At 40.2% G+C, this 144,179-nt stretch overlaps 6 protein-coding genes across 13 annotated transcripts in view; all 6 read left to right on the top strand.

Moving 5' to 3' along the window:
- Positions 1–9,330, top strand: part of atg2b (autophagy related 2B) — an 18,663-nt gene extending 9,333 nt beyond the window's left edge. For 2 of the 3 annotated variants that reach the window (XM_057343419.1, XM_057343417.1), the window contains exons 20-43: positions 1–37; positions 154–326; positions 509–659; positions 1,084–1,283; positions 1,698–1,778; positions 1,942–2,048; positions 2,196–2,288; positions 2,374–2,444; positions 2,531–2,607; positions 2,702–2,872; positions 2,983–3,115; positions 3,226–3,428; positions 3,524–3,753; positions 3,842–3,959; positions 4,509–4,700; positions 4,812–4,913; positions 5,011–5,089; positions 5,170–5,380; positions 5,474–5,543; positions 5,904–5,986; positions 6,068–6,189; positions 6,357–6,511; positions 7,294–7,443; positions 7,558–9,330. The exon at positions 1–37 is cut by the window's left edge and continues 121 nt beyond it. In XM_057343419.1, the coding sequence (XP_057199402.1) occupies positions 1–37; positions 154–326; positions 509–659; positions 1,084–1,283; positions 1,698–1,778; positions 1,942–2,048; positions 2,196–2,288; positions 2,374–2,444; positions 2,531–2,607; positions 2,702–2,872; positions 2,983–3,115; positions 3,226–3,428; positions 3,524–3,753; positions 3,842–3,959; positions 4,509–4,700; positions 4,812–4,913; positions 5,011–5,089; positions 5,170–5,380; positions 5,474–5,543; positions 5,904–5,986; positions 6,068–6,189; positions 6,357–6,511; positions 7,294–7,443; positions 7,558–7,788 (3,240 nt within the window). In that variant the 3' untranslated portion in view covers positions 7,789–9,330. The remainder of the gene's footprint in view (positions 38–153; positions 327–508; positions 660–1,083; positions 1,284–1,697; positions 1,779–1,941; positions 2,049–2,195; positions 2,289–2,373; positions 2,445–2,530; positions 2,608–2,701; positions 2,873–2,982; positions 3,116–3,225; positions 3,429–3,523; positions 3,754–3,841; positions 3,960–4,508; positions 4,701–4,811; positions 4,914–5,010; positions 5,090–5,169; positions 5,381–5,473; positions 5,544–5,903; positions 5,987–6,067; positions 6,190–6,356; positions 6,512–7,293; positions 7,444–7,557) is intronic. The other variant, XM_057343420.1, reaches the window with a different exon arrangement.
- A 644-nt stretch (positions 9,331–9,974) lies between these two features.
- On the top strand, positions 9,975–14,908 carry LOC130560031 (alpha-amylase-like). The gene is made up of 12 exons (XM_057343469.1): positions 9,975–10,452; positions 10,826–10,972; positions 11,138–11,335; positions 11,426–11,656; positions 11,730–11,863; positions 11,952–12,074; positions 12,160–12,259; positions 12,340–12,461; positions 12,543–12,668; positions 12,745–13,421; positions 13,955–14,247; positions 14,804–14,908. Exons 1-10 carry the CDS (start codon positions 10,285–10,287, stop codon positions 12,932–12,934), a joined length of 1,539 nt encoding a protein of 512 aa, XP_057199452.1. The 5' UTR covers positions 9,975–10,284; the 3' UTR covers positions 12,935–13,421; positions 13,955–14,247; positions 14,804–14,908.
- msh4 (mutS homolog 4) lies at positions 13,983–22,694 on the top strand. Its single transcript, XM_057343075.1, has 20 exons — positions 13,983–14,247; positions 15,085–15,248; positions 15,460–15,570; positions 15,723–15,838; positions 15,964–16,137; positions 16,219–16,348; positions 16,438–16,480; positions 16,621–16,688; positions 17,652–17,726; positions 17,965–18,029; positions 18,305–18,474; positions 18,873–19,009; positions 20,124–20,227; positions 20,301–20,425; positions 20,767–20,967; positions 21,516–21,634; positions 21,823–21,951; positions 22,043–22,214; positions 22,304–22,392; positions 22,490–22,694. The coding sequence occupies exons 1-20, from the start codon at positions 13,983–13,985 to the stop codon at positions 22,670–22,672; spliced, it is 2,640 nt and encodes an 879-aa protein (XP_057199058.1). The 3' UTR covers positions 22,673–22,694.
- A 1,752-nt stretch (positions 22,695–24,446) lies between these two features.
- ktn1 (kinectin 1) lies at positions 24,447–61,986 on the top strand. Its single transcript, XM_057343467.1, has 36 exons — positions 24,447–24,615; positions 32,757–33,406; positions 34,183–34,365; positions 34,856–35,008; positions 35,452–35,582; positions 35,666–35,779; positions 36,875–36,997; positions 37,079–37,191; positions 37,730–37,874; positions 42,042–42,126; positions 42,205–42,413; positions 42,506–42,574; positions 42,653–42,690; positions 43,581–43,671; positions 43,753–43,821; positions 43,900–43,928; positions 44,162–44,252; positions 44,762–44,830; positions 44,950–44,987; positions 49,396–49,486; positions 49,599–49,711; positions 50,626–50,686; positions 50,797–50,819; positions 50,932–51,022; positions 52,380–52,466; positions 54,946–55,035; positions 55,115–55,231; positions 55,374–55,463; positions 55,605–55,697; positions 55,844–55,912; positions 56,050–56,133; positions 57,933–58,016; positions 59,911–59,994; positions 60,096–60,182; positions 60,960–61,070; positions 61,176–61,986. The coding sequence occupies exons 2-36, from the start codon at positions 32,758–32,760 to the stop codon at positions 61,212–61,214; spliced, it is 3,813 nt and encodes a 1,270-aa protein (XP_057199450.1). The 5' UTR covers positions 24,447–24,615; position 32,757; the 3' UTR covers positions 61,215–61,986.
- Positions 61,987–68,715: 6,729 nt separating this feature from the next.
- On the top strand, positions 68,716–86,686 carry peli2 (pellino E3 ubiquitin protein ligase family member 2). The gene is made up of 6 exons (XM_057343436.1): positions 68,716–69,050; positions 74,727–74,856; positions 80,203–80,304; positions 81,454–81,651; positions 81,924–82,112; positions 82,793–86,686. The coding sequence occupies exons 1-6, from the start codon at positions 68,974–68,976 to the stop codon at positions 83,381–83,383; spliced, it is 1,287 nt and encodes a 428-aa protein (XP_057199419.1). The 5' UTR covers positions 68,716–68,973; the 3' UTR covers positions 83,384–86,686.
- A 15,008-nt stretch (positions 86,687–101,694) lies between these two features.
- On the top strand, positions 101,695–143,882 carry tmem260 (transmembrane protein 260). 6 transcript variants are annotated; one of them, XR_008963645.1, is made up of 16 exons: positions 101,695–102,190; positions 105,120–105,151; positions 107,181–107,332; positions 121,146–121,323; positions 121,430–121,543; positions 121,729–121,908; positions 122,088–122,128; positions 123,378–123,464; positions 123,559–123,667; positions 123,780–123,952; positions 125,570–125,741; positions 126,218–126,357; positions 127,848–128,024; positions 141,710–141,763; positions 141,859–142,879; positions 143,238–143,351. XR_008963645.1 is itself a non-coding variant. In XM_057343428.1 (16 exons), the coding sequence occupies exons 1-16, from the start codon at positions 102,085–102,087 to the stop codon at positions 143,490–143,492; spliced, it is 2,052 nt and encodes a 683-aa protein (XP_057199411.1). In that variant the 5' UTR covers positions 101,695–102,084; the 3' UTR covers positions 143,493–143,882. The 6 variants fall into 6 exon arrangements, 3 of the variants coding, with proteins under 3 accessions (XP_057199411.1, XP_057199409.1, XP_057199412.1); XR_008963647.1 differs by lacking the exon at positions 143,238–143,351 and adding an exon at positions 133,020–133,156 and having other exon boundaries at positions 141,859–141,917; XR_008963646.1 differs by lacking the exon at positions 143,238–143,351 and adding an exon at positions 133,017–133,156 and having other exon boundaries at positions 141,859–141,917.
- Positions 143,883–144,179: the final 297 nt, after the last annotated feature.

The following is a 144,179-nucleotide window of genomic DNA, read 5'->3' as shown; positions in this document are numbered from 1 at the left end:
GACAGCTTCAGTCAGTTCAGATCTGCAGGCCCGGAAGGTAAAAAAAACACATTCCCTTTATTTAAAAAAACCTGCTTTTCATGTTATGATCATTTCTAAAATTCTGTTAGATTGTGTAAAACAGTTTGCATCTGTGTTTGTCTGTGTGTGTAGAGGAAGACAGCGGTTCTGAGGAAGAGACCCTGTTATACTACACTCCCGCAGAGCTGGGCTACAGGAGCAGGAAGAAGAAGAGGAGTAAGATACAGCCCAAGACATCACAGAGCCTATTTTCCATTGTCCTGTCTATAAACCACGGCCTGGTGGCTGTACACACACACATTAAGGTATTACATCGGTATCACACAGATAGCGTTTTAGCATTGAGAGATTTGCTTTGATACAAACACTATTGAGCTGCCTTCAGAGAGAGCATTTGTAAAAGACTTTTATTTAAACAGAGCAATAATAAAGTGTTGATACTGTATATAGCCTACATACAGTATGTAGTGACTCCCATTATATCCAGCAGGATGATAAGAGTGTGTTACAAAACAAACATGGTGAGTTTTGGATGGAGGTGAAAAACGGGACTCTGTTCGGCGTGACACAGCATGAGGGCTACAAAGACCAGCATTACATCTGTTTCCACACGTCGCAGGCCTGTCTCTATCATCACGGTTTGTGATCTGTCTGTTCATTTTTAGTTAGCCTGATGTTGGTCTATTCAAATTCCTGTTTACATTATTGTTATTTTTATGTGGACAGAAATATTTGCTTATGTAGTTATGCTTTAGACCCTAGGTCACATACTGAAAATCAGTACGTGTAATGAATAGTATGTCTGAAACCTTAATATGCAGCTATAAAGTAGATGAGAAATACCCAGATGTCCAGTAAGGCAGCAAGAGCTGAGAAACCACTAAATTCAAAAAGTTAATCAATTGTAAATACTACAAAAAGAAGTATGTACTTCATAAAATTCACTAAGGACAGTACAGGATTTTGGATGCAGGGAGTGAGCTGATCATACCTTTTTATTTTAGTGCTTATGTTATTATAGCTCTTTAATTTAGATGTTTTCTTTGTTTCTGAATTCTTCAGGCACAGTGGAAGGAGACGCCCCTGACTGGAGCGTTAATCTGCCCTGCAGGACGCGTCCTCATTGGCTGGAGCCGGTGATGTATGCGTCTGAGTCTGCACCAGAGAGGGCATCTCCCTCTGAGGGCCTCAATTTGGAGCCTCATAGCATGCTGTCCATCGCTGTTAAAATCTCTTCCCATAACACCGAGCGCAATGTCAAGGTGAGCTACAGCAACTGTGGACAGATTATTGTATTATAAAACACAAATGCATTCAGCCGGTTGTGAAATGTAACCGTGTGAAAATGGTAAGACAAAGGAGTCTTCTTTAAGGTTGTGAATTTATGCATTTCAAGGATTGAAAATGGAGGTCTACGCCAGATATTTTTAAGTAAAGATTAAAAAAAGTTTCTATGAAAATAATTGAAACGTTTTGGGCCAAAAGGTTGGGGATCATGATTTTTTTTAAATATATCAAGATGACTGTGATTAAATAACTACTCCATCATTTTGCATATAGTTCACCTTTAAAAAAACCTCAGTTTACTTTTTCCTTGAATGCTTTTGTGTTTTTTCAAAACTATCCTGTTGTGGTTAAAATTGCTGAGATCATGTTATGTGTTTCTGTGTTCTCAGGAGTTTCTCATAGCCGTTGGCATGAGGGGAGTCACACTTCAGCACAAAATGGTGCCTTCAAATCTGGGCTGGTACAACCAGGTAGTAAAACAGAACCATATGCAAACAACCTAAAGCAAAAGCTTCCAGCACCTGAACACTGATTTATAGAGTTAATGAAATGTTATAATGATGGTTGACGTCTTATCTGAAAAATACTGAAATGTATCTGTGCTAAATAACTTGGTTTGTCTCTCCGGTATAGATAGTCGACTTTTTAAATGTGTCGGATGAGCCAGTGCTTGGCTACAACCCCCAAACCTCTGTATCTACCCTCCATCTGCATCTATGGAGCTGCTCCCTGGATTACAGGTGATGCATTTACTACAGTTGTTTTGGTCAAATTTAAATATCGATTAAGGATGAATTGCTGTTCATCTCATTAAAATTGTAATTCTTTTTTTAATCTGCACAAATAGATATTTATTACGCTACTAAACAGTTGTTTTCTCTCTATAGACCCTTATATTTACCAGTGAGATCTCTGCTGACCGTGGAGACCTTCAGTATCTCCAGCAGCGTGTCTTTAGATCACTCTTCCTCTAACCTCAGGTAGAGCTCTTATCATCTCAGCATCCACACCAGCTATTACTGAAATCTTACCTGGCTAATGTAATTCATATCTTTGACCTCCTAGAATCATTTTAGATGAGGCCGCATTGTTTCTGTCTGACAAGATCAACGCTGTATCTGTTAATCTGGCTCGAGGTGAGGAATCGTATACTGTATGTCTGATGCTAGGACATATCTCACTATGAAAGACACGTGTCATTTTAGATTTTCTTTCTGTTTAGACTACGTGCAGGTGGTTGATATGGGCACTTTGGAACTAAGGATCACAGCAGTGAAACCAGGAACCGATGGCAACATGGTGGGAAGGTTCTCTCTTTGAGTTGTTTACCCTCTCACACTGAACTTTGAGTTTTTATATTTATCGCATGTCGTGTATATGTTTATGTATGTAGACTGAGCCAAGATTTGAGCTGCGTTGCTCAAGTGACGTTATCCACATTCGCACCTGTTCGGACTCCTGTGCCGCTCTCATGAACCTTATTCAGTACATAGCCAGTTATGGGGATCTACAGCCCCCGTCTGGACTGGAGACCAAAAGCAGAAGCGCTAAGCAAAGAGTGAAGGTCAGTTCAAATGGACGTCATTCTTTTCAGATCTCTAAACAAAACAAACCTGGTATGTTGAGGCTTAATCGATCTGTTCTTTGTAAGTAATATATGCTGATGTTGTCCAGACTGAAGCAGGGAGCCGCCCACCAGCTCAGACTCCTCTGCTTCCTGAAGCAGAGCAACAGATTCTTCAAGATCTCATGAGTGATGCTATGGAGGAGACAGACGGCCTGCATAGCCACACATTACAACAGAACGGTCAGCCTCTCCTCACAAGTTTTTATTTTTAGTTGTTATTCTTGAGTTTCTTGTTGAGTCATGAAGTCTTCAAATTTCACTGATGTTGTATCTGTCAATCTCTGCTGTAGGTATCAATGAAGATCACTCGCATGATCACGACGCACCCCGATCTGATCTCTTCCTCTTTCCTGATGAGAGCGGAAACCTGGGGCAAGAGCCAAGCCCCACCTATCCCACCCTGCATTCTCCGCTCATCTCCCCTCCGGCTCCCTCTCTGCCCCACGATTCTGATGACTTCTGTATCCTGGACACGCCCAGCTCCAAACTAACGGTGAGCTGTTCTTTGTGAAGCTATGATCACATCGCTGTTTTTTTAAATAGGTAGCTTATGTGACCTCATATTTCTTTATTGGTTTTGTCTTTCAGGAAACGGATGAGGAGCCTATGGTAAAGAAGCTGACCTCTGAACCCATCGTAGTGAAGCAAGACCACTTCAGTGTGCCTGTGGGGGGCAGCAGCTCCAGTAGGGGGCCACTTCCCTTTCCCATCCCTGAGGTCAGATATCTTGTCAAGGAGATCTCCGTGGTGTGGCATCTCTACGGGGGAAAGGATTTCGGAGGCGGGGCGCTCTCCTCCTCGCCAGCTCGCAGTCGAGGGTACGGAGGTGGTTTTGCTTTGCAGAAACCGTACACTTGCATTATGACAACGCATTTAGAGAGCTGTATGTTGATTTGTGTGTTGCAGGTGCACTCCACACAGTTCTCCATCACAGACTCCTGTTAGACAAGCCAGAAGAAGCTCCCGTGCTGGAGGAGGATGGGGCAGAAACCCTGATGTTCTTATGGAGATTCAGCTCAGTAAGGTAAGAATCCGGCACTGTTTGCAAAATCATGCATCTGAATTGAACAGAGTCACAATAAATAAAGGATAATATGAAATTTTGTGTTCATTGTGGTCTATTAATATGACCTTTTACTGTTATTATTAGTGGTCCTTGTGTGTATGTAAGAGTATGCTTTTGACTTGGGCTGTAGCTATAACACCCAGCAATGACATAGCTGCGCCTTTAAAACTATTTACAGCGCCCAAGCATTCTGGTACGGGCAGGTTTTGTACAGTCAGGCACCCTTTCTTCAGAAAATCATACACCTAAAAAGGTTGCATATTCTAATAGAGACAGTCCAAAACTTTGGGGGGGGTCAAGTCCCCCCACATACATACCAAATACTTTATTTTTTATGGTATCTAGTCATTTTACTACAGTTTGACTACAGACTACCACAAAATATGTTAATCATATTCTGGTGAAGGTAAAATGATGTGTAATCCATAACAATGCTTGACTACTTGAAAGGAAATATAGTCCATTACCAAAAGAATCATCCCTATAATGCTATATTATATGCAAAAGGTGCGGTTCCAGCATGAGGTGTATCCTCAGATGACACCAGAGGCAGGTGTTTTAACAGAGCAGCCAGTGTCCAGACAGGTGTTCTCAGTGCAAGACCTGGAGATACGAGACAGACTGGCCTCCTCCATGATGAACAAGTTCCTCTACCTGTATTCCAGTAAGGAGATGCCCAGGAAAGCTCACTCCAACATGGTGAGATCGAAAATACATTCACAGACAGATTGCATGGTTTTAAAAGTAGCACTCAAGCCATGCACAGCACAAATCATTCTGAAAGGAGTGTGTGATGTTTGTGTGTTTTAGTTGACTGTCAGAGCACTACATGTATGTCCAGAGGCTGGTCAGGCACCTCAAGAGTGCTGCCTGCGCGTCTCTCTAATGCCTCTTCGTCTAAACATTGACCAGGTACAGACAAAGACACCCTTCACATTCAGTCATTTTTATTCAATTTGTATATTTTTGCTGGAAATCAACAGAAAGTGGTCTCTTTTTCTCCGTACAGGATGCTCTGTTCTTTCTGAAGAATTTCTTTACCAGTTTGGCTGCAGAAGTCGAGCTGTTTTCACCTCCGGAGCAAGAAGGTGACACTCAGCTCAAACACAAACTCAGAGGGTCTTGAATCGTTTTTTTCAGTGTAATGATTTATGGATTTGTGTTTCAGTCTTCTGCGTGTCGATGAAGAAGCCTCCCGGCCCTGAAGTCTCTTGCAATTTCTCAAAGTACAACGGAGGGGCGGGTCAAGAGCCTGCACCCATTATCTCTGTGCCAACACAAGCACGTCAAGGCTCGAGTCTCATCAGCAGCCAAGACAGCGCCACTGAGACCGATACATCTGCTTCCTCATCGTTTACAGACCAGCCCATTTTCTTCAGGTGTGTTGAAGTAGATTATCAATCTACATAAAATGTATGAAGTTATTCAGGTATGAGTCAATCAATAACAGCAAGCATGTGGTTGTTTTCCAGAGAGTTCCGGTTCACGTCTGAGGTGCCGATCAGATTAGACTACCATGGAAAACACATGGCCATGGAGCAGGTGTGCTATGTAATCTTTCATAAAATAGTTTTAGAGTTGCTGACGTTTCTTTGCGGTCAGAAATAGCTGGTTTACATTTTGATGGTAGCTTGTGGTAAAAAGAAAAATTTCACAATAATTAAAGTTTCTGAAGCTACTTTTTGTAATGTTTACATAATAATGACTTTGATTTATCTTTTGGGGTCATTTCTGAGCCAAATTTGATGTGTGATTCATTAGCGATTAATTAGATTAATTAATCGCCACATCGTGCAATTAATTCGATTAAACATTTTAATCGCTTGGCAGCCCTAGACAATTTATGAAAAGTAAATGATTGGATGATACATTATCTAGATGTAACGTATACATTTTTTTCAGGGCACATTTGCTGGTATCGTGATTGGACTAACACAACTTAACTGCTCAGAGCTCAAATTACGGCGATTGTGTTACCGACAAGGGTAAGAACTGTGTACAAATCAATTTTTTTTATTTTTGTTACTTATCTATTCAGCTCATTCAGAAATGCTCGTTTTTCATAGATTATTGGGTGTTGACAAGCTGTTTTCTTATGCCATTAATGAGTGGCTGAATGACATCAAGAAGAACCAGCTGCCGGGGCTTCTGGGAGGGGTGGGGCCCATACATTCCCTGGTGCAGCTAGGTTAGCACAACACTTCTTTCATACCATGTGAAGTAAATGCTTTAAATTGTTATGTCGACTAAATGTCTCTGAACCTGTATGACCATAAAATAAAAAGCGATGTATTTAAAACTAAGTAAAAGGTCTCTGGTTTGAGCAGTGTTGTATTCTCTGGTGTTTCTGTGCAGTTCAGGGTTTTAGGGATCTAGTGTGGTTGCCCATTGAACAATATCGCAAGGACGGGAGAATAGTGCGCGGCTTCCAGCGTGGCACCACCTCCTTCGGAACGTCCACTGCAATGGCAGCTCTGGAACTCACCAATCGGATGGTGCGAACAATACAGGTAAAACTCTGCACCGCACGTGCGTAAAATAAAGTTTACAGCACATATGAAACTGTTTCTAATTACTGATGTGTAGCTTTTCATTATTTTGGTATGTAAAGGAAGTCTATTCAATGAGAAACACATATTTATAGGGTTACTTCAACGATTAATCGCATCCAGAATAAAAGTTTGTGTTTACGTAATATATGTATTAATTTTGTATTTACATACATGTATATATTTAAGGAAAATATAAAAATAAATTAATGTTTATATATAATTGAAATTGTATATAAATATTAGGGCTGTCAAACGATTAATCGCATCCAGAATAAAAATTTGTGCTTACATAATATATGCCTGTGTACTGCGTATATTCATTTTGTATATATGAACACATACATATACATGCATATATTTAAGAAAAATAAAAAAATTTGTAAACGTTTATATATAATTTCAATTATTTGTAAATATAAATACATGTATGTGTATGTTTTGTGTTTATAAATACAAGATTAATATAAACATAAACATGTACTGTATTATGTAAACACAAACTTTTATTCTGGATGCGATTCATCGTTTGAAAGCCCTAATAAATATAAATATATATGTACATGCAAATATTTTCTAAATATACAGTATACATGTATGTGTATGCGTTTATAAATACAAAATAAATATGCACAGTGCACAGACATATTTTGTAAACAAAACCCTTTCTTCTGGATGCGATTAATTGCGATTAATCAATGTAATATAAATTTCACCTGATCTGTTCTCTGTTTTTTGCACAGGCGGCCGCTGAAACCGCTTATGACATGGTCTCTCCAGTTCCAGATGAGAAAGAATGCAAGAAGATTAAACGGTACTCACATTACTGCCTGGCTCATCAGCCTGTGGACCTCAGAGAGGGAGTTGCCAAAGCGTACAGCGTAGTGAAAGAGGTATGAGCTCTCCCACCCTAATTATTGTGGTAGAACCTTCCAAACTGATTTAAATCATTCGCTACACTGTATATAAACAATAATGCAGATTATTTCCACTATGTGTTATTACAGGGCATTACAGATACAGCCCTGACCATTTATGACACTGCCACACGTGAGCACGAACAAAGGGGCATGACTGGTGCTGTGGGCGGAGTCCTGCGACAGCTTCCTCCTGCTGTTGTCAAACCTCTCATTGTTGCCACAGAAGCAACTTCCAACGTGCTGGGCGGCATGAGAAACCAGATTCACCCAGACGCACGACAAGAGGAGTCCCAGAAATGGCGTTTGGGGGAAGATTAAGCTGTGCTCCTGCAAATGTACTCCTGCGTCGCAGATATAAATCGATATTTGACTTATCAGCCCCAAATACGCGTGCTGATTTTGAGTAGTGTGATTACTGCCCATACAGGTGATATGTGGCCCATTTCAGTTTTCTGCTCATGGTTTTGTTTCTAGCGCTCTTGGAGTATCTGTGGCAGACGATCACAGGATGTGGTAGAAAAAGTCTGACCCCCCAGATGAAGCATTAGAAGAAACTGGAGCTTTTTCATACTTTTCTCAAGAGTATACCTGTTATTGACATTTAACTGGAGTCATTGAGTATCTTAAAGACGCATAGCTTTAATAAATTTGTCTCTTTTCACCCCACCAATGAACGTTCTCATAGTGCCTTCATGTTACAATTCATTAATATCATATTAAATGGTTAAGTGTCTTGTGGTAAGCAAGATTACTGTGCCATAGGTTTTTTCCCCTTAATTCTAAACAAATGCCGGCTACAACAGACCTGGGTTGTGTAATGGACAGAAAGGACAGAAGTGTGTTCTTTATTTTTGATTTTGATAAGAAATTCTATTGTGCATAAAGAAAATGAAGCCTGTGATGATGCCATTTCGAAAATAAATTATGAAATAATTTTCATGAGAATGGTCACCCCCTATTTTATAAGGTTAGAAAAATGTTTATTCACATTATAGTAGGCTACGATACAAACAGGCTTGAATTTTCTTATGCAAAATGTAAAATTTTCATTATTTCATTGAATTTTCAATTTTCAGGAAACGCTTCGTTTTTGTGGATTCTGCCCATAAAGGCTTAACATGCAAAAAATACTACTCGAGTGCTAATACTATTGAAATGATGTAAAGATATCAAAATCAGCCATCCAGTAGCGTATTCATGCTTTGACCTTCTTACAATAATCATCTCTTGTTATTAAAACAGCACTACTATCTGTGTCTGTGGAAGACGCATCTGTACCTGATATATTTGTCTGGCTTTCAAGTAACACCATTTAGTGTAGCATTTCTCTTTTCAGCTGTGTTAGAAACTAGTCCTCAAACATGAGGAATGTGTTGCGGTTATTATTACCACTTGAACTTTGTATTTCAGTGATCCCAGAAAATTATGCTTTTTTCAGTTTTTTTCTTAAGCTGTTAAGACGCGTGTCGAGTGACATTCCTAAGCAGCTGCATTGCAGAAGTCTTATGGACGATACTTTAGATAAGGACACAAAAACTAAATGTAGTTTTCCATAGTGTTAAAATGATCAAATAAACAAGCATTTGTAATTCTTTGCTGTTTATCAATAGCAATGTCTCAGATTTTTTGTTTGTTTGACAGTACAATTTGTTCAATTCTGAATTAATTTAATATCGAAAAACTGATAAATGACATTTTCATTTAGCTTTTGTCATTTTCTCATTTAAATGATGCCACTAATATTTATTGTATGTTTTCTTTTAAGTGGTAATAACAGTTCTTGTACATAGATGTACATTTTCCCAATTTATACAGAAGCATGTATGATCAATAAAAGGGAAATAAATTATTCAATGTTGACCACTCACTTTGACTCTGTGCTTTGATATTGTTTGCAGAAAACATTACTGCCCAAATTCATAGACGATGGTTAAATGATAGTTCACCCAAAAAATGAAAATTCTGTCATCATTTATTCACCCTCTTGTCATTTCAAACCTTTATGACTCTCATTTTTGCACAGAACACAAAATAAGATATTTTGAATAAAGTTGGTAACTGACCAGCACTGGCCCCCATTCACTTGTATGGACACAAAACCAATGTATGTGAATGGAGGCCAGTTAACATTCTTCAAAATATCTTCATTTGTTTTCTGCAGGAGAAAAGAAAGTCATGCAGGTTTGAAATGATAAGAGGGTGAGTAAATGATGACAGAATTTGTATTTACTCTCTTTAAGACTAGTCCTAGACTAAAATGAATATGTCAGTGCCATTGTTTTGTCTGGAGATGCACACCGGTAACCAGAAACCTGAGTTTTCCTAAAGCATTTTTATCAAAGCGACTTAAATATCCTAAATGAACTAAGACATAGCTTTAGCGAAGCCTTGTCTGTGAAACATTTAACTTAATACAACATATTAATAAAGTATCACTTCATTTTGCATATGGCGCAAACCCTGTTAGAATATATTAAAACACATATTGTCATATATAGCTGCAAATAACACTGTTTTTATTATGCTTTCTTATATGAGGAGGGTTGTAACAGTACATTTCAAAGTGCTTGCATCAAACCCACAAAGACTGCTGGAAAAATATGTTTGATCGCAACAGTTATTGATCTTAAAGGAAAATGTAACACTTCCCACTCTCCACAAATTTGCTATGGGAACCCTTGAACACTTTACATCTGTGTAATTTTCGAGAACTGATATGACACATATGTTTAACAGCAAGTGTGTTCCCATGATTTTGCTGTTGACAGCTTATAAAATGACACCGAGACCACTCACCTCCTGTGCAGAAGAACAATGAAGCTCCTGGTTGTTGCTGCACTCTTTGGGCTGTGTATTGCCCAACACGACCCAAACACTAAACATGGCAGGACCTCCATAGTGCATCTGTTTGAGTGGCGTTGGGCAGATATAGCCGCAGAATGTGAGAGATACCTGGCACCTAATGGATTCGCTGGAGTTCAGGTATGTGTAGAATTAGTGATTTTGAAATAAATCATCATACAGCTGCCTGTGAGTGAGAGATACATATTTATATTACACATATTTAAAAAATGTTTTACGACAATAATACTTTTTAATGTTAAATGTTTTCTAGGCTGATTTATTATATATGCAGAAAATAAGACTTTGGAATGGGGTTGTGCATGAGTAAATATCCTTACATAAATTCACATAATTCCCAATGACTCAACATACCACTTGGTGCAAATCAATCTTATTGCTCTGTCCCTATGTTATATATTTCTCATACTGTTAGTTCATAACAGATATTATTGTAAAATATAATTTGTAGTTTATATTTGAGATCTCATATCTCACTTTTGTGACCCGGCAGATCTCTCCACCCAGTGAACATATTAAACTGACCAATCCTTGGCACCCTTGGTGGCAGAGATACCAGCCAATCGGCTACAACTTGTGCTCCAGATCAGGAACAGAGGCGGAGCTAAGTGACATGATCACACGCTGTAATAATGTCGGGGTAATGCAAAATAAAAGTTTACTGTAATATATAAATACGTATATTAATAGTATAAATATATTTATCATTGATTTATGGAATTTCTGGTTGTTTAAGTTCTTATTTTGGTATTGTGTTTACAATTATGGTAAAAATTCGAATTGTTTGTATTGTGTAATACTGTAGGTGAATGTATATGCAGATGTAGTGATAAATCACATGTGTGGAGCTGGTGGTGGTGAAGGCACTCACTCCAGTTGTGGAACATACTTCAATGCCAACAAGGAGGATTTTCCCTCTGTGCCCTACTCATTCCTGGACTTCAATGATTACAAATGTAAAACTGGCAATGGAGAGATCGAGAACTATCACGATATTTACCAGGTTTTTTTTTTTTACAATGCATTCAATAGAGAAATCTGACAGAAAAATGAAACAAATGAAACAAATCTGCTTGTTTTTTATATGGAACAGGTCAGAGATTGCCGCTTGGTGAGTCTCCTGGATTTGGCGCTGGAGAAGGACTACGTTAGAGAAAAAGTGTCTGAACACCTGAACAAACTGATTGATATGGGTATGGCTGGATTCAGAGTAGATGCTTGCAAGCACATGTGGCCCGGAGATCTTAGTAATGTTTATGGCAGACTCAATACCCTCAACACCAAGTGGTTTCCATCTGGCACCAAGCCTTTCATTTATCAAGAGGTACAAGGATGGTGACTTTTAAACACACTTGAAATGCTCGAATAAATCACAACGCACATAACACTTTTTTTAGGTTATTGACTTGGGTGGGGAGCCCATTACAGCCGGTGAATATTTTGGGCTCGGAAGAGTGACAGAGTTCAAGTACAGTGCGAAACTAGGGAAAGTCATTCGTAAATGGGACGGAGAGAAGCTAAGTTACCTGAAGTAAGTAGCAGTATGCTTGTGACTCTTATGTGAAGTGGTAGTTTGTTTTTTTAGAAGAGAGTTGTAAAAGTGTTTTTTTTTGTCTCAGGAGCTGGGGAGAGGGCTGGGGTTTCATGCCCTCTGATAAAGCCGTGGTGTTTTTGGACAATCATGATAATCAGAGAGGTCACGGTGCTGGTGGAGCTTCTGTTCTAACATTCTGGGACTCCAGGTACGATTTGTATAGTCTCCATTAATAAAGATTGCTGTCCAAGAGCCAAAACTTCTCTTACTGTACTGTAAACAATATTTTTTAGGCTTTACAAAATCGGTACGGGATTCATGTTGGCCCATCCATATGGTGTGACCAGAGTGATGTCTAGTTTCCGCTGGGATCGTCACTTTGTCAATGGAAAAGTAAAAAATCTGAATCAAAATATGTTATTTTATTTAATGCCGTAAATGTGTGTAAATCTTTTTTATGCGATACATCACAGGATGAGAATGACTGGATGGGTCCTCCAAGCTTTTCTGATGGATCCACTAAGCCAGTACCCATCAACCCAGACACCACCTGTGGAGACAACTGGGTATGTGAGCACAGATGGCGCCAAATCAGGTAGAGGATGAGATTCTGTTTTGCATATCATCACTATTAAATATCAAAACCCAGAAATCCAATTCTGTTTTCTGCTCACAGGAATATGGTGATTTTCCGTAATGTGATCAATGGTCAGCCTCTCTCCAACTGGTGGGACAATGGTAATAGTCAGATCTCCTTTAGTCGCGGCAGCAAAGGATTCATTGTGATAAACAATGATAACTGGTAAAAAAATCTCCCAACACTTCAATCTTTATAAATGTGCACACAGTTACTCTTAACTGAGTCTTATCATCTCCAGGGAGCTGAATGAGACCCTGAACACTGGCCTGCCTGGAGGAACATACTGTGATGTCATCTCTGGAGATAAGATTGATAACAGTTGCACAGGGAAAAAGATCTCAGTGGATTCTGATGGACGTGCCACTTTCCACATCAGCCACACAGAAGAGGATCCATTTATTGCCATTCATGCTGAATCTAAATTATAATTACATATAGCAGCATCACTCAACTCAATTTTACTATAAAATTTAACTGGAAATTAATATTAAGTATTATGTTATTATTGTTTTTACTTTATTCAGCGTACATGCTGACATTGTTTTCCAATAAACAGTATTTTCAATAGTTCAATAAATATTTGTAAGCAATACAAAATTTGTATTTTTACTGTGTGCTGCAGAATTACCTAACATTATTCGTAATCAATCATCATTTAGATGTTGGATAAATGTTGCTGTCTTCATACGGTTAGTCAACTAACATAACATCGCTTTCCCTCACACATTTGCTAGTGCTACACATTTTAGTTGCGGGGTTTTTTGTACGTGATATGTTACGTTTTGCAGCTCGCGCTTCACTGGCGGCGTACGTTACACTGGACGATACTGTACGGACTGTCTCGCGATATAATGTAGGCTAAAGTAGAAAACATAAATACGAATATTCTTACAGAAACGGAACACATTTCCTCAGGTAAAGTATTAGCTATGACCAGACAAATAAGGCAACAGAAAGAGTGCAGTTTGGTGGTGATACTTTACCTTATTTCTTATGTACACACGTTAATATTAGGCCTATCTAGGTAAACATTGTCGGAGGTCGGAGGAGGACAACTAGCAGAAAGATACAATGCTTTTGGTCTATTTTTTATGTTTACGTAAATGTACTAGGCTAAGTAAACCAGGTAGACTATATTTTCGGCATACAATTGTAGTAAAGTTTAGTAGGTCCAATGTTTATGTGCGACATTATACCGCTAGATGGCACACGAGACAAATGGAACTCAGCTAACCAGGCGATATTATTAGGATTGATCTTAAACATCGATTTCTGGAAAACTTTAGTGAGTTCATATTGTACAAATATTTTATTTTATCATCTAATGTCTTTACATCGTTTTTGTATGCACTGGTAAAAAAAATTGATACTAATGTAACAACATTAAACACAACAAACATGAATATGTTATTCCCAAATTTACTACCTAATTTGCTATCTGTTTTTAGGCTTTCATTCATTATGTTATATAGACAGATGCTGTGTAGCAGCACTGATGAGGTGACACCGGGCTCTAGTTCTGAGCCTGGACCAAGCAGCAGTACCTTCACACCATATAGGCCTACCTCACTCAAGTACGGTCAGACAATCTGCAGACAGCAGGAGGATCCTCGATCATCTTCTGTCCTACACACTTCATATGGATCAGATGATGTTGGGAACAGTCTGTGTCCTGGATCGAACGGTGCCACTGATACTGGTGCTCAGACAGCTGGGTTCACCGAAACACCACCGGCTGAAGGTGAAAGAGAACTACACATCAAATAAAAGTTGAAAATCCAAATAAAATTGTAAAAGAAAATGTAAAAATCAAAAGTGTAATGACTACTTGTTGGCACTAAACTGTAATACCCAGCTGCTATAAAGGAACGGTTCGCCCAAAAATAAAAATGATGTCATCATTTATTCGCCCTCAAGTTGTTTCAAACCTGTATAAATTCTGTTGTTCTGCTCAACACAAAGAGAGATATTTGGAAGACCGTTCTGGGGCGCCATTGACTACCATTTTTCAATGGTGCCCCAGAACTGTTTGGTTTCCCACATCAATATCAAAATTGGCCATTCACTATGCCCGACGGTCAAAGTTTAATCTTGTCTCAGTCGGCCCCTTTCAATATTCGAGTCAATATTGTTCAGCAAAAATAAGTCTATATGTGTCATATTTGTGCATCTCATTTCTTAATGACAAAAAATATGTTTTCGTTTTAACCACAAACGTATTCTTTAGATTTCAACATTGGAATAAGCTAATAAAAAAACTATTCTAGTTGAACACAACACATGCCTTTTCTTCTCAGCTCAGCAGCAGCTGAATATCAGGACCTGTTCCTCTGTGGGTTCGTCTGCTCAGACTGTCCTCTCCAGGAGCTTTAGCACACCACATTTGAGGACCACACCTGCACGCACACACCTTGGCCGAACCCCCCAGAGAGACTGTAGTATGCAACTAACCTACAACTTTCTCTCTTTTTTATATATTTCCTTTCTGAATTGATATCTGTAGGTCTTATTGGAAGTGGGTGGAATAGAGAAAAGAATAAAAATAATCTTATTGCACATTTTTCAATCTTTAATACAGTGACAACGTCTTCGTCTGCAACTCTGTCTCATTCCTCCTCTGTGATAGTGGCTTTGGTGGAAGGTCGTGGTTTAGCTCGGGGTGAGATTGGCATGGCCAGCATCAACATGAAATGCCCTGAGCTGGTGCTCTCACAGTTTGCCGACACTGGAACTTATGCCAAGGTAAACATGTTACAGTGTTTGACAAAGCTAAAAGTGTTAAAAATGTATTTTCTGACATAACATTTTGTGGTAGACATAGTACATTCTTTAATAATGAATACAAATCTTACAATACAAAATTTATGATAACTGTCTCCGTTCACATTCAGTACTCATGGTTAGACTCTCTGTAGAACCAATACGTCAAAAATGATGTTAAATGTTCATACAGGTGATTACCAAGTTGCACAACCTGATGCCCCTTGAAATTCTGATGCCAGACACAGCTAGTGTAAAAGGACAAGGAACCAAACTCTACAACCTCATCACAGAGACTTTTCCGGTAACTTTCCGGTTCTTTCTAATGAACAGCCTCTGTCTTTAGTATATATCATGCGAGGTTGATATTGTGCAGCTTGTAAATTTCGAACTATTGTCTTAGATTGAGTTAATAAATGCTGGAGTGCTGAAAATGTCCTTTTGCTACCTGTGCAGTCAGTCACATTTACTGCCATCCTGAGGAAGCACTTCAATGAGAAAAAGGGCCTGGAATACATACAGCAGCTGTGTGTGCCTGAGTTTAACACTGTCCTGATGGAAGTGCAAACCAAGTAAGACCAACTGTCCATTTGTTTTTTAGTTAAATTGGGCTTTTATAAAGTCAAAGGCTTGATTTTGGATGCACATGATACAGCTCTTTTAGTTGATTCCATGAGTTATAAAATTCTGTCTATAGATACTACTGCCTGGCATCTGCATCAGCTCTTCTCAAATACTTCGAGTTTGTACAGAACTCAGTATATGCTCCTAAGTCATTGAAAGTGACCTTCACAGGCAGCGAGCAGACAGCTATGATCGACACAGTATCAGCTAGCAACTTGGAGCTAGTAGTAAACAACAGAGATCACAGGTAACTTAAAAGTCCACAGATCGAACATATTCCCTAAGCATGTGCATGTAAATGTCGGTAACGAAATGCTGTTATATGCAGAAGTGATCACACTCTGTTTGGGGTGTTAAACTACACTAAGACTGCTGGTGGGGAGAGGAGGTTACGCTCCAATATTCTTGAGCCTCTTCAGGATGTGGTCACTATTAACTCACGTCTGGACACCATACAGGTGATCAGCTGTTACGTTCATCTTTCAACAGCTTTCACTCATTGAAAATAGTCATTAATCTGTGAATCTTCTGGTTGATCTATTTTCAGGAGTTGCTCCAGAATGAGGAGCTCTTCTTTGGATTGAAGAATGGTGATTTTGATCTCCAAGTCTATTAAGTTCCTGGGCTGTGGATTGAAATAGCACCCACAATCATTATAAAACAACATTAGCCTGATGCCTGAATGCTTGGCTGTGTTATGGCAATTGTATTGTTGTGCTCTAATTCACAGCCATTGCACACTTCTTGGATATAGATGAGCTGCTGTCTGCCCTTATTCAGGTCCCAAAGCAAGAGACGGTAAACGCATTTAGCAGAGACAGACATAACAGGTGTTTTCTTGAGGGAATGACGGCTTGTGTAATTGATTTCTTACATGTTTTAATTCAGCCTACTATGAAATATTGGTGACAGTTTACAATAAGGATGTACTGTATCTGTTAAAGGTCCAATGTGTAATTTTTTGGAGGATCTACTGACAGAAATGCAATATTATGTAAGGTGTATAAAGACCTTAAATAATGAAGCGTTATGTTTTTATTACCTTAGAACGAGCTATTTCTATCTATATACAGTACACCGCGGGTTGCCTTGCATGGAATTCGCCATGTTGTTTCTACAGTAGCCCTAAACAGACAAACTGCTCTACAGAGCGCGTTTTGTAAATACGTTATCTCCTTCGGCAAAGAAGCGAAAACGTGACGACATCTTAGTCCTGTGTCAGCCGCCGTAGTGCTTTGAAAGGGAGGGGTGGAGTGAGCCGTTGGTTGCAATTCACAACCTCACCGCTAGATACCGCTACATTTCGTACACTGGACCTTTAACATTATTAAATGCATTAGGTAACATGAACTAACAATGAGAAACATTTTTTTTAAATTTATTAAACGTTGGTAACATTAGTTAAAACCATTACAGTTGTTCATGTTAGTTCAGTGTGCATAAACGAATGTTGGTTAATTGTAAATATCTATTAGTAAATTAAATAATGTTAACAAATGCAACATTACTGTTAAGTATTACCAGAATATTTTATGTGAGGGAAATCAGTTTCTGTATTTTAAACACAATGTTAAAATACTTTCTCATTGCCTGGCTTAGTGTATAGTAACTGTAACTACAACTATAACGGTCTCAAAAACCTTACAAAAACATACTACTTTTGGGTTTGTTAAGTATTTAAACTGTAACCTTAAATAGTTTTTTGGTAACTCGCATTTTCCATAAATAGTGAAGTAATCTTTTCTATGGTTTCTCATGTAGGTATCGGTGGTTGAAGCAAAAATAACACAAGTAATTCAGCTGAAGCACATTCTGGAACTGGTCCCAGTGCTGAAGGTTAGAACTGTATTACTGTAGGTGTCTTTATCATAAAAAAATGTTAGTGTTAATGTAAGACACAAAGTTATAACTGAATTGTTTTATCATTTTGACTAGTGCAAGTAAAGATAAAAACCATGTTAAAGGTTGTTATGGTCTGTGCCATGTCTATTTTAAAACAATCTGTCCGTAGCGGAAAAAGAAACAACTGACTGAACAAACATTTTAACTGTACATTAAATTTGTTCCCCATTAGGCGAGGTTAAAACATTCCAAAACAGCCTTGTTGGAAGCATATTATACTTCACTTGAAGACAGTAGGTAATAACTTTTACACACTCCCTAACTGTAGCTGTATTCAGCTGTGTGAACTATATTTGCATACATGGATGTGCTAGCATGTTTCACTGACCATCTATGTCAAACATGAAACACGAGCCTGTTCTTCAATAAGATGCACAGTAGGTGATGTGCTGTGCATATGTTAATAACACACAAGGCTCTTGGAGTAGCACATGCGTGTACACTAATGCAATCATTACATATGTAGTATGCAGCTCATCTGTTTTTATTTACATCAATTTGTATTGCTTTAGGTTTAACAGCATTCTGGATCAGATCAAATCAATGATTAATGATGATGCCAGCTACATGAAAGGCAGTCTAAACATGCGTACACAGAAGTGCTACGCTGTGCGGCCCAACATCAATGAGTTCTTAGACATTGCAAGGCGGGCCTACACAGAGGTAGTAGATGACATAGCAGGTGAGCTCATTTTAATAATGTCCCTTCAATAAGAAAGGGATCATCCTTTACCATTTATAAATTGTAAAAATAAATGAAAAATGGTAATATCATATTTCATATTTTTCATGCTACACCCGTTTTACACCCATTATTTTACATTTGTACGTAAATTTGCAGCCTATTTTTGTATTTTTTTGCTGCGTTTTAAAATTATGTGAAAATTCTATAAAATAAAAATGTACATTTCTGTAAAAAAAAACTTTTCCAGTGTAGGGTTATAAAAAGCCAGGTGTAAACTTTGTTCCCACGATTTGGCAATTACAAGAATTTCGAGAATCCTAAAAGATTCTGACAGCAGTGATCAAAAACTATAGATTTCAGGCAAGGATAAGAATTGTTGTGCTTTTGCCAACCAGGATTGGTGGATCGTCTAGGAGAGAAGTACAACCTACCCCTACGAACAAGTTTCAGTGGTGCGCGAGGCTTCTTTATGCAAATGAGGCTGGAGGGTGGAGCTCTACCTGGAGGGACTTTACCAGAGGAGTTCATTAAAGTAAATAAAAGACACAATGCTATTTAATTGTATGTTAAATTGATACTTGGTAATGAAACCTAATCTGCATAATATACTCCATATAGACGCCTTTACTGTTAGTAAACATTGTGACGTGTTTTTTGTGGGCAGAGCTTCGGTGGAGGCAGAAAGATCCCCCTGACCGCATTACTAATGCTAGGTAGCACGTTTTGCACAACATTAGCTAGCATACCCTATGCGTTCAAAAGTTAAAGCTACGTGAAAAATAACCTTGTTCCCCAGTTGGGCATACGTGAGATATTTTTAGACACAAATCATAATCCATAAATAAACTTTGTTTATAATTTACTTGCGCAAATTACTTAATTCGCATTTGGTGTGAACCCGCTGTTATTGTGTTTAACTACAGCTGTCGTCAGTGTTTTTGTTTGGCAATGGCAGCAGGTAAGCCTATGTGTTAAAATATCAAATTGGAGACTGTATTCTGTCGATTGCGGCACTAAACAACACAACAAGATGATATTTTAAACTCCTTATGCAGCCGAATCTGTGCTGGTTTGTATTGGCCGCCTCCAGTTGTCCCTTTGTTTTGCCTCCAGCTAATGCCGTGACGTAAGCGTGACATCGACGCAAAAGGGGTCTATAGTTTAAAGTACTGTATGTGAACACCACTTTCTAAATGATTTGGCTAAAAGGTAAAATTACCTTTTTTATTTCAGTATGATAAAGACACTTTTACAAATATTAAACATTTCAATGAACCAGTTCTTATAACCGCCTCTTACTTTCTAAGGCCAGACTACGTAAACGATTTATTTACAGACCTTGCCTTAAGCGCTGTCATTATGTAACACAAAAGGCCCTTAAACTGTAGGATAAAGTTAGAAACACTGAATTTTCTATAATGTTATTGTATTGTGTAGACTGTAATTCTGTGGAATTACTGGATTCCATCTCAAAGTATCTGTTGTCTCTTGGCTGTATGTTCAAGATAAGCATTATTATTCATCGTGCACTTGTCTAATATTTGTACTATTTTAAGTTTTTTTTTTCAGGACGTTTGTTTTGAAAACGACAGTATAAAATGTCTAGTAGCATGTGTTTGCTGATGAATGTGAACTCAACACTATAGGTCACCAAGCAGAAGAACAACTATAGTTGCACCACTTTAGACCTTATGAAAATGAATGACCACTGCGAGGAGGCTTTGAAGGAGATATTCCAGATGTCTTATGTGTGAGTATAGTTGTTTGAAAATCATTAAAAATACTGCTGATGTAGCCATTAACGGTATTATCGTGAACATCAGGGTGGTGTCCAGGTTTCTGGTTGAGGTCTATGAACACATCCACTGCCTGTACAAACTATCTGATGCTGTGTCTATGCTGGACATGCTGTTGTCTTTGGCCCATGCCTGCACTGTGTCAGAATACGGTAATGTCTCCAATCTCCAATAGCTTATTGATATGGAAGTGGGACTTCCTGTCCCGCCATATTAGGCTTTTTCTCCTATTCGTTTTAATACAAGATGTATAACAAAAGATGTGCTGAAGTATTTATTTTTTACTTCTTTAGATCTTGATTTCCTTTTTACACTTTTAATAACTCACTTTTTCACTTCAATTTTATTCGTGTAGCACTTTTCACAATTTTGCATTGTTGCAAAGTAGCTTTACATACATTTAGGCAATAGTTACTGTAGAGATATAACTATGAAAATGATATTGAATAAATGTAATATTCTGTAATATACAATCTGCCTGCATTTCTTACAGTACGTCCTGAATTCACTGATACGTTGGCAATAAAGCAGGGTCGCCACCCTATTCTGGAGCGCATTTCTGGGCAACCACCCATCTCGAACAACACCTACATTTCTGAGGGAAGCAACTTTCTCATCATTACAGGCCCCAACATGAGTGGCAAGTCCACATATCTCAAACAAGTGGCCCTCTGCCAGATAATGGCTCAGATAGGTATGAGTTACTAATTATATCAATAAGTTGTGATTTGTTTAGCATTTTGCATGTGGTCGCTACTTAGTTCACCCAAAAATAATTTACCCACCTTGTCATTTCAAACCTGTATGACTTTCTTTCTTCCTCAGAACACAAAAGAAGAAATTTTGACGAAAGTTTGTAACCGAACAAAGCCGGTACCCATTCACTTCTATTGTATGAACACAAAACCAATGCAAGTGAATGGGTACCAGTTAACAACATTTTTCAATATATCTTCTTTTGTGTTCTACAGAAGAAAGTCATACATGTTTGATATATCAAGAGGTTGAGTAAATGATGACAGATTCACTTTTAATCTTTATACTTTAATTTGTGTAATAGTTTTACTTTTAAAATGTGGAATACGCTAATAATAATGGGTGAGGAGTGAATAATTTACAGGTTTGTGGTTCTTGGCAAATGGCTTGGTCATGGACTAATTTAGTCTTTCTGCATGAATTACCACCAGCTGTCTCTGAATCCTGCAGGATCAAAACAAAATTATTTACCAAGCTTTGTTTCAGGATCATTTGTGCCTGCGGAGTATGCTTCTTTTCGTATTGCTGATCAGATATTCACCAGAATAGGAGTGGATGATGATTTTGAGACCAGCTCCTCCACATTTATGGTCGAGATGAAAGAGGTTAATTTGAGACGTTATGTAGAGTGCATGTGTGTTTTTGGTGTGCATTCTGATATTTGTGTACATTCTCATATAACTTAAGAGTATAACACTTGTCATCGGTATGTTGCTCTATACTGTATTTATTTCTGTAAAGACAAAATATTTTAGGTGTTATGGTTCATCTCACATTGTTTAAATGCTTTTAGGTGTCTTACATTATCCACAATGCAAGTGCCAAGTCACTTATTATCATAGATGAACTGGGGCGCGGCACCAGTCCAGAGGAGGGTGTTGGCATCTGTCACAGTGTTTGTGAATTCCTCATCAATCTAAAGGTACATTTATCTGATAAGAGACAAAGAACATTGTGTATATGAAAGACATATCCAGGTAGATACTTCACAATGTACACTTTGGCTCCTGTAGGCCTTCACACTGTTTGCCACACACTTTCTTGAGCTATGTCAACTGGAAACTGTTTACCCCAATGTGGAGAACCAACACATGCAGGTTCAGCACATTCACAAAGACGGCAGAGCAGAGAGCATAGTGTACACATATCTCCTTAGCCAAGGTCACTCGGAAGAGCGCAACTATGGTGGGTTAAGATCACTACATAGTTTTCATATATTGTGTTGAAACTTAACATGTGTACAGATGTGGAAGACATCTTTGCTATTTGTTTAGGTATAAGAGCAGCAGAGATGACCGCAATACCAACAGATATTATTCAGGAGGCCAAAACTGTTGCAGACAAGATCAGTCAAAGGCTATGGGTATTGTTCAACCTAGACATTCATAGTATGGTCTAGAAAAACAAATATGGACAGCCTTGGCTCTACATGAAGTGACCTTCTGTTGTCCTCTTCACAGGCCAAGCATGATAGTGACCCAGCCACTCTCAGGCAGAGGGCAGTATATCGTCTATCCACCAGACTTTTGCAGACTGCCCGTAATTCACGGCTTGACCTAGAGAGCCTACGTCACTACCTGAAAGGCTTGAAGAGACAGTATGAAACTGAACTACAAAACAGTCCAGAGTCCATAGAGGAGTGAGGCCTGGGTTGAGGAAAAGGACATGGGGTAAGAATAAAGGTTCTAGATTTTCCTGTTTCAAATAAATAAAAAGAACACTATTTTCATCTTTTTTGAGTAGGCAACATCATCCTCAACAAAAAGCCAGGAAAATGTTTCATGATGCAGATTTATTTGTAACATATTTTATTACTATATTTTGTTGTAAAAATATATTGTTCTATCTGTGTGGTTAGAATATTGTTTGTGTAATAGTTTGGAGTTTATAGGAGGATATTAAACATGACAACATTTTTGTCCAATTTGAGCTGGGGTCAACCAAACATGATATATATATATAATAACAAAAGATGTTTACATTGTGACCGAAACTGAGTTTTAGTGTTGCCAGTTTGTACAGTTGTGGCCAAAGATGTCCAAAGGGCACATATTTCTGTACTAAATTTGCTTTTAATGACCCCCAGGTTCGACTAAACCATAAAAAAACAAGCAATAAAGGTGTTTGGTCAAAACAAAAAACTTGGGTTATGGTGTTTATTTGAGAAATAATTTGACAAAAACAGAAAACTACAGAGTATCATACGGAAGCCGTAGGTATCAGGCAATGTTTATCATCAAAGTACAGTGCATAGAAAAACAAAAACCTCACAGGAAATAAAGGTGGACAGTACTTAAGTATTTTTCTTAACTCTCAAGTATTTGTAGTTTTTATCAGAATGTTTTTACCTTGGAAAATGTTTACTTCATTGCATTATTATTTATGTATTTATATTTATGCATTTGGCAGATGCTTTTATCCAAAGCGACTTGCATTGCATTGTATTATACATTTTGTTTCTGACTATGTGCAATCCCCTGACTACAATAGCAGGTGAACAGAACACTTCATGGTGAACCGAACACTTTATTTATAAAGCATATATCATACTTTTTCCTCCACTACATTTCATGAATACATTGTTGTTGTTTTTATAGCCTACCTTTTATACCCATGTACATTAAAAATCGAGAACTTTCTTACATTTTCTTAAGTATTTTCCTAAAATATTTTTTCTCATTTACTCTTAATATTTTTCTATTTGAGTAAACGTAGAAAGTACTAGATGCTTTTAATGTAGGCCTACCTAAATGTGAAGGTAAAAAACAACATGTATTTATGAATTGTAGTAATGTAAATAGTATGATAGGCCTATATGCTATACTTGATACTTAAGTCCACCTCTGGCACACAATAACTACGATTTTATCAGTTATTAATATTTGTATTACAGCAGACATTCGCTTTGACTCGATAAGCTTTGCGCATGTGTGTGTGTATTTTTTCTGCCAAGCCTTTGTTCCCAAAATAAAGCTTCAGTTTACACTCCAAGCACAACTGCGCTGCTGCGAAACAAGCGTACAATATTAATTTTCATTTAATAAAACCGTATACATTGATAAATAGAATAATGTTTCCGCCAAGCCTTCCAAAGTTGTAACTTACATCAGTTTGTCCTTAAGTTAGATCGTACCTCTTTATGGCAGTCAATAATAAATTATAAATGTCCTTTATTCATTTTAGACCTTTTATCATGTGTAAGATAATGCAAACCCTTATTCAAGCTTATCCAAAAATCATTTGCACCGTTCTTTCTCGAAATAATGAATCTGCTCACATTAAAGGTGGGAAATACCAGCAGCCCGCGGACCTGTTCCGAGCCCCTATCCCAGCCAGTACCTCCTTATCGCGAGAGTTTGCTCCCTTCCTCCGCGAGATTTCGGCAGCACGTCATCCCTGGTTTCTCCAGCAGAGTTTCATCTCTCTCTCCGCTCACTGTTCGCTTCAGCCCACACTGACCTGACCCTGCCAAAGCGGAACGAGTCGACGTACCGCCTACAGCCGGTCCGGAGCCGCAGTCCACAGCGCTCTCTTTAAGGAACGCAGTTTCATCCTGACAATAATAACAGCGAGGAAATCACCGCAGGTAAACCGGGCGCATATTTGATCAGTTTTATACCCAGTGATTGAGGAGATTATACGGGCCTAGTGCAATACCTGCTCCGCCAATCCTACTCCATGCCATGCCGGAGCACAGGGCGCCTTTAACTTGTCAAAATTTTAATGACGGTACATTTACAAAAGACTAGAGATATTGCCTGTAGATTGACAGGACACATACCTCCGATTGTTGTTATTATGTGATTTAAATGAGGGTTAAACCCGGTTGAACAAGCTGATATCGTCCGGTCGGTCGGTCAATCCACGCTTCTCTCTTTAAAGCTAAGCTAAGCTAGTGGTACTAACGCTGTGCGAAAGAGATCGAGATGACAAGTGCACGCGATTTAATACACGAGTGCTCTGGTATATTTCACTTTCTCACACTGCTCTGTTAACGTTAACTTACTTGACAAGATGGTCTCAGTATACGTTTTCTTGCTATTGCTGCTAGTTAACGTTAGCTGGTCATTCATACTGCCAGACAGTGTAGTGACAGCCAGCTTCTTTTTAAACGCCTCGACCTACTTTAAATCCTACAGCCGTGGAGTTATTTCACTGAGGAACAGGCATGATCTGAGGACTTCGCTCCTTGTCCCAACCTACACTGATATCGCTTATCAAGATAATGTGCTTTATAATAGACCTACCTAATGTGTCTAGATCCCTCCACACAACCTGTCTCCATTGTTGTGTCCTTGTTCTTCATTTAAACGCTTATTGTAGAGCCTTGTTAGATTTAAGTAGCCCTAGCGTGCTGTACACATTTGCCATGATGAAGATTACCGGAGTGGTTTTTAATAGGTTACCCTTTAAATTCGCGCATGCGCACTAATTTGTCATTCAAAAGAACAGGTGGAAGCGTAGTTCAGTTGTGAGCCCCTTTCTTTAACTATTCTTACGAAATCAAAATGAGTTTTGTGACTTTTTGGGTTAGCTAAATGCTAGATTTAAAATTATATGTCGTAAAATACCTTTTATTGACAAAATGTTAAATGCTAGTTTCGCTTTGGATAAAAACGTCTAAGTGAAAGATGTAAATGTGGTAGATGACAGTGATTTGAACATTCTCTTCTGGCAAAATTGACCATACATATTGGTGACCTATTTATGTTTTTGTCCAATGAAATGATGAGAATGTGCCTCACACTTGCGCGTGTGAATGTGCATAAGACCATAAGGTTAAATGACCATTTGTAATTTAAGGTTTATAGAAAAGTGCTCATGAGGTGCAATGCATACTTTTGCCAAGCGTTAAGGGCTGATGCAGTCTTTATAGGGGATTACTACCCAGCAGTCTATGTGTCACTATGTTACCATCAAGTTTAGACTTACATGCTCATTTGGGATAGGGCCTGACTAGCCATTGAGGCTGTCAGCTCTTGGGAAAAGTTGAGTCTTGACATTTCCTTCCTGTTTCAATATGGAATATGTCAACTTTGCAAAGAAAGGCCTTAAAGTCAGTTTATAGGGGTGTGTGGCTCTACTTCTCACACCTTGTTGCCTTTGTGCCAGTGTTTGACCATATTTTCCTCTCTTTGTCCCACCTTTTGTTCTGAGTGGTGTGTAACTGTGTATTGAAATAAACAGCGCGAGCTGCTTATGTATTTAGAAGTAGATGACTTCATTTTCACTTCCTGTTCCTCCCGTGTTCTTTGTAGCTGGAGCGGAAGGGGTGGAGCTTGTATCTAAATAGTGTATGCTAGAGCCTGCGGTTTAAATATCGTAGTTCTTCATGTGTTTCAGGGTCACTTTCTTAAACACAACTTAATAAAGGAAAGGTCTTGTTACTGATCTGAAGGTGGCATCAGGTAATAGATATTTATTTGATAGATATCGGGAGTTAGTTACACTTTGATAAAACTCTATTGATATTCTCCCACAGATGTGTCAAAGCTAAACACTTCATAATGTGGCAGGATTCATAGGCTCACTACTTTCCATTCTCATGTTTGTTTTCATTTTCCTCTCAGCATGACAAAGTACACAGTTCAGAGAAAGTGAGCACACCACACCCATCTACAGGGCTGTGCGAATCGAATGCACACTAGACCAAAGAAACGTTTTGTCCACTTGGCAAGGAATATGAAAGTAAGAGCAGCGAGCAGTGAGTTGCTTGTATCGTAACAGCTGCTTGTTCTGTCTTGTATGTTTTGAGCAGCTTTCAAAATTCCTTTGCTGCATTGGCTTTAATCCTAAATGTTTTAACGCAAACCCAGTTATTCTTTTCTATTTACAGCCCCTGACATTCTAATATACTTTATCCAGGCTCTTGTTGTCCATGCATCTAGACTATTTTCTAAAAGAGTAAACCAAACAATAGTGTAGTGTATAAACATAGTAAAATGCGATCAATGGAGTACTACATTCTTACTAGTAGCAATTAGATAAAATGGGTAATAAATAAACCTGTAATTGGTGGCAGGACTTGAATGCCAAGCATATCTTCACAGGTCTGCAGGTACAGATGCCGTGTGGGCAGGGGCGTAGCCAGAACTTTTTTTAGAGGTGGCCAGGTAAGACCCAGTGATTTTATTAGGGTGACCAAAAAATCCTTACAGACAGAAATTCTTTAACTTCTACTGTAATTTACACCAATTCTTCATTACACATAGATTGCTGGTCAAAAACATACACAAAGAACATAAGGTAACAATTTATTTGCAATGCTTTCATGTGCTAACATTATTTTAAATTTACAGTAAGTTAGCATTTTTTATAGAAAATAAACATTGCAGTACCCCAACTTAAACCTTCGCGAAAATGTAATTAATGAATGAAATCCAGTTAAACCAGACTGATTTAATGACCTGATCCTTCTGCTCGCGATGAACTTCCATGGTACACAGACAGTACCTGTCATGAAGCGGTTAGCAGCTGTTCAGCTATAGCTCTCATACTATTTGCTTCAGTGTATGACATCATATTAACGCAAGAGTAATGTTCTCGCATTACTTTCAGTGCATACGCTAAATGATCTGCGCAGCACTCCGTATAAACTCTGACACACATCTCACAACAGAGGTGGCCAGATAGGTGGCCATCCATCATTCAGGGGTAGCCGTGGCCACCCGTGGCCACCATGTAGCTACGCCCCTGCGTGTGGGCCCGCCTTAGAGGCCGTTTATGTAACAATGTTTTCAACATTTTATGCTTTTTGGCTGTTTGTTTACACGTCAACTGCGGTTTAAAAAAACGTTTTCATTTTCTCTTACATGATTGTTGCCTTAGGAAAGGCCAATATGGAATACTGTTTACATTTCTTGTTGGCTTAGTAACTATGGGATGAGACAAGTGAAATGGTGGGCTCTTTAAAGATATTGTTGACCCATTTAAAAAAAAAAAATCTGTCCGTTAAAACCTATATATATATGATGCTATTTTGAGAAATGTTTTGGTGGTTTTGTGTTCATGCAACAACAGTCAATAAAAACCATTGTTATTTGGTTTCCAACGTTCTTCAAAATATCTTCTTCTGTGTTCTATTGAAGAAAGTAAGGTTTGAAATGGCATGAGGGTGAGTAAATGATGATGCAAATTTCTTATTTCTATTCCTTTAAGGGCTCCTGTGGCACTGAAATAGAAAGACATTTCTGAGTTTATTCCTAATGTGATTAGTTTATCCAGATTCGCGACACAGTGGATCTCTTGAACACACAGAACAGTGCAGACTGCAGTCAGACAGAAAGTAAAAAGCTCTTTCAGGGCCTGGTGCCTCTTGTCCCTGTTTGTTTCACTTTCCTGAAGGCAGAACGCGGCCAGGCATGTCATCCAGTACAACACCGCACTGTTTCCATTTACTTTACATTTTGTACCGAAGCACTCAACCAAACGTCCAGATTGTCACTTTTCATGGCCCCCATCAGCAGTCTGCATTTTTCTTGGAGCTTCATCGTAATTGTATAACTGGACGACATCGTTGTGGGACGAAATATTTTGTTCTGACAGACTCAAATGGGCGTTTTGTTTTTGTCCACTTGCTTAAATATCCCCTGGGTGCAATATTCATATTCAGTCTGAAAGTAAGATTTTTTTTTCAACGGAATGGCTGAGCTTTTGAGCAGATTAACATTGAGGGGGAGTGAGTGTTGTTTTAAGATCCGAAGCCACTCAGCGTCAGGGTACCGGTGCAGAGGGGTGACATTTCCCTGGCTGGATATTTTTATTCCTTGCAAAGCCCCTCTGCGCTGAGTTCAGGATGTCATTGCAATTGATTTGTAAGTGAAGGGTGTGACAGCTCTGGCTTGCTTCATGGTGTCATCCTTTCAATTGAGGAATGCAGTATGTTTTGATAACGACAGCAGTTTTGTGCATGTATTTTTAATTGGCTTAATTATCACAGGAACAACTAGTGTAACCGGATGGTTGCAAATTGTTTAACCATTCAAAGGTTTAGGGTCACCTACTCATTCTTTATTTTAAGAATTTCATACATTTTATTTACATCAAACTATGGTGTAACACAAATGTAACTATGGGAACTATGTTAATCTAAAATTAGTTTAAAGGGGTTATATTTTAGTTTCTTTGACATGGTTTAGTTTCATCCTTTGCCCAGAATTTGCTCAAATGTTCTCTTGGTATTTTATCAAGCTACTTTTTAGGTTTTACCCTAAGATGCTTTGTAAACTGTACTGAAGGAGTTAGATATGAAATATAAACATGATGCGCCGCGGCCATTAGTATGAATAGAGCGAAAATGCAACGCTCAGTGGAACTTTTTTACGTTTCCGGGTTTCTCAGCAGCGGAAGTCGTCAAAGTTGGGTACTTCTATAGCGGTGAATGGGAGACTACCACAAATATATTTTTTGCATTTTCATTTGCTTGAATAGCAAAGAAAACCTCAACGATAGTTTCAACAAAAAGAAAAAAAAAGAGAGTCTGATAACGGCAGTCAAAAGAGAGAATGATGTCAAGTTTACCGTGACTTCCATAGACGCTTTATAAGAAACACCCTCACATTAGCCTTAACCTTTTTTTGTAATTTGATGCAGAGATCATATGATACAAAAAATAGTGTTATAAAAGTAGATTAAAAAAAAAACTTACGAGGATTTACGATGCTGATGACCGTTTAACGCGGCATCACAGGCTTGTGAAAAAGGTCCATATGGCCGCACTAGCGAAGGAAGTCCTGCCTTCCAGTAAAAAGAGCCAATGATCAATCAATTAAGACTGACGATTCTCGGGGGTGGTGCTCTCGTGAGGCGCTAGTTAACCAGTAGCTAAAACTACTAAATAAGGTGTTTTTAGTGCGGTTAAAACTTAGGAAATAAAAGTTCTGTAGCAGTTGATGTCAGGTTTAATTGTTGGTCAGGAATATGCTATTTAATTGTGATTTTCCAATTGATTTAAAAAATATCTCATTCAAGTAGTACTGTGGCTGCCCAGTTGCCAACAAGGATGCAGAGTGGCATGACTTCTGTAAACGAAGTTGGACTTTGCTTCCAATCTACTCTGAACTCTTTTTAACTGCTTTTTCATTACTTGTTCCTAGACCAATTGTTTTTGAAATACATTTTTTGTGATGTAATAAAAGGTGTTTAAATATTGGCAAATTTGAATTGTTCGCCGCCTTCAAACTGCAATTCACAACTTTTGTGTTGTCGTCATCTCTGGTTTTTACTCTTTCTGTGTGTGTTTACTTAGTAAGGTGTACGTGTGATAGTAAGTGTCACTGCTCGCAGGTATTTAGCTCACTATCAATAAGTAAACCAAGATTGCTGCATTCAGCACGCATACATAATTGGATCATACCACTGTGAGAGGGTGGAGGTGCAAGCGCAGGCTGGGAGGAATGGGAGGAGGTTATAAGGTGTGTAGGGGAGTGGAAAAAGACGGGTTTGGTTGAACTGTTTGCTGGTAGGGCATGGCAGACAATTTCTATTGTTCCCAATGAGGCTGTTTTGATTTTGCTATACCTGGGGCAATTCATTATCAAGTTCCTTTGAACAGCCCTGTGAATGTGGTTGCTGTAAGGAAACTGACCATACTGATTCATTTTTTTCCTTTTCAGCTCTCATTAAGATGTTAATGAGATTTGTTCAGATTCTATCTCAGATAATTGTCTTTAGGTTTGTTTATTCTTGCGCTTGTCTTTGGACTGTGAGTCTCTGGTGACTCCACACGCGTCTCCCAAAACAGGGGTTTGCGGCACGTCACATCAAAGCGCTCACGCTATGAGGATCATTGCGCATTTCAACGCAAGTTTCGCCTCGGCTCGCCTAAAGTTGAACTTTATAAAAACTATTAAAGCTTCAAAACAATCTGACTTCTGAAATACGTGAGAATGAGCTTTTTTAATATGCACGCGCAGATACCTGCACCCCTGCACGAGCACTGCGGGTGAGAGAGAAAGCGCCGGACTGGAGCGAATCACGAAACTACAGACTGAAAGAAGGTCAAAAGAGTATTCCCAACTTGCAGAGCACCTAGTTTACCTTGCCTACTTATTTACATTGACTACAAAATTCAAAGTGCACCCAAACTTTTGATTTTAAAGATGCTGGCGCATCTCTGATTTGTTGTTGGTCCGCCATTATGCTCGTATTTCTTCTCCGCTGTGAATTACAATTTCCGTTCATCTGACCATCCGTAATCTGGGAGCATCACCACAAGAAATATGTGGGTACTGCCATTCTGGTAAGCACGGTGTAGGTATGAATTTAGATCTTTTGTATTTGAAAAAAATCGATACTTTGTGCCAGAGTATCGATAACGTCTCACGGGCTGAAATGTTGCGATAAATCACCATATCGTTTTTTTTCCCCCATCCCTAATATCAGGTGTGTTTGACTTCTTGCAGCTTAACGCAGACTATCGGCGTACTGATCTCATACACTGATCAATCTGCGGATACGGACCAGGAGGGAATTCGTTCCGGACCCGTCAAGGGCCAAACAAACACGCATGTAGGCACGCATGCACACACACACAGGCGCACCACGCGCATAAACCAGTGTTGCAGTGACTTCTTTCATCAGGTAAAGCGCGTAGATAAACCATAGCTTTTATGCAGTAGAAAAATGTTGTCGGTACAGCCCCGCAAGCGTGAAGTTTTGCTTTGCCGACGAAGCTCGTCTTTCTCTTGGTCTATCTGTCCAGCGACTGGCAGAAAACAGCAGCACATTCAACTGACCGAACAAAACAGCGTTTCCAAAATTCTGTCACTGTTACTGACTGCCTGGGCATATGAACATGAACGTTCACGCTAAAGCCTACATCGCATGATAATGTTATAACACGTATTTTCCATTATTATCGATTATCGTCTGGTATCTGTCTGTTGTAATCGACAACAGGATATTTGCGAGACATCGGCGATATATAAGATAACATCGTCACATCGCCCAGCCCTAGTACACTACAGAATGATGTCATCAAAATTTTAGATTATTTTGTGGCACATGAGAAACTGCAAGTTTTAAAGGCGTATCTTTTCTATGTGAATTTTGTCCAAATATTTAAGCACACTAGCTTAAAAATAACTTAAGAATAACTGTAGGCAAACAAACTCATACTAAATGCAACAAAATCTCAAGTTTAACTTATTGTGAACTTAATAGAAGCAGGTGTAGAGCAGTGATTCACAAACTGGGGGCCCAAGATGGATCCAGGTGAGCACAGATTTTGTGGCATTTAATGAAATACAGAAATTTATCATAGATTTTATGCAATCAAACATTAGAAAAATAAGACCATGAACCAAAAGTATTGATGTTCCAGCATTGTATAGATGAAAAGTTTTAGTTTAATTAAAATTCTAAGTTTAAGAATATAAGTGCGCACAAAGCGATGCACTCTACACAAAAGGGAAAAAGTTTGACTTCATAATGAAAAAGTTTCAGAAACACTGATATATAGTGATATGTTGCATAAAAAATGACACCCAATGAGTTGAAGGCCTTGTTTTTGCATGACCTTGATATTCAAGCATTATTTAGAAATGCACGTGACCACAGTTAAAATGTTTTTGTCTTTATTTGATGTAATCATGGGTTTTAAACTTTGGTGCTAATGAATTTCTATTGAATTTCATATACCGTAGTGTTAATTGTTTTATTTTAGATTGCATTAGTGAGTGGCTGTCATACTGCATTGAGTATTTGTACCGTCCTCTCTTCTTCCAGAATGGCGCTGGACATGGCTGACTCACAGTACCTCCTCATCTTGGCACCGTCACTGGTCATCGCTCTCATGTTCCTGTTCTTCTGGCTCTTCATGAAAGAAACGTCCTACGATGAGGTTCTGGCCCGCCAGAAACGAGACCTCAAACTGCCTCCCGCCAAGCCTGATACTCGAAAAAAGAATGAGAAGAAGAAAAGCAAGAAAAAGGAGACTGGCGGAGGGGGAGGAGGCGGCGGTGGCGAGTCAGAAGAGGATCTGAGGGATTTCGATACGTCTGATGCCGGTAGCCCCGCATCAAACGATGAGGATTCTGAGGTGGTACCCCTGACTCCACCTGTTGCAACTCCGGTCCAGGCAGAGCCTCCATCTGGGGTACGGGAGAGGAAGAAGAAAGAGAAGAAGCCCAAAAATGTTCAAACCGTTTCCCCAACCATTGCCCCGTCATCCCGTTCCGCCCCATCAGCCCGTGCCACCCCACCTACCCCTCCTGTCTCTGAGGTACCGGCGGTCAATGGCTCCAAACCTACTGTGTGTAAAGAGCAGCCCCTCTCTCTGACCAAGCAGTCCAGCCCACCGCAGTCTCAAGCCACACCTCCTGCTCCCACAGAGACGATCAGCAAAAAGAAGGCCAAGAAGCAGAAGAGTGAGTCTGGTGAGTAGATTGTGCACTTAATTTATACGTGTCAAAAGGGTGCTTTTTTTGGAGAACCGTTGAAGGAGGAAAAGTGCACCCAAAATGAAAGTTCAGTCACTATTTATTTACTCACCCTCATGTTGTTGCAATCCCGCTTACTGTTGTTTTTTCCGGTGCAATACACAAGGTGAAATTTCACACTTTTCTTTCCATACAACTACTTTTCATGATATGGAAAAGAGAAGCATAAGAAAAATAACAACATGCTGGTTTGGAAGGGTGATCATTTTTTGGTGAGCTATTCCTATATACATGTACAAATTTTGTCTTTTGTATATCCGAGAGAAATGTACGACACTCAACCCTGATCATTTCACGTCACACTGCTCACAGTTGCTCACATTAGTGTCCATGGTGAACCTTGTAGATTCTTCTGCCTGATCAAGTCTAATTAGCTTGCTTGACTTAGCAAGCGCTACTATTAATTTTGCTTATACTTGGGTTGAGAGTTTGACCACACATCTAGCCATGAGTATCACAGACTTCGCAAAATGATCTGAAGTGACTTGTTGAGGAAAGGTATGCTTCTGCAGTCACTTTGAAACACTGTAATATTATGAGAGAAGTTTGTGCAAGCAAAACTTGTACTATTGTCTTCTGATGATGTAATGTTATCTGGTTATTCATCATCGATCAAAATCAGCAAATTCTAAAAGCAACTGAAGTTGTTTTTCCTGAAATATCTGTTTGTTTTGAAGCTTATGTCATTTTTTTCTGCACTTTCTTTCCCACAGAAGAGCATCCACCTGAAGTCAAACCTGATATGTCTCCACCTGCTGTGAAGAAGGTGGAGCCTGTGATCACGGAGGTAAAGGCACTGGACGGAACCGCCCCTGTTACCACGGCAGCACCGCCAACCGCCTCCAGCGGCAGTGGGCGTAGAAAGAAGAAGCAGAAGGTGGAGCCTGTTGTCACAGGTGAGCTTCAGAGAAAGTACAGTTCAAATCAGTAATTGATTATTAGTGGATTTCTGATCTCTGTGTCCTGAATTAAAACTTTGTTTAACTGTTTTACACATATTTTGGGTTTTCTGTATCAAATTAGATATTTGGACAAACGAACTGTTATTATTTTAAATCTTAAGTGAGCGTTTTTGCATCCTCATGCTCACCAGAACGAGTTTTTCTTTTATCGGTTAAAGAAGTTAAGTGGAATGGTAACATTGTGTCCATTAGATGAAATTAAACAGCATGGTACCACAGATACACATTTTATGTTTCATTTCTGTCTGTGGTGGCCTTTGAAAATAAATGCTGATACTCAGAAAAAATAATTGCTATTTTCCAAGAAATGATATCATGAATGGGTGTGAGGAACAGGCTGGAATTTTTTTATTCACTGAGAAAATGATGACAGAAATGTTGTCTTGTTCCGAACTATCACTTAATGGTTGCATGTTTGTTTCAGTGGAAGAGATGCTTGTCCAGTCTTCTGCCCCCATCACTCAGACTGACCCGACTGCCCCAACAAACCATCAGAACAACCAAAACAATGAAGCCCCGCCCCCTGCTCCACCATCCACGAAACACGGCAAGAAACAGAAGAGCGAAACCAACAAAGGTACTCTATTTAGTTTAAACTTGCTTTAAAGATTTATTTTTTCAATTCTATAATCGTTTTTGTTGGGTAATGTAAAGCTGTTATTGTACTGATGCACTTTTCCATTTTTTTTTGTAATGAATCTTGGAGTTTCTCTGAGTTTTTAATCTTTACTAATCAATCCTCATATTATGGGGTCTGTCCTCAACCCACTTAATCGTAATTCCTTCATGTTTTATGGTCCTCAAGTAAGGATGGCAAAGTTTTTAAGTATATAAGGCTTGAATTGTTCATTTGTATATCTGATGAAGGCCTCTGCAGGGGCTTCTGAAGATCTGCGGCAGTGTCAGTTGCAGATTGCCGTTCATCGATTGATCCCAGCTTTGTAATGAGTTGGCAGCGATTACTTCATTCTTTTAGGCTGAGCGTATACGGTCGACTCATACACGCCTGTGTTTGTGCAGAGAACTCAGAGGTGAAGTTCAAAGAGCTGGCGGGGAGTCTCAGCGGACTGGTCCTGTCAGACTCTGATGTGGTCAGTCTCGTCTCTCTGCTCCGTGATAAGAGTCCCAATGCTTTGGATGCCTGGTACAAGGTAAGCGAATAAGGTTAACGTGCGTCCTCTCAGTGTTGAGAGTTTGAGAATTTTTGATGATCGTTCTGGTTTTACTTTCACAGTCCACGGTTAAGTTTGAGCCGTCGGCACAGCAGCTGGCAGAGAAGGATCGGATTCTGAACACGCTGCAGGAGGAGGCATCCATCGCCAAGGGCAAAGTCAAACAGCTGAGCCAGGTTAGCCATTCATGTCTCCTGTGTTTCCTTTGCGGGTACAAATTAGTGTTTTATTTATCCCAATAAATAAATAAATTTTATGATATGTTATTAGATTTAACATAACATTAAAAACTAACTAACATGACATGGAAAAACTAACCAATATCTGTAGGGCTGTTCAACAATTTATCATGATTAATCGCATCCAGAATAAAGGTTTGTCTTTACATAATATATGTCTGTGCATATGCTTATGTTATAAACGCATATTTAGGAAATATTTGCTTGTATATATTTGTTTATATTGAACTTATACACATTTATTTATAAATATAATTTAAATTGTGGATATACAATTTATAACAAATAACATTTATTCATTGTTATAATTTATATTTTTATTTTATATTTTTAATATATATACATGTTTGTGTTTATAACTACAAAATGAATATGCACAGTACATAGACATATACTATGTAAACAAAAACTTTTATTCTGAAAGTGATCGTTGAACAGCCCTTCCTTAAAATGGCATATTTGGTTTGCCCCACCTCAGTTGTGACATTGACTGTATGTAATAAAATAAAATGACATGGAGTCATCATTTTGGCACAATCTGTTCATATTCAATTAATTGTAAACATTTCTAGCATTTTGCCACACAAATTTTAACTTTTCCACAACATGGCAGGAGGACATGTAAATATTAATAAAAAAATAAGCTGTTTCCAGAGATGTCACAGCATGTTCAGTCAAATTAATTTAATGCAGAAAAAACTAGTATTGTAAAGTACTATGCAATTGACCAATATTGGAATCGGATGATAGTTGTTTGTTAAAATCGTTATCGGCCCAAAAAATCCTTTCCGTGCCACCCTAATAATCACCATTATTTTGCTCAAAATTTTAATCACGATTAATAATCATGATTAATCTGGCAGGTTCTTTATGTTTTCACGCTTGTTTTCCGGTAGTTCTTGAAAGCAACAGAGTTTCAATGTACGGTCTGCAGTACAACAGAATTGCGAAAATTAGGACCATAAATATACCAATATTAGTTTTGCTTCACTTTTGAAGAGCATTGCGGTAATTTCTCGATTGGGGTTTCAGGAACTGCAGGCAGAGAAGCAGAAGACAGGCCGCGTGGAGTCTCTGTTACATGAACAGCGTGTTGCCAGAGAGAAAGACATCATGCAGGCTAAAGCTCAGAGCTACCAGGAGATGCAGATTAAGGTAATGAATCTCGCTAGCTGATAAATCTGCCCTGCAGAGATGCTCACCATGTGTTTGACAAAGGCGTGTTTGTTTTTACAGTTCCAGCAGGTAAGAGAGCAGTTGGAGGGTCAGATCGCACGGCTGCAGCAGGAGAACAGTATCCTTAGAGATGCTGTGGAAAGATGCTCCACCACCAACCAGATGGAAACCAAGTGAGTTTGTACAACTCGCTAATATTCCCTATTCCGTCTTGAGGGCAGATTTTACTTTTAGTTTTTGATGACCATTTTACAGGCTGACGAGTCCAATATGCTGTAGGCTGACCTATCCTTTTTTTATTGTAAAGCATGTGTTACATTGTGACAGGTCCACAAAATAATCGGCCAAGATATGTGCCCCTGAAACCTGTAAAAAATGCACTGACCTTTGTTTTTTGTTACGTGACTATATTAGAGTAACTAACTCTTTGAATCACTGATGTCACTAAATGTTTTAAAAGCACAGGCAACTAGATAACTTGTAGATAAACTTGCTATTATGTTTAGTAGTGGGACATGTTTCAGAATAAACACATGTAATGAGTTAAACCTTAAATGCTCATAAATCCTAAAGACATCTTTTCTTCCTAATATGATATTTTTTATTTCAACATAGGAATAATGCTCAAGGACAGGTGAAAAACCACTGGGAATGTTTCCCCAATGCTGTGCAGTGGTTTAAAATATAACTTGTGTGTTTGTGTGTGTTCAGGCAGTCATCCGAGCTGAATAAGCTGCATTCAGAATGCAACGGTCTAATGAAAGAGCTAGGGGATACCAAAAACAAGCTGCAGCAGGAGGAGCTGCAGCGGAAGAGCCTTGAAGTCACCTATAAGCAGAACATGTCGCAACTCGAGGTGCACAGCCCAACACACTCTTACACAACCCTGCAGTATATACTTCATTACATCATCGCACCCTTACATAGCTCTGCACAATATACTTTGACGTCACAATTTTAGTTTAAGTCTGAGGACATCATCACACGCCTCTCACAGCTCTCTACTATGCAGTACATCGTGGCATCATCACATCCTCAGTATACACTCTGATGACATCATCTAAACCTCATGCAACCCTGCATTATATGCTTGATCATGACATCACAGACCCAGTACAGTATGTACTCTTACTTCACAATTTCACGTAACTCTAAACTGTACACTTCATGCTTTTACATTCTCTTTGTACACTTTATGGCATCATCACAACCTCACACAACTCTGCACTGTACAGTTCATGACGTTACGCCCTCATTATATACTTTGACATCATCACAACCTATACACTTCATAATGACATCATCACACCCTCAGTATAAACTTTGACATCATCACAGCCTCACAACTCTGCACTGTACAGTTCATGACGTTACGCCCTCATTATATACTTTGACATCATCACAACCTATACACTTCATAATGACATCATCACACCCTCAGTATAAACTTTGACATCATCACAACCTCACACAACTCTGCACTGTACACTTTAGGATAACCCTTATTATTATATGCTATGACATCATCACAACCTGTACGCTTGACCGTGACATGATCACACCCTCAATATACACTATGACATCCTCACATACTGTAACTCTGCACTGTACACTTCAGGATGTTACACCCTCATTATACACCATGACATCATCTAAATCTCATGTAATTCTGCATTTTATACTTGATCGTGACATCACATCCTCTGTATCCACTCTGACATCATCACAGCCTCATTCCACTCTGCACTGTACACTTCAGGATGTTACACCCTTATTATTATATGCTATGACATCATCACAACCTATATGCTCGATCGTGACATGATCACACCCTCAATATACATTATACACACACCCAGTATTCACTCTTACTTCACAATTTCACGTAACTCTGCACTGTACACTTTGTGTTGTTACACCCTCATAAAACTCTATGACATCATCTAAACCTCACGCAGCTCTGCATTCTACTTGATCTTGATATCTTCTCACCCTTTGTATCCACTCTGACTAAGTAATTAGTTACTGTAATTTAATTACTTTTCCTTTGAAAAGTAAAGTAAGGGATTACTCGATTTTTTTCTGTAATTTAATTAGTTACTTTTGATGTAATTAAACCTTCACTTTTGAAGAGCATTGCGGTAATTTCTCGATTGGGGTTTCAGGAACTGCAGGCAGAGAAGCAGAAGACAGGCCGCGTGGAGTCTCTGTTACATGAACAGCGTGTTGCCAGAGAGAAAGACATCATGCAGGCTAAAGCTCAGAGCTACCAGGAGATGCAGATTAAGGTAATGAATCTCGCTAGCTGATAAATCTGCCCTGCAGAGATGCTCACCATGTGTTTGACAAAGGCGTGTTTGTTTTTACAGTTCCAGCAGGTAAGAGAGCAGTTGGAGGGTCAGATCGCACGGCTGCAGCAGGAGAACAGTATCCTTAGAGATGCTGTGGAAAGATGCTCCACCACCAACCAGATGGAAACCAAGTGAGTTTGTACAACTCGCTAATATTCCCTATTCCGTCTTGAGGGCAGATTTTACTTTTAGTTTTTGATGACCATTTTACAGGCTGACGAGTCCAATATGCTGTAGGCTGACCTATCCTTTTTTTATTGTAAAGCATGAGTTACATTGTGACAGGTCCACAAAATAATCGGCCAAGATATGTGCCCCTGAAACCTGTAAAAAATGCACTGACCTTTGTTTTTTGTTACGTGACTATATTAGAGTAACTAACTCTTTGAATCACTGATGTCACTAAATGTTTTAAAAGCACAGGCAACTAGATAACTTGTAGATAAACTTGCTATTATGTTTAGTAGTGGGACATGTTTCAGAATAAACACAAGTAATGAGTTAAACCTTAAATGCTCATAAATCCTAAAGACATCTTTTCTTCCTAATATGATATTTTTTATTTCAACATAGGAATAATGCTCAAGGACAGGTGAAAAACCACTGGGAATGTTTCCCCAATGCTGTGCAGTGGTTTAAAATATAACATGTGTGTTTGTGTGTGTTCAGGCAGTCATCCGAGCTGAATAAGCTGCATTCAGAATGCAACGGTCTAATGAAAGAGCTAGGGGATACCAAAAACAAGCTGCAGCAGGAGGAGCTGCAGCGGAAGAGCCTTGAAGTCACCTATAAGCAGAACATGTCGCAACTCGAGGTGCACAGCCCAACACACTCTTACACAACCCTGCAGTATATACTTCATTACATCATCGCACCCTTACATAGCTCTGCACAATATACTTTGACGTCACAATTTTAGTTTAAGTCTGAGGACATCATCACACGCCTCTCACAGCTCTCTACTATGCAGTACATCGTGGCATCATCACATCCTCAGTATACACTCTGATGACATCATCTAAACCTCATGCAACCCTGCATTATATGCTTGATCATGACATCACAGACCCAGTACAGTATGTACTCTTACTTCACAATTTCACGTAACTCTAAACTGTACACTTCATGCTTTTACATTCTCTTTGTACACTTTATGGCATCATCACAACCTCACACAACTCTGCACTGTACAGTTCATGACGTTACGCCCTCATTATATACTTTGACATCATCACAACCTATACACTTCATAATGACATCATCACACCCTCAGTATAAACTTTGACATCATCACAGCCTCACAACTCTGCACTGTACAGTTCATGACGTTACGCCCTCATTATATACTTTGACATCATCACAACCTATACACTTCATAATGACATCATCACACCCTCAGTATAAACTTTGACATCATCACAACCTCACACAACTCTGCACTGTACACTTTAGGATAACCCTTATTATTATATGCTATGACATCATCACAACCTGTACGCTTGACCGTGACATGATCACACCCTCAATATACACTATGACATCCTCACATACTGTAACTCTGCACTGTACACTTCAGGATGTTACACCCTCATTATACACCATGACATCATCTAAATCTCATGTAATTCTGCATTATATACTTGATCGTGACATCACATCCTCTGTATCCACTCTGACATCATCACAGCCTCATTCCACTCTGCACTGTACACTTCAGGATGTTACACCCTTATTATTATATGCTATGACATCATCACAACCTATATGCTCGATCGTGATGTCAAATTGATTACAAAAACAAATTGGCATATCATTTACATTCAAAATTGCAATTTTTTTAAAGGGGCTTAGACACAGAATAATAAGAAAAAACAATACAACAAAATATAAATAAAATAAACACTTCAATATTTTAACCATCCATATTATTAAACATAAAACATACACAGGGGAAGATATCATAATAAATAATTTATCAAATAGATCTAATAGGATTCCAGATTTTTTATTCTTTGTTTTTGACAGTGTTTTTAGGTATTGTCTTAAATAATTTGTATTTACTTCAAACGGGGGGGGGGGGAGANTAAATACTGTGTGTAATATATGTGTGTGCAATAGTGGAATTGACATCAAAATTCAAAGTCTAAGTTTAAAATCCCTGCTTTAATGTATAATTCTCACATTTGTAATACTTCGGTCAGTTAATAAGAGTACTTTATGTAGTTTTATATTATTTATTTGAGTGAATTAAAAGAGCCGTTTCGTGTCTATCCTTGAATCACTTAAATAATCATGGTTGATATAGGATATAGAAAGTAATTAGTAATAAGTAACTAAATACTTTTTGGAAAGAGTAATTTGTACAGTAATCTAATTACACTATTGAATATGTAATTAATAACTAGTAATGAATTACTTTTTCAGAGTAACTTGCCCAACACTGCTCAGTACACAGTCTGACGTCATCACAGCTCTGCATTTTATGCACTTTACGCACTTCATAACATCACAATATTAACCTTGCAGTGACATGCACAGTGCAGTAGCTAATCCGTTGTCATTAGATGTCAGAAGCATTTGACACTTTTCATACAGTCAGCAAAAACAAATTTCATATCCAACATATTCTGCTCGGTGGCATTTTGTTGAAACCGTTTTGACTCGTGTCTCAGGATGTCAAACGTCGCTGGGAAGATCTGCAGAACTATTTGCACAGCGTGACTGCAGAGAGAGAAAAGCTTCAGGCTAATAAACAAGGTAGGAACACACACGCATACTCGCACCGGCTTACACTCATCAAATGTTCTTAACACCCCATCCTCCGTGTCCTCTCAGAGCTGCAGAATCAGCTGATGGCAGTGGAAACCGAGATAACCAATAAAAGTAAGGAGATCCAGAATCTCCACAGCAACCTGAAGGACACGCTCATCTGTAAAGAGCAGGAGCAGAAGAAGGTCATGCAGCTGGAGCAGAAGGTCAGGCAGCTGCTGGAGGCATCGCAGCACAACATGCAGCCTGACAACCAGCTGCAGGAACAAGTTCAGGTAGCTCTTCTTGTAGCTCAGGCTAAAATAAGCACTTCTGATGCGTGTTTATTACAGTGATGCTGACAGTGGCAAATTGTGTTTGCTTGCAGGATCTTCTTAACGAAAACAAAACGCTGAAAGTTCAGATCGATAACCTTCAGGCTCAGATCAACACTCAGGTTTGTTTGCAGATGTGTGAATCTTGTCTCTGCTTGTTGATTGGCAGTCGCAGTCACAGCTTTTTTCTTCTCTCTCAGGCTACGACATTATCACATTTTGAGGAGCTTCAAAAACTGTAAGTGACGACCTCTCAGAGGAAGCCGTTTTTAGTTTCTTAACGCCACGTCCTAACCAGACAGGACGTGACACGTTTCAAGTGCTTAAGAAAGCTGTGCGAAGCAACAAAATGACTAGTGCCAGAGCTGTTGAGAGAAGAGAGTCGCGACAACGGAAGTTCAATTTTTTCGGGTGTCACGTGATTCATGGAGCCTTCAGATGGTTCCAGGAAGTTATGTTTTCTCTTTAAATGCTTTATTTATTTCATTTTTTTATTCATTAAATGACTTGCGTCTTTAAATTGGTTAAAAGTTCATCACAATCGGTCTGTTTAGCCGCAGCTCCATGCGTTACTAGTAACTTCCGGGAACTAATGAGAAGCTCCATGAACCGCCATTGCTGTGAAAAAACTGTTCCATATGAGTCAATGGAGTTGACGCAACTCTCTCTGTCAATGGCAACGGAGCTTCCCAGCGCAACCAAAAATGTTTTGAAGGGAAAGTTTACCCAAAAATGAAAATCTGTTATCATTTGCTCATAACTTTCTTTCTTCTGCAGAACACAAAAGAATATATTTTAAAGAACGTCTGTAACCAAACAAGAGCGGTACCCTTTCACTTCTATTGTACGGACAGAAAGCCCATCCTAGTCAACGGGTACCGCCATTTTCCGTTATTAACATTCTTCAAAATATCTTCTTTCGTGTTCTGCAGAAGAAAGAAAGAAACGAGATATTTTGCATTGATACAAGATTTTGATCGCCCCAGCTTGTTGCGATCACAACTGGTTTTCATTCATGTGTAACACTTGGCAGTTTATCGCGTTCTGTCTGGTTAGGTCACGTTGCAAGACAGTTGGCCTTTTGTTATACCTCAGATTAAATGTTAGTTGACACATTTCCCTCTTTAGACTGGCTGAGAAAGAGCTACAGAGAAAGAGTCTAGAAGATGCTCTCAATGCAGAGAGGAGCAGCGGTGCCAGCCGGGAGACCAACATGCAGGCAAGTGTTGCCTTTATCACTCCAGTTACAGTACGGTTTCCTCAGCGTAATGGATGCATTTCTCTCTCTCTCTCTTCACAGGCCATGCGCAATGAGAACATGACGTTGAAGGTAGACCTCCAGAAACTGCAGGCACAGATTTCTGAGCAGGTTTGCATCGATTCTTTAAAAAATCCAATAGTGGACATAAACAGTCACTCATTCTTCTTACTCGTGTGTCTTTCTCAGGTCGTGTCTATGGATCAGCTTCAGCAGAGGTGAGTTCATTCATTTTGGCCTGGGCTATATACCTGCTTGGGTCTCAAATCTTATTAGCATATAACGTGCTAAGTATCAGTTTGTCATGTGTAGTTCTTTACATCAGATCTGTCATAACATGTCTATAAGCGGCCCGCTTACACAGCGTAAATCAATCTCTCTTGTGATATATATGTGGTTCATCATGGATGGATGATTCAGTGTGGCGTTATGTTCTGTGTTGTGTTCTCAGCCTACAACAGCGTGATGAGAAGGTGAGGACGGTGGAGACCCTGCTGGAGTCCAGTCTCATACAGGTGGCCAATAAGGAAGATGAATTGAAGGTGAATGAGGATGTTTCATGTGTTACAACAATGTAAAGCCACAGAAGAGAAGTGACTGGTGTATGATTGATCGTTTTGTAAACATTTAGACTTTTTTTCTGGGTGTTTTTAAATGTGGTGAAATTACATGGTTATTTTAATGGTCATTTCGGCGACTTTGAATTGTAAGGTTCTATCTGCGTTCCGAGCAGTTTTGAGATAGCAAGCTTTAAAGTATTTCCATTCATTTGACAATGTAGATAAAACCTTTTTGTTTTCTAAAAAATGTACACGACGTAAAGAAAAAACATCACATAATGTAAATAAATCGTCACTGAATATGATTATATGAATAACTTAATTTTGACAAAAATGTCAGATAGAACCTTATCATTCCAAGGCAGTGATTTATAGACCTCTGACTGTTCCTTTTATTAGTTTTAATAGACTTTTGATCCAAAACTCTCTTTTCTGAAGATCTGTCATTCCCGAACAATTTCATGAAGGTGTCTTTGTCTTTTTTTTAATAGGACATAAGAAAACAGTATGAAGGTTTAAAAGAGCAACTGGAGGCAGTACAGAAACAGAGCGCAGAACAGGTAGTGAAAACTTTAATGCGCAAATATGTCAAAATATGCAGAGGAAAGAATTTAATGTATTCAACAACCATCGCAGCTTTTTGCACTCACCTATTTTTTTCCTCGTTTCCTTTTCCTAGGCGATGTCAGGAACAGTACTAGAGGAGCTACAGCAAAAGTATGTTTAAAAAATATCTTTTATGTCATTTGTGATTAAATTACTGTAATCTGTATAAATTTCTTTGTTTGGTTCAACACAGGGAAGGGTAGGGGGTGATTTAAAAAAACCTACATTTGTGAATAAAACTTCTTGCTAACAAAAGTAAATTATTAATCAAAAACATTTTTGACCACCTTCTTCATAGTTTCCATACTTAATATCTACTTGGTCGTGATGTCAGCTCACCTTCAGTATACACTCTGACGTCATCACAACCAACCTCACACAGCTCTGCACTGCATGCTTCATGAGATCACACCCTCAGTACCAGTGTTGGGTGTAACTAGTTACTAAGTAATTAGTTACTGTAATTTAATTACTTTTCATTTGAAAAGTAAAGTAAGGGATTACTCGATTTTTTCCTGTAATTTAATTAGTTACTTTTGATGTAATTAAACTAAATACTGTGTGTAATATATGTGTGTGCAATAGTGGAATTGACATCAAAATTCAAAGTCTAAGTTTAAAATCCCTGCTTTAATGTATAATTCTCACATTTGTAATACTTCGGTCAGTTAATAAGAGTACTTTATGTAGTTTTATATTATTTATTTGAGTGAATTAAAAGAGCCGTTTCGTGTCTATCCTTGAATCACTTAATTAATCATGGTTGATATAGGATATAGAAAGTAATTAGTAATAAGTAACTAAATACTTTTTGGATAGAGTAATTTGTACAGTAATCTAATTACACTATTGATTATGTAATTATTAACTAGTAATGAATTACTTTTTCAGAGTAACTTGCCCAACACTGCTCAGTACACAGTCTGACGTCATCACAGCTCTGCATTTTATGCACTTTACGCACTTCATAACATCACAATATTAACCTTGCAGTGACATGCACAGTGCAGTAGCTAATCCGTTGTCATTAGATGTCAGAAGCATTTGACACTTTTCATACAGTCAGCAAAAACACATTTCATATCCAACATATTCTGCTCGGTGGCATTTTGTTGAAACCGTTTTGACTCGTGTCTCAGGATGTCAAACGTCGCTGGGAAGATCTGCAGAACTATTTGCACTGCGTGACTGCAGAGAGAGAAAAGCTTCAGGCTAATAAACAAGGTAGGAACACACACGCATACTCGCACCGGCTTACACTCATCAAATGTTCTTAACACCCCATCCTCCGTGTCCTCTCAGAGCTGCAGAATCAGCTGATGGCAGTGGAAACCGAGATAACCAATAAAAGTAAGGAGATCCAGAATCTCCACAGCAACCTGAAGGACACGCTCATCTGTAAAGAGCAGGAGCAGAAGAAGGTCATGCAGCTGGAGCAGAAGGTCAGGCAGCTGCTGGAGGCATCGCAGCACAACATGCAGCCTGACAACCAGCTGCAGGAACAAGTTCAGGTAGCTCTTCTTGTAGCTCAGGCTAAAATAAGCACTTCTGATGCGTGTTTATTACAGTGATGCTGACAGTGGCAAATTGTGTTTGCTTGCAGGATCTTCTTAACGAAAACAAAACGCTGAAAGTTCAGATCGATAACCTTCAGGCTCAGATCAACACTCAGGTTTGTTTGCAGATGTGTGAATCTTGTCTCTGCTTGTTGATTGGCAGTCGCAGTCACAGCTTTTTTCTTCTCTCTCAGGCTACGACATTATCACATTTTGAGGAGCTTCAAAAACTGTAAGTGACGACCTCTCAGAGGAAGCCGTTTTTTGTTTCTTAACGCCACGTCCTAACCAGACAGGACGTGACACGTTTCAAGTGCTTAAGAAAGCTGTGCGAAGCAACAAAATGACTAGTGCCAGAGCTGTTGAGAGAAGAGAGTCGCGACAACGGAAGTTCAATTTTTTCGGGTGTCACGTGATTCATGGAGCCTTCAGATGGTTCCAGGAAGTTATGTTTTCTCTTTAAATGCTTTATTTATTTCATTTTTTTATTCATTAAATGACTTGCGTCTTTAAATTGGTTAAAAGTTCATCACAATCGGTCTGTTTAGCCGCAGCTCCATGCGTTACTAGTAACTTCCGGGAACTAATGAGAAGCTCCATGAACCGCCATTGCTGTGAAAAAACTGTTCCATATGAGTCAATGGAGTTGACGCAACTCTCTCTGTCAATGGCAACGGAGCTTCCCAGCGCAACCAAATATGTTTTGAAGGGAATGTTTACCCAAAAATGAAAATCTGTTATCATTTGCTCATAACTTTCTTTCTTCTGCAGAACACAAAAGAATATATTTTAAAGAACGTCTGTAACCAAACAAGAGCGGTACCCTTTCACTTCTATTGTACGGACAGAAAGCCCATCCTAGTCAACGGGTACCGCCATTTTCCGTTATTAACATTCTTCAAAATATCTTCTTTCGTGTTCTGCAGAAGAAAGAAAGAAACGAGATATTTTGCATTGATACAAGATTTTGATCGCCCCAGCTTGTTGCGATCACAACTGGTTTTCATTCATGTGTAACACTTGGCAGTTTATCGCGTTCTGTCTGGTTAGGTCACGTTGCAAGACAGTTGGCCTTTTGTTATACCTCAGATTAAATGTTAGTTGACACATTTCCCTCTTTAGACTGGCTGAGAAAGAGCTACAGAGAAAGAGTCTAGAAGATGCTCTCAATGCAGAGAGGAGCAGCGGTGCCAGCCGGGAGACCAACATGCAGGCAAGTGTTGCCTTTTTCACTCCAGTTACAGTACGGTTTCCTCAGCGTAATGGATGCATTTCTCTCTCTCTCTCTTCACAGGCCATGCGCAATGAGAACATGACGTTGAAGGTAGACCTCCAGAAACTGCAGGCACAGATTTCTGAGCAGGTTTGCATCGATTCTTTAAAAAATCCAATAGTGGACATAAACAGTCACTCATTCTTCTTACTCGTGTGTCTTTCTCAGGTCGTGTCTATGGATCAGCTTCAGCAGAGGTGAGTTCATTCATTTTGGCCTGGGCTATATACCTGCTTGGGTCTCAAATCTTATTCGCATATAACGTGCTAAGTATCTGTTTGTCATGTGTAGTTCTTTACATCAGATCTGTCATAACATGTCTATAAGCGGCCCGCTTACACAGCGTAAATCAATCTCTCTTGTGATATATATGTGGTTCATCATGGATGGATGATTCAGTGTGGCGTTATGTTCTGTGTTGTGTTCTCAGCCTACAACAGCGTGATGAGAAGGTGAGGACGGTGGAGACCCTGCTGGAGTCCAGTCTCATACAGGTGGCCAATAAGGAAGATGAATTGAAGGTGAATGAGGATGTTTCATGTGTTACAACAATGTAAAGCCACAGAAGAGAAGTGACTGGTGTATGATTGATCGTTTTGTAAACATTTAGACTTTTTTTCTGGGTGTTTTTAAATGTGGTGAAATTACATGGTTATTTTAATGGTCATTTCGGCGACTTTGAATTGTAAGGTTCTATCTGCGTTCCGAGCAGTTTTGAGATAGCAAGCTTTAAAGTATTTCCATTCATTTGACAATGTAGATAAAACCTTTTTGTTTTCTAAAAAATGTACACGACGTAAAGAAAAAACATCACATAATGTAAATAATTCGTCACTGAATATGATTATATGAATAACTTAATTTTGACAAAAATGTCAGATAGAACCTTATCATTCCAAGGCAGTGATTTATAGACCTCTGACTGTTCCTTTTATTAGTTTTAATAGACTTTTGATCCAAAACTCTCTTTTCTGAAGATCTGTCATTCCCGAACAATTTCATGAAGGTGTCTTTGTCTTTTTTTTAATAGGACATAAGAAAACAGTATGAAGGTTTAAAAGAGCAACTGGAGGCAGTACAGAAACAGAGCGCAGAACAGGTAGTGAAAACTTTAATGCGCAAATATGTCAAAATATGCAGAGGAAAGAATTTAATGTATTCAACAACCATCGCAGCTTTTTGCACTCACCTATTTTTTTCCTCGTTTCCTTTTCCTAGGCGATGTCAGGAACAGTACTAGAGGAGCTACAGCAAAAGTATGTTTAAAAAATATCTTTTATGTCATTTGTGATTAAATTACTGTAATCTGTATAAATTTCTTTGTTTGGTTCAACACAGGGAAATATATTTGGAAGAATGCTTGTAACAAACAATTCTTGGACCCTATTGACTATCATAGTAGGAAAAATGACAATGGTAGTCAAAAGTGGCCCAGAACTGTTTGCTGTCCTACATTCTTCAAAATATCCTCTTTTGTGTTCAACAGAACAAAAAAATAATAAAGTAATTTTTCGTACTATGGTAGTCAATGGAGTCCAAGATCTGTTTGGTTACAAGCATTCTTCCAAATATGGAAGGCGTTAGCTTGTTAAATGCCCTATGTTTATTGTTTCAAAACATACACTTAATGCCATAAAACATAAGGTAGAATTCCTGATGAAAATGTGGTAAAATGCTTTGTTTTTATCAGGATTCAAGAGAAGGATGAGAAAATCAGATCAGTCGAGGAGAGTTTACAGTTAGCGCTGAACGATGAATCTGAAAGAAAGAAGGTAATGAAGGTGAGTGTGTTCCACATAGATTCTTTATTACTGTTAAACAGTCAACACCTGTTTGAATGGTGTATTGTAAACTAATGTATCTATAAATCTGAATGTGTGTGTGTGTCTACAGGATCTAGAAGAGAAGGTAAAGGCTTTGAACACTGAACTGGCACAGCTGAGGAGTAGAGAAACCCAGGAGTTAAACGCAGACATGAGCACTAAACTCCAGGCACTACAGGCTCAGTATGTAGTATTCAAACAGCTTATAGATCACCTTGAAGTTTACTCGTCTTAAAGGGATACTCCACCCAAAAATGAAATTCTGTCATTATTTGCTCACCCTTAAGTTGTTCTAAACCTGTATACATTTCTTTGTTCTGTTGAACACAAAGAAAGATATTTGGAAAAATGTTAGCAACTGACATTTCTGGGACATCATTGACCACCATAGTAGGAAAAAATATTGCATTATTTTTTTTGTTCTGTTGAACACAAAATGTGATATTTTAAAGAATTTAGGAAAGCGAACAATTCAACTTACTATGGTAGTCAATGATGTCCCAGAAATGTCAGTTTCTAACATTTTTCTAAATATCTTTCTTTGTGCTCAACAGAACAAAGAAATTTAAACAGGTTTGGGGGTAATTCATGACAGAATTGTCATTTTTTGGTGGAGTATCCCTTTAACAGAACGCTTAAATGTCACAAGTAAAATTGACCAAGAAAAAAATTGGGAAAGTTCAATCTATTTATAAAATAACTGTAATTTTAAAATGTAATGACTTGAAATATTCCAAAAATGATCACTTCTTAATTGATTTTTTTATTTGTCTCTAAAATTATTTTGTGTGATACAACAACTATGTGGTGTCATTTTTATAGCTTTTCAGATGAAAATTACTTCATTATGAATCAATGTTGGTATGCATCATCAATATTGTTTTCACTGTCTGTAACACCCTGTCTACACCTGACGTGAGCGGCGAGATGCAACACACAAAAAGACATTTTTCGGCTCATCCAGTGTGGGCAAAATGTCGAATTCTAATGGGTTCTATTGTCTTTTGTCACGTCACATCACATCCAGTGCAGGGTGTAACACTTATTTTAGTGCTTGAAATGAAGGCGCCTCGTTTATAAGTGCACGTTTGTCATAGGTTATCAGTTAAGGACCAGGAGGTTGAGAGGATGCAGAGGGAATTGAAGGCACTACAACAGGTAAAAGCTCTGACAAATTCAGAACATTTTAAAAGCCGATTTTAAAAACTAGATGATTCAGAATTTACTTTGCAATGGTCATATAATTGTTTGTCCCTTGTTTTCCACAGCAAAGCCAAGAATTATTAACAGCGTAAGTATCATATTCCTGTAGCTACAGTCCAATCCTCCTGACAGCATGCTTTGCTGACGTTCCCGTATAACAAAGGAGTATGACACACACACGTGCTGTTCTGTGTCCTCAGGTTGGCTGAGAAGGACAAACATCTAACTGAACTTCAGGCAGAACTGGTTGGGTTGAAGGAATCCGTGGAGCTTCATCGCAAGAAAAACAACGTAAGTGAGGAGGAGTCGTGCTGCCTTGCAGCTCCTCCTTTAGCTTATTCTATAGATGCTCATGCTAATGTGCATGTAAAGCGGGTCATTTGAATGGTGGCTTTGGGCCTTTTGCGATATACATCATTTAGCAAAGCTGTAGGAAGGTTTTAGAATTGCTGTATGTCAGTGATGAGTTTGAGAAACCTTGTTTCCTGCTGAATGCTTCTCATGTTTTCAGGGAAGCCTTCATATACTGTAGCTGCTCTCCTTCTGAAACCTTATATCGCCATTTTTTATTTTTGCCATAAATCATTATTATTAGTCACCCTTTTTGCTTGTCACTGGGTTATCAAATATCTAACCAATAAAAAGTATTAAAGTGCTTGTCAACTTTGACAACACAGTATTTAATCATTAACCCCTTAACGTGCACAGGGCCCATGGAAAAGGCGTTTTTATTGTGTCTGCATTTTTATTACCGTTGTTTTACATTATTATTTAATCAACTATCAAAGCTAAAACACTACTTGTTTTTGCAATCAATAAAATAAAAGTGCGCATGCGCAGTAACGTTTGTTTATGTTGTTAAGATAAAACCATTTTTATAAGAGGTTAAAAACGCTTTTCCTTATCCTTAAAAACAGTGACATCCAAGATTTCAGAAGGACAGCGACAATATTATGGTTGGGTTGATCTGATATGGTTAAAAACATGCTTTTGGCTATTTCTGCCGAAACTTGTTTTTGCATGAATCTGTGTGCAGAACACTACAAATGACCTCCACAGATTTTAGCAAAATTGGAAAGCCTATCATTTACGGGGTTCTGCGTGAGCTCTGCCTTTTTCTTTCAAATTTAAGACTAATACGCTTTCTCCTATCAATAAGAGTGGCTTCAGTTTCAGTCATTTTCACTTTATTCTGCAAATTTTCAATGCAAAAGTCAATGCAGAAAAAAACTGAGAGATGATGTGGAAAATACTTTGCACACAGTATATTGTAGCAGCAGCCACAATTTTTTTTTAAACCGCAGCCACATTAATTCAACCGTTTTGGTTCCTTCCTGTTTTCATCAACATCAAGCCCATGTTGACTTATCACCCGATTTCTGTTTGAAAGAATAACAATAGGTTGTACCACAGAAATCAGGATTTGTTAGAGAGGCAGTTTAGGTATTTGAGGTATTTCTGGGTATTGACCTGGGGAACACTTGCGTACTGCTGCGGGATACGTTTGTGTTTTTTTTATCCAAAAAATGATTATTCTATGGCATCGGTTAGCAGCACCTTTATTTTCGAGAGTGTATTTGTGGCACAGTCATGTCGCTGGCAAGACTGTAGGCTGAACTGAAAGTGGTGTTTCTCTGAAACTGACTAGGAGCTACGGGAGAAAAACTGGAGCGCTATGGAGGCGCTGTCAGCCACAGAGACCTTGCTTCAGGGAAAACTCAACAAGAGCGCAAAGGTTCGCACCACAACTGCTAAACTACTTCACTCTAGAGTCAAATCAAAGCCTTTGCCATTTATTGATCAGTGAAGTTCTCTGCATTCTCATTAACTTTCACATGTACAGCTGCATACTCATTTCATAACGCTCGACTGCATGATGCTAATGCGCTGGATTGAATGCCACCAGTCGCAAGAAGCTTCATACTTACAGATGTGTGGCACGTCTTGGCTGAACGTTGCTGTTTCTTTTTAAATTGACTTTCTTGAACACATACAGTATGTGTAAATCTGGGATGCTCGAAATGAGTGTGCAGCTAACAGTTTGTTTTTATTAGATGATAAGTAGTTTAGGAATCATATTCTGCCCATTGTGTCATGTGATCATTCATTGATTTTATACTGTCACGTGACCTTCCTTTAATTTCCTATTGCACAGCATGCATCCACCCCCGGTTTTCACAATTCTGCCACCAATTTAAGTTACATCACATTTATTTTTCAAGAATGATAAAATGTATATTATTATGATTAAATCAAATTGAAGAGAAGAGAAGAAATGAACAAATTCAAAGAAGTTATAATCACCATGGAATGATTTTGTAAGGTGTACTTGTTCTGTTGAATCCATCATGTCTTTACCTTTCCCAAACACCTCTGACCTCACCAGCTGTCTCCTGCCAGGTGTGAAGATCTGTCAGTAGTCTGATACTCCTGCCCTTTCCATCCACAGGGTTGGCCACCAACCCTGTAATGGCATAGACCAGTGGACCTATAAACAGTCCCAGAGTTACGTCTAAACCTGCTTACGTCATGAGGAGTTAAACTGAGCCTCGGTTCGCTGGCTAACTGCTAACTGATTCGTCAAAAACATGTGCTCTAACCCATCTCCAGCAGCTGTCTTATGGAAGCCAGTTTCCACAACGGATTAAAATCGGGATCTAGTCATTACACGTTACAGAAGAAAAATGTGTTGTGAACTAATAGATGTAGTCTAATCATGCTATTGTTTGGAGTTCATGAAGTGCTTGAAGTGATAGTTCACCCAAAAATTAAAATTCTGTCATCATTGACTCTCCCTCTTGTCACTTCAAACCTTTATGACTTTCTTTCTTCTGCAGAACACAAAAGAAGATATTTTGAAGAATGTTGGTAACCGAACGGCGGCGGCACCTGTTCACTTCTATTGTATGAACACAAAACCAGTGTAAGTGCATGGGTGCCGGTTGGTTGGGTTACCAACATTCTTCAAAATATTTTCTTCTGTGTTATGCAGAAGAAAGAAAGTCATACATGTGTGAAATGACAAGAGGGTGAGTCAATGATGACAGGATTTTCATTTTTGGGTGAACTAGCCCTTTAATTGAAGTACTTAAAGCTGCAATCTGTAACTTTTTTGGTTAAAAATAAATAGTAGGACATATAAAGAAGTGTTCGAAACGGTCTCATTATCTTACCCCAATTCACAATGGCAAGCTGATTTATGTTGAGCTTTGACGAAATGTCAGTTTGATTGACATACCATTAACACTGATATTAAGATAAGTACCTGCAATTTTATCTTTCAAACTGAGATGGCAATAGAGAGGCAAAATTTCCAGATTGCAGCTTTAATTTTTAATCCTTTTACTCACTCGATTGGTCGATATGTGTTGGGAAGTGTGCTGGATGTAGTAGAAATTTATTTATTTATTATTTGTCTCATTTATTGATTTGTTTATTCCTTATTTATTTGTAATTGTTGTAGGGTTTTCATGTTTAATGAACATTTGACAACATTAATGATTTATTTAGACTGTGAAACCCTCCAGTGTTTGTACAGGAGACCCAAACTGTTCATTTTACTTCGACTCAGTGTTGATATTTACTTTAGATTACTTGTATGCATTTACGAGAATTTGAGTGTTTTGAAAAAAAAAGATGGTGAAAAACTAGAACTGCGTGGTCAAATGCTTTTGTTTATAAAGCTTTCTAGTGGTCACTTAGAAGAACAATTTTGTCTTCTTTTTTAGGGTTTTTTACATTCTTAAAACAAGATAAGTGTACGTATAGTTTCTGAAAACTCTTTCATCATTTACTCGCCCTCATGTCATCCAAAATTGGTCTGACTTTCTTTTTTCCTGCATAACACAAAATGCGATATTCTGAAAAATGTTGGTGATAACCGAACAACATTGGACCCCTTTGAAAGTCATACAGGTTTGGAATGACATGCGGGTTAATAAATGATACGCAGTTAAAACTTAAAGTTAAAAAAAAGAGTAAGAATGTTAAAACAAAGCTATATAGTTATACTAAAATATAGTTGACTAACCAGTCTTTTAACAGTTTTTGTGGTGAAGCTGTCACTGTTTGAGTTGGAAAATGTCATTTGCTCTACACTGATTCAGGCACATTTTGGTGTGGTTTATGGAGTTGTGATATGAAATGTAATGAGCTTGTATATTTGTAGCTATAACTTGAATTGATGGAGTGTGATTTTGTGTTCTTATCTACAGGAACATCATACGGTGTTGGAGTCTGCAGAGGCTGAATGCCGAGCGCTGCTGCACAGACTCCTGCCACACGTGCCTCTGCCCACCGACCAGGTACCCTACACCTAAAATAAACTTTTCATTCATTGGATATATGCAGATCTAATGTACATTTCTTTTCTCATGTGTTCAGAACCACCAGCAGTGGCTGCAGAAATATGAGACATCTGTGAAGGAGTGTGCGGCTAAAGGGCACGCTGTTGCCGCGGAGATGACCTCTGCCGCTTCCTCTAGGGCTGGAGATGACCAGGTATAGATTAGTTTGATATTTTCCAGAAAAGTTATATTGCTGCGCGTCGCATGCCGAACAAGTCGAAAGTTGTTATACTATGTGTGAGTGCGTGCGCATGTTTTTTCTTGGTTGAAGAATTGAGCGTTTGTTTCCTCGACAGGGTTTAGCGGAAAAGTTGAAGGAATCCGAGGAGGTCCAGAAAGTTCTACAGAAAGATTGTGAGACGTACAAGAAGGTGTTGGCAGAAACGGTGAGCTGTGGATAATTTGTTAGCTGTTTTCTATAGCCTAAATGCTTGATCTAACGTTAATGTTGTATATCGATATGACGGATGTTAGCTGTTTATTCACAGTGTTACTAAACGGTTTATTGGTGTTGTGTATGTACACAGGAAGGAATCCTGCAGCGGCTGCAGAGCAGCGTGGAAGAGGAAGAAATACGCTGGAGAGAGAAGTTGGAGAAGTCACAGTGTGATCTTAAAGAGGTTTGTCACCAAAGAAATGTCAATCCCACAATACACTGTAAAGCATTGCTACACTCCTGTAACTAACACAGTGCAGTATATCCTAAATATTAACACGAATGAAACCGTCAGATTGTAAAATAAAATGTAGATCCCATTATTTTTAGATGACGCAGAGGGTAATTGCACTGGAACAGGAAGTGGACAGACTCGGCTCAGATGGAGATCTGGAGAGTGTGAGTTCACTTGTAGTTATTGGCCGCAGGGACCTGTGCTATACAAACGACAACATAGGCCTACATTTGAAAAGCAAAACTGCCCTAGAAGCCCGTGGATGACATTTGAATACCGTTTTACAATGTTTGTATTGCAGTTACGGAGAGACAAACAGCACCTTGAATCTGAACTGGAGAGAGCGGAGCGTGAGAGCGCCACCTATGTGTCAGAAGTCAGAGAAGTACGATTTAATTGTCTTGAGTCCGGTAACAAAAAACATTACACTTCTGTCTTTCGTTCCTTTGTTTTGGTTTGTTGCTTGCGTTTGTAGGTTATAAATGGCTAACATTGTTTTATTTGAGCAGCAAAACAACTCTTCATAGGTGTTTGGTATTTTCTCTGTTTGTTCTCAGTTCAGACTGTTGCAGTGATGAAATGTATTTTTGTATTCACCACAAGATCAACCCAAAGCTCATAAACTTGAAGAACTTTTGTAGAATGTTTAGTTATGTCTGGACTAAGGATGGAGAGCTTTCGTAAATTAATATTAATGCAAGGTTTTAGCGAAGGTAGTAAGGTTGCACAGCAGTTACATTCATTTAAACCCTGACCACAATTTTAAAATATAGGATTCAGTTGAGACGTACCAACCAGTTTCTCGCTTTTCTTCCATTTTTTGTTGCTTTTCAAACGACGTTCCTCATAGGATATGATAAGTTTCCAGTAGCGCAGTCAATCATGCATTGTATTCAACATATTTAATGATGTTTCCCAGTGGGCGGAGCTACAGCAGGTAGCGTCTCTTAAAGGCGCGGTTTTTGATTAACAGCGGCCACTAGCGTTGTATTATAGATTTGCCACGAATCGCTCAGTCCAAACACGACGGTGGCCACCACAGTACAAAAAGATGTCGTTCTCATGTTGACGCAGGGAAGAGATTTTGCTGGCATTAGAAAGACTGTAGAAAGAGCTATGTCTTATTTATTACATAAAATAAAAGGTTTGTGGATTTTAAGTTTAAAAAGAAGGATAAAAGTCAGACAGGAGCTAGGACATGTGTTATAAAGACTTTCCAGCAGAGACGTGTTAGGACCCGCAGTACTAAGGCTTTTAGCAGAGATACTCACAGATATCTATGGAGATACTTTCCAGCAGAGAGACACGTTGGAGAGAAAGATCGTCTAAAAATCACCCCCGAGGAGGTTGCTTTGATTCGGATCAGTTTGTGAGTAACATACCGAATAACGATACCACAGTGGAGAGGAAGAGGAAACGCGCGTTGCAGAGTTCTTTGTCCGTTTAGGGTTGCTGTACAAAACATGGCGGCGAATTCAATGCATGTAGGGCCGCTCTGTATGTAGATATAAACCGCTTATTCTAAGGTATTACAAATTTAATGGTTCATTACGTAAGGTCTTTATACACCTCTGAAGAAATAGTTTTGCATATTATATTCTGTCAATAGATCCTCCTAAAAACGCCGTATTGTTCCTTTAAGGCTAAAATACACTACAAGACTTTTGCTCAGATTTTGCCCAGATTTTCAGTCTGGATTTGTTGCAGAAAGTCTGTGCCAGTCTGCAGTTTTGATCAGTTAGTGTGTTTCTATCTGAAACTTTCAAAAATTCTGCAAGTGTATGATGTCTATTTTTAAAAAATCTGTTCCGATTTTAAGTCTTGTAGTGTATTCCAGCCATTAGCAATCATAGTTGAGAAAAGTAGCATAAACATGGTTTATCACCTAATGTCTGGTTTGGACATGTTATATTTGACCAAAATGAAGGACTGACTGGTTGATAGGAATGTTGTTTTAAGAACAACAAACGATATTAATATAGAAACCCATGATAATAATCTGCTACAAGGATTCTGCTAGCATGTTGTAGCACACACACAAACCCAACCGTTCAGTGTTCATTAGAAGCCCTGAAATTATGACATGGACATGTCGGAAATGACACACATTACCATGTTCATGATTGCTCGTATCCAAGCTCCATCCCCCCACTCGTTGCTTAAACATCTCAAACTTCATTACAGCTCAGAGATCTCTTGACCGAGTTGCAAAGCAAACTTGACGGCTCGTACACAGAGGCCGTCAGGCAGAACGAGGAGCTGAATTTGGTAAGCTGCCTCTCTGGTTAAACTAAAGTAGCTCACTTTGTTCTTGAGATGCTGTCACGTGGTTGCTTCAGGGGGCTGGAATATTATGGCAAGGTGTTGCTATCCGTTATCTTTGATTGCTAAACTATTCAGGTGTAAATTTGGGTTCTTAAATTGATGGTTTCCTGGATGAACTGTGGCTTTAAATTTGATTTATCATCCATCAACACACGTAATTAAGGATTTGATGTTACTTTAAATGCCCTCATGAAAGGACATACTTTGAAGCCAGATTATATAAAAAAAATAGAGATGACGGATTGACCTTGCCTGGTTTATATCTTAATCTGTCATCTAATACCTCACTTTCTGTTTACTCTGTGGTCACAGCTACTGTCACATCTGACTCACTGACACTTCTGCTTAACTGACACTTCTGCTTAAGATCTTGAAGCGGCAGTCACTGAATGCTTGGCTCTTGTCTGTTACTCACACAGTTGCTTATTTGTTCAACGTTTTGGGATTGTCTATTATTTAAAGGTACAGTTTGTAACAATTTTGCAGTAAAATATCCAAAAACCACTAGGCCAGTGTTATATATATTTTGTTCAGCGGAGTACTTACGATATCTCAATGTTTCCAACTACTTGTAAATCGTGAGAAAATCGCCATTCTAAACAGTGACACGGGGCTGTGCTGTCGCCTGTCAATGGCGTCATATCCTCGTTACCCTTTGTTACCGCCTTTACTGACTTAGAAACCACATGACAACAGTGTCGTGGACAAATGCGGAAGTAGTGTCTAGCTTCTAGCAAGCCACTAGCTTGTTTCGAGCAGTCATTTATTTATGAACCACAATTATATGCAACATTTATAAAACTTCATTACTTTACCTCATCCGCTAACATGACTTCTCGTTCCCGTCTGATTGATGGCCATCAGCGGTGGAGTTGAAGACAACAGATCCCATCATTCCATGATCCTTCACAGCATCATCAAGCTATGCCATTGTTGTTGTTTTGATCGTGCGCCCTCTAGCGGCGGTTTTTACAAACTGTAGCTTTAATCTTCTGTTCTCTGAACTAATGTCTATTGGTGAGTGTTTTAAACTTTGAAGTTTCAAAGTACAGTGTGGTTACTTTATTCACTTGTGACAAAAACAAAGCTGGGCAAAGTGCAGTGAAATAAAGCAACACACAAGGTTGATGTAACCACTTCAATAAAGCAATGCAATAAAGAGGTTTTTCTTGGTACACGTCTTCCATATATAATCATTACTCAATTTAACACATTTTTTTTAAAGTTGTGTTTCACTTGAGTTTTTACGGTCTCTTTATGAAGTTTAACATGCTGAATACGAAAATCACATACATTTTTATTACCATCGACGGTACTCACAAAAAAAAACATTTATACATAATTTTTCACACATTTATACATTTTGGTATTATTACTCGTACGCAGAAATGACAAGGTACTGGCTTAACACTGAGCTTAAAACAACAGTTTAACATAACAGTTACTAAAAATGAGTCGTCCAAAACTTCAGAAGTGTACATTTGATTGTTTTTGTCTTTTATGACCAGACGTAGTCACCCATCGTCACTTCATCCCACCTTCCCTGTACTACAGAAATTTCTAGAATTTTCTGACAGTGACCATTGGAAAATAATGTTTTTCTTTTTGTATATTTGCAATATACCGATATATCGTAATTAATAATATAAGCTCAAAATTTACTTGAGCTAAATATACACTAAAACATGAAAATAATTATTACCACAATAATTAACACCACAGAATTGTACAAGAACTGCAAAAAATTTGGGCGAATTAACAATTTGTTACACTGTGTTATTTGTTGTAGTGATTATACATCCCAATAACATGATGTCTGATGGCTGTTGTGTTTCAGCTCAAGACTCAGCTGACTAAGACATTGTGTAAGCTCGAGATGGAGGAGAGCGAGCGTCAGAAAGTGGCCGGAGATCTTTACAAGGTAAAGCATGCCAGTGAATCTACAGAAGATTTTAAAGCACTTGCTCTGTTGCCACATTAACTCTTGGATATTCCATCCGTGTTGTGTTGTGTTGGGGTCAGGCCCAGCAGTCTCTGGAGTTGATTCAGGCAGAGATCATCAAAGCAGGCCAGACTCATCTGATAGAGACCGGCAGCCTCACACAAACGGTGAAAGTTTTGCATGAACATACAGTTTACATTTATTCTAGAAGTGTGCTTTTTTTGTGAAAGCTTTCCCTTTGAATGTAGTCTAGCATGTCGATGTAGAATGCTCAGACGTTGAATGTTTTTTCAATAGGGATGTAACGATTCACAGTGAGACGGTTGAAGATCGATTCAAATATTTGACATTTAAAAGCGGGGTGTCCGATTTCTCTTAGCCGTTGTTGATGTTCAAATCACCAAAACAGACACACCCCTACCCCCATCTTTCGCTTTCGTCAGCGCTCGGCTCGGCTAATGTCCGTCCTGTGCACTGTGCACCTTACTGCTGATTGGCTACAAGGTTGTTTTGATACTCGGCCGACTTTGTCTAAACAAGCGTAATTCGGAAATCGGACACCCTGCCTTTAAGTGGGTTGAGATGTTAAATGAATCGCTGTACATGTTTTGAACAGTAGGGGCCGCTGTGTTTACTGCAAACTTGGTAAACGTGGATATGCTAATATGTCTTAAAAAATGTAAGCACAGACATCTTAGTTTGTTTATATTTAGAGAATTTAGGATTTTTTGGGGGGGGTTTTGTTTTAAAATTGCCATTTAGTTTGGATATTTGAAATGAAAGTTTTTTGGAAAAGCGTGCAGCATTTGAAAAATAATAAAAAGATACATTTCTAATTTTTTTCAACTCATTTTGTTAAAAACCGTATCGTGAGATCAGTATCATGAATCACATCGCATCCTGAGCTGAGTGAATCATGACATCCCTTTTTTCAATGTCCTTAGGAGGAGACTGATCGAAAGGAGAAGATGACTGCAGGGTTGAATCAGACAGTCCAGGAACTACAGCAACTACTTCATTCTGTTAACAGACAGCTTACCAAGGGATGTGAACGGGTACGCGCTTTTCTCCTTTTACAAAAAAATTGCGTTTCCATCAGCAAATGTTCCCAATATTACCACATTTGCAGAATATTGCTGAATTGGGTTTTTTTGTTTCAGGATGGTGGGGATAATTTATACTCTAATTATGAACTTTAGTTAACCAAGGACGGCTTTGGTGTGCATAAAGCCAACGAATCAACCGATGACAATAACCCAGATTCCAGCCCTGTTTACCAGATCTAAACTGATCCCTGCGCACTCCAACCTGCTGTCCAGTTCTCCCAGAACGGCGCTGACTGGACTCAGATCCTCGTACCCTTGTCGACTCCTCCACCTGGCTTTCCTCATATTCAGTAGACATCCAAGAACAAAGGCATCCGATAGACGGGATGGTTAGATTCGTTGACGTTTCGTTCACTTTACCCTTTTTCAGTTGATGTACTTTGAATACTACTTTTGTTAGATCTCTTCGGCCAGAGAGATTTTTATCCTTTCATAAACAGAGCATTGAGGATATTTGTGTTGTTTTAAAGATTAAATAGCTGTTAGGATCTACTGATACTTATGTTTTTGGCTCATTTCTTGAAACCCTAAACTCAGAGGCACAAGAGTCCCATTTTAAAGAAATAAATGCTTTTCCTCACATGCAGAATTGATAATCATGCTGATTTTTTTTTCCGGACGGGCTTATTTTGGAGTGGGATATATTAAGGTATCAGTGGTGAATTATGGGTTGAATCTGTGCTAAATCCTGACAAGAAGCACCATTGCAACGTGCTGCAAGTGTGATAACAGAGTCCTCAAAAAGAAAGAGGCGTCCTCCTCAACTGTCAACACACGCTATACTGTTGCTAATTTCATTAACACTGAATTATTGCATTTTTTGTAAAACAGGTGACCGGTATTAAAAGGGATGCTTGATTAAAAATGCTGTGTGGTCTCCACTTTTTATAAAAATATAAAATTTATAAAATGGTCTATTTAAGTAATTAAGTAACTATAATTTTAATTTTAGGTTCATTTTATGCAAGTATGCAGGCAATTGCAATATTTCACAGTTTTGGGTAATAGACTAAAGAAAAATAAACTTTTAAAATGTCTATTACTTAGTTAAAATCCACTGCTTGAGGCGAGTGATAACCTTTTATCAATAGAATATTAACATCTCACCTTTTGTTTCTGAATTAAGTTACATTTGATGCTAAATATTACATGGATCATTCCACAAATAAGGAATCTTGTAACTACGCTTCGAAAAGTCACCTTGGGCTCATTTGCACCACTAAATCTCAATCAAAAAGCATAATATATTCACGCACACGTATATATACAGTATTTCACAGAAGTGAGTACATCCCTCACATTTTTGTAAATATTTTATTCTTTTCATGTGACAACACTGAAGAAATGACACTTTGCTACAATGTAAAGTAGTGCGTGTACAGCTTGTATAACAGTGTACATTTAATACAATTTAATAAAATATTTACAAAAATGTGAGGGGTGCTCACTTCTGTGAGATACTGTATATATCATGTTTAAAGCCTACACAGTATGTGTTTCTTCACGTCCAGTGAATTTACTACTATCTTGCATTTGATAGTGTCATTTTGCATGTGCCTATATGTTACCCCCTTCAAAAAGGTGCTTGTTTTTTATTAGGCGCATATTAAAACGGGGCGATGCATGTGCATCAATGATTTAATTCAGGATCCTTGCAGTAAATGCAAAGCTGCCGCAAGGGGGCGGTGAATCTTCAATTACAGTCCTTCAGGTTTCGACAGCTCTTATTTAATCAGTGAGGAGATTGACCATATCTGTCATAGTTTCAAAACGATATATGCCATTAGTACTTAATATTTACTTTATTTGAAATGGACAAAACATTTCCAAGTTGAAATAAAACCTTATAATGGACATTAAAAGGTTACATTTAAAGTCACACAACTGACATGCTGGTCACAGTTATATTCTTTAAAGGGCACAAATGAAGCTTGTGACAGATTATTATAAACTGTCAAAAGAGACTTTATATTCTCAGTTGTAATAGCGCATATAAAGTAAAATTTGGTAGAACCAATTGCAGTTTTCTAAGGCTCATTAGAAACTTGTGATGCGTCAACTCAGTTTTTCTTGATTTATGTATTTAAATCATAAACCAAGAAGAGGAAATGGAAATGGAAAACTAAATTAGTGCCTTAAAGTAACAGTTCACCCAAAATAGCTTTTATCATTTACAATGTATTACTTTCTGACTGGAATACAACAGAAGTATCTTAAACAATGTCCGGTTACTACAAAATCAAAACATGCACTTGTTCTGTCATTATTTGTCATTAATTTGTTCCAAATCTGTATGATTTCTTTATTCCAATGAACACAGAGAAATATATTTGGAAGAATGCTTATAACCAAACAGTTCTTGGCCACCATTGACTACCTTTAGTAGGAAAACTTGCTTTATACATTTCTTTGTTCTGTTGAACACAAAAGAAGATATTTTGAAGAATGTAGGAAAGCAAACAGTTCTGGGACACTTTTGACTTCCATTATCATTTTTCCTAAGGGTGAGTAAATGATGACAGAATTCTTAATTGTTTTTGGCTGAACTATCCCTTTAACTGTAAAGCTGTTTGAAAAGGCACCCTAAATAAAAGTTTTCCATACAATGAAAGAGAATAGTGACCGGCAGCAACATGATGCATTTTCATGTTTGGGCAAACTGTCTTTTTATAGGGATCACATTTATGTGGTTTTGCTTACACATCTTGAAAGTCACAGTGCATTACACAGTCTCACTAACCTCTGTGTTTCAAGTACTCCAAATAGCTACACAAATTCAGACCATAATGCAGAGTAAAGCACAAATTAATGTGATAACAAGAACACTTTTGTGCGACTCAGATCAGCAGACCGCAAAACATAGTCTCCGCACATTCCAGCCATTCCCTCTTGTATCATACTGCAGTCAGCTGATCCCAGACCTGCCTTTGTTCCTGCCAGTATCAATATGGACACTTAAATGCTATAGAGGCCCATACAGGGTGTCAAAACACAGTATACTGGCATGGAGGTAAAGCACATACGTGTGCTGTGCATATGGAACGGTAAGTGACTGTATATTTCAACATGCAATGGACGTTGTTATAAGAATTTATATATTGTAAATTATGGATGTACATGTTTCTTTTTATTATTAATACTGAGTTCACTTTACAACTGGGTATGACAATAATGTCATCAAACTATGACATTAGAGAAATGGTGGGGAATTATAGTGACCAAAAACTTTAGAAACCAAAAGCTGTATTATGTCAGCGTAGCCACAATTTGTATATCAGCATGCTTGGTGGGGAATTTGGATTTTCTCAAACAACTTCATGAAAAGACACTTTTAGTTTTCTTTTCGGTTGTTTTTCTATCACTTTCCAGTCCATCAATTAAAACAAAATTTTGACATTTTATTTATTTGTATTTTCACAACAAATAAAAAAATGTCACGTCTATACGTGGTATACACAATCAGATCTACATTTAATCAAAATACGTTTAATTTATTTGTCTTATTTAAGGGTGGGGCAATTTGTTTCTAAAATTGCACTACAGTTTCATTAAACAAATCACAGACATGCCTATATGTTCCATTGACTATGATGAAAAAAAACATTTTGCACATTTTATGTAGGCCTACTGGAAATAAATTACAATAACTACAGCAAACATCGCTGCATCTCCAGCCTTGGAGAACAACAAGACCATCAACTGTAGGAGTGATGGCAAAAAAATCACACTACTTCACAGACTTTAAACGTTTTATGAAGAAGTTAGTTATAGCACATTGAACAGGGTTATCTGAGAGATGGGTATGTTCTATCTGCTCTGAATAGTGACTTGTAAACATGACTATCCACCTCTGCTGCTGGCGAGCCTTCATACATATCTTACTATTATTCTTCTTCTTCTTACTTAACTCTCCACTTTTAAGTCATTTATTTATTTAGTCATTTTTTGTTGAAGAGAAAACTAAAATCAGTGCAAGAATTATGTTAATGTCCTGGGTAAAGATATGGTACCGTATATATACATTTATATACCAATACAGCACACTTTACAAATCCAAACAATGTTTGTTAATTCACTCTTTGCGATGTATGAAACACTCAAGTCCTAAACTGTAAGAATTTCATGTGGTATGTCTCAAATTCACACACAGTAGCAAATGAGTAGAGCTGCAATGCCACGACTTTTCCAACAGGGGGCATTCACAGCACCCTGAGATTCCCTGAGGCGATTTTTCGAAGGCGCCTCACCTAGCAGCATCAAGTTTTGCATAGGAAAAAAACTCACATTTTTTAAGAAAATAAACACATTTTGTTTTATACAAATCAACCTTAATTTATGTATCCCATGTAATACCGGCATATGAAAAGAAATTGTATTCATGATTCAGCCCGGATCTAAACTATGAGTTGCCCAACCATTGTTTCTGCATGCTGTGTTCATGTGTCATGCCATTAATTTCTTTCTGTACGTGTACTAATTTTCTCAGAGTACAAAGATCTAAACCAAACACACGGCTTTCAGGAACAGCACCTCTTTGCATCTGCTATCCATCAAGATGGTATCCAAGGCTTTGATCCTTTGTCCATCCACGGGTGTATGACGTACAGTATGGTTGGATTTTTGTAGAAGATCTGCTTTGTGGAGTGAAGTAACAGCAATTTATAAATAATCTAGCTACTGTATATACATAATGAATGTATAAGATTCTGAAATGCTGAGCTTTATTTTAAATCTGTTATTCATTAACACACAGATTATTTGATCTATTAACATGAATGATGTTATTGTATAACAGTACATTTTTGTACACACCCAATGTTATTAACAGTTTAAGACAGATTAGCATTTTAGTGGTTAATTCTAGAACAATTATGATGTTATAAACAAACATTTTTTTTTTTCTAAATGAATCAGGTGTCTCTGTGGAGAGTATTAATATCTGGTTTATAGATTTGTTTATTAGTGGAACAAAATATGCATTGTTATTCAGCATTTACACAAAATAGCAAAAAAGCAATTTTACCGAAGAGTATGTAGGGAATTTAAAAGTGCATTGCCCAAATTCATTATGGTAATAAGAATTTAAAGTGAAATCTGGTTTATTTAAAGTGATAGTCCACCCAAAAATGAAAATTCTGTCATCATTTACTCACCTCTTTCATGTCAAACCTATATGAGTTTCTTTCTTCCGCAGTACACAAAAGAAGATATTTTGAAAAATGTTGTTGTTCACTTACATTGGTTTTGTGTCCATACAATAGAAGTCAATGGCTGCCATCTTCTGTGTTCTGCAGAAGAAAGAAAGTCATACAGGTTTGAAATGACAAGAGGATGAGTAAATGATGACAGAATTTTAATTTTTGGGTGAACTAGCCCTTTAAATAAACCAGATTTCACTCTAAATTCTTATTACCATAATGAATTTGGGCAATGTACTTTTAAATTCCCTATATACTCTTTGGTAAAATTGCTGTACAGCAAAACAAATATACTTTCAATATATTTTTTATATCATTACTTTTTCAATCTTATTACAGTAAAGTTTTTATATAATGCTAACATTCTAACATTTTGCGAATTGAGAGAAGGTTTCTAATTTCTGAAGAAATTCACTCATTTTCTTTAAGGTTGTAATGCATGGCAGGCGAGGCAGTGGATCCACATGCAATTAAGAATTTATTCAACAAAAGACAAAATAATCAAAGAAAAAGGAAATAACGTAATCCATAAATAACAGGGACACAGGACCACGATCAAACATTTAACGACTCACACTATAAACAAAAGAAACACTGGGGTTTAAATACATTGGGGAAAACGAAGTAACAAGAAACACTTGGGAAGATAATTAACGAAGGACCAACGAACAAAAGAACTACAAAGGACTACAACACAGGACAGGAAACAGGAACTCATACAAACTAAAAGTCCACAAGACAAACAGACTGGAATTGTAACAAAGGGTCTCAGTACCAATACAGGATTGTTTTACACAAAACATTTTTATTTGGAGCACATGCGAAAGAATGGAAAAGAATACAAAAAAGGTGTCTATGGGTTAATGACAAGGTTTGACAAGTGTGGAGGTAACACATTCAGCAGCAACGTGTGAATGACTGAAAAGCCGTCAAAGAACATGCACGTGGAGTGGAACTGGCAGGTATGTCAAAAAAACAACAACAACACACGAGTGGGAAGCCCCACCCCTGTTTTGGGTGGGAAAAAATAAGATTTTTTATTCTAATCTAGTCTTCACTCAACCACAGAAAGTGAATTGAGAACATGCTTTAAAATAAATACATGCAATCTAGTTTAACAAAGTTCGTCATTTAGTATACTGTAAAAAAACTTTGGTAATCCAGTTGGTTTGTCCAATCTCTTAGATTTGACAAAATTATAAAAGTTATCTCAACTTTTGGGAGTCAGCACAACTAAAATGTTTAACCATGCAAATAAACCCCAAGAAGAACGTGGCTCAACCAATCAGAATCAAGGACCGGAACTGACCATTTTAGAAAAAGAAACGGTCATCAAAAAGATGAGTTGAGATTTTGTACAGCATAGAATGGGTTTTGTAATAATATTCCAAAACAAATTTTCTGAGTTTCTATACTGTCTTAAAAGTGTTTACAATGCATCTATTGTTTCCAAATATTTATATCCAATTTACCAATCCATCAAACAGTCTGAACAGAGCTGAATAGAACATAGTCCTAGCAAATGGCTCCTTCGTGTGAACAGAGCTGTAAGAACAGCATGATGTCTGTCATTGAGTGACAGCTTTTAACACCATAATGGTTTACAGCAGAGCAGGTCAACAGTTTATATTCCCAGGCCTAGTTTACATAGTTGGGTCATAGATTTACAGTTAAACTTAAAAAAAATCTAATTAAGAAAAATTCCATTCAGCATAACTAAAATTATATTATATAAAAAATATCTATATCTACATTTGAATAGGAGAAATTCTGCAACTTGATTATTTGGCTGTAGATAAAGGGTCAAAACCTATTAAGAAAAAAACTATTATCATTTAAAGTAGTAAAAATGTAAATAAACAGCCTTTTAATCTTTAAAATATCAATACCTATGTCTATTTGACACAACTAAAATAAGTATAGTACATAAAGTCATTATTTTAATATTTGGAAATATCTAAAACATTACTATTATCGCCAATAATAACAATAAAAAGTAACACTTAAAATGTACGTATTTATTTGCAAGTAAGTAAAGATAAAGTACTTGAACTGTAAGGTCGTTATCACTTTAAATATTTTTAAGTTTCACTCTTTGTTTACATAATTGAAGGTGCCGCCTCAGACCGCCGTTTTGTTGGATTGTGCCGTTACAGGGGGAGTTTGGCATTGAGATGTATAATTAGAGTTTCTCGGGATCACACATTTCATAACATTTTAAGCAGATTTTAAGCAGGCATAACACAATTGTTGGGTAAACGCATGTAGACACCAGCCCGTGATGAAGCTAGCAAAACAGTCTGTTTGTTTGATCAAGAGTGGTTTCTTGATTTCCCCTATGTAAAGTCGGTATAAGTGAATGGTACGTTCCACCCCCTACGAGTACTGTTTTTCTTACAGTGGATGGAACCACCAAGTTAAATGCTCCTCTTTTAAATGAAATGTATACGCGAGTAAAGCCTTTGATTGTTAAACATCTGTCGGATTTACGAGGTCGCTGATTCGTCCCAGAAAAGTCCAACGCAGGATTGGGAGCGGATAAATGTGTAAAATGGCAGTTTGAAGCGTCCTTTGAAGTGTTTGCCCTTTTTGTGACTGGATTCATGATCGTGTAATTTTGAGTACCGGGCGCTGTGTTGTTTAAAAAAAGCCTCATGTTTTCTCCGGGTCAAGAGGTGCACTGTGCGCCCACCAAAGAACCCGTGAAGTACGGCGAATTGGTGGTTCTGGGGTGAGTCTAACCGCACGGATATTTTTTCTCATCTATGTCTAACATTAACGACCTCAGTTTTCTTAATAGCTGCTTCCAAGTTGCGTGTTTTGATGCGACTATGATTACTTTCGTAATGTAGTTGATTAAAAACTCGCAGTCATGTTTTGAAGTCGTCGTTTAGTTGATTAATGCGTTTTTGGAGAGTACGGAAATAGTTTGTTTACACACTTGATATTTGCGTGCAGTGCGCGAGACCTCCCAGCTCTAAAATTCACGCGCTCACGTTACTGCACAAATGAAACACGTGCGTTCAAGCTAGTGCTCTTTGTAATTTTTACGAGCCAGTCAGGGGAATATATTCACTTCTAATGTTTCATTAAAATCGGTCATATCAAAACTATTACATTATAACGTTACTTGATTATTTGAAACCAGAAGATGTGCATTGGTGCCACATGATGAGGGATAAATGTAAATGCGTGTTAGTGCGTTAACCTTGTTTTCTGGCGACTGATTGTTGTTATTTTGTACTCCGTAATACTCGTTCCTCTTCGCTTTTATTTCTTGCTCTTTTATCACCTCCACGGGAAGTCAAAGCGAGATGAAGGGCGGTGGAGGAATTTGGAAGGAACCCACTAAAGTCATTTACCCCCTCCTTTTCTGTGACTGAGCAAGGAAGTTTTGCCTCTTTTTCAATGCCCCTTCTCGCTCTGCTGGGCTTTAAATAAAAAATGTTCAATGATCCGGACTCGTAGATACATGATACACATGATACATTAACAACACACCTTATTCTACTCATTAGCTTATTAATAGAGACCCCATGTACTATGCTGCATGGGCTTGACAAAGGAGACCTCCCAAAACGTGCATTGCTGTCCAGGTACAGGATCGAGCTGTACTGAAAACATATATGCCACATATTTCACACCAAATTCAAGATACTATTTTGTCTTTTGCCTTAAGAATAGAGTCATTACGTTGTTTTAAATTGTTTTTATAATGTTATTCTCATGCCTGTCTACATTTTTATCATTAAAGTGATACGTCCACCCAAAAATTCTGTCATCATTTACTCACCTTCAAGTTGTTCCAAATGTGTATAAATTTCTTTGAACACCGAGAACGATATTTGGAATAATGCTTATAACCAATGAGATCTCAACACCCATTGACTCCCATAGTAGGAAAAATTGCTTTATATTTTTCTTCTTCTGTTGAACACAAAAGAAGACATTTTGAAGAATGTAGGACAGCAAACAGTTCTGGGGCACTTTTGACTACCATTGTTTTTTTCCTAAACTGGGAGTCAATGGGTGTTGAGATCTGTTCGGTTATAAGCATTATTCCAAGCATCTTTCTCTGTTCATCGGAACAAAGAAATTTATACACATTTGGAACAACTTGAAGGCGAGGAAAATGATGACTGTCCCTTTAAGTTCCCATTTTATAAAAGTATTAACTAAAGGTCATGCTTATGTTTGTAAAGTGTTTTACATTTTATAAGAAGGTTATGGTCTGTGCATTTTTTGCTATTCTTGGATTGTTTGGTATTTAAAGAATCTGAGACCGTATTAACAGGCATTCTTAGCCAAATAACGTTAAATCTGTTATAGGCTACAGTTGTTTTATATTAGTTTTTCAAATCCTAGTGTCACAGTACCACCCTTTTACTGCCCTGATTCACCAGTGTTGCCTGGCATTGCCCCCTGGCATACACATAGGAGAGACTGGTGCTGAAAGAGGGTATTATTGATCTGGGCACAGGCAGTTCTGTGACTCTAGTCGTCCTCTCTCTGTTTATTGTTCTCATTAGACTGACTGAGCTGTTTGATAAGGCTTTGTGGGAGACTACAAGCCTCAAATGCACCTTTTGTAACCGTGTCAGTCCTTAGTGACTAATATCTGTGGGGAGAGATGGGTCTTGCTGACTCGAAAATTTCTCCCAGCTCACTTAAATGGCCAAACAATAGCTGTCTTTCAAAGTTCGACCTGAGAGCAGGAAAGAATCAACCTTGGGAATGTACTTCATGGGGCTTTCCGTAATGGCTAAATATTGGATTTATTTATTTAATTTCTCATATTCAAGTAATTTTGTTGTATGGTTTTGCTCTAAACACGCTTTAATCCACATTGGTGTGTGAGAGGTGAGACACCATTTTACAAAATTCTGCATGCAAATACATGAAAATGTAAAATGAACAGGGCTTGTCGTTTTGGATTTTTCCTTCTCTTTTTCGCTAAGTATGTCCAGTTATAAACATCAAGAGTACAGGATGTTGGAGCTCTCAAGTGTTGACATCATGCACGCTAGTACGGAGCTGATTCTAGATCAGCACTTTACTCTGAATACTTGTTCACATAAGTTCTATATTAAAACTCATGGGAGCTAAAACCTGGCGTCCCAAACCAGGATAACATTTAGAGCTGCTTAGAAGTATTAAACTCAAGTATGCAAATAGATTAATGGATGCGAAGATCTATTGACAGCATTTATTATCTTGCGTGCATTCATTGCTAATGTAAGTTTACTAAACATTCATTTTATGACTTAAACCTGTCCTCTATGATTTAGTGACAGAATTACAAGAATTATGTTTTGGTATTACACGTTGACAAGGTTTGCGTGCTAAATCATATAAAATTGTCTAAAAGATTGTGGTGTGTTTTCCTCACCTCATGGTCGTTTTTGTACCAGTGTAATTGAGACCAGATTAAAAAGTACAGAAATGGTATAGCAGTGTTTGTTAGTGATATGAATAAGTCAGCAATATCTAATCTAGGGCTGCAACTAACGATTATTTTGATAATCGATTAGTTGGACGATTATTTTTTCGATTAATCGGATAAATGTAATTACATATTTTGCTTATAATAAGTAAATCAGATATGGGAAAAGTATACACAACTGAACTCATTAGCCTTCTCCCAAAATGTTGTGAATGTCTCCATAATTAACACACCTGGTGAGTTGATTCAGGTGTGTCATATTAGAAGCAACTGACAATAGTCTCTCCCAAAGGTGGGAGCGAGGGGAGGGTCGGCCAAGGAAATAATTTTTTTGTGCCATGAAAAGTGAGATATTTGTCATTCAAATGTAGTGAAGTACAGTAAAAAGTAAAAGCAATACTTAAGTATAAATACTCAAAAAGTGTACTTAAGTACAGTACTCAAGTAAATGTACTTCGTTACCCACCTCTGAACTAAATAAACCCCCAAATCAGGGTATTTAGCCTATTATGTACGTTGCAAAGTGCAAACGCCACAAATTGGGTTTTACTAATATAATCTTTAATTTTGTCATTTAAAACACCTCTCCCCTTTAAACTTTAAAACTGCGCACCTCGCGCTGCACGGAGAGACGCACGCACCGAGAGACACGTCTGACTTTAAAACTGCGCAACATGTGCCGCACGGAGAGACGCATCCACGGAGAGACACGTGTGACTTTAAAACTGCGCAACATGTGCCGCACGGAGAAACACGTCTGACTTTAAAACTGCGTACCTCGCGCTGCACAGAGAGATACGTGTGACTTTCAAACTGCGCACCTCTCGCTGCACGGAGAGACGCATGCACCGAGAGACACGTCTGACTTTAAAACTGTGCAACTTGTGCCGCACGGAGACGCATCCACGGAGAGACACGTCTGACTTTAAAACTGCGTACCTCGCGCTGCACGGAGAGACACGTGTGACTTTCAAACTGCGAACCTCCTGCAGCACGGAGAGACACGTGTGACTTTAAAACGGCGTATGTCGCGCTGCACGAAGAGACGCATCCACGGAGAACCACGTCTGACATTTAAAACTGCGCAGCTCATGCTGCACGGAGAGACACATCTAAAACGGTCATTTTAAAACGGAAGAAGATGCGCTTGATTTGTAACTGCGCAGCTCGCAAGTGACGTCACAGACCAACTAATCGATAATGAAATTCGTTGACAACGAATTTCGTTATCGATTATTATCGATTTTATCGATTAGTTGTTGCAGCCCTAATCTAATCCACACTATAAATGAACCAAAACAGTTGTTTTAAAAAAAACTTTGCTGGTTATTTTGATTACAATGGGAACGCTAAATGCTTTTGCCAATGAATATAGTTATAATTGAATTGGGTGTGCTTGGGTTTGTATGGGCACACCTTGGTTAAATAATGTAATATTTTTGTTGTTAGACTGGTACATATTTTCATAGTTGACTGGCGGGTGACAAGTTGAATAGTCGGTCCTGAGGAAGTCCTGAATAATGATGCCGGGCATACACTGTGCAATATAAGCAGTGTTTTTGTTAAAAACTCTTGAATAATTTGCATGCTATGTAAGGCAAAAGCTAACGGTTTGTTAGAAATGCTAAATTAAAAGCTAATTGAAGTCTTAAAGTATTCAAGAAGAAATCCGGACAAACTGGTCGTCCACTACAGTTAATAATCATTCATGATCTCAAGAACTAAGTAGTGGACCTTAAATTGTTTTTATTTTGTGAAATATAGTTCTCCATACTATTGAATAAGTGAAATGTTTTTTATTTATTTATTGTAATTGGCATATATTCAGTATGACACCACAAAGTAATGAAAAGCAGTGACAAGGTATGTCATGTGGTGATGTCTATTAGGGCTGGGTGGAATGACGGAATATTCTGTTACCGTGGAATAAAATGTCAACCGTAAGAGATTTTTCTATTCCATGTGTTCCGTGGAATGTAAATAAGTAGGCGTGGTTAACTCGGCGCTCTGCAAATTAGGCACTATTCTGAAAAAAACTAATGAATTAATCCACCCTTAACAAATGAACGTATCAAACATTCTTTTGACCTTCTTTCAGTCTGTAGTTTAGTGATCCGCTCCAGTCCGGCTCTTCTCTCACCCGCAGTGCTCGTGCAGGGATCTGCGCCAGCATTTAAAAAAGCTCATTCTCAACACGTATTTCAGAAGTCAGGTTGTTTTGAAAAGCTGTTAATAGTTTTATAAAGTTTAACTTCAGGCAAGCCAAGGTGAAACTTGCGTTGAAATGTGTGATGATGCTCGCGAGCGTGTGAGCGTTTTGATGTGATGCGCTTCTACCTCCAGTTTTGGGAGACGCGTGAGGAGTCACCAGAGACTTGCAGTGTAAAAACAAGCCCGAGAATAAACAAACCTAAAGACAGAGAGTCGCAGCGCACTAAAATTGCTCATCTAATAGAGAGTGAAGAGCGATAAAGACCTACAGTACAGACCCCATGAACACCAGTTTATAACACTAGTCATACTGTACTCTCATTGTTCGTGCATATTCATGATACTTTATTGTTATACATGTTGTCTATCTTCCTACTGTATACATATGATATAGCCAGAAGATAAATATGAATAAATAATACATCTGATTATCAGAACTTAATTTGATATCTTTAGTACATTTTCATAACTTGCCTACATTTTAACTATGGTGAGCATTTAAATGAACTGTAATAAATAAATTAGTTAAATCAATCTAAGAAAAATGAGGTATAAAATATAGAATTATATTTTCATGAAATATATCGTTACCGTGAAATAAAATTACTCATTCCGTGAAATAGATTTTTGGCCATTCCGCCCATCTCTAATGTCTATGATTACGTGTTTTGAACAAATTGATTTGCACACTTCCTTAAAGAAACTTCTTTGTCATGCAGTATTGTCTAATGTTTTGGCATTTGTCTTTAACAGGTACAATGGTTCACTACCCAATGGAGACAGAGGGCGGAGGAAAAGCCGGTTTGCCCTTTACAAGAGAACCAAAGCCAATGGTGTCAAACCCAGCACTGTACACATCCTCAACACACCACAAGCCAGCAAGGTAATCACACATCAGAAGAAATGCTGTATTTGACCACCAAGTTGCCAAAAGTTACTCAAAACGTTTATCACTCCTTTGAGGTTCTTTATGTCCATTATCTGTCTAAAGAGGTCATTTTCATTTTGTAGGGTTTTTTGGGTTTGCACCTAAAGTTTCATCAGTAATTTTATAATTGACTTACTACTTTACTTTGTTTACTTTGTTCTGTTCATTGCAGATCAGGTTTGGTCAGAAGCTATGGCACAAAGAATCTGACATTTAGAAAACCGTGTTTGATTATCTTTTGTCTTCGTATAAAGCAAGTAGTTGATTGCTACTTGTAGTTGGTTACTCTGCCGGCAACCTATAGCTCCGCCTTTGCTCAAAACTCTGCCAGCTAAGGGCACACCATTGAGAGAATTTACAGGGTGGAACTGAACATGACAGGTGGGGTGAGTTGTAAAAATTTTACTGCCACTCAGAACAGCCACTTCCAATAAAAAATGAACCAATCTGGTGGTGGAACATTTACAGATGCTATTATGAAATTTATGAAGCTGGATCAGAGACTACCATCCCTCTGACGGGACATAAGAGTTTTATGTTTGTGTAGTGTGTTGTATGCGACAGACCAACACCACATCTTGTAGCATTCACAAATCCCATCTTTTATTCTAGTGACACATCTCATGTTCTCTAAAGGTGTTTGCTCACGTTCGATCTTTCTGTGTTGTGATGTGTAGCCCCTCTGTGATGACTCTGGCTTTTATTCTGGACAGCATTTTAAGACATCAAATGCTTATACCTGGTGAAGCTGAAGCAGATCCTTTTATCTTTAAGAATATCCGCAGTGCTACTTTGCAATCGAAGGCAATCCCAGAATGAATTGCGACAATGGTTGCTCCACCGTGGGTCTTCTGATTTCTCCACAGTTTTAGAACTGACGTTGATAAGCTGAGCATAGCAATTGAAATTTTTAACTTGAGACTATGTGTTAAAGATGTGTGAGTCTAGCATGTTTATAGGAAAACAGTGGAAAAGTAGTGCAGTGGAATAGAAAACTGTTCTGTGTGACAGACCCTATTAAGTTTCCTAGAATGTTCCTTGTGTGTGAAAAATACTGCTTTCTGTGGATGAGGTGGGCAGTTGTTGTTTTGTGCTTGTTCGGGCCACGGTCAACAGAGTTGAACCCTGAAGCTACATCAGGTCACAGGCTGAGAATAGCTGTGGCAGTGTGCCACCTCGCTTCCACTCTTATTATCCTTCTTAACTCCTTTACCTGATTTCCAGGTTGGAGCCTGATTCAAACTGTAGTTCTTGATATCTTGTTTTTGCTGTTTTAAAAGGCAGAACTTTTGTGAAATGTGTTTTATGCAAAGCTCCGTAATTAAAGTCCCACAAATGCTAGGAATGTTTTCTTCTCTCCATGAAATGCTCTGGCATGCTGTATTTTTGGAGGTTTTGTTACCATTGGCTGCTTATTATCCATCCGCAGTGCCTCGTCAGAGCTGAAAATAGCTCAGTGCACAGTCATATGTGAATCACGCTGTTTTTTGGGGTCAGAGTGCTCTGAGGTGATTGGACTCCGGGAATTGACCTAAAGGGTTAAATAGGACAAAAAGACCTGTTACAACTGACACAAGTGCAGCTGCATCATTGTAATGTTAAAGTTGAACAAAGAACAGGCCAAGCGATTATTTGCGGTGTGCAGGCAAACTCTTTTCAGATAATAGGTCACCAAATGTCACTGAAGTATTCGTGGAACAATGTGCGATTGTTCATGGATGTCTTGGAGGTTTTATTTGGAGTTTGGAGTTGTGTTGTCAGTAACATCGTGGGCTGTTAACGCTCAGAGGTTAGAGTTGGGTTTGAGGTTGGTGATCACAGCGTCTCATTTCATCATATGTTTACAACAAACACTGTGAGAGAACTCAGATGGAAATGCCAACCAACCACCCTGGTTGGCTGTTGGGTGCATCCATACTAGGTCTTTTGTTTGGGGCCTTTTTGTAGCTTTTGTGGCCCACCGTAAAACAGGTGGGGTGGATGGACCCCCTGTTGTGATCTGGCAGCGAGAGCTAATAATGCTTCAATTTCAAGCGCCTTTGTTCCCCTTCAGTATGGTCATAAACACACCACCAACTGTAACGTCTCAAATTTAAATCACTAAGCGGTTATGTGCACTAACCATGTCACAAGTCTTTAATAATTATGTTTTTTTTCTGTCCAGCCTTAAACCATATATTTTTTCATCCTTTGCGTAACATTTAATATACTGTATATGTGTAATGATAAAAAATGTAAGTTTTTTTTCCCTAAATCAATCGCACAAAGATATCGTCACATTATGTATGTTTAACTTGTACTTGTTTAGTAAATTACATTAGTTTACACAATGTTTGATGCTCCCTCAAAATAAAAAGCTGTTTTCAATTTATTAGCTACTTCACATCGGGCTGTTTTGATGCATACATGGAATGGCAGATGTTGGATTATAGCATGTGTGTGTGAACTATTTGTGACCTCCAGTGTTTTTGTGATCAGTGTTATGTGCAGTTACTGTGCACATACATGAACGCATGCTTGTGTGCGCACAATCTTGTTCTCGGCATGTAAGCAAATGCTGAGCTTTCAACTTTGTGCATTTGGTTGGCGTACTCAAACACAAACCACCTTCCTATCTCGGCTGTTGTTTTTTCCATTGTTGCACACTAGTGTAGTAACCATGACCCAGTTTCCACTCCCTCTTGAGCACACGTGACAGAGATGTGGGTAATTTGGAAATAGCAGATTGGAGAAGAGAGAGGGTGAGTTGGGTGAGAAAAATGAGCATGCCGGAAAATGAACTCCTAAAATTAAAAACCTGACAGTTTATCTTAGGCCACCAGAATTGACCCTTCGCAAGCAGTTTGATTGACAAGCGATCTGATCAATCATAACGCCGATAATATGTGCCTCCGTGACTGACCGCCATTTTGTCAGACAAACAAACCAGTCCAACAAACCTGCCGTAGTAGAGCTTTGGTGATTAAAGGGGTCATATGGCGCGAATACGTGTTTTTCTGTGTCTTAGGTGTGTTATAAGTTGCCCATGCGTGTATTAGACACGTAAAATTGCAAAAATTAAAGTGTCGGAACAAAAGATGCATTCTATCTAAAAGAGAATGCTCACCCAGACCTGTTTGAAGCGCCTCGTGTAACCACACCCCCACAAATCCACGTCAGTTCGTGGTATGATTTGACTAAGACCGCCCAAATGTATACGTAAGTAAGGTGGGCGTACCTGTCAGTGCAATTGCTTTGGAACCTGATGTTCCAAATATGGTAAGAGGCCTTACATGTCCGTCGCACGTTTGCAGTATTCGACCAATCACTACGCACTGGTTAACTGACCAATCATAGCACACCTCGCTTTTCAGAGCGATGAGCTTTGTAAAAAATCTGCGCGTTTCGGAGAGGGGGGGCAAAGATGAGATACAAACTTGCACGGTATGTGAATAATGCAGCGTTTTTTTAACCTTAAATCATGTATACACATTGCATTACATCTAAAACAACCGAAAAATTTAGTTTTAGCTGTGTCATATGACCCCTTTAATATGAAAAAATAGCGTTTTGATTATTGTAATAGTAAACAGAGAGATATATACCCAGCTTTAATGGACGTTCACACTATAACGATAAACAATAACTAAGTTATAACTTTTAAAAATCATTCTAAATGAAGGAGAATAGCGGAGTTCACATCACAAATATACCAATACAGATACGAGACACGATATTGTTGGAATCATTAATGTACAAATTACAGACGGAAGTATTCGATAAGTGGTGTTTTAAGGCGGAATATAATAACGTTACTTATTGATATATTACTTGCATATTACAAGTATGAGAAAGCTGGCAAGATATGCTTTGCGGGTGTGATGATGAGCGCTCCTTCAGCCTTCAGAGAGCAGCATTTGCAGTGACATTTTAAGGAAAAGACGTTTTCAGCAATGAAGTCGTAAAGCACCAACTGTACTGTGTTTGTTGTATTTAACACAAATAAAGATTAAGACACTGATGGACTGTTATTCTTTTCTGTACCGAACTAAAAGTTTACTTTCGTTTTCACGAAGAAGGATCACTGCCGACCAAAACTCTGCCCGAAGTTACTCTCTCGTTCTCTAAAAATGTCATTACTACTTAATATATATAAATGTAATGAATTATTATTAAACTTAATACACCACATTTAAGTTAGCTATACATCCATTTGTGTGACAGTAGTAACCTACTGGATCACGCGAGTTTAGAATTAACGTAACGTTATCGTCTGCTGGTTTGGACGCAAACACAGGTATAATTATTGTTACAGTTATCTCAAATCCTGAATGTATCCCTCGAATGTATATTGCAGACATCTCTGTCTGAAATCAGCGTGTCATTTTTCCAGAAATTCTTCACTGTTTCCCCAGGGAGTGCACAAATTTACACTGGGAGCGCATGGCTGATACCAAAAGCTTGTCGGACAGCAACAGAACGAAGGGGGTGGGGTTTTGCGAAGGGTCAATTGTTTACACACAATCCGGTTTGGTCTGAAGTTGAACTAGTCATGTGTGGACGATCTGAATTGTAATACGAACAATGTTGTGACTAATATGAGCTGAATTGAAAAAGAATGGACCTCCAAACCTTTGTTTTTGTTTGTTAGCCACGTGACATTTGCCTTGGATATTACACCCTTGAATTGAATCCTGTATGATTTATTTATAACAAGCATCGTATGACAGCTGTCTGAGTAATGAATGTTTGATGTTGAATGTTTGGGGTGTGTTTCACACAGATCACCGTTTGCAACAAAGGAGTAATTGAGTTTGTGGATAGACTTGATAAATTCACAAAGTTCAGGTTATTTGGACCCGGAAGTTACCCGGGATCCAGAATGCCCATATTTAGCTCCCTCAGCAGCTGTATTTCACACTGTATTAATTCTGCGAGTATTAAACTTCTGAGCCTAATCTGGCATGTTTATGCTTCCGACACGGGTACCTTGTCATGTGGCTTGTTGAGAATAAACATTCTATAACCTACCCAAGTGATCTGATGGGTAATTGTTGTTGACTTAAAGCTGCAATGCGTAACTTGCCTCTCTATCGCCATCTCTGTTTGAAACATAAAATTGCTGGTTACTTGAACTACTTGTATGTATGTATGTATGTATGTATGTGGTCAAATGACCTCAAAACTCATTTTCTCATTAACTTTGACTTCTCAGATTATAAATAATTATTTCAGTTATTATTATAAGCCTATTGGGTTTTTATTTTTTAACCCCAAAAGGTACTTTGCGTCTTTAAAGATGTTTGTGGTGTTCCTTGACAGGCGGTGAACTGCAAGGGCCAGCACAGCATCTCCTACACTCTGTCCAGAAACCAGACGGTGGTGGTGGAGTACAGCCATGACAACAACACTGACATGTTCCAGGTACCGATCTGCAAAAAAACTCATTTCTGTTCTACTGTTGCTTTGGGCACAAGTTTACTGTTTGTTTGTCGCCCAAGAGCAGGCAAATATTTCTTTCTGACGTGCTCTACACCCTAAAGTCTGATCTCCACCTCAGCTAATCAAAATCTGTGATTGGATGCGGTATATCTTCTTTGTGAGAATTCGCTGTTACAGGCACATGGTTGAGTATGGGGCTGCTGGTCTGCGCGTAAGGGAAAAGCGCCACAGAAATTGCAGCAATCAGTCGGAAAAGCAAAAACAGGAACCAGCAGCAACCCACAGGGACAAAACTGAAACTGGGGCTATAAAAAGGAAATAAAGTGGAGCTGGTTGCGCCTTTATTTCAGTATGTGTATTTATAATTTGTGAAATGAGCACCTAGCTATTCTTGGGAATTTCCATCCCAGTTTCAAAACTAAAATAAGCTCTTCATACAAGTCCCAGCATGCGTGTGGCTAGTTTCAGCCCATGTCCTGTTTACTGCTGGAAATAGTGTAGGGTCGGTGCTCAACTATGTAGCACATATGCAAAAGAAAAAATCAATCAAATTCAGTCTACAGCATAAACTTTCACAACACGCGTAGAGAATGTTTGGATGATCACATGAGGTCAGATGTCTGGTGATTCCGAAAGTTAAGGTTCTTCTCGTTTTCAGTTGAGTTTTTTTTGGTGAAAATAGTTCGTTTTGCTTATAAAATTAAATTCCTATGCACCCTTTCTCACTGAATGCAATGAAGGTTTTTTGAGAGAGAGTTCACCCAAAAATGAAAATTCTTTCATCATTTACTCACCTTCATGTCATTCCAAACCTGTGAATTACTTTTTCTTTTGCAGAACACAAAAGAAGATATTTTGAAGAATGTTGGTAACCGAACAACATTGGCCCCCATTGACTTCCTTTGTATGGGGACAAAACACTTTTCTCAAAATGTATTTTGTGTTCCACAGAACAAAGTCACATGGTTTTGAATGTCATGAGGGTGAATAGGTGACATAACCTTCATTTTTGTGCAAACGATCCCTTTAAAGTGTACATTTTTCTTTTTTATTGGCAGATTTTACTTTCAATTGAGTTCATACACTAGATGGTAAGCTTCTGCTTTGTAATGCATTTCTTTTGTGTCCTAGATTGGCCGTTCGACGGAGGGCCCGATCGACTTTGTGGTGACAGACACGGTGTCAGGGGGCGGGGATAGTGAGGACACGCCCATCACGCAAAGCACCATCTCCCGCTTTGCTTGCCGGGTGGTGTGTGAACGTAACCCACCCTACACGGCACGCATCTACGCCGCAGGCTTCGATTCCTCCAAGAATATATTTCTCGGAGTAAGTGTTTTCTTGCGCGTTCTTGATATGGAGTACATTATGTTACGCACATAAACCTATTAGCACTAGAAGAAGCTTTATTAAGACATGCGCAGACAGCACATACACAAGTGACATATACAAGTATCCACTTCTGCTGATCCAGTGCAACCGATCTAAACTGTAAATATAGGCGTGTCCGTCTTGGTGGAAGTAGTCGCCCATGTGTAACTAAAAAAGAGTGTGCCACGCACACGTTTTTGTTTATCTGTAGTAATTAAGTGTCTCCGTAGGAGAAAGCAGCCAAATGGAAGAATCCAGATGGTCACATGGACGGGCTGACGACCAATGGTGTGCTAGTCATGCACCCGCGGGGTGGGTTCACAGAGGAGTCCAAGCCCGGCGTGTGGAGGGAGATATCGGTGTGCGGAGATGTTTACACGCTGCGAGAGACGCGGTCTGCTCAGATCAGAGGCAAACTGGTCAGTTGCTTCCACAGCACCTGCTCACAATGAGATTCCCTTCAGTAATGAATTCACTTTTCATGCTTCATTTGTGATTTAAGCTGAAATTAAGCTTTTTTTTTAATAAACCTAGTTTAGTTCTGTTGTTAGTTGAACTACCAGTAGGCCTACTAATTCAGTCTTACATAGTGATAACTCCAACTTGGTCAACAATTAAAGAACTCTTAATTGTCCATAGTTTGTGCTAAAAAACGAGATTGAAGATTCACTATTTTTGGGTAGCAATGTATGGCAGGAGGAAGGAAGTCATCTGCTGACCCTTGCAAAAGTCTTGGTTTTGGACCTGTAGCTCCTCCTGGAGGTTGAATGTGGTTCTGCACACAAGTGTTGCTAAACTTAGCAGTAAATGAATATCAGTACAACATCTGCATACATTTTTAGTTGAGAACACATTTATACATTAAAATGTAACTTTAAATGAACAAAGTAAAATAAAGCATGGTCTTTAGGTACACATTTAATGTTTTTACTTGTTAACCTCGATAATTACATTTTTCTGTATCAGTAACTTTTATAATCCATCAATTATAATCTATATTATAATAATTGCTCATGTTTTAGGTTTAGATTTTAACATCTAAACATCTAAAAATTAACATCTATTCTGTGCTCATATGTTTGTACTGTGTGTTGTTCAGGTGGAGAGTGAGAGTAACGTACTGCAGGATGGATCTCTGGTTGACCTGTGCGGAGCGACGCTGCTCTGGCGCACGGCTGAAGGGCTTTTCCACACCCCCACCCAGAAGCACCTGGAGGCCTTGAGGCAGGAGCTGAACGCAGCCCGACCTCAGTGCCCCGTCGGCCTCAACACCCTGGCCTTTCCCAGCATGCAACGCTGCAGTCGTGCCCTGTCTAATGGCCCCTCCCAAGAAGACAAACAGCCTTGGGTGTACCTGGCCTGTGGCCACGTTCACGGTTATCACGACTGGGGCCACCGTTCCGAACGAGACCCCAATGCTCAGAGAGAGTGTCCCATGTGCAGAACCGTGGGCCCCTACGTGCCGCTCTGGCTCGGATGCGAACCGGCCTTTTACGTGGATATTGGCGCACCAACGTACGCCTTTGTACCCTGTGGCCACGTTTGCTCCGAAAAATCGGCCCGCTATTGGGCGGAGATTCCTTTACCGCACGGCACCCACGCTTTCCACGCTGCGTGCCCCTTCTGTGCTAGCCAACTTAATCTGACTCAAAAGTGGGCTAAACTTATCTTTCAGGGCCCCGTAGACTGAGAGTGTAGGAGACGTTAACCTTGAACAGACGGATGCTGGATTATTGCGTAATTTAAAGTGAAATCCAGTTTGCTGAAGGAAGGACTGTGAATAAAAACGGATTCATACTGTGAAGCTGCCCTTGAAATGTATATGCTGGGAGCAGGTTTTTGCTCGCATGTCATCACATACAGTCATCTAAATTGCCTTGGTGATGGACAGGAGGTGTCAATGAGTTATTTTATCCACCGGCCCACAAAGATGTCAGATCCCACCAGCATCACCACACCGCTCAGGAGATTTTCAGATCGCTTTTCAAACAGGATACTGCTTTAGACCCAAGGTGCTTCTGGTGACCTGTGGATGTTTTGGTGCAGCCCTGCTTTCAACACTCCCTCACTTCCTTTCCAAAGAACTCAAATCACACTAAAACCAGGTAATAGAGGTTGGGATAAACTGTGTTGGAGGGTCAGTTTGGACTGAACAGCCCTGCTTTAAGTTATAACTTTAATGTGTGGTAACTTTGTTATGGATTTATTATGGCCTAACGGTTGGAGCAATGATTTGCCAATTGATATTCTGCAATGGTTGTTCCCAAAGATTAAACTGGTGCTCCTGTTGGGATTTTATGACGCCATTACACTCCTGTATATGGTTGATCTCCCACAGTGGAAGCTTGCTTTTTCACATGGATTATGCATTGTTGAATTGGGTAAATGATTTGTCGTTTTTAGCATAGTCTTCTGTCCTCACTGCTCCCTAGAAGTGTTTTTCTTTCTCCGAATGTGTACTTGGTGAGTTATTGATGTCTTAAGTTTAAAGTCTAAGCTTTTATTTTTTTATTGATATCTTGTTAACAAGATTAACAAGTGATGTTGCCAAATACTGTTGGAATAGGCTATAAAGTGTGTAACTGGAAGAATAGATGGTGGTATTTACTACTACTTAAAAGCTTGACCCAAATATATTTTCTTACTATACATTTGTTAGCAAAATTTTCGAGAATTTATGTTTATGGTGGTGTAAAAAGTTTGGGCTCTGTTCTAAATGTAGAAAATGATTAGGATTTAAATCAATTATGTTGGCGCAGAGGTATGAGTTTTCAGAAGATCTGAGATACACTTGGTTGCTTAGGGTTATGATTGACAGTCCCTTAAAGAAATAGTTCACCCAAAAATAAAACAATTCTGTCATTTATTTACCCCCAAGTCATTCCAAACCTGTTTATGGCTTTTTCTTCTGTGGAACAGAAATGACTCCATGTAAAATGATTGAATGGAACACAAAAGAAGATATTTTGAGAAATGTCGCTGTGGTTTTGTGTCCATGCAATGGAAGTTAATGGGGGCTAATGTTCTTCAGAATATTTTTTCGTGTTCTGCAGAAGAAAGAAAGTCATACAGGTTTGGAATGACATGAGGGCGAGTAAATAAAGAATTTTATTTTTGGGTGAACCATCACTAAGTTGTCATTGGTCAAGTCATTCTTGTAGTGTTTTTATAAGAACCTTTTATTCCACTATTTTCCTAAAGTTTATACAGAGATTATGATGTCAAGCTGCTGTTTTAGGCATATTGATGTTTTTTGTTTTAAAAGACTGAAAAGTATTTTAGTACACAAAGGCCCATGTACAGTTTTAAACAGATACTAATATATTTATTCAGTTATGTACTTTACTGTGTGGTGAGGTGTCTGTATTGAATGTATCAACACCAACTGCATCTGGATGCTTAAAGGGTTAAGTCAACCCAAAATGAATGGCTGAAGATTACATTATGATTCCTATTTACATCTGTTGTAGAGTAACCATCCTTTTTGTATTCGGCAATCTTTTGGTTTGGTTTGGCATGACTATTCATTTTAGGGTAAACCATTTCTTTAATGCTGTAAACTGTCAGTAACATTTTCTTGATTGCCAAGCCTCCTTTAGGCTTTGCTTGGTTCTGTAAATGAATCTGAGGTCTCCACCACCTTAGGTTGACTTTGTACATGGCAACTCTGTATTGTCTTATATTTTTCGCCAGTCCTGTGTAAACGAAATGCAAAGTTTTTTATATAACGTTATCGTGAGATGGCGTAGCTCGCACCAGGAGTACCGGTGGATGTCTCCTGAACGTGATCGCGAAACATGCCAGGAGTGATCAAAAGATCAGACACTATACGCCCATAAAAAATTACGAAAAACTTACTTCACTACTATCTAGTTGTTCTCCGGACAGAGCTCTCGTTCTTTAAGTGTGCCCAGCACCATTTTCATTAGGCTACTTTCGTTTTATTCAGACGGGTTTAAACAGTATTTTTAGAGATTTCAACACTAGGAAATGTTTTAGTTATTAATTTGTTAATAGAGTAAGTCTTTTACCACAGTGAAGTGACTTTTACTCGTGATACTTGACTGTTGTGCTTTTATTTTCATATTTAAGCCTGTTTTTCTTCAAATTCCGTTCCTGAAAATGATAGCGCTCAGCCGACTTCAGATAGCTATAACTTTTGTTACATATACAAGGTACGAAATAAAAACTGATTTGGAAAGTGCTTGAACCCAGCTTTCACATGGTATTAAAACATGTAATATGTACAATTTCACCATGTGTTGGGTTTTCCCAGATTGCATCACATATTTGGAGGTGTGTTCCTAAAAGAGGAGCTTTGTTTTACTGAAATCATGAAATCGCACCTAAATTAAAACTGCATATTTCTGTAGATGCTTCTGTCTGTTAACAGTGTTGCTTATCATTTTTTATGGAGTGCTAACTTAAAAATACCAAAAAGGATTTTATGAAGACTTCTTGGTAATGTAAAATTCGATTCATTTCCGGCAAGTGTGTAATCGTAACAGTCAGTTGTGCTAAACAGGCACAAATAAGAGGACACTGAGTTTACTGCAATTGTCAAATCATACTGGATTTCAGGAACATTTTTAATGTTGTCTGATACCCAGTTGATCTTTAGTCAATGTTGCTTCCATTGCAAGAGATCTTCAAGAGAATCGTATAAGAGCGTTTGTCTTTAACCAGGTTAGGTATATGAAATACAGTCAGGTGTAGCTCTATAGGTGACAGACTGACTGCAGTATTCAATGTGAAACTGTACAGTGGCTTTTTAATTCATTCAGGTATTATGTATTAAATCATGAATTAACAGTTCACATGAAAGATGAAGTCTGTGTCTACATGTATAAAGTGTGAGGCAGATGTAAGGAGAATATAGCTCATTCTTACCCGTGTGACATTCCTTTGGTTTGTCTTGAAGAGACTGTACGGTTTTGGGTCTTTGAAACACACCTTGCCCCATCTGTACCATATGGTCATTGTACAATGAATAAAAAAAATATATATAAAATTGTCTTCTGCTCATTTTGGCATCTCCCTGTTAAAACTGTAAGCAACCTTAAAGAAATATAAATTAAAATATGCTGTATGTAATAAATAATGCTGAAAATAACAAGAACCATTTCGGGTTATATGCTACCAACGCTCATTAATTCATTGGAGGGGCTCTAGTTAGGCACATTTTTTATATTTTAAAACTAAACTTTATGTATGAAATGTGCATTGTGTTTGAAGGCAGTTTCATGGATAAAAGATGAAAATCCTCTACATTTTTGAGATGGAACTCCCCTCGATATTCAGTTCCAGCCTTGTCAACATTCCCAAACGTATTTACAACCTTTCAACTAAAAATGCGACCAAAAGTCGATCCACAGGTGAAGGTTTGGCCCTGCAGGTATGCTGTAATTGACATCGTCTGGTGTTTTTCCTCGTGATGCGCGCTCAATTGCTTTTACATTACATCATCACTCCCATTTGTAAGTACACAAAGTTACAAGAGCTTTATTTCTCAAACAAAAGAACAAACACATTTTTTTGTCTTGGAAAACAAAGAACGGCACAGAAGAAAACAAAACTGAGATGCAACCATAATGAAAAAGGTAACAATCGTCCGTCTCCACTCATTCATATAAAAGTGTAAAGGTTTCTTTTTCGAAGGCATGGCTTGTAATAATTATTCATAGCCGCAAGAGGGCGCTATTATCCCAATTATCCTACTGTATTTACTCTGACCGCATTTTCACTAGAGATGTATTGGTACATTTAACGTTGTTTAATCTTTATTAAAGTACTAAAAATATAAAAAGAGTGCGTTTGATTTATGACAACGTTTGTTGTTTTTATTAATAGGTAGATTTAACGTTGCTTGACATTTATGTAAATCGTTTTACGTTACAAATAGCATAGTTTAGGCTTTTCTCCTATTCTTTGATTTACTCTTAAACCTGACCTGTTTGTGCAAAACATATCAACCACAAAGTAAAACACTAAAATATTTAATGTAAGGTAGGCCTACTAGCCTACAAGATTAAGATTGTTTAACTTGCCAAACGCACATCGAAATAATTGCTTTAAACATTTACACGATCGATCGTGTTCAGCCACGTTTCTCATATTAAACTCTCTGCAAAAAATTGTGAAAGGACTTCGAATAATGGCACCCGCATTATCCATCAAACAGTGATGACATATTCGTCCCTTTCAAGCGCTCTCACTGCAAATAAGGGCATATAAAAGGATTTAGATTTTGAGCATGCCATTTAGCTGCTTTGAAAAGGAAGATCAGTGGGATGCCATGACTGCTAATTAACATTTCCTCCTGTAGATGCTGGAGAGATGTCCCACTCAACGCTGCGTTTCCAAATGACAGTCATCGTAGTAAAGGTGACAGAAAGCCCATTGGAAAATCTCTTGCTTGGCTTGCCCTCATTTAAGAGGGTTTATTGAAAATGACATCATGTCTGCATTTGTGATAAGGCTTACTGCTTGTCTTTTGTGGTTCCTGAACGTTATTTTGTTATGTGGTAAATTGTGTGATGTAATATTGTATGACTGAAAAGGCCACCTTGCTATAATATAGCCTATGATTTCATCTGCAGAAAATGCCTGTCTCATACTCCTACACTTTGCTTCATCATTTACATTTACAAAATAAATAACTTTAATTAGCCTTTTAATTGTTATGTTATTTTAAAGTTCATAATAATTTCCAAGGAGCCTATGGGACCTACACCACGAAATTGAGAAGGAAGAGAACATTTCTTATTTTAGTATATTATATTAGTGTCTATTAGAAGGATGCCTGTTAGCTCAGAAAATCTGTCAAACTGGATTAAAGTCGGCATAACGAATAATAATAAATGTTGACTCACATCATCAATTACAAGATACTAACAAATTGTTACAATGTTTTTTTTCACCCCATTTTTCCAAGTATAAAAACTGTACACTTGCTTGGTGATTTAATATCTGTGTGCTTTGATGATCCCAATTTATATTACAGTGCAATTACAAGAAATAGAACAGAAATGAAGTAATAGAAATAATGCGCAGTTAAGAAACAGAAATAATTAAGTAATATAAAAGGTTTTATTTTAATATAATTTTAATTATAGGCCTATGTAGCCTATAGTATGGACACTGGTAGGCCTATATAAGCATATATAGTATGGACACTTATCAATGCATATTTTCATGTAGGCCTAGACACTGAAAGAGAATATGTTTATTTGAGAGTTAATTAAGATACATTTTTAATTTAATTCATTAATTCAGTACAAGGGAGAATTTCTCCGAGGAAGGTGCTGACTGGTAAACACTATTACTCATGCAGGGTAAACAGGTCTGTGCACTATTTATCACCGTCGTCCTTGTCCAAGACGTGGTGAACTGGCAAGGCGATATATGCCACAGGTGGCTGGAGGCTGGACGCCAAGTTATCAATAGGACACCTTCGTTTCGGCGGGGTTGGTGCGTTGATATTTCTCTTTCCCCCAGCTTGAGACCCTGCGAGATGATATGCAGATCATAGTCTGTAAATAAGAGATAGTAAAGCAAGTTACACACACACGCGCGCACGCACGCACGCGCACGAAGACGCACGTTTGTTTCCCCCGCGCTCCTAATTTAGTACACTTGGCAGTCGTTTTTAATCTCCCGGCAAATTGAAGCGGTAGGGGATCGTGGCAAGTGTTGGATGCATGTTATTAATTCCTCGCTATTTCTGTCTAGCGCAATTAGTCACTGTTTGCCGCTGAAAATGTCCCATTAATTATCTACGGCCTGTAAGTGAGTTGAGCTCATGGCTACTGTCTGAAGATTTTGGTGCGGTAGGGAGAGGTCCGCATTCAATGTCCTCACCTCTTCAAGTGGAAGACGGCTTTGAAACGTCTCTTTAATAGCTTTCTTACACGTAATCTTTGCCTCGGTGTGAAAGCGCAGCACGAGCCTGCTTAGTTTGTCTTCTGTTGTCATCCTAAATTGTTTACGAACACCCGAAGGCTCAAAAGTCTGGTGCACTGCTATTTTAATGAAAAGCCCTTTGATGATAGGCCTGTACATGACGACAAATGTAAAATATACACACAATAACAATGTTTTTATCTGACAAACAAGCTGATTTAACTATGTAGGGCCTGCATGCCACACAAAATTGGTTACAAGAATTATAATGTAGCCTACATTTAGCGGTTTTATGTTGTTATTTTGCAGACGGTTTCATATCAGACGCACGAGCCTGGCCCGAAGTTAACTTCCGGTCTGTGTTTGGTTATCGGTGTGGCTGAATGGCTTGTATATAACATTTTAATTAAGACTTAATTTACATTATAATGAATTTATATTAATAATTTATTGTATATTAATTGTTTAAAATTAATTTAAAACTATACTCAACAGTTATTGATGCCTTGCGGAGGTCTACCAGAAGTTAAGTTTGGGCTGCTGAAACTGTCTATATACTGTAATTCATTGTGCACATTGTACATTATTATGGTCCAAAGCAGCATTTTTCTGTTTTGTATGTTGTGTGTTCAATTTTTGTGCTTAAATTATTCAAATTGGCTGTCCATTTATTAGCCTTTAATACATTTTAAATAGGTGCTGACTATTTACAATATTATCATATGTGTAGTATTAACACAATATTGTTATTTATCATTTCAACCCTTCTTTAAATATTTCCTATTTAATCACATATACATTTAAATAACGAATACAATTTCTTTCTGTCCTCCCCGTCAATGACAAAACAAGCACTTAGTCACAACTGCAGTGTATTTATACTCTTCAAACTACGGCTAACACACAAACACAAGCATTCAGCTCCTCGTCTTCCCCTCCTCCTGTCCCCTCTCTAATTTACAGCTCTATGGCAGCAGTGGCACTCTTAGCTCCACAAGAGGACAAATGACTTTAATTACAGAGTAATTGCCGAGCGTTGTGTTAATTAAATCTTGATCAGTTTAAGTAACTGGATTGCTCCCACATCGAGCCCATGTTGTGATGTGCTGTCTCACTCTCCCTCTCGCACATCCTCTGTTTCACACGCGCTCACCCACATACACTCCCTTCAACCTGGCAGTCTTTCCTCTATGCGTCTCTGCGAAACACAGCTAAAACCTTTTTTGTGTTTTATTTAGTCTTTACTTAACGTCGTTTTAACGGCTTCATTTTTATGCTTGGGTTCCATTATTTATCAGAATTTCTCATAACCCTAATATAATAATAATAATTTGTCAAGTATGGTGACCCATACCCGAAATGTGACTCTGCATTTAACCCATCCAGAGAGTAGTGAACACACGCACAGCAAGTGGTGAACACACGTACACCCGGAGCAGTGGGCAGCTTTCACTGCAGCGCCCTGGGAGCAAGTAGGGGTCAGGTGCCTTGCTCAAGGGCACCTCAGTCGTTATCGCCCTGGGGATCGAACCATCAACCTTCTGGTCACGAGTCTGACTCTCTAACCATTAGACCACGACTGACCCCCATTAGACCACGACTGACCCCCTAAAGGCTCTCATCAGACATTTTATGGACACATCTTTAAAATAGTTTACTCCAATACCGAAGGTATCTCCTCAGCACCAGGTGATTTGCGAAAATGCCACAACCAACATGACACAAGCAATCAAGAGAGTAACATCTACATCTTATCTACTTATCTTTAGGTTCCTGTTGCTTCGGCTAAATGGAATCCTCTTATTTTAATTGGCCTCAATTAGGTGTTCCGCTCAAGGCAATTCTAAGAGGCTCTTGCTTTTGTTCTTGCATTACTCCAGGCCCCACTGCAGAATATGAATCACAATTGTCTTTGTCTCTGAGATTTTAAATGAAGTGCTTTGTAAACCATAAGGTGGTAAACAGAAGACAAAAAGGTGGCCTGAAAACCTTCCCAGAATGTCAATGCATGCAAGCACTGCCTTTTTGTTTATTGTTAGTTGTCGACTGCGATCCCGGTAAAGTGTATATCATTACATGCTTGTCTCACAGATTGTGAAAAGCTTGTCTGATAGAGCTGTTTATAAATAAATAGGGCACATCACTAATACACATTACTACCAGAGAGAAGTATTGCACTTACCAATGCAATTAATCTGTTTCAGACTGAATCCTTTCACTGCTGTGCATATTTGTGTAGCTAACACAGAGGATCATGGGCTTTTTCTCTACAGATTTTAAAGGGCTTTATTGAAAATCCACTTGTTTGCTATATGGTTTAGATTAAAACACTCTGTCAGTGTACAGTAAGTAAGCAGATAGTAAGCAACATGCTGTTAGTTGAAACATATTGCAATAAGTGGTGGATTTATGTGCGGTTTAGGAACACTTAATCCAGTTTGATGCACGGAGTGATTGAATAGACCATTATGGCTGCGATTTAAAAATACAGATGTATTCTGGTGTTATTCCACCATCAGATGTAGTGAGCAAGCAGTTCTTCCTCAAACAAAAAAGGTTTTATAATACATACTGTTAAACTCATAAATACCAGTTTCACTATTCTATCATATTCCAATAATACGTCAACATTTGTTGATATAACATCATCCTTTGACAAAAGTATATGTACTTTTAGTATATGTACTTTTAGACCAGGATTAGTTCTCAATCACATTCAAGATGCCCTTTTCAGTGCACACTCTTCATAGTTCGATACAGATTTAAGACGCACAACGGTTTGCTTAGATTAACCTGTCATAAGGCAAACCTAATCCTTCTTAAACATTTTAACCTAAAATGACTACCCCAATTGACTCTTGACATACCCCAATTGACTTATAATCCTAACATGTTTAAAATTTACATTTAGCACTGTAGACGTATTAGTGCATTGGCAGTTAATGTGTTTTTTTTATCATTGACTATTATCACAAAAGCAAATTTAGTGACTTTTGCCGTCTTGTCAAAATCTTGTAACTATTTATGTGCATGGTACATAAATAGTCCACATCATTCCACATATGTGATATACTCTCTTTTTATATATGGTCCTAAAGGAAATTCCAAAAAACAAATGCAGATATTTCTGTTTGAGGCAAGAGATTCATGTGTGTCAAAGAGAGAATGTGTGTATCAGGTAGGTGGTTTAAACAGTGATTAGACAGTAGGATGGTAATATGATGGAGAGCGTGGAGGATTAGCAACTCTGAGGTGCTGAGACATCTCAGAGTTCTCAATTTAGTCAAGGATCAGACTCACTTCAGATAGGGGAGGATTAATGATCAGTCTAGCATGACATTTTCATGAGGGTAACCTTTCCACACACCAACTTCTCCACTCATAATGCACCAAGGGGTCGGTATACTTCACCCACCATCTTGCAACTGCCACCAGAGCAAATTTTACTAAAGGTAATATTTGATGTGACATATTGATGGTTGTAGGTCAATATACATGACCAGAAAAAAACAAAGACGTTTTCTTATATAAAATTACTTGTTTTTTTATAATTGGAAACACTTCTAAATGCATATGCAAAAATTACACTTTTTTCAGTTTACCTTCGAAATGCTAAAAAAAACTTTGATCTTGACTTCAGATTATAAAATAATAGTGACATGTCTTCTAAATACTAGTACAGGTATTGTTGGGTGCTGTCCCTTTAAGGTCGCTGATTCTGTGGGCACAGGTGACTGCTTGGGGGGAGGAGCGACAGGGAAAACCACTAAGGGAGAAAAGCCATGTTGTTTCATTTTGAGGTTTACAACAATTCCAGTTTGAAGCTATTACTTAAAACTATATATCCCCAGAGTGTTGAGTAGTTCTTATGTGGTTTAAGTGTATTTATAGTTTCTGATATGTGGCTATGTAGATCGCTATTTTGTGATTAGCGCCTAAACGGACAATGTAATACACTTGTGTTTTGATGTTTGTGTACATTTACTGGTTTATATTGCTTGTTAAAATATTCATGCAATATATGTTGCATTTAGCTGGTAAACGAGGTTAAATATGCATTTGTGAAACAGAGATTACTCTAGAAGTACGTGTTGTTGATTGTAGCACTTGTAGCACGTATGTGATCATGCTTAATGCAAATATGTGCTATATATATTAGCATTATAGGAATTACATATATATTTGATTTATAAGTATATAATTTAATGCTTACTATATAAAGCTGATGTTAAGATGGTAGACATTTTATTTTGTTGATGTTAACAATATTGGATAGTAATTGTAAATTGTTTGTTTTTTACAGTTTGACCACACACATAACGCACAAATACTCTCAACTAAATTAAATGACAACAACAAAGACAAAATGTGTACATTGTGAGTTCTGCACGAGAGGAATAAAGTACAAAATCAAAATCTCAAGTTAATGTTATCATTTCATGGGTAACATTAAAGTCAAACACTAGGAATTAAGAAGATTAAAGACAACATGGACAAAGATTCAGAAACAAATACCACTCCTGAGCGACAACAAATGGGTTTCAAACGTCAACGTGGAGTGGCAAAGGCTGCTGTGACACGTTTGATGACACAGATTACAACCGCTATGGACTGTAACCAGCCCAAAGAGGTGGAAATAAAACTTGCTGCTTTGGATGAGGCTGTTAAGCGGTTTCTTGAGATTCATGACACATGCCATAAAACATTAGAAGATGATGATGATCTTGATGCTTCTAAGGGCTATTTAACATCAGTCCTGCGTGATGTTCAAGACTTGCAGCACACAGTCTTGAGCTGGCTGGAGGACTTTAAGCCAGCAATGGAGGATCCAAGTCTAGAATCTACAGATGTACTTAATTTCCAAGAGGTAGAGCCAATGCTTGATGACGCTGCTTACTTTCCAATGTCTTCTGTAGAACAGCTATCTACCCAGCTTCAAGGGCTACAAAATCTGAGACTGAAAGAAAATAAAGAGTTTTCCATGCTTATTGCTCAACAGGAAGAACGTCTGCGTGAAGAGTTTAAATTACAACTTCAGCAAGCCGAATTTGAAATGGAGGGACTGAAAGGCTTACTGAAACTCAAAGATGCTGAGATGAAGGAAAATCGTCGAAAGGCTGAGTTAACAACAGTAAATAAAGACTTTTCAACTCCTGTCTCAGGTAACCCATCCCTTAACTTTTGTCCATCACTTTCTACAGTGAACGAGAATTCTTTATGCCAACTACTAGATCTGTCAAGGCAACAATATCAGTCTCACATCGATTCCATGCACCTACCACCTGTTGACATCATCAAGTTTGATGGAGAACCCTTAAAGTATTGGCAGTTCATGAGATTGTTCTCCTCTGTGATAGATAAAGACACCGTGCCAGATCAAGAGAAACTCACTCGCCTGCATCAGTACACTGTCGGCCAAAAGCTACCAAAGCTACCTGAAGACATAAAGAAAAGATGGCTCACAAAAAACTACGAGATCATCAAGTCTGGCCGCTTGCCAAAGTTGGATGACATAGTCAGTCTTGTTGAATCAGAAGCTGCTAAGAGGGCAGATCCTATCTTCGGGAATCTTCTTAGCCCTGCCAGTCGAAATTCTCCAACAAGTTTTAAACCAAGTACTAAGTCAAGTTTCAATAAGAAAAGGCAGACATTCGCAACAGTATCAGTTACTAATGAATCCACCACATCCTCCACACCAAAGACAACATCAAGATTTAAGTGTCCAAAGTGCACTGAAGGACACTTTCTGAACCAATGTCAAGCTTTTAGAGCTCTGTCTGTTCAAGAACGTTTGGTCTTTGTTCAACAAAAGCAACTCTGTCTGAACTGTTTCATGAAAGGTCATCGCAGCACAGTCTGTACTCGCAGCTGGGTATGCAAGGTGCCTGGATGTGGGAAAAAACACAACAGTTGGCTGCACTCCGCCATCGTAGCTTCTAATAACGACAAAACCCAATCTACTAATCAAGCTACTGAAAATGAGCCAGCTGCTGACCCGCCACAAGCCATTCAAGCACATGCCACCAGAAAGTACATTGAAGCCAGTCAAAGGAAGATTGCACTTCCTATCTTGCCAGTAGTGGTTTCAGACAGACACAACCGATTCTCTATGAATGTCTTTGCTTTGCTTGACAGTGGCTCCAATGGGACCTTTGCTTCTAAGAAGCTAGTTCATGCTCTTAAGCTAGAGTCACGTAAAATGAACATTAAACTGAACACCATGGAGACCAAAAATCTTAACATAGTCACACTAGCAGTGGACCTACGAGTTGAAGATGCTCAACAAAGGAACTCTTACCTGATGAAGGGAGTGCTGTGTCGGGATCACCTGAACATAAGTCTCGACAATTTAGTTACACAGAATGAGGTGTACCAGTGGCAGCACTTGAGGGAAATTGCGGATGAAATCAGTTTACCTGATGTTGATTTAGCCGATGAAGTTCACCTGCTGATAGGTCTAGACCAACCAGACATACTTGCTCCTCGTGAGACACGTTGTGGTGAGTCAGGAGAGCCTTACGCAATTCTGACTGGCTTGGGGTGGACACTCCATGGACCAGTAGCTGACGGTTCAACATCTATCTCTGCCAATTTCGTTCAAGCTGACCACTCTCTACAACAAGCTGTTGAAAGATTTTGGAAACTGGATGATCCGGTGCATGTGAACAATGACTCATTGTCAGTAGTCGACGAGCAAGTTGTGGATCTATGGAACAAGCAGTCAGTCAAAGAAGATGGTCACTACACACTACCAATCCCTTTCAAAGAACATCTACCACGATTGCCTAATAACTACACAATGGCCAAACATCGATTGGACCTTCTAGGAAAGAGGCTAAAGAAAGACCCGACTTTGCGTCAGAAGTATACAGAAGGTATCAAAGACTCTTTGCTGAAAGAATATGCAGAAGAGGTCATTGACATTAACAGAGAAGATGGTTGCGTGTGGTACCTGCCACATCATCCAGTGCTACATCCACGCAAGCCAGAGAAGGTACGTATTGTATTTGATTGTGCAGCACGGTACCAAGGTACTTCGTTGAATGACCATGTTCACCAAGGCCCAGACCTCACCAATAAGCTACTAGGAGTTCTTCTCAAGTTTAGGCAAGAACCCGTTGCCTTGAATGCGGACATTGAGAGCATGTTTTATCAAGTCCGTGTGCCATCTGATGAAAGAGATGTGCTTCGCTTCCTGTGGTGGGAAGATAACGACCCGGACAAACCACCTAAACATTATCGTATGACGGCTCACCTTTTTGGAGGTGTCTGGAGTCCTAGTGCTGCCAATTTTGCCCTGCAACAAGTAGCTGAAGACAACCGTGGAAACTTCTCCAAGGTCGCTGTGGATACAGTAAGGTTGAATTTCTATGTCGACGATTGTCTTAAGTCTGTAGCAACAGAGGAGGTTGCCATCAAACTTGTTTCTGAACTCAGGGAACTGCTCACATGTGGAGGCTTTAGATTAACCAAGTGGTTAATCAATTCTAAGGAAGTGATGAGATCAATACCAGCTGAGGACTGCGCAAAATCATTGCATGAGGTAAAACTTGACCAAGAGGATTTGCCATTTGAACGAACACTGGGCGTTCTTTGGGATGTGGAAAGAGACTGCTTCACATTCGACGTCAAGGCAGTGGACAAACCTACAACAAAGAGAGGAGTATTGAGCACTACCAGTTCCATCTATGATCCTTTAGGATTTGCAAGCCCATTCGTGCTCAAAGCAAAAGCAATCTTTCAAGAGTTGTGCCGCATGAAAGTCGACTGGGATGAGGAGTTACCGGTGGACATGGTTGCACAGTGGCGCAGATGGTTAAACGACTTGCCTCTATTGTCAGCACTGACAATTCCAAGATGTCTTAGGCCAACATCCACTAGTTGTTTGTTAGTTACCCAATTCCATCACTTTTCCGATGCTTCAGAACTGGCTTACGGTGCTGTTTCATACATCAGGATAGGTGACACTTGCAGGCTGGTGATGTCAAAGGCCAGACTTGCACCAATCAAGCCAGTTAGTATACCACGACTGGAGCTACTAGCAGTGGTAGTTGCTACAGGGTTGGATCAGCATATCAAGCGCCACTTGGAGATTCCAATTGAAAGGACTTTCTTTTGGACAGACAGTACTATTGTACTTCAGTACATTAACAACAAGCTTTGTCGTTTTAAGACGTTCGTCGCCAACCGTATTTCAAAAATACATGCGCGTTCAGAACCATGCCAGTGGAGACATATTGACTCTGCTTCGAACCCTGCAGATAATGTCTCTCGAGGAATGAATACGGGAGAGCTTTTGTCGAATGTACAATGGGTATCTGGTCCGCACTTTCTATGACTTGAGGAGGAACATTGGCCTGCTCAACCTATCATAAAGGATTTGCCAGAAGAAGCAGAGATCAAAAGAACCAAAGAAGTCTATGCAGCTAGCATAAAACCAAATCAAGTGATGGAAAATGCAGTGGACAGACTCCTGGAGCGATACTCCAGTTGGCATCGATTGAAAAGGGCTACTGCTATCTTGTTGCGTGTCAAGGCTTTGTTACGCAAAAAAGCAAGTGTGAATCTTTCTGACCCCATCACTGTTTGTGAGCTCCAACAAGCAGAGTTAGCCATTCTCAAATACATACAAACTGCATCTTTTGGATCTTCTCAAGTCAAACCCAGTTCACTTCTCAAGCTTAAACCTTTTGAGGATGAAAGCAACCAACTCCTTCGTGTGGGAGGCAGACTAACAAATGCCCCAATTCCCTTCGAGGCAAAACATCCAGTTATCCTACCTAACAATCATCACGTCACCCAGCTGATTATCAGTCACTACCATCTTTGCTTGGGTCATGCAGGTCCAGAGCGAGTACTTGCAGAAATTCGTCAACGTTTCTGGATATTAAAGGGATGAGCTGTCATTAACCGAACTCTCAAGTCATGTCTACAGTGTCGCAAGTTAAGAGCTAAACCGCAAATCCAACAAATAGCAGACTTGCCTAACTCTAGAGTGACACCAGGTGAGCCTCCATTCACTCGTGTGGGCGTAGACTATTTCAGGCCATTCTTGGTTAAGAAAGCACGCAGTGAGCTCAAGAGGTACGGATGTTTGTTTACATGTCTCACTACGAGAGCTATTCACTTGGAAGTTGCGCTGCGTTGAGTCTATTGTCAATGGTAGACCAATCACGAAACTCTCAGATGACCCATCAGATCCTCTACCACTCACACCAAATCATCTGTTGTTACTCCGTTCTGGTCCAGGTCTACCTCCGGGAGCATTCGTAAAACAAGACCTTTACAGACGCAGATCGTGCCAGGTGCAATATCTGGCAGATGTCTTCTGGTGCAGATGACTCAAGGAGTATTTACCTGCATTGCAACAACGTCAAAAATGGCTACAACCAAAGCAGAATCTTCGAATAGGAGATCTTGTGCTTATTCTGCATGAAAACGCACCACGCAATCACTGGCCGCTAGGTCTGATTACTCAAGTCTATCCAGGTGCAGACGGACTTGTGCGTATTGTGGAAGTGAAAACACAGGCAGGAGTCTTCATCCGTCCTGCAGACAAAATCTGCCTCCTGGAAGCCAGTCTTCTTAGTTGACTCTTCTCAGTTGAATTAGTTTATTTGAGACATCACCCGTCCTTTGTTTGAATGACCTGTTTGAGTCATTGGGGCCGGGATGTTGGGTGCTGTCCCTTTAAGGTCGCTGATTCTGTGGGCACAGGTGACTGCTTGGGGGTAGGAGCGACAGGGAAAACCACTAAGGGAGAAAAGCCATGTTGTTTCATTTTGAGATTTACAACAATTCCAGTTTGAAGCTATTACTTAAAACTATATATCCCCAGAGTGGTGAGTAGTTCTTATGTGGTTTAAGTGTATTTATAGTTTCTGATATGTCGCTATGTAGATCGCTATTTTGTGATTGGCGCCATAGCGCCTAAACGGATAATGTAATACACTTGTGTTTTTATGTTTGTGTAGACATTTACTGGTTTATATTGCTTGTTAAAATATTCATGCAATATATGTTGCATTTAGCTGGTAAACGAGGTTAAATATGCGTTTGTGAAACAGAGATTACTCTAGAAGTACGTGTTGTTGATTGTAGCACATATGTGATCATCCTTAATGCAAATATGTGATATTAGCATTATAGGGATTACATATACAGGTGCTGGTCATATAATTAGAATATCATCAAAAAGTTGATTTATTTCACTAATTCCATTCAAAAAGTGAAACTTGTATATTATATTCATTCATTACACACAGACTGATATATTTCAAATGTTTATTTCTTTTAATTTGATGATTATAACTGACAACTAATGAAAATCCCAAATTCAGTATCTCAGAAAATTAGAATATTACTTAAGACCAATACAAAGAAAGGATTTTTAGAAATCTTGGCCAACTGAAAAGTATGAACATGAAAAGTATGAGCATGTACAGCACTCAATACTTAGTTGGGGCTCCTTTTGCCTGAATTACTGCAGCAATGCGGCGTGGCATGGAGTCGATCAGTCTGTGGCACTGCTCAGGTGTTATGAGAGCCCAGGTTGCTCTGATAGTGGCCTTCAGCTCTTCTGCATTGTTGGGTCTGGCATATCGCATCTTCCTCTTCACAATACCCCATAGATTTTCTATGGGGTTAAGGTCAGGCGAGTTTGCTGGCCAATTAAGAACAGGGATACCATGGTCCTTAAACCAGGTACTGGTAGCTTTGGCACTGTGTGCAGGTGCCAAGTCCTGTTGGAAAATGAAATCTGCATCTCCATAAAGTTGGTCAGCAGCAGGAAGCATGAAGTGCTCTAAAACTTCCTGGTATACGGCTGCGTTGACCTTGGACCTCAGAAAACACAGTGGACCAACACCAGCAGATGACATGGCACCCCAAACCATCACTGACTGTGGAAACTTTACACTGGACCTCAAGCAACGTGGATTCTGTGCCTCTCCTCTCTTCCTCCAGACTCTGGGACCCTGATTTTCAAAGGAAATGCAAAATTTACTTTCATCAGAGAACATAACTTTGGACCACTCAGCAGCAGTCCAGTCCTTTTTGTCTTTAGCCCAGGCGAGACGCTTCTGATGCTTCCTGCTGCTGACCAACTTTATGGAGATGCAGATTTCATTTTCCAACAGGACTTGGCACCTGCACACAGTGCCAAAGCTACCAGTACCTGGTTTAAGGACCATGGTATCCCTGCTCTTAATTGGCCAGCAAACTCGCCTGACCTTAACCCCATAGAAAATCTATGGGGTATTGTGAAGAGGAAGATGCGATATGCCAGACCCAACAATGCAGAAGAGCTGAAGGCCACTATCAGAGCAACCTGGCCTCTCATAACACCTGAGCAGTGCCACAGACTGATCGACTCTGTATCAGTCTGTGTGTAATGAATGAATATAATATACAGGTTTCACTTTTTGAATGGAATTAGTTAAATAAATCAACTTTTTGATGATATTCTAATTATATGACCAGCACCTGTATATTTGATTTATAAGCATATAATTTAATGCTTACTATATAAAGCTGATGTTAAGATGGTAGACATTTTATTTTGTTGATGTGAACAATATTCGATAGTAATTGTAAATTGTTTTTTTTTTACAGTTTGACCACATACATACACATGCACAAATACTCTCAACTAAATTAAACGACAACGACAACAACAAAGACAAAATGTGTACATTGTGAGTTCTGCACGAGAGGAATAAAGTACAAAATCAAAATCTCAAGTTAATGTTATCATTTCATGGGTAACAGGTATACTGTAGTACAAATGCACATGGGTAATAATAGCTAGAGAATCTATTTAGTTACTAAATACAGTGCTTTGACTGAGACTCCATCTTCTAATATAAAATATCAGAGTGCATTGTTGACTACTGTGGTTATGTCGTCTCTGACACAAAATTAACCTTTAGGTAACCATCATTTCCATCGAAATACAATCACTACTGAATAAGATAAAACGACATACAGTCTTAAAAATCCTCTACAACGTTTCAAAGAAACATTCTTTAAGCGGCACCGGTAACTAGGGTTAATATGGTAAATTTTGATAGAGCTCTTACAAACCCCGCCCAACCAGGAAGTCAAATTCCTCACCAGCCAAACCCACGCAGAAAGTCTCAAATCTACAATGGAGATGTAAATACAGTCAATAAAAATTGCGTAGTTATTACGCATAGTGATTGCGCTTCTTTTTACGCGGTAACTCTTTAAACGATTGGTTTGGCGTGAACGCTGCAACACAGAGCAACATTGCATTGCTATCAACATGCTGCAAACAGGAAATCGGGTACCTTAAACGATTATTTTGTTATGCAACACATTACCTATGTAAGACTTAGTCCGCTTATTAGTATAAACACTACAAACAACATGCTAGCTTCGGTCGATGTCTTTAACTACGCCACAGAAAGCTAGTCAATAACTATGTATGTAACGTAAAAACAAGCGCAAATAACAGAAACGTCCGAAATGTCGCCGGACAAGTTGACATGGACGCTGACGGGAGCTACAGTCGCCGGTGTTTTAGCGGTATATGTTCCCTGTGCTCCGCGGACTGTGCCCGGTGGAGACTCAGGTACAATTACACGTGTTTGTGTTTACGTCACATGCATCCTATCACAGCGAAGCATATTGTACTTATCACACCCATCATATAGAGATGCTGTTATACTTTCTAAATGCATGTGTAAACTTGAACCTACAGTGTCTCCAAACAATATTCGGACTCTTTAAAACTTATGATTGTTATTACCACTGGTCAAATTTTTTCCAAAAAGTGTCCAAATATGTGTCTGTTCTTTTACTTGTTCACTCTCCATGTTCTGTACTATTCTAGCACTTATTGTGGATATTTGAATGTTCAGGAATGTCAATGACATCAATAACAAAATTTTAGTGATGCCAATAACGTAAACATATAATGGAATATTATCAATCCATGCATTTGAGGTGTTTTAGGATTTTTGAAATGCTGTGACATTGGTAACTAAAGATGGTATTTAAATAGTAGACATGTGGCTGGCTATGCTGTCAATGAGAACCGTAGATTAATCCCTCTTGCGTGAGGACAAAGATTCACCAGAAACGAGAGGGAGGGAAATTAAATGCTGTGTTGAAAACAAATTCTGTTTGTAACATTTCAGAAAAAACTGAAATTGCTTACCAGTTTGGACTTTTTACCTGTCTGTTGACCTGTGACCTGTATCACGCACAGAAGACTATGTGAATGTAAATATTACGTTTCTGATCTTCATACTTTGTTATTGTCAGCGTTATACTCTCTGGCAGTTTTTTTTGAAGGGTTGAGTTATTTAAAAAAAAAAGTATCTGCTTGAGGCAAGTTATAACCTTTTCAGCAACTTATGTTAGTACAACAGCTGACTGCATTACGTTGTGCAGGCCGACATAGTGTAAATACAAAAATGTACGTAAACAGTGCTTCTGAAATGTCTGCGTATAATCAGGTTCAATAATGTGGAGACAAAATGAACTTTTTTTCTTCTGGGGCTGTGCAAACAAGCAGCTGCTGTTCGGTTAGCTATGCAACATCTGCACGGGCAAGGTGGCTTTTGGAGGCTTTGGGGGGGGCAAGAAGCTGGTTCAGGGCTTACAAAGAGAAAAAAATCAGCCAGCCCCTTAAGCGTGGCATTTAGGGACATTGCAGGATGCTGCCGTGATAGCGCCAGCTGAATGCTCGGCAGAAATTCTCCAGGTCTCCGTCTCGCAGTTCTAATCCCTTTAGGTGTGCTGCGCCCCGGAGAGGCTGAGCGGGCGCCCCGCGGCACCGCTGTTGTCTAGGAATGCGAGTGTGGAAATGAGGGGGATTATGATGGGGGAAAGGCTGCTGTCGGTGCTTGATGGTGTGCTATCAAAAAGGCACTTGGCTCTTTCGCCGCTGTCCTGTGCTCAACTGAATTTGGGCCCTTTTCTCTGTTTCGTGGCCCCTCCCAGGGACTGGGTACCGCTTTCAGCTCTAGACGCAGCACATGCACCGCTATGAATGAAATTGGGAGGTGTAACATGAAAAATGTTGATTACAAGGAGATCCAGACGCTTTGAAATTGGGTAGACCTGGCCTCAGTGTGTGTGTATTTATTTCCATTCTAAATAGGACAGTGAAAGCAGAGAAAATTCAGGCGCTGAAATGTGAGGGGTCTGCACCTTCTGATAGAAGACTTCCAGCTTGACAACGAAAACAGACGACCGCTAGTGATACGCTGGAAGTGCCAGCTAACCATTTTAGAAATGTTTTGGATGCACTGAACATTTCGTATTGCATCATAGCACAGTTTATGGGATTTTACAGTGTTTAGGCAAGTATTGCATCAGGCAGCATTGCTTAGATTTATACAACCAGGCTAAAACATTCAGGATTACTGCCCGAATTTACTTCTTTATCCACTGATCTCTGAACTGCAGTTAGATGCATATTTTTAGTATGTAGATTTTGAAAAAGGGACTGATTGTCATATCAAAAACATTTGTAATATCAAAAACACACTCACTCAAAGTTTGTATTTATACCCATGGAAAGTAGCCAAATTAGCCAACATCTTGCTAACATACCTTCCTTACGTTGAATAAAATATGAGAGAAATTATAAAGATGCTCCAATATTTGCTTTCAAGGATATATTTATGTATTGCTTACATTAAATGGGTAGTTCATCCAAAAAAGACAATTCTGTCATCATTTACTCACGCTCATTCCGATGAACACAAAGAAAGATATGTGGAAGAATGTTAGTAATTTCCAGGACATCATTGACTACCATAGTAGGAAGATTTAAATGGTAGTCAAAGGTGCCAGAGAACTCTTTGTTTTTCTAAATTCTTTGAAATATCTCATTATGTGTTCAACAGAACAAAAAAATACAATATTTTTTTTCCTACTATGGTAGTGGATGATGTCCCAGAACTGAAAATTGCTAACATTCTTCCAAATATCTTTCTCTGTGTTCATTGGAACAAAGACATTTATACAGGTTTGAAACAACCTGAGGGTGAGTAAATGATGACTGATTTTTCATTTTTGGAGGAACTATCCATTTAAGTTGTATAATATTGTAACATGGTTAATTGGCCTATTTGTAAGAAGAAGGGGGTAACACTACAGTTCACACGCCCCCATAGAGATTAAGGGGTGGCATTATGCGTGTGGCTATGTGTAAAGCAACCGCACTCGCGGGCACGTTTACGCTTGTGTATGCTATGCAGTGATGCTGAGCTCTCTCGCCTTGCGTCACAGAATACGGGAAGAGCAAACAGATTTGCGTTTGTATGTGTGCATCTGTCTGCTCAGGGATCAGGGGACACGTGTGCGATGCAAGGGAATGAGCGTGTCGCTTAGGAAATGTCACACTGGGAAAATTTTGCAGGTTTTGATCCGGGCAAATTAATGCAAAACCCAGTGCAAGTATTTGATTTGGGAAAACTTTCAGGACTTGTCTCTTAATAATAATTATTGGGTTTACATTAATTTCCCTCTCTGTTTTTCTACCACAGGAGAGTTGCTGACTGCTGCCTGTGAGCTGGGGGTAAGCATTAGCTGCATTGTTTAATCAATCCACTCATTAACTCTTATAAGCATTAAGGAAGTTTAATTAAGTATGGGGGGGAGAAGAAAGATGATTAATTTACTTTTCAGGCCACAGGTTTTTTTTATCCTCTCTTTTTTTACTAAGTTAGGACTAGAGAATGCTATAATTTGCAACCCTGTTCTTCAAATCCAATTAGACTGAATGGTTAGGCAATGGCTTTTGTAAGCTTCGCCTTATGTACGGTATAAGGCTTATTATACTCAACCCTTCTCCTTTTTGTGCATGCATGTGTGCGCTTGTGTAAGCCGCAAAGAATGAGCTAAATCGGGTTAACAGTTATAATAAGTTTTATTATTTAATAAAGTTTATTACGCCGCCACGATCCTTTTAGGGAGGCTGTGGTGGTGTCACTATGCCAGTAATCCCTCCCTCTGTCCGTGTGGCCTGCCTGTCTGGCGGCTCTCCCCAGGGTCGGAGGGCTCTCTCCGGGCCGCCGGCCCTCCCTTCCTGCTCCCTGGAGTCGTGGATCTGTTCTCCTTTAAACTCCTTGTAGCGGGACTGCCCCCTACCGCTCTCCAGCTGTGTGTTCTGCCGTTTGCCACACACTTACAGAGTGAACAACGCATCTGCTCTCCTCTCCGTGATGCATGTTGCGTGGCTCCAATGCAGGCATTTCTTCCACACTAGTCATAGGCGTGCACACACGTACTCGTGCACTTTCTATTTCACCTTGCTGGCACTTCCAAATGTGTTCTTCCCGACCTTGCCATCTGTTGTTTACCATAGTGTCTCATCCGTTTTCTTGTATAGATGGATATTAGTGTTGGGGAAGCTATTTTCTAGAACACCGAAATCTAAAAGCTACTTTTCAAGTGGATTTACTATAGACACGCTGCTCCTTTAAAATTGCTTTTAAAAGTGAAGTAACTGGAAACAGAGCTGGGAAAATAATGATAGTTTTTAAATTTCAAGTCCGTATAAATATTGTCCTGCCATCGGACTCAGTGGTTAGAGGCAAGGCAAGTTTATTTGTATAGCCCATTTCATACACAAGGTAATTCAAAGTGCTTTACATAAAATGATTGACAAAGGAAAAATAAAATACAGAATGCGTAAGACATCTTTAAAAAGTAGATGATTTCAAATTAAAAATACAACTTTAGAATTTAAAAGACAATAAAACTGTAATAAAAATGTGTGTATATATTAAAAGAATAAAATAAAAAGATAATAGAAATAAAAGTGCAGTTGATTCGAGATTCCAGGTAGGGGTGGCATAATGGCTCACCTTGTTTTGAGTGAACCTGTCATGGTTCTGCCCCACCTTGTCTTGCTTTTCTTGACCTAGTGGCAGAACCATGACAGAACCTCTTGTTTTATGTGGAGAGTGACGTTTTGTCCCTGTTGGTCTTCCACTCTCCGGTGTTAAAATAAATTTGTTACTGTAAATGCAGCGTTAAAACCTAAATGAAAGCTAATGTCACACAACTGAAAAGTGTGGTCACGCCGCACTTTCTTTGTTACCTCAGTACTTTCCAATAAACTGATTGGCGTGGCCAGCTTTTTGAAATTGTTTGGAGGGATGAATTGACTGGGACCCTCTCTCCGTCTTTGATCTTGAACTCACACTGGCTTTTACACACTGGCTTGTCCACCAATTTCCAATCCACACCTCTAACAACCTTCTTCCTTGCTCTTTGCTCTGGAGCACTGCGTTTCTCAGCCTGCTGTGCCTGTGTGTGTTATCAGGCCAGTAGGAATGAGACAGTCTTTAATAGCTCTGGTCCTTATCGCTCCTGAGGGGACTTAGTGCCTAATTGCTGGGAAAGCAAGGATACAGCAGATCAGGCTTTTGGGGGAGAGGGGGGACAGTGTGAAGCTGTTACCCGCAAAAGTAAGGCCTGCCTTTGAAAGCTGAACTGTAAGGTGATGTGCGTGTGTGTGTAGGGGGTTACTAGATTTGTTGCTGTTATCTTTTCTTCAGAATGTTCTCTAAGTGAGTTTACAGTTGTCTCTTCCCCCCCAGGTGGCTCATCCTCCAGGATACCCCCTCTTCACCATGCTCTCTTCTCTGATGCTCTCACTTCTTCCTCTCAGTTCTCCGACACACAGTATCAATGTCTTGTGCGCTGTCTTTGGGGCCGGAGCAAGCGGGGCCCTCTGTTTTACTGTGTGCAGGTGAGTCAGTCTCAGACTTTTAGAAAGGTGACCAAAGCTTTAGGGATACTGTACATTAGTACCATAACCAATTATGAGTATCGGAAGTCTAAATACAATGATGGAACTAACTATAATTGTAAATAGATAAGCATATCAAAGTGAGGAAAAAGGCTTGTTGTTGACATCAAAGGCTGAACATCCAATGAAACTACACCATTTTGCAAATGTGTCTGTCAGTAGCCAAATTAGACAGAAGCTTGCATGGGCAGGTAACATGCAATGCCCTCATTGTCAAAAACCATGACCAAAACTTAGACTTAAATATGTAAAAAAAACTTGTAGTGAGGATAAACAGAATTTGTGCTAATAACTGTGAATTATTGGCTGAGAGCAAGAATGCATTCAAATTCATTTACAAACCAGAATTGTTAGTTTACCTCTTCAGTGTGTTCATAATAATTTAGCATATACTATATAGTTCATTAACATATTTATACAATCAGTTTTGTGTGTTTATTTATTTACTTTTGTATAGACCACTTCGCAAAATTTGAACACTGGTCCAGAAGCACATCCGGTTTCATTTTTTTTAATGAATATTTTTCAATCTTATAATTACGTTTTAAAATGAACATTTTGATTTGGTTATAAATGTTCTGTTGGTTGCATTTTGTTCAAATGTTTGTGTAGTGTTAAAAAACTGAAGTTCTTCTTGACCACATGGATTAAAGTGAAAAAAACCCTTCTGACTGCTTTTTTTTCAGGCCAAGTCATATTCCTTTAACGAATAGCGTTTTAAAGGGAGATGTTTTGAACAAGTTTACATAGTATTGCCAGTTTGTGTATTTTAAAAGCTATTTTTAATCTATGAAAAAATTATACTTACCTAGACAAATAATCAACCATCTATAACTTTTCAGTGCATTTTTGTATTTATCGTATAAGACTAAACAATGTTTTCTGAAACTCTTAATAATTAACAGAAAAAAAGAACAAAATAAAAGGACCACTAAAGACCAAAAATGTTGTTTGTATGTGTCTCCAGAGAGCTTTTCACTTTTTCTGCCTTTTGGCTGTGAAACCATATTCCTGAAGCTTGGCTACACCTGACACCAGTTTCAATGTTTGACAAGGTACATGACTAGTTTCAGTGTTTGAACTAGCTACAGTGACTAGTTACAGTGTTTGACTAGCTACAATGACTAGTTACAGTGTTTGACTAGCTTGTCCAAGGCGACCGTTAAGAAGGTAGCCTATCACTTTAACATTTCCATGGCGACGCGCACCGCAGAGCCACAGCAGCTGTATGCAGCTGTAGCAGCAATGACTGATGCACTGCTTTTACATCATTTTTCTTTTTTACTCAAAAAAATTCACAAACTGTTAACTATGTCATGAAATATCTGACATTCCGATTGTCAAATATGTGCACGTGAATGTGTTTTGTTGTTTAAACACTTTTATAATGATCGCGTTAGTTGAGCTATAAACGGGCGCCGCCATGTTTGTTTCTGCCGCGGTCTGAGATCTGTCGGATTTACATCACGTGAATTCATCCACTTCTCTTAAAAACACAAACGTAAGTGCCTGGTGAACTGGTAGAAGAATTGAGTGATCTTAACAATTGCTTAAATTGCAGATACTGTGTCTGATCTGAATAAAACATCCGTCAAACTACATTTGAGGAGACTTCCATAGACATCAGTAGGGATGTAACGATTCACTCAGCTCACGATGCGATGCGATTCACGATTCTGATCTCACGATGCGATTTATTCACGATTTACTCACGATTTATTTTTAAAAAATGAGTTGAAACAAATTAGAATTGAACAACTTCCCTTGCATTATTTCTTAAATGCTTCACGTTTCTTTGCATAATAAAATAATGTTTTATTTCAAATAACAAAACTAAACTGCGATTTTATAACAAATTAATAATAGAAAAAGTCTCTTTAATATAAACAAACTAATACTGTCTGTGCTTTTCTTGGATTTTTTTGCATTTAAGAAATATCAGCATCCACGTTTAGGTTTGCAGTGAAAATAGCGGCCCCTGTTGTTCAAAAAATGTATTGCGATTCAGTTCAAGCCTCAACCGAATTGAATCGTCACTCATTATAACCGATTTTCAACCGGCTCACGGTGAATCGTTACATCCCTAGACATCAGTGTGTATTATGCAATCTCTAAATGTATTTTGTGCTTGTAGGCACGTGTATACTGTATGTCTGAAGGCTAAATTAAACATTATGTGGTTGAAAGCACTGCACAGTTGTGATATGTGACAGGATTGAGTCTGTCTCTGGCTCAGTGCCATGCAAAGCGCTGATGTTCTAATCACACCGGTGTGATCGCACGCGTCAAAGGGTTAACATCATTATTAAAAGTGAATTTAAGACATTAAGGACAGGCTGGAACCCTGCAATTGATGGAAATCCGTCGTAGACTCGCTGCAATTAACGGAAATCCGTCATAGCGACGGAGAACTTTAATCCATGTGACCAGTGTTGGCCCATCGTTGGGTATGTCTTCCGAAGGGGTCTGTTGGTGTAGTGTCGTAGCAAGAAGTTGATCAGCCAATGTTGAAAGAATTCACGAAGACCAGAGAGCCAGGTTTCCAGAGGTTTCAATCTTTATTTGCTCGAGCAAGCAAAGTGAGACATACAGAGTTCATCTGTAGATGCCTAACAATTACACTTCTGACTCCATCTTTTATACACTGTTCTCAAGTCGTTATCACAGTTTAAACCAATCATATTTACCTGACATCACCTTCTCCCAATCAGGTTCTACATGACATCACTTATTTTTGTTAGTCCATCCTCTTTAGACATTCCACAGTTAAATATCAAGCTTCTTACATCAACTTTAACTTTGGCAAAACCTTTTAAAGGATTAAAAAATATATGTACATACATCCATCTTTAAAATGTAGATGTATGTCATTTTGTCAGTTGCTACTGTATGAAAGACACATACATCCATCTCTAAAATGCGAATGTATGTCATATTGACATTTACTACCTCTATACCATTCATTTTAGACCAGATCTCGTTTGAAGAACGCATATTGTGTGTGTGCTCAAAAGCGTTTGCGTGCGATGCAGATTCCTCATGGTACTGCTTGATGTTCAACCTAGCCTGTAACCTTTGACCCATGAGATTATGGTCTTTTTGCTATGAGACTCATAGTCTTTTCTGTGTTAGAGAAGTGTGTGAGACCTTTATCTAGTTTAAATGTATTGTTTCATATAAAAACTCAATCAATAATAGAAAAACTTATTACTGTAATAGAAAAACCACCATAGTAGTTGTAAAATCAACATCAACTTTCTACACACAGTACGTTTGTACAGTAGTGCAGATTACATTTACACTTATGCATTTGGGCTATGCTTTTATCTAAAACAATTTACACCTATACACACCTACAACCTTTGCGCTTCTACCTTTGCAATGCTCTTCCAATTGAGCTACCGGAATATGTAGCGTCATAATTTACAATGCATTCTTGATTCAATTCTTTTTGTCATTCTTAGATAGAAAAGTGTGGTGGATAAGACCTTCTGTTATGTTGTTTATCCTTTCTATCTTGGTTATTTTCATGTAGCAACTGAGTGAGCATTTTTGAGCTAACTGTTTTTAATCCAATCCTTTCACTGAATTATTAAACAGGTTCATTGATACGAACCTTCCAAACGAACCATTTCCCTAAAATGAACTGGGTGTCCCAGTGCTGCTTAACAGGGTTGACATTCTAGGAGAGTGCAATCGATATGCTTTGATTGTTTTTGTATGCTCACTTGGTTTTTAGGCTTTGTGCACTTGATGTACCCTGTGTGTTCGTATGGTTGTCGTCTGCTCTGTCAACAGCACTGAACCGATGCCATAATTAATTGTAAAGTTACCTACACTTTTTTACATTTTGTATTCTTCTGGTTGTCTTGTCCACACAATGATTTATGAAATACGAACGAAAATAATTTGAGTGTACAGTAATTAATTTGTAAAGCCTAGATTACACGTATTGCTGGTATTGGAGCATCTAGTCATTCTAGTGCATTGGTTCTCAAACAGGGGGCCCCAAAATGGATCCGGGGGGGGCACAGTTTTTGTGGCATTTTATGAACTATAGAAATTTATCATAAATTTTGTGCAATCAAAGATCTGAAAAATAAGACCACCACCAAACAAAATAATTGATGATCCAGCATTGTAGAATTGTATGCTTTTGGTTTAATTAAAACTTTAAGTGTAGAGCCATAAGTCTTTATTTGGGGGGCCACAAAGCGATTCACCCTAGACAAAGGCACCTTACAAAAAAAAGGTTGAGAACCACTGCTCTAGTTTGTGTAGAAAATTTTTGTAACATGATTTTTGTAGGCATGCTCTTCACATGAACTACACTTGACATGCTGACTTCACCATGTAACTAATTTAATAATATATAGCAGTTGAAATATATAGCTAGTTCAAGTTCTGAATAAAAATTCAATTTTAACATTCCTGTCAGCTCCATCTTACATCAGGATATTACAACCCACACTGCAAGGTCCTCTTGCAAGGCCAAAACACAATTTTCAGTTTACAGCACCATACAAGCAACCCTTCAAACATATGCAAATTCAGATACTCAGATGTACTTATTTGCTTCTTTTGCAATTATGTTCAAATGTCCACACAACTTTTCTAGAATTAGAGTTCAATCAGCAAAAAAGGGGTCTAAACGGACAGTTGCTGCCGCATGTACTTTAGCGTCTACACGTGACTCTTGCAAATGATGTGAATTATGCATGCTCCCACTCCGCTGAGTTTGCGAGCCAAGCTGACCGGAGATTTGGCTGCCGTTACATGCCCAATGCAACCTCTGCTCTTAAGCCTCAAAGGATTTAGATCCAATTTTGGATTACAGCAACCAAAAAAGTCATTTCCTTTGGCCTCTGCCACCCCACAAACCATCCTCCTTCAAATGCTGATGGCCTTTAGGATTTCGATCCATACGCATTCCCAGACCTGCATGCAAAACCCCCTTAGCTCTTAATTTTCAGTGCATAATCTGTGCTTTTAATTGAAAACATAAGCATAATAGGTTTTGATGGTTATCTGTCCAGGCTTAGGCTGGGGTTTGGCCTCGTACATCTCTGCTGGGCTCAGACCAGTAGCTGGCAGGCTCGAGATGCCAGAACTGGGAGGAGGGAGTGTTTCAGGGGTTTCAGAGCTTCCGGCACAGTCTGGGACTCCCCTCTGGGTTGGCATTGGGGTCCTTAGGTGCTTCGCCTGTGCCCAGTGGTAATGCTGAGGTGGCATGCCACTCCCGGTAGGGACACTACCGGACAGGCCTGCCCCCAGGCTGCTACCCTGGCACCCGACACCACTCTGAGCATGGCCATTTTGTGCCCTAAATGTGCTCTGCCATCATTTGCATCTTTAGAGGTATTTCAGTGCATCAAGGCTTGAATGCATGTTTTGTTGTGCAGGATACGAGATATCGGTTTCTCAAAACTCTTTGGTAAATGTATCGTCAGCTAAATTTGAAAGCCGGATTAAATGCAAGGGCAATTCCGTAAAAATGTCAACTTTACCATGAACAAAATAAAGTTTTTTATTAACTATGCTAACAGCACAGATATCAACATTTGGTGGTTCAAATACGAGGGAGGTCTCTTTTCAAATCTTTTAAGCATTTGTTTTATTGTAAGTGCATGATTTTTTTTACTGTAATAGTCAGGTAAGTGCCGTTCTCAGGATTGTCACATCCATAACAGTACATATCCCTCATAAATGGACACATGAAAATTAAAATAAAGTAATATTTTATGTTCTATAAAGAGGCATCCCTTCTCATTGGGTATTATTGCTTCAGGTTTGAGCATTTTAATTCACAGAAATCCTACAAAGTTTGTAGTCTCCCAAAAACGCATGTTTATTTCCCTTTTTTAAAATAGAAAATTTAGAAAAAAATTCTGATGTTTAGACAACAAGGGTTTAGTAAAATATAAACAGATGGTTCAATATATTTGTAATAAATACATTCTTTGAGCATTTTTATGTCACGTCCACAGGGTTTTTCCTGGCTCAAAATGAGGCGGAGGTGGTGCCATCCTGATCTTGTACACACACACGTAGGCCTACCTACCTTTAAGTGGCTTAACCAAAGTGACTTTTGAGTTTGACATATTAAACGTTCTAATAAAATTAGATAAAAATGACAATTATTAAGTTATATAAAACATTACTTTTATTCAACCAAACAGAAATGTTTTTTTAATCAAATAAAGCTTTTTTATCATTTCAACTAACTTTTCAGACCACAATAGCCAACTGAATTAACCAGTCTTTCTAAATGAGCAAAGCTCATTCACATCTTGCATTCTCTGTGGTTCACTTTAAATGATTCAATGATCTCTTGTATTCGCTAGTGACTGAAAAGTTCAATAGTTTAAATGAATCTGTTCAAATGAGTCATTCGTGTGCGAGTCGTTCTGAACGCAATGTGCGTTCATACTGGCGAACTCGCTGTGTACAGTATACGCTGATTCAACGATCCAACTGCACAGCTAAAGACATTACAATGATGTACGTCATGTTAATTTAATAAATTTCAAGAAATTAAACGTATTTTGATGCAAAACAAACAGCCGTGAAACACAGGCTGGCTCTAAACTCTTTTTAGCGCCTCAGTGTGCTGATAACGAAACAGCGCCTCCACTGTGACCTAATGTCACAACTGCAGTTACAAATGACAGTCTGTTAAATGCACGCAGCATTTCTTGTGAAGACTCGCAACATAATTTTGGCGAGAGCCTGAGGCGGCACGACATTTGACGGAAGCGGCCGCCTCCAATTTCTCTATGCAGGAAAAACCCTGCGTCCATAACGCAAAATGTCACATCCATAACGCTGGAATTGCCCACTGAAGTTAGCAAAACTGTAACAGTCCTATAGACATTGTCTTTGATGTTCCAAGTTAAATTAGACGGACGGACTGTTGTAGTGTTCCGCAGTGTTACTCGCATCCCAAACGCAGGGCTCGTTTTTTCTTTGATTTGTCAGTTATAGAAAACGTTTCTGAACGTCATGTTTGGAGAGTCACATTACATGCCTTTGTTTCCTCTGTGCTAAGCCATTGTCTGGGTAAGCCTTTGAGGATAGCTGGCCTCAATAATAATAATGATACCCATTGATTGCATTACAGACTAGAGGAATTTTTGGGAGGCTTACACTTGAGGTTCTTAGTATTTGAGAACTCTTTGTGAACCCTGAGAAAATAGGGAAGTACAATAAAACTTCAGGGTCGGCTGTTTTATAGACTATTTTTTTTCAAAACTGGCTAGTTGGCTAATATCAAGACAAAATACAAATTGCTTACCAGTTCATCAATAACTAGTAGTGTTTGCTAATCACATTTAGAAAATGAAAATGATGCAAAAGCTTATGCACAATTATACCATTACATTTTCCATGCGATCATCGCAATATTGCATAATTAAAGTTGTCATGTGGTTGCCGAAGGTGACTCCCCACGTCCACCTCAGCCCCGGCTCCACCGCACCTGTGTGTGTGCACACCAGCCAAGAGCAGACGGGTCCTGTTCTGCACGCACCAGCTCATATAACAGCTGACCGGGCTCCAGCGCCCACCTGTCCTGGGGCGTCCGCGCCATATAAGGCATTTTACCATATGGCCATGACTGTGCTTTCCTCAGTGGACCCACAAGTCGCTCTTAGTCACCTTGCTGCTCTCTGCGGTGAGCTGTGTTTTTAATCAAGACGGTTGCTTATTTAGAGTACATGCATTGCAATGTGTTGAGGTGTGTAAATATGGGGATGTGAAGGTGCACAATGTCTTTATTGTTTTGTTTAAGCCCCGATATTATTTTGCACTGAGCTGCATTGGTGGTGTTTCTGCGGTGTGAGTTTCAGAATTGAGGTTCTATTTTTGTGTACTTAAGACGAAAATTAAAACGGGTGTAATTTCCCACGTCCCTTGGCTGCCCCCTCCTGCATACCTCTGTTGTCAGGTAAATCATCGACCCAGAAACAACAGCTCCTGGCAGCTTAAGCACATGCTTTATTAGCCAGTCTAATCTGTAAAACGCTTTGGTTTGCAGCCATGCATTTTTTGGTAACTATAATAACATGAGCAGGTATTCCTAGCAGGTTTTTCTCTAAAACTTTGATATCCCGCTTTCGTTTTTATGCCAAGACGTTTTTGACATCAGAGATAATATAGACTGCAGGTTATATATTCCAGGTTAACTAAAGCATAACCTGCATCTGTGGATTTCTGTTGGGTACCACTGAAAATACATTTTATTCTTCCATATAGAGTAATGCTACAAAAGTTTATTCGGAAATGTAACTATGTATCATATAGACGATTTCAGCATCAACAACATAAACAAATGTTATGTGGCCCAAACTTTACTTCCGGGAGACCTCCGCAAAGAATCAATAACTGTTGAGTAGTTTTAATTTAGTTGGTTTAATAGTCTAGGTTTAATTGTATGTTTTTATACAATTTTTAACCTACAAATTCACACGAACTGTCTACCTTGTAAAATATTAACAAATTCCATTGCTCCATAGACTTCCATTACTATACGTTTCTTTTTTTGTTTCAATAAGCATAAAAACAAATCAACATTATTTTCTATTGTAAAAGACAGCTTTCCTCAAATGCTTTTAATAGAGTGATTTTATTTAACACCGAAGGTCCATTAAAAACCTCACTGCTCTGGGCCTTGAATTCCACAACTCAACATGACCAACGGCACCATTTAAACCCATGCAGTAATATTTCCTTAACAGATATTTAATGAAGACATCTTAACCCTCATTACCCCATTCAGAATGGGGGAAATAGGGTCATTTTCTGTGCTATGCCATCACTTTAATTTCCCCTTGCCTGGAGCTTTAAGATTGTGTCTGTTGCATTGGAAGTCAATATTGCTCCACTATTACATTTTCTAAACTGTCTCCACAGGCAGTTTTTAATGGAAATCATACAAGGCAAAGATCAGCCTTTGCTGGAATGCATACGTTCCATACGGCTGCAAAATACTACACTTTAATGACTTTATTAGAATAACAGAAGAAAATAATATGTGCATTTGCCAAATCAAATGCATAGTTCATTATTTCTGTTATGCAGTTTGTTCATATGATGCACGTCAGTAGGGGGATTAACATTGAATTGGAGAATATTGTTGTGTCACAGACTGTATTGTTTGAGGAGGAGTGAAGTGATTAGTTTTAAACACACACTGCCCTGCAGGAAGAGACGATTCAACCAAATACTGTGCATACCTGTAATGGCATGTATTAACACTATAATTCTGGTCAAAATTTGCTAGGGTCCAAATTTCAATCTACAGTATAGCATCCAAATGTTCATCCAGATATTTCACCACTACACTATTTGGCTGGTCTAGCATGAATCGCATCATTAGTGTTTCTCAGTGAGACATTACCCTACACCCTAAAAAATGCTGGGTTATTTTCAACCCAGTCTTGGATCAAAAAGAGACAAATCCAACCGTGGTTCATCGGACGCGCGTGCGCACAGTAACATTTGTTTATGTTGTTAAGATAAAACCGTCTATAATTCAAGTCTCATACAGGTATGTTAGTTTGAATTTTAGCATTTTTGGAGGATATGGTGTGCCTGTGCCGACTTTGGAGCAAACGCCTCTTTGATGCTATTCTCAAGTGTCTCTCGCTTGCTTAACATTGACAAGAGAGAGTGGTGGTGGTGCTGAATGTTCAGGAATGAAGGGCATGTCACATACCTTCCTTCAAACGGTCTGACATTCCTAAAGCGGGAAGTGTCAAGCACCCTTCAGTGGAATAAAGACGAGCCAGGCGACTGTCAGGCCGCCCCATTGAAGGGATGACAGGGGGAGGAAGTGATGTTTCTCCCTACCTCTGGATAGCACTCCTGCTTTTTAACCCAGCGCGGCCCCCCTACCTTTAGCCCGTGAAGGGGGTTAATTGGCACGCAGCGGGTTGGAATCAAGGTTGCGGGAGGTCTGCACCTTCACCGGGACCTGTCTTCCTCACCCCCTCCGTAGTGTGCTTGAGCAGTAAAGAAGGCTAGAGAGAAGAGCCGATATCACCAAGAATCCCCCCGTCTGCTTTTGACAAGCTATTAGCCCGACTACACGCGTGCACACACGGACTCTCGTCTCACGCGAGACAAGAAAATAAGAGAAAAGGGAAAAGAGAGAAAAAAGAGTAGTCAGCAAGCGCGAGTTCCACCAGACCTCCGCAACCCCCCCACCAAACACGCACACCATCCTTTTCTTCCATCCGTACACTTTATTCCGCTCCCCTTCTTTTCTGACTTACTTTGCTTTCCCTGCAAAAGCTCCATTGTTCCCCTTCCCCTAAGTCTCATCAGACTCTTTTTGTGGCCGACTATCACAGCGGCAGGCAGAGGCGCGCTGGAAACGTCTAAATGGTATCATGGCTCGTGATTAAGCACACGAGCTTCCGCGGTGCTGCCGCTGCTTATGAGTCAGGTCTGATAAGGCGAGGGCCCTGCTCTCTACTCAATTTCAGATACTGTTAATGGAATCTGTCTTGTGCGATTGTAATGTGAGAGCGCCTAATTTGCCATGGAGCTTGAAGCTGTCAGCGGCGAGGGATTGCGGGGTCAGGAGGGAGCTGGCAGCCGCTTGGCCCGCGGCGTGTATCTGTGCCGCTGAATAGAGCAGCTCTCCGCCTGTCACTTAGCTGATAGGCTGATGAGGACTCTAAGCCACTCGGCACAATGAGGAGAGGGCCATACTGCCTCACTTCCTCCCCCCCACACACCCCCCCTTTAATTGTCAAGCCCGCTAAAATTTTTCCAAGCCAGTGTGCTTGAGACCGGGCTGAGGGGTTTCTTCTACAGCTCTCTCTCTCTCTCTATCGCTTTCACTCCCTCTCTTGTGTGTTTTCACAACTTCTTTCCTCTCCATTTCCTTTCCTTCATCTTCTCTGACCTCACTCTTTCATCTCTCTCTACCTCACACACACGTTCATCTCTTTTTGGTCACCCTGTCTGTCTTTAATAAGTGGTGGGTCTTAGCATGTGGCAGATTATCCTTAAGTCGCCTCAGTTACCATTAAGGAAATGAGAGGGGTGGCGGTTGATGGGGCTGCTGTTGATTATTTATTTATTTTACACATTTTTAAAAAATGACGTGACGAAGAGGTCAGGTTAGACATGAGGCAATTCTATGCAAATATCAACCTAAGATGAAAAAAATAACCGTACCGTACGGTCACATCCATAACACACACATTTTCCCCTCTTTTATATAGAAAATTTGTGCATAGACTGATATTTTCTTATGTCTGTCATAAGGGACTTATGTAAAATATAAACAGATGATTCTATATATTGGTAATAAATGCATTCTCTGAGAATTTATGTATATATATTCTCCAACTAAATTTGGAATCTATTGACTCGTGTTCATGGATACGTATTCCCCCTTTTTCGTGACAGTCAGCACAACCTTTTTTTAATGTCAATCAGCACAACCTTTTTTCGTGTCACTCAGCACGACTTTTAATACACAGACTGCGTGTGTATGTACATTTTAATGAATGAATGAGGGGAAGGAACTTCTTCAGAGCAAGCCAAGCAGCCAACAACTCCAGGCAATTTATATGCCACTGCAGGCGGGGGCCCGTCCACAAAAACCCGACACTGCGAGCCCATTGCTTACTGCACCTCAACTGAGCAGGGAGGCATCCGTCGTTACTACGACGTGCCTCGAAACCTGCCCAAGCGGAACCCCAGCTCGGAGAAATCGATGAAGTAGGGGCTGTAGAACCCCAAAGACATCTCGGCTGGAGGGACGGGCTCGATCGCAACCTCGGCCCGAAGTACGGGTGCATTCTCTCCTCGAACCGAGGTGTACAGAATGCCCCGAAACCTTAGCGGGCGCCTGGCGAATTGGATCGTGCAGCTGAGACAGATCGTCCTTACTAGCCAACGTGACAGGCTGGGGAGCTGTAACCACGCCCCCAGACACCGCGACAGAGGAACTAGGGGAACGATACGTGTCACCATCCCTGTGGGGGGGGGGTTCTGGGGCTGGCGGGGTTCTGCTGACTTAAATGCGTGTAGTCTTCACTGCACGACTCACCGTCGAGTTGAGAGTGCTAAGGGATCGGCATGATGCAACGTCGAGGTGAGGCTGCGCTCTAATGAAAGAAACACACAGGGAGAAAGGAAGCTCTTTTTGAGACAAGTTGGGCACCAGGCCCTGAAAAGGGCCCGGACGAGGTGGGACGGGGCAGGGGCCATCCTGGTGCGACTCGACAGCGGTGTGGTGCCTGGAGTCGTGCCCGATGTCCTGGGTTTCCCTGACGCAGACGTGTCGTAAGTTCCTGTGACAAACACAGCATTTTTCATTTTCAGCCAATAGAAACACTGTCTCCTCTGCGCTTTCGTCACCATCATTTAGTGAAAAACAAGCCTCTCGTTCACCTGCAGCAGATGTTAGACATTATCGTTAATAGCATTGTCAATATGGATATTTCTCTTAAACAAACGCATCGATTCGCTTCAGAAGACCTTTGTTAAGACCACGGAGCCGTGTCGAGCCGTTCTTTGATCGATGGATGCACTTTTTGGAGCTTCAAAAAATTGCCCCCCATTCACTCCCATTCACTGCATTATTCTTCAAGAAGAAAGTCACATTCACTTAGGATGCCTTGAGGGTAAGTAAAACATGGGGAAATTTTGATTCAAGCCTGAAGTATACCTTTAAATTCAATTCAGTTTTATTTGTATAGCTCTTTTCACAATTTGTATCGTTGGAAAGCATCTTTACATACGTTTAGGCAATAGTTATTAGAGCTGTATATTAGTGCAAAAGTGTTTCTTTTAGATTATACTAATTGTTTATGTGATTCAGAATGTTCCTCATATTGTACAAATGCACAGCCTGATCTCACAGAAATTTTTAACTCTTTTACGAGGTTGCTAATTTGTGTGAATTTAAATGATCTGATTAGTACAAAAAGTATGATTATTGGAAAAAAGCAATGCTGAATTCATACCCCTACGCCTAAGCCTAACCGCCACTGATACGAAAGCAAATCTTACCAGAATGTTCTGTCAAAAATTAGCCTCCTCATAAAATAGTTAGTAACAAATTGCCGTGAGATCGGGACGGGACGAAGTGGCCATCCCAGCATTCCCCAACACGGCCATGAGGACCGGACAATGCAAGTGCCCTCGGTTCGTCGCAGTCGTGTACTGCCTCTATGGACTCCTCACCACGACCGCGATGACTGACCCAAGCTTCTCATCTCCTCGCCCCAGCCTCACGGCCACGACGACCGTCTGGCCTCCCGAGCGGCCGGCGCCCTCCAGGCCGGCCGGCACCCCTTCCGAAGTTGTTACATCATAGGCTCGAGGGCGCACCTTCCGGGAAGGGGGAGTTCTGTCACGGTTCCCTCTGTTTCTCCTCGTATTTTCCCGCTCGAACTTCATTCCCCACGATCCTCCATGGTCCCTCACCTGTTTCGTGTCTTTAATCATCACACCTGCCCATGATGTGCCTCATTATGGACTTGTACAGTATATATTCACACTTTGTTCTCCCCTTCATTGTCTAGTCTCAAGTGTAATGTTAATGTAATGCCAAATGTTATGTTTCTTCGTCTGTCTTACCCAATCGTTACGAATTAAAAGTGTTTTGCCTGTGGATCTACTCTCTTCTGTATTCATTGGTAACGTTCCATTACAGCATCGCTGTGAAGAACCTTTTAAGCGCATTTATTTTTAAGTGTGTAGTGAGAATGCATCCATTGTGTCTGCACAGGGTGTCAGGGCCCGGTCCAGGGGCTGTCCTGGCAGGTGGAGTGTTTGCAGTGTCCAGGCTGGTATGGCAGTGGTCAGTCATGGCTGAAGTCTTCGCCCTTAATAACTTGTTTGTGGGCGTCTTGTTCACCCTCTCTGCATGTTTCCACTGTGCAGAAAGTGTTCATCAGAAGAAGAAGGTAATATAGTCCAAACCATCTGGTACTCAAAATTAGGGTTTTGTCTTGTTGTAAAATTGAAGCATCTTGGTTGAGGTTCCGCAAATTTGCATTTTGTTTTTCTCAGTATGCTCTGTGGGGGGCGCTGTGCTGTGGTTTGAGCCTGTGTAATCAACATACACTGGTCTTATATGTTGCTGTCATAATTTCCTGGGCGATCCTGCACCTCTACACTCATAATGTAAGTACTTAATAGACACTAAACCATGAAGGTGGTTAACATAACTAATTCTTATTCTTTGGTACATAAAATTAGTAACAGTAGGTGCTTAAGCACTTGATAAAAGTATCAGTTTTTGGTATGTAAATTGAGACATTTGGTAAAGGAGAGGGTTTGCAATTACAAGTGACATGTTCTACCCACAGGGATTGTCCTTCTATGGTCTGTTGTCTCTGGGGACGTGTTTTCTGGCTGGCTTCATGCCCTACATCTACCTGCCCATTTCCTCCTATCTGAACAGAGCTCGCTGGAGCTGGGGAGACCAGACATCACTTAGTGGTCTGCTCACACACCTGATCAGAGCTGAATACGGCACCTTCAGTCTGGTACCCACACAAACACAATGTCATTTGTTTATTTGTGAGATTGTAGTGTATGTAGGAAGTGAATAATTATATTTATATTATTATATTATATTGATTTTGTCTATAATTGTGTATAGAAAAAATTTATAGAGTATATACAGTATTTATAATGCAGCACATATTTATATTTTGGGGTTCAGGCAAAAACAGAAGAAAGCGTGGCCTTCATGAAGATGTTACAGTGAGTATGAAAATTGTGGTTAAATTTAAGAGTTAGCCTGTTGATGGATCAGTTCTGATATCTTGTTATCTAAAATCACTGTAAACTATAATTTGTTCAATGAAACTGGATGTGCAATTCAGAAGGAGATACCAACGCATCTAAAATAAAGGTTTTAAGCTTTTCTTCTGCTTAAAAAAATCTGCATTTCACTATGCAACTCAATATGCAAATATTATGCTACCATTATTGTTTTAAAAATAGTAATGATAGTTTTAATTATAAATAGATTTGATCTTAGCAGAATAATTCACCCAAAAGTAAGTTAATAAGTCCTTAGAATTTCAAAACATATTTTAAACATATAAGGTACATGTAGATTTAAAGGGACAGTTGACCCAAAAAATGAATATTCTGTCATCATTTATTCATATATCTTCAATATATCTTCTTTTGTGGTCTGCAAAAGAAAGAATGTCATACAGGCTTGAAATGTCAAGAGGATGAGTAAATCTAAATGTAACTTATATGTCTAAAATATTTAGTTTTGAAATTCTAAAGACCAAAAGGCTGAAACCATCTATAATGCTCCAAATTGTTCTTTTTGCTATTATTTTCTTAATATTAACAATATGTCATAAATACCATCACAGATATTAACTTTAATCTTCATCTCATTTTGCCTTTTGAATATCAAATCTGCATTACATTTTTTCGCTCTGGCTTTTGTTCGTTCAGTGACGTTAGTATAACATACCACCAACATACTCCACAGCCCACCCTCATCATACATTTGGGTGTCCCCCAGAGAGAGAGCTTATTTCATATCCCACTATTACCAATCACCCGTTTCCCATCACCCCCCACTGCTTCCACATAGCGTGATGGACAGGTGAGAGCAAGAGAGGGAAACACAACAAGCATGTCACAGCATAAACCTGCCATAAGGAGCTCAAACACACACGCTTTCTCGCTCCTTCCGCGCTCGCTTTCACACGCCGCTTAAATAAGCTGTCAGAGAGAGATGGGTATTAAAGCACGGGCAGGGCAGTATCTCTTTCAGCAGGGAAATTGGCCATTGACTTGGTTGGAAAACAGATAGATGAGAGAGGCTGTCACAAGACTGCATTTAAAAAAGACCAAACGCACATACTCGTATACACATAAATGACTACATGTCAGTGTTTTCAGATGACAGAGTCTGTGTCCATCAAAGAGACATGCACGTACACACATGTATGTGTTGGTAAGAGTGTGTTTTGTGTCCCAGGGCTCAGTGGAATCACTGTGTGAATGATCTGTCTACTCCAGTGCTAGTGTTGGTGGTGCTGAGCGTTCTCTTCTCTCTGAGGAACAGGTGACTGACATTTCTGATCAGACTGCTACAACTGACCAGATATTGATCACAATACCATAACTGTCCTTAATTGTGGCATGTATGTGACCTCCAGGGGGCGCTTTGTTTTTGTGTGGTTGATACTCATCATGGTGAGCATCTACTCTATGTTTTTTGCCTGGAGAGCGAATCTGGATATTGAGAAGCCACTGCTACTGGGGGTGGTGAGTGAGTCGGACTGACAATATGTGAACGATTACATCTCATATGGTGTTATTTCTTCACATTACACATCATTTTTACTAAATGAAGATACTGAATGTGTTTTGTCATTAGGTGGAGCGGTTCTGGCTGCAGGCTGATGCAGGGGTGTGTGTGCTTGCTGGTCTGGGTCTGAGCTGGACTTTGTGTTGGCTGAACAGGCGCCTGGGCTGGGGTGCTGTGTGGAACACGGGGGCCTGGATTCTCACTGTAGGCCTCATATCATACATGATCAATTTAAACCATAGGTGAGCTATGCGCACACAGTCACATGAACAATAGACTGTTTTGGTTTGGAGGGTTGTGTTGTTTTTTCAATTTGTCGAACTGCTACTAACAACCACCCACAACAGTCTAGGACCATAACTGCGAGTTTTGCCACTCAGCACCACTCTTCTTTTTATTTTGTTTTTTAAAAACTGTTAAAAAAACGAGTTCCTCATTACTTTGCTATAAGTCTTTGAAGGAGCAACTCTTGGTTATTGTGCTGCATCACAGACCTGCCCGCTGAACCTTCTGAGTTTGACTTCGCAGTACATTTGCGGTTGATCAGGCAGCCCATGACAGTCACTTACTGAATTTCTCATTTCCTCCATGCTTCAGCACACATCAAAGCAAAAGCACTGTTGCTCTCCTCTGCCGCTTTAAATCTATGCTTGATTAGCTGTCCTGGCCTTGCTAGTCATGCAGATTAAAGCAGCCCAGTTCTGTGCTTGATTAGGCGTCCTAGCAACTGCAGTCACATAGATTAGAACGGCGAGGTTTGGTACATCGGAAGCACAGACCCGCGCCGCTTTGATCAATGGTGAGACTGACGTTCTTGTCAGCGCTCATCACACCTGTCCGAGGCTGATTACAGCGGAGAGATGTTCCACCTCATCACATCTCACCTCACAGCTGAGAGAGAAGCAGAGGAACTGACTGCTGAACAGCTGAAGGAACTATAATATTATGGATCTTCATGTTCCCTTACTAACTTTTCAAGCTGATGCGGTTTTTATAGTTATGAATGAATGGGAATGTACTTCATTTTAAAGCCATGCGTGGTTCAGTATATGACCTAAAAAGAACCCCATTTTCTAAGAAAGATAGCTTGTCTACAATGATATTGGAAATTAATCTAAACATGCCAAGTGTGCCAGGTGCAATGTTTGCCAGAATGTGCATTGTGTGCCAGAATGGGACTGACACTACGGATGTCCGGACATAATGTAAGGTCTGTATCAAGTTAGGATGGTTATGTATGTTTCATAAATTATGCTCATGTAAACTCACAAATCATCATGATATATCAAACACAGCCTAATTTTGCAGCACCTGTATATATCTGACTTAAACATACCCGTCACTACACAACAAGTAATGGCACGCTAGTTTATTTGCATTGAAGTAATAGTGAAGACTCACCTAGAAACATGTTTGGTGAAAAGCATAAGGAAGATAGAGGAAGAGAGGAAACAAACGACGACTTTCAATTTTTTATTATTTGAAATAATTCAGCTTAGTTCATTTCAAACACGGATCACAAATATTCTTTCATTCATAATTGTTAAATGCCTTACTATATGAATTATTATAAAGAACTCTTTGCATACCTTTATGCTAAACAATGATGTTTATAAAATAATTTAGAACAGTTAGTTAGCAAATGAAGTTTAAAGTGAGATAAAATAATATACAGTACATCAGCACAGGATTTGAACCTAACACATGCCGTATGGGGAAAAAATCCTCCTGCCAACTAGCTGCTTGTGTTCAGTTCAAGTACCTTGTAAAAAATCTATCCTGGCTGCTATGCAAATCAAAGGGTCACAAGCCGTTTTTTTTTTAATACTAAATTTTGTTTTGTATATGTGTGTCAACAGAGAGTGTGATCAAAGCAGCAATGACGTTGTGGACCGGTTTGCTCGTGAGGTTGTGTTCTCATTACCGGAAGGCTCGTTGGTGCTGACGCGAGGTGATCTCCCTGGCAACACGCTGCGTTACCTTCACTACTGCCAGGGGCTCCGGCCAGACCTCAGCCTTGTCGACCAGGAGGTCAGTCATCTGTGACACCTGTTATTATTTCTCTAGCCACTGCCATGAAAAACCCTGGAAATATCTGTCTAAAACTGTGATTTCCAGGCCTGAAAATGTCATTGAAATAATATATAAAAAATGTATGTTATTCAAAAGTCATAGATGTTGGTACTATGGTGAATATAAAATTCAGTTAGCTCTAAAATATCAGCTAGGTTTTGGCATATGGTACAATCCAATGCAACTCAGACTATGTGTTTTATAGGTTTGTGGTTTATAGCTTTATAGGTTTGTATTTGGACTAAACCCTCAAACTTGATGTTGCAAGCGTCATGTTTTACCAGTTAACTTACAGAAACACTATTTTGTGTGTATTTACAGCCAACATAAAGTTCATAAAGGTATTCATTGATTGTAAAGTGAAGAAACAGGACCTTCCCATCATGCCTCTCTGTTACTGTGTTAAACTTAACAAAATCCTCTATATAATGCAGATGATGACGTATGGCTGGTATGTGGCGAAACTCCAGAAGCATCTACCCAGAGTGAAGTTTCCTGGAGGTCGGTGGGATCCTGTCAACAGTGCGGAAAAGAAAACCTTCAGTATTGCACAGTTTCTCAAGCACAATACGCAGTAGGCCTACGTTTAACATACACAATTACACACAGAGAATCTCTGTTCATACACACCGTATATGTGCTGCTACCCATAAAAAATTGGATTTCTGTTTTTTTCGTGCATTCATGCAAACACAGTTAAGCAAAATCTTTTATTGAAATTCACACCTTCTTCCAGTAGGACAGCAAAATGAATAGATACTGCCTCCCTCCACCAGAAGGCAGTATTTCCTTGGTAAAGCCCCTGGCCTTTGAGGGGGGGCAATAAACTCAAGTACTATTTCCCTGGTGGTCAGAACTAAGAAAACAGAGAATAAACAAATGGGGGAAACAACCAAGTGCCTGCTTGGTTTTTGTCAGGCGAAGTTGACAAAAGTTTTTGTATGTTTATGTGTGTATTCTTTGATTTAAGATTTATACTTTGGAGTGTTGGATGAATACTCTAACACAACAGTTGCAGTTGGAAAAGGTTCAGATAAAAGCACAGAAGAGAGTCATAATTTCCATACAGTAATAGTAACTATTCCCTAGAAAAACAACCTGCCTGCTCATGTCATTTTTTGGATGCATTTTGTTTTCCCATTTTAGCTGAATTATGCAGAAATTGCAAATATAAGTGGGAAATAATAAAATCATGATGTATGTGTTCATGTGTTTTCTTTGGGAATGGCTTAAGAAAAAACACACAAAAACAAAGCACTCTATGACAACAGATTATCATAGCTTTCATTAATAAAACTTTAAAAAATACTATAAAATTGTATCAAACAATATTATATATGTTTAACAGATCAAATAATGTATAGGAATTACATTTTTCTGTGAATGTGCTTTTATTCAGCATTAAGGTATTAAACTACCACATTATATTGTATTGTCATGGCTAATTGGAAAGTTAGACACAATGTGCAGCATCTTCTTCAATTACTATATAATTAAAATTAAACAATTTTTAAGCAAATTATTTTAACCTTGAACATTTAGCATCGACATAACCTAAATAAAGATACACTACGAGTGCAGTGTATAATGTGTACACCATCATAGCTGTTAAGAAATGTGGGATTTTACCACATTTTACCACCAGTGAGCATCCAGAACTATCATTTTTATATGATTTATTAAGACTTACATGTTATACAATGTTATTAGCTGTGCCTAACCATTATGATGTTATAGACCACTTTGGAAAACGTAAACTGCGCTGGTCCAACGCTGGTTTGAACAAAATAAAACCAACAGAACATTTATAAATAAATCAAAATTTTGAACGAATATCTTTAAGATTCAATTATTTGATTAAATAATAAATTAAATAAAACCAAAAGTGCTTCTGGGCCAGTGTTTACATCTCGTAAAGTGGTCTATATTGTTGTTGCTTTTGTTAGTCAGTATCAATGTTATGAAACAGTAGTGTCACGGTTATTTTTAAAAGCACAGTAATGATAAGGCTATATTTTGGGAGTATGTGTGGAACTCAGCTGAATTTGCTCTGGTTGTCTCTAGCAGGCCTGTGTTTGTGTGTATCGGCCTAAACGAGGGCGACCCCAGCTGGGAGAGGAGCTTCTCTCGTTGGCCCTGGGGTGTGTGTGAACAGCTGGTACCTGTCAAGACACCTTTTGAACCGGAGAAATGGGCCCACCGTACACTTAACCTCTACAACTGGAGCCAGCCACACGACAGGTAGCAGTAGCACATCACTTACCTTAGTGTATAGTTTACTACCTAGGCAATGCCATTTATCCTCTGTCTGACAGGATGTATTAGGTAGTATTAGTATTATATAGACCATAATATACAGTAAGTCAGTACTGGTAGGGGAAGCTTCTCATATTTATGTATTGTGGTATTTTCACTGTACTTTAAAAATAGCATTGTGTATGTCTGAAGAAGGGGTTTACAATGTAACGTTAGCACCTTGATAGTACATGTCCCAAAAGCATTGCTTAACCATGATATACTGGTACTTTGGTACTTTTAGTGAATGATCAAATTCCAGGGGACAGATTAACAAAAATCTTCTTAAGACAAACTATTGGAATGTTTTTAAAGGAATAGGTCACCCAAAAATGAAAATTCTGTTATCATTGTTTTAAACCTGTATACATTTTACTGTTCTGTTAAACACAAATGAAGAGAGCACCACTGACTAGATTTCTATAGTCAATAGTGCACCAGGACTATTTGATTAAAAACAAATAATCAATCCAAATATATTTTTTCTGTGTTCAGTTTAAGGGTGAGTAAATGATGACAGAATTTAAAATTTTGGGTTAACTATCCCTTTAAGATAAATTACAAATTTGTGCAATGAGGCTCACTGGGGGGAAGGCGTACTTCCTCTTCCTCTGGGTCAGGGAGTACCAAAGCGGGCAATGGGAGGAGTCTGGGGAGGCAACAGGTCCACCTGCGCCTGGCCGAACTGCTCCCATATGAGCCGGACTGCGCGGGGATGGAGTCGCCACTCTCCGTGAGGCATCGACTGACGAGAGAGTGTGTCGGCTGTCTGGTTCAGGTTGCCTGGGATATGTGTGGCTCGCAGGGAGCTGATCACCTGCTGACTCCACAGGAGGAGGCGTCGGGCGAGTCGTGTTAACTGCCGTGAGCGAATGCCACCCTGTCGATTGATATACGCCACGGCGGTTGTGCTGTCCGACCGGACCAGCACGTGCTTGCCCTGCACGAGAGGCTGCAGCCTCTTCAGTGCAAGTAGCACAGCCAACAACTCTAGGCAGTTGATATGCCAGCGCAGGTGGGGGCCCGTCCACCGCCCCGACACTGCGTGCCCGTTGCACACGGCACCCCAAACCCAGGGGGTTAGGGTGCATCGGCAGAGATGACCATACGCCTGCTGCCGGTGTGCCACGCTCTCCAGGGAGCCCGACTCTGTAGCCAATGTTGGAGCGGTCGCATGTGCATCAACCCGAGGGGGACCACCCCCACCGAGGATGCCATGTACCCAGGAGCCTCTGAAATTGTTTCAGGGGGACCGCTGACTGCCTGAAGTGTTTCAGGCAGTTCAACACTGACTGAGCGCGCTCTGAGTCAGCCACGCTGTCATGGAGACAGTTCCCTACCAAGAAAGAGGATGCTCTGCACAGGGGAGAGCTTGCTCTTTTCTCTGTTGACCTTTGGTCCCAACCGATCTAGGTGCCGGAGCACTAGGTCCCTGTGTGTACACAACAGATCTCGCGAGTGTGCCCAGATGAGCCAGTCGTCGAGATAGTTTAGTACCCGCACACCTCTCTCCCCGAGGGGAGTGAGGGCGGCTTCCACAATCTTCGTGAAGACTCATGGGGACAGGGATAGACCGAAAGGGAGGACTCTGTACTGATATGCCCACCCTCGAAAGCGAGACATGAAAGTGAGCGTCCTTCAGGTCGATTGCCATGAACCAATCTTGACATCTGGTAGACGCCAGGATGCGCTTCTGCGTGAGCATCCTGAACGGCAGCTTGAGTAGGTGCCTGTTCAGGGTACGCAGATCTAGCACCCCCCCTTTTTGGGGACGATGAAGTACAGGCTGCAAAACCCGTTGAACATCTCGGCTAGAGGGATGAGCACGATCGCTTGCCAGAGGGGTGGTGACCCTGGCCCAAAGCACGGGAGCATCCTAGCCTCTGACTAAGGTTGAGAGGATGCCCCGAACTTGAGCGGGCGTCTGGCGAGTTAGATCGCGTAGCCGAGACGGATCGTATCCCATAGCCACCGTGACGGTTTGGGGGCTCTAGTCAGGCTCCCAGGGACCGGGGGTAGGGGTACGATCTGCTTCATCGACCTCCCAGGGGGTGGTTCAATGGCTGGTAGTGCGGATTCCTTGCCGTGGGGAAGCCCCCGGGGAGGAGATCGGCTCTGCTGACTTACCTGCCTGGCGATAATGCAGCACAACGCACTGTCGACTGAGAGTGCTGAGGGCTGCTGATTATCCCCAACATTGGGTCTCGCCGTGACGCAACGTCGAGTTGCCGAACACCGTCGTGTAGAGGGTGAGAGCGGCTGTGATAAACACCCAGAGAGAGAGGAAACTCTTAAGAGAGTGGGCTGTTGGGACGGGGCAGGAACCATCCCGGATCGACCACCCAGCGATGGAATGGCTGGGGTCGGGCCCGATGGTATTCTCGATCTCCCTGGGGTCTTCCCATGAGGGCCGCTTCTGCTTTCGCCGCGGCTGCTGACGGGGCGATGGTCTCCTCTTCGATGTCTCTTCCAGGGGGTCCGCTTGAGTGGGGGGTGCCAGAGCCAGAGGGCGTCGAAGAGGACCAGGGCTGCTGGGAAGCAGATGGTGCACTGGACTCGACGGCCGAGGGCGGCCGAGTTGCGGCGGGGGGAGGATATGCTTGATATCCTCTGTCTGCTTCTTTACTGTCGAGAACTGCGGCCTGACAGTATCACCAAACAGCCCCCCCCCTGCGAGATGGGTGCATCGAGAAAGCGGACCTTCTCGGCGTTACTCATCTGTGCAAGGTTCGGCCAGAGGTGTCTCTCATGGACCACAAGTCCATGAGAGCCCGACCCAGGCCCCGCGCGGTCACCTTGGTCACCCGTAGAGCGAGGTCGGTGGCGGCGCAGAGTTCCTGCATAAGCGCTGGGTCGGTCTTACCCTCGTGGAGCTCTCTCAATGCCTTGGCCTGGCAGGAGCCATAGCGTGGAGAGAGGAGGCAGCTTGGTCCGCCGCAATGTAAGCTCTCGACACCAGAGATGCCGAAGACCCCACATGCTTTGAACGGGAGTCTAGGTCGAGCCCCCCAGGTGGCCGCCGCCTGCGGGCACAAGTGCACCGCGGCGGCACACTCCACCTGGGGGACATCGACGTATCCTCTAGCTGCCTCACCCTCGAGAGAAGAGAGGGTGACAGAACTTGTTTGACGTGAACGTGCCGGAAAGGGGGCGTTCCAGGTCTTACTAAGTTCCTCATGCACTCAAACGCGCTCAAACCCGAGGCACCATGTATCCAGCCACGAGCGCTGGGAGAGGCAGTGCGGGCACTGCAACCCAACGCTCACGGCAGCCCGGGAAAGCATGGCTGACATTTCGATGTCCGCTTCTTCCTGGGCTCGACCCTCCTAGGGAGGGAGCTCCGAGGAATCGCCGGAGTCGGATGGCAGTACGTCACCCCCCGATGCTGCAAGGGACATCTCATCATTATCACGCACCATTTCCGAATACGTGGTTGAGGAACAAGACGGTGGGACCATCTTCTGGGGAACGGTCAGTCGAGCTAGACGAGGTGCGAACGGTCCGTGAGCCAGTGGCTGGCGGATTAACACTCACAGTAATCCCCATATCACCCTCGCTGCTTCCCTTAGCGGACGGCAGGGCCGTAGTCCTGCCATCACAGAATGGGGAGCAGACGAGGTGGTGGTTGAGTCCCGTGGGAACACAGCCACCCGTGATGCAACGTCTGAATCGTCAACCGCCCGCAGTGTTGGCAGGACGTATCCACATCGTCTGCCCCAGCGTACTGGAAGCAGACATCGTGTCCGTCCCCCTCCTCGATGAGTGTGTTGCACCCATGAGAACAGCAGGACTTTGGAGCAGGAATTTGCTCTTTTAGAGAAAAAAACTCAAACACTTCTGGAACTGCCGAGACGCCCAGGGGAAGTCGCTGCAGGAAGGGACAGTCCGCTAAATCACGTCATAAGATTCCAGCAGTAATTCGGCTTAGAGTTTGAAGTCTTGAAGTCGATCAGTGTGAAGGCTCCGAAGAACAAAAGGTGAATGAATGCAGCACGCCGTCTCCCTTTTATACCGGGATATCCGGGTGCGGAGTCCGGCATGCAGATTTCATTCGCCAATTTCATTGGCCTTTTCTAAACTAGTCAGAAGTTGTTAGGTTCTCAAGAGCGAACCCCATCTGTCGGCTCGACACAACGTCGAGAGACCGACAGAAAGGGAATCTTAGCTTTTCATTTACTGTATACCAAACTTGAGTGGGTAATTCTAAAAGAGCGCATAGCAGCGAGCAAGGTTTGTAGACGTGTTTCCTGACATTTTGGTTAGCGATTTTGCTGCATCCACTCACAAATATAAAGTTTTTATATATTTACAGTAGGAAATGTACAAAACATCTTCATGGAACATGATCTTAATATAATATCCTAATGATTTTTAGGAAAATAAATATATATAATTTTGACCCATACAGTACAATGTACTGTATTTCTGGCTATTACTACAAATGTTCTTGTGCTATTTAAAGTGGACGTAACACATGCAGTTTCTGCCAATCTCATATTAATCTTGAGTACCTGTACAGTAGTATTGCATACTTATATCTTCGAAGAGTCTTTAATTTGATCACATTTATAAAGGACAGATACAGCTGTACGATTATTTCCAAAAACAGACGAGCCCTGAACACGTGCAGGGGGGCCGGGACTACAGCACCAGCACACAATACATCATCGCATTATCCCTGCAACTGTTGAGTCACTATAAATTCCTGTTGTGTAGCTCTTGCATGCACACTTGCCAACAAAACACAGACATATGATTCAGTTTCACTTGTCACGGGCGGACCGGCATCTTTTAGCACTGGGACCATCTATCAGTTTCAAATGATCTCCAAATCCAGGGTTATATCCACTGTTTATACAACATTCCTCACCAAAATGCAGTGAACAAACAAACACAGCTGAACTTTGTGAACGCAGTGCTCTCTCTCTCTTGCTCCAGCAGGTTGCATGCGCATGCTCCTTCTCTCGCTCTCCCTGGTTGACGCGTGGGCGTGCTCTTTTATCTCGCTTTGGCGGGTTGACGCGTGGGCGTGCTTTTCCGGGAGAATTGTCCAAAAAGGGACTGAGAAAAGTTGTTAGGTAAGGGAATTTCATGTTCAGAAAAAGCTTTCTGAAACCAATACGAACGCTGGGGGAATGTATCGAGCACATAAATACAACATCATACCTCCAACTTGTTTTTTGTCAAGTTGACCATGTCAAGCATGAGAAGCCAGCACGTTCAACATTGTAAAGCAGTCAGAATGCATGAAACCCCATTGCACATCCCCTTTATTTTGTGATTCAGGGTTACAAATGTTCCTAAGTGATTCCAATTTTTTTTAGAAGTTCTCAAATATGGTAACAATAAATCTATGCATTAAACTTTTAAATGTAACAAACATCTTACATTTTTATGTATACATTAATATATATATATATATATATATACTGTATATATATATATTACTGTGTCATGTGTTAAATGACATTAATGATAGCATATTGTGGAGAATTATTTTACAATATTGTATGTAAAATGTTAGCTAGTGTTATAATATTAGAAGTATTCATTATAATCATCATTATATCAATATGACATTCCTTATTACCAAACTAATATTTGGCAAGTAAACATTCAGTTGCGATCACATATGCAATAACCAAATACATATACAACCTCTTCCCTGTTAGGCTATCGTAACTTTACGATATTTAAGATTTTTTTATATATTTTGAGAATTTGGATTCTTTTTATGTTTATTCTTAAAATCAATCATAAAGAAAAGAAAATAACTGTCTTTTTTAGGAATACAAAATATTGCTAATTTTTTTCTTTTTTTTCTTGTGAGGAATGTTGTGTGAATCCAGCACAAGGTTCCAAAACGTTTAACTAACATTATTTTAAGGATTCATTCTTAACAAAGAGTTCAAATGTAGGTGATGGACTGAACTACAACTTTACTGTAGTTAGTGTCAATACCATGGTATTCTTACCTAGAACTACCCTGGATTATCATGTAAATACCATTTGTATCACAGTATCACCATAGTACTTTTTGTAACTGATAGCATCACTTTTATCACATGCACCCCACCACTGTATTTTTAATCCACCTCACGTAGTTCTGTTAAAGTTTTTCCGCTCTTTATCGATATTAAAGTTCACTTCAACACTGCTCTGACTCCGTGCTGCGCAGACAGCCTCCATTTCCATCTTCAAAGTGGTTATTAGTCCGCTGACCCCACCCTAATGACTTTCTAAACTGCCGCGTGTCAATATCTGTGTATAAAGTGAAATTAGTTCTAGTCTCCGGCACTGAGGCTCTCTGCAGCCGGCTGGTATTCAGCAAGTTAATCGGGGTTGAATGGTGTGACATTACTCTCCTCTCACTCACTACAAGCGTGTCCATCCCTGCCTGCCAGCCAAATATTAGCAGGGAAGTCACACGCTAAAATATTCCTTTGAAGGAGAGGCCGCATGTTTATGAGCCATGTAGAGGAGAGGGAGAAATGCAGAAATACGAGAGCCGTTCGCCACAGAGAGAGTTTCCAAAGACAGGGGAGGTTGAAGATCAGCTGTACGGTTTAAAGATATGCAAAATGTGATCCGCTGGATTACTGGCTGGTTTTAAAGTTGTCCATACAGGACAAAAATGCTTTGATGCCATCTGCAATGTTTACAAAAAGGACTCACAATCAGGCCCGGATTAAGAATTCAGAGGCCCCTGTGCACAAGTGACCCCCCATACACACACGTGTGCACAATAAAGTTTTAAATTAGCCTATAGGGTACTATGTGTAGGAAACACCTCTGTCTCATACAGGATTACATTGACAAGTTACAAACTATGATCACAACCTGAAGGACAATATCAACACCTGTACTCATCCTCCATCATGAGGATTTACACCACATGATTGAAACAATGCTTTCCTGGACCAGCAGCAACAATATTAAGACATTTCCCTGCATACTGTAAATCACTGGCATATGCAAGCAGCACACACTACCACACCTCTATCAATTCAGTTCTATCAGATTCTTCCATAATTCACACACAAACACGCCAGATTCACAAAACTGTTCTTAAGAGAAAATAAAAGAACTTTCTTAAGATAAATTAGAGAAAGTTCTTAAGAATTTTCTTAAAGGTGGGGTGGTTGATTTGGAAAGGTGCTAACTTTAGCCTGCTAGCACTGAAATTATAATCCCACCCTCTATGCGATTCACCGTCCAAAGCCACGCCTCCTCCAAACACATGAATGTATTTCGTAAAGCCACGTAACAAATTGCAAACTAAATCCATTCAATTCTTCTTGAAGCATGTACATACGTGTCCAAAAGAAAGAGAGCAACCATGGTATCGTCTTTTGGACCCTTTGCCTGCCGGAGCTGTCTCCATCGTGTAAAAGCTGAACCGATGTTAATTCGAGTTTTTCCTCTTTCATGATCCAGACGTTTTTTCGTCACTGCTTTTTCAAAACTGACTTTTGTTTTGTAGATTTACTTGTTGTCGGTTCCGCAGGAAAGTTTGATTGTTGCTGATTGTTCGCCATTTTCCCTACATTGACACAATGGATGTGAGTGCGCTGATGACGTATGATGTCTGCGTGAACAGGGTGCACAGTGGTATGCAAAATACGTTGGCCGAAAATGTACACATGACCAGTCACAGTGTTCGGCCAGAACGTTTTGATTGGGTGAACGTTTTTGGTCCTACACCTTTCACAGACGATATATAATTACAAAAAAATTATTTGACCACTATACTTCTTGATTGCTATCAGGATGTAAAGAGATTTCCAACCAACATGACAGAAATGTTGCTGGACAGGATCACCCACCCTGCCTTTAAGTGCAATTCTCAAATATTTTCATCTTCATTTTTTCTAAGAATAAAAGAGCAGTCTTTGTCAATGATTATACTATCAAAGGAATTTGTCCATTTGTTAAACTTTGTTTGTGTAACAACCACCTCGCGACTCACGTTCTTAAGTAATGTGTTACAGTAAACGGCATTAACGAATATTATAAGTATACTTCTTTAGCCTAAATATTACGACATCATAATATTTGTGTGTATTTAAACATTTTGCAATGTATGTAAAAGCACTATGGTTTATTATAACAATGAAGGCTAAATATTGGTAAATTAAGGCAGTTACTGATCAACATTGTATATAAAATTCATAATTGGCAAGGAAACACCACCAAATAAATGTGAAAAAAACTCTTACCTTATAAGATTTAAGACAACCGTGAGGGTTTTTCAACTCATTATATTTACAACAATAAAGCCGTTCTCATTGACATATTTTCAGTTCCCGTTCTGTCGGTCTCTCGACGTTGTGTCGAACCGACAGATGGGGTTCGACTTGAGAACCTATCATCTTCTGACTATTTGGAAAAGGCCAATGAAATTGGAGAATGAAATTTGCATGCCGGACTCCGCCCCTGATATCCGGGTATAAAAGGAAGCCGGCGTGCTCATTCATTCACCTTTTGTTCTTCGGAGCCTTCGCATCTGATGATCTTCTCTCTGATCTGTGATCGTTTACACTGCTGGATCCTTACGACGTGGTGCAGCGGACTGTCCCTTCTCACAGCGACTTCCCCTGGGTGTCTCGGCAGCTCCGGAGGTGTTCGAGTTATTTCCTTTTTTATCTAAATGAGCAAATTTCTCCAGCGCGGCATGCGCTGTTCTCGTGGGTGCAACGCGCTCATCGAGGAGGGGGACAGACACGATGTCTGCCTCAAGTGTTTGGGTCTCTGGCACGTTGAGGCAGCATTTGTGGACACGTCATGCCCGCACTGCGGGCGAATGACGATTCAGACGTTGCGGTCACGGGTAGCTGTGTTCTTTTTAGAAGCAGCCGCCACCTCGTCAGCTTCCCGTCCTGGGACCGCAGCGGCTACGGCCCTGCCGTCCCCGACGGCGAGCGGCGGGGGTGATATGGGGAGTCAGTGAGCGTCAAACCGCCAGCCAGTAGGCTCACGGTCTGCTCGCGCCCCATCTCGCTCGTCTGACCATCCCCCAGGAGGCGGTCCTACCCCGTCTTTTTCCTCCGCCACGTACCCAGAAGTGCGTGACAACGATGAGCGCTTGCAGCATCGGCGGGCGACCTATTGGCATCCGACCCCGACGATTCCTCGGAGCTCTCTCCCTCGGGGGGTCGAGCCCGGGAAGACGCGGACGTTGGGATGTCAACCATGCTTTCCCGGGCCGCCGCGGGCATTGGGCCGCGGTGCACCGCACCGCCCCCCAGTGCTCGCGGTTGGACATGTGGTACCTCGGGTCTGGGCGGAACCGGGTCTTGACCTGGAACTCCGCACCGCCACCGATTTTGCCCTATGGGCGATGAAGGTGACCGTGCGGGCCCTTGGTTGGGCGATGTCCACTATGGTGTTCCAGGAGAGACACCTCTGGCTCAACCTTGCGCAAGATGCGTGACGCTGAGAAAGTTCGCTTTCTCGACGCACCCATCTCGCAGGGGGGGGGGCTGGTTGGTGATTCCGTCGAGGCACAGTTCTCGACGATGAAGAAGCAGACGGAGGCCCGCCGCGACTCGGCCGCCTTCCGGCCGTCAAGATCCCGTGCGGCGTCTGCTTCCCAGCAACCCCGGCCCTCCTCATCGCCGGCTCCAGCGCCCCCTAGGCAGGCGGCCTCCCGGAACAGGGCGTCGAAGAGGAAGCCATCGCCCCGTCAGCAGCTGTCGCGGGAAGCGGCCCTGACGGGAAGACCCCAGGGAGATCAAGTACATCATCGGGCTTGCCCCCAGCCATCCCATCGCTGGGTAGTCGGATTGGGATGGTTCCTGCCCTGTCTCAGCACCTGCTGGGCCTCTCTGGGGGCCTGGCGCCCACATACTCACAAAAAGAGTTTCCTCTCTCTCTGGGGTGGGATTACAGCTGCTCTCACCCTCTACGTGACAGTGGTCGGCAACTCGACGTTGCGTCACGGCGAGACGCAACGTGGCGCACACACAGCAGCCCTCAGCACTCTCAGTCAGACGGTGTGTTGAGCTGCGGCATCGCCGGGCAGGTAAGTCAGCAGAGCCGTTCTCCTCCCCGGGGGCCTCCCCACGGCGAGGGTACCGCACTGCCTGCCATCGAACCACCCCCCCGGGGTGACGATGAAGTAGACCGAGCCCCTAGTCCCTCTGTCTTGGTTCCTGGGAGCCTGGCTTTGGCTTCCCAGTCCGTCACGGTGGCTAGGGAGGATAATCCGTCTCGGCTACGTGATCCAGTTTGCCAGACGCCCGCCCAAGTTTCGGGGCATCCTCTATACCTCAGTCAGAGGCAAGGATGCTCCCGTGCTTCGGGCCGAGGTCGCCACCCTTCTGGCGAAGGAAGCGATCGAGCCCGTCTCTCTAGCCGAGATGTCCAGCGGGTTCTACAGCCCGTACTTCATCGTCCCGAAGAAAGGCGGGGGGTTGCGCTCCATTCTGGATCTGCGTACCCTGAACAGGCACCTGCACAGGCTGCCGTTCAGGATGCTCACGCAGAGGCGCATCCTGGCGTCCGTCAGGTTCCAGGATGGGTTCATGGCAATCGACCTGAAGGACGCGTACTTTCATGTCTCGATTCTCCCTCGTCATCAGCCGTTCCTACAGTTCGCTTTCGAGGGACGGGCATATCAGTACAGGGTCCTCCCCTTCGGTCTGTCCCTGTCCCCATGAGTCTTCACGAAGATCGTGGAGGCCGCCATCGCTCCCCTCAGGGAGAGAGGTGGGTGGGTACTGAACTAGCTCGACGACTGGCTCATCTGGGCACACTCACGAGATCTGTTGTGTACACACAGGGACCTGGTGCTCCGGCATCTAGACCGTTTGGGGCTACAGGTCAACTGGGAAAAGAGCAAGCTCTCCCCCGTGCAGGGCATCTCCTTTCTCGGTATGGAACTTGACTCTGTCTCCAGGACAGCGCGACTGACCACAGAGCACGCTCAGTCGGTGTTGAACTGCCTGAAACACTTCAGACAGTCAACGGTCCCCCTGAAACAATCTCAGAGGCTCCTGGGACGTATGTCCCAGGAGGCGTATGTCTTCACGCCTTTCTGCCGGCGCACCCTGACGCCCTGGTCCTCGATGACCTTTTTGTGGATGGGAGTCCCCTAGGCAGAGATCATGGCAAGTCGTGGTGACGACGGTTGCCTCTCTGCAGGGTTGGGGTGCCGTGTGCAACGGGCACGCAGTGTCAGGGCGGTGGACAGGTTCTGCGCAAGGTCAGGGAAGAGGAGCATCAAGTGTTACTGGTTGCGCCCGACTGGCCCAACCGGACTTGGTTCTCGGAGCTAAGGCTCTTGACGACAACTCCCCCCTGGCCGATTTCCCTGATAAAGGACCTTCTTTTGCAGGGGAAGGGCACGTTGTGGCACCTGAGACCAGACCTCTGGAACTTCCATGTCTGGCTCCTGGACGGGACGAGAAGATCCTGAGTGGCCTACCCCCGGTGGTGGAGACGATCACTCAGGCTCGGGCTTCTGCCACTAGGCGGCTGTACGCCTTGAAGTGGTGCCTCTTCTCGTCCTGGTGTTCTTTTCGAGGAGAAGACCCGCAGAGAGCGTGTTGTCCTTCTTACAAGAGACTTGAGGGGAATTTCTCCCCTTCCACACTGAAGGTGTATCTAGCCGCCATCGTCGCACATCACGAACCAGTTGCTGGCAAGTCTCTAGGACAGCACGACCTGGTCATTAGGTTCCTCCGTACCCTCTTGGAACTTTGAAATGGTCCTGGTGGGCCTCCAGAGGCCCCCTTTCAAGCCCCTGGGAGATGCCGCTCTTTCTCATCTTACGATGAAGACGGCTCTCCTGGTGGCGCTCGCCTCCATCAAGAGGGTAGGGGACCTACAAGCGTTCTCTGTGTCCACAGAGTACCTAAAATTCAGGCCTGGAGATTCTCACATGACCCTGAGACCACGGCCTGGCTATGTGCCCAAGGTTCCCACCACACCCCTTCGGGACCAGGTGGTGAACTTGCAGGCACTCCCCACCGGGGAGGATGACCCAACCCCATACGTGTTGTGTCCAGTACGCGCATTGCGCCTCTACTAGGACCGCTCGCAGAGCTCAGAAGCTCTGAGCAGCTCTTTGTCTGTTTGGGAGATCAGCAGAAGGGAGGGCTGTCTCCAAACAGAGACGGGCGCACTGGATCGTGGACGCCATCACCGGTCTCAAGTTGGCCCGTGCCCGTTGGTAGTGAGGGGTAGCCTCCTCGAGGGCACTGGCTCAGGGCACCTCTCTGGCAGACATCTGCAGAGCTGCGGGTTGGGCTATGCCCCAACACCTTCGCGAGGTTCTACAACCTCCGAGTGGAACCGGTGTCAGCCCGTGTCTTGCAGGGCAACAGGTAAGAGACGGTGGCTGGTAGGGGGTACGCCTGCGAAAGCGCCTTCCCCCCTACTCCCTGGGTGGGTCAGTGCGCTATTTCCACCTCCCTTCTTTCCCCACTGGGTGAAGAATAGGCATTCCATCCATCACTAAGCACCTTCCTGGGGGCCGGGCTGAGCAGAGGTGCACTGCCCCCTTAGGCCGGGTAACAGTTGAGTTATCTACCACATAGCTCTAACCGGACCTAGTGCTCCAGATGTGGTAACCCCCCCACTGGGTGGTTCCATCTGATGTATTCTCATGAATGGTTCCCACTTCGGCGACCCATGACCTCCCTAGGTGGACTTCCACCTTGCGGTTAACTCCTGCGGTCCGCATATTTTCCCATGAGTTCTCCCCTGATGGTGAGACCATGTTGGTATCTCCACTAATCTCCTCCCTACGGCAGGAAGTGGTCTCTGCAGTGTTTTTCCCCCAGGAGGGAATAACGCTTACCCAGTGGCCCTTACGGTGTCGAGCGGCTTCTCGCTGTTAGAGAAACAAGGCCTCCGCCTGTGACGGCCGGTCACCTCTACCTCTCCACTGGATGGTCACAAATTTTGCGATGGCGCTCACGTCTGACACGCTTAGGCCAGTCAGCATTGCCTCGCTGGAGATTGTGACGCGGCACAGTGCTGTGGTGTATTCCAGAGGAACCCCATCTGTCGGTTCGACACAAAGTCTAGAGACCGACAGAAAGGGAACATCTTGGTTACGTATGTAACCTCAGTTCCCTGATGGAGGGAACGAGACATTGTGTCCTTTATGCCACAACGCTGGCCACCCACCACAGTGGTCGAGGGACGCTCTCAGGCTCCTCAGCCCAAAAGGTGAATGAATGAGCACGCTGGCTTCCTTTTATACCCGGATATCCGGGGCGGAGTCCGGCATGCAAATTTCATTCGCCAATTTCATTGGCCTTTTCCAAATAGTCAGAAGATGATAGGTTCTCAAGGTGAACCCCATCTGTCGGTTCGACACAACGTCTCGTTCCGGTTGCGCGGTGCAGCGCGACAATCCCATTAGAACAAACCGTGTGTCGCATCCCGTGTAGACATGGTGTCATGAACTGACAACAGAAACGTCTTGGTTACGTATGTAAACTCAGTTCCCTGATGGAGGGAATCCGGCCCTGATCACAATTTTAATGCTGTGCTCCATTGGTGGTTCTTCTAAGTTGACCAACTTGACTAGTTTATCGAACTGTCACATATCATTCTTTGTATGAAATACTTGAGTTGCCTTGTGCATCTAGACTTTCTCTTTATTTTCATCATGACAGCTTCCATCCTGGTTCCTGGGAGAGAGTCGCCAATGATGAGATGTGGCAGGCCAGGTAATACACTGACTACTCTCCTCAGTGTTGGCTTGATTGTTGTTTTAGAGTCATTCCTTCACCAGACCTCCATGTACACTTTCATCACTGTATAGGATGAAAACAGCCTTCTTTCTGTTTGACCTTGCTGAGAAGATGGAGGGAGAAGCGCAAGCTCGTCTATATGAGATTTCTTACAATGTGAGGAGGAAATGACATCACACACCCTTCATAAGAATCAAAGTGTTTGCAAGGCAGGACTGTATTGATGTTCCTCAGACATTCCTTTCCGTATTCATATTTTTATTCTACACGTTTGGTTAGTTTAGTACTATTTGGAGACTTTCACCATTAGCTGTGCTATACAATACATTTTACACATTCTAAGAAATGTAAGATTACAATGAATTTAATTAGAATCAGATATAGACTTGTTTACTATGCTAAGATGTTGGCTATTATGTTGATTCTCATGAATGGCTGACTTTAAACTAAGCTTGCTTTAAAGGTCCAGTGTTTGAAATTTAGCGGCATCTAGCGGTCGGGTGTGCGAATTGCAACCAACGGCTCACTCCACCCCTCCCTTTCAAAGCACTACGGTGGCTTCAGAATTTTAAAGTTTTACTTAATTAATATTGCATATAGGAATTTATAGTCTGTTTAATATTTGACCTGTGTTTCTCTCTCCTTTATCTTAAATGTGTGCTTTCACTGTGTGTGCGTGCGTGTCTGTGTGTGTGCTTGCGTGTCTATGTCTATGTGTGTTAGTACTTGTGCATATTGTGTGAGTGGAGTGTTTTGTATGTGGGTATGTCTGTTTTCACCTTTCTCTTGTTTTTACAGGTATAACTTTAATCTTTTTGCTTATAGTCAATATGTCTCATGTACAGCTGCTTTGTAACAATGAAAATTGTAAAAAGCGCTATATAAATAAAGTTGAGTTGAGAGTTGAGTTGAGTTTAGCTTCACAGGACTAATATGTCGTCATATTTTCACTTCTTTGTTGAAGGAGATAACGTATTTACGAAATGCGCTCTATAGAGCAGTTTGTCCTTTTAGGGCTACTGTAGAAACAACATGGTGAATTCCATGCAAGAGGAGCCGCGGTGTATGTAGATAGAAAAAGATCATTCCAAGGTAATGACGATATAACGCTTCATTTTCAAAGTTCTTTATATACCTCTGAAGACATGTATATTATATTGCATTTCTGTCAACAGATCCTCCAAAACATTACACACTGGACCTTTAAACTATCACAATTCCTTTGATCTCTTGCAAGCAGCAGTATTACCTTTAGCATTATTAATATGATATCATGTGCAATTATCTGTAGAATATATGCAATTCTTTGGTACATAACTTGATTAGTGACCTAAATTCTAATATAATGCTATACAATTGTGATGCCCATAGCCCAATGTTTTGCATTCTCCTAATGTTTTCCTTGTATTGTGCAAATATTTTCATCTGAATGCCATGTTTTTATCAACAGCTGTATTGTCAAATAGTGGATGCCCAGGTGTACTATCCAGCCAACTGGGATAAGAACCTGGCTTTGGCTGCCGAGCGTTTGCTGCGCTCAGGGGGCGGAAGTTCCAGTCCAGACACCCTCCTGAGTTGCAGCATCCTCCACTTCACTCGCTACCTTCAGAGAGAACCGACCGATCCCCAGAGAAAAGCCATCCGCTCGACCATCTCACACCTCAGGAAAGAGAGAGACAGACTCAGAGGCAGACAAAAGGGATGAAATGACAGCGAGAACAACACTTGTACAGGGACAGGCAGGACACGGAGGCAAAAGAGTAGGTAACTGATATAGAGAGAATGTTGTATGTGGAGTTTAACATGCGTTTTACAGGGACAGAGGGAACAAGTTCTCTAATAGTTAAACGGACTTAAAGAGTTGAAAATATGGGAGAATATGAGTACATGAGTATGACTTTGAGGTCAGTTATACAGAAATCAGGGCTCTTTTTTCATAAAGTACTGTTAGATTTATGTTATTTTTTATGTTTGTTACAAGACCCGAAAAACTTCCACACTATGGAAAACAAGCACACTCTCCTAAACTGAATCTGACTTAACAATATTTGTGTGTTTGTTTCAAATAAAATAAATAGAAATGTTCCACTTTCAATATGTTTGTAGCGGGTTCGCTGTAGTAAGGAAGAAAGAGGACGAGGTTGGCGGGACTGACACGAGCGTTTATTGGTTTGCCACACGAGAAAACAAAAAGTTCATTCATACAACTTATAAATCCACGGCTTTTCCTTCAGCCTGGCTTGAGAAGATACTAATCCAGCAAAGTCCTTCGTTCTTTCCTGCGAGGTTCTGTGCTCGTGGCAGCCCGTGTGCAGTCCTTCTCTCTCTCCCCGTTGAGCGTCTCCTGGGTCTTTATATATTGTCTCCCCGCGCCCTTACTGGAATGAGACAG

The sequence above is a fragment of the Triplophysa rosa genome, linkage group LG10 (assembly GCF_024868665.1).
Source record: "Triplophysa rosa linkage group LG10, Trosa_1v2, whole genome shotgun sequence".
In the NCBI taxonomy this organism is placed as follows: Eukaryota; Metazoa; Chordata; class Actinopteri; order Cypriniformes; family Nemacheilidae; genus Triplophysa; species Triplophysa rosa.
Note: the sequence above shows the minus strand (reverse complement) of the source record. Positions and strands in the feature narration are given on the sequence as shown.

Bases quoted from the DNA above. Each gene is read 5' to 3' on its own strand.
- LOC130560031 (XM_057343469.1), top strand. From the start codon at position 10,285: ATGAAGCTCCTGGTTGTTGCTGCACTCTTTGGGCTGTGTATTGCCCAA. The intron at 10,453-10,825 runs GTATGTGTAGAA...GTGACCCGGCAG, and splicing joins ATGGATTCGCTGGAGTTCAG to ATCTCTCCACCCAGTGAACA. The intron at 11,864-11,951 runs GTAAGTAGCAGT...TTTTTGTCTCAG, and splicing joins GAGAAGCTAAGTTACCTGAA to GAGCTGGGGAGAGGGCTGGG.
- msh4 (XM_057343075.1), top strand. From the start codon at position 13,983: ATGCTGTGTAGCAGCACTGATGAGGTGACACCGGGCTCTAGTTCTGAG. The intron at 15,249-15,459 runs GTAAACATGTTA...ATGTTCATACAG, and splicing joins ACACTGGAACTTATGCCAAG to GTGATTACCAAGTTGCACAA. The intron at 16,138-16,218 runs GTAACTTAAAAG...TGTTATATGCAG, and splicing joins GTAAACAACAGAGATCACAG to AAGTGATCACACTCTGTTTG.
- ktn1 (XM_057343467.1), top strand. From the start codon at position 32,758: ATGGCGCTGGACATGGCTGACTCACAGTACCTCCTCATCTTGGCACCG. The intron at 33,407-34,182 runs GTGAGTAGATTG...TCTTTCCCACAG, and splicing joins GAAGCAGAAGAGTGAGTCTG to AAGAGCATCCACCTGAAGTC. The intron at 35,583-35,665 runs GTAAGCGAATAA...TTACTTTCACAG, and splicing joins CTTTGGATGCCTGGTACAAG to TCCACGGTTAAGTTTGAGCC.
- peli2 (XM_057343436.1), top strand. From the start codon at position 68,974: ATGTTTTCTCCGGGTCAAGAGGTGCACTGTGCGCCCACCAAAGAACCC. The intron at 69,051-74,726 runs GTGAGTCTAACC...TGTCTTTAACAG, and splicing joins GGCGAATTGGTGGTTCTGGG to GTACAATGGTTCACTACCCA. The intron at 82,113-82,792 runs GTCAGTTGCTTC...TGTGTTGTTCAG, and splicing joins CTCAGATCAGAGGCAAACTG to GTGGAGAGTGAGAGTAACGT.
- tmem260 (XM_057343426.1), top strand. From the start codon at position 102,085: ATGTCGCCGGACAAGTTGACATGGACGCTGACGGGAGCTACAGTCGCC. The intron at 105,152-107,180 runs GTAAGCATTAGC...CTTCCCCCCCAG, and splicing joins CTGCTGCCTGTGAGCTGGGG to GTGGCTCATCCTCCAGGATA. The intron at 141,764-141,858 runs GTAATACACTGA...ATCACTGTATAG, and splicing joins GATGAGATGTGGCAGGCCAG to GATGAAAACAGCCTTCTTTC.